This window comes from Microtus pennsylvanicus, chromosome 11 (genome assembly GCF_037038515.1).
Source record: "Microtus pennsylvanicus isolate mMicPen1 chromosome 11, mMicPen1.hap1, whole genome shotgun sequence".
NCBI classification, from domain to species: Eukaryota; Metazoa; Chordata; class Mammalia; order Rodentia; family Cricetidae; genus Microtus; species Microtus pennsylvanicus.
This window is the reverse complement of record NC_134589.1, coordinates 91,008,266-91,123,423: the sequence shown is the minus strand read 5'-3', so window position 1 is coordinate 91,123,423 and position 115,158 is coordinate 91,008,266. Positions and strand designations below refer to the sequence as shown.

Below are 115,158 nucleotides of genomic sequence, written 5' to 3'. Positions count from 1 at the left end.
CCTTTGCTGCACCTCAGCAGCAGGGTGGGCTGCGTGTCGGGGTGGAGAGCACCGCGATGAGCTTCACCTACTCTAGGTGAGCGCTGTCTTGCGCATCACTTCTGAGCCTCTGCAGCATCCTCTGGCAGAGGTCCATGAGATGAGTATTTATTAACTATTGTGTAGGCTCAACTCGGCAGAATACTTTCGGAGTAGAAACGCACAAACCGAACTCCCAAAAACAGTGGTCCACAGCCACAGCTTTTCTTAAAAATTAATTAATTTATTTTTTATTAGTGTAGGAAGCATGCTATGGTCAAAGGACAACTTTGTATAAGTTCAGCTTTACGTGGGTTTTGGGATCGAGCTCAGGTCAACAGGCTTTGCACCGAAGCTCCTTTATCTGCTGTGCCATCTCTCCCGCAGCTGTAGGTGTTTTCAGTACTGTGACTGTTGATTACAGAAGGCTGGGAGCAGAGAAATCTACTGACGCCGGGGAAGCCTCAACAGCCAGAGGGAGCCACAAGGGAGCTCGGGAAGGCGGAGTGAGTAGCCCGCCGTCCTCCAGTCTCACACCTCCCCTCTCTGTAGCGGGTATATATAAGCGACCCTTATAAAACCCTGCCCCCGCGCGGCCCCGCCGCGGCTCTCACTGCAGCTTGATGGGTGGAGCCTCTTAAGCCGCAGCAGAAGGGGCGGAACCTCCTCCACCCTCTAGTCTGGTCTACAGCTGGCCCTGCAGAGCTTTGAAGGCCACCTCCTCTCCCGTAGAGCCCCGCCCACCAACGACCCTTGAGTATCGGGCGGAGCCTAGGCGGATGCCCTTCCTTCAGGCCCCGCCTACTGCAGTATCTGCAGCGCAGAGGGCGGAGCCTGTCAAGGCCTTCTCCATCCAGCCCCGCCCACGGCCGACTTGGAAGCGCAGGGGTGGAGCCTGAGAACGCACCGCCTCGCGCCGCGCCGGGGGTGGGGTAGGAGGAGGAGCCCGCCCTGAGTCTGCAGTGCAGCGCGGATGCGCGAGCAGGCGGCCAAGGCCCTGAGGTGCGGCCTGCCCCAGATCGCTGAGCTGCTGTCGCAGCGCAGACAGGCCACGGCCGCCGCGGCATCCTGTCCCGGGCCGCACCATGAGGTCCGTGGGCCCCTCCTGAATTGCGGCTGCCGGCGCACGGGGCCTCGGGGAGCTGGGGCCATGCGCGGGCTGCGCTGACGATGCCGCCCGGCGCGCCCGCTCGCCTGGCGCTGGCCCTAGGCCTGGGCCTGTGGCTCGGAGCGCTGGCCGGAGACCCTGGGCGCGGCTGCGGGCCTTGCCCGCTCCCCTGCTTCTGCAGCCTGGCACCCGACGCCGCCTGCCGCGTCAATTGCTCGGGCCGCTGGCTGCGGACCCTTGAGCCTAGTCTGCGCATCCCTGCTGACGCCACCGCGCTGTGAGTAGTTGCGCCGCGGCAGTGCAGGCGGACGGGCGGTTGCCATGGCGGCGGGCGGCCTGGCTAGAGCATCACGACTGGGTCCTGCGGGAGCAGAGCTGAGGTAGATAGGGCCCTTCGGCAGCTTCGCTGCGCTGTCCGCCGCAGGGCGTGGGCGCGGTCCCGAGGTCGGGCCGCGAGACGCAGCAGGGCCTGGCCGCTCCCAGGGCTAGGCTCCAGTAGGGACGTCGGCTCGACTAAATAAGGAAAACCTTGGACCTCAGCCGGCGTGACCCAGAAGGGTAGCCTAAGATCCTGGTTTCTGTGAAGACTGATGTGTTACGCTGCGGGTCTCCTCTAACAGGAGCTGTAACAGGCGCGTGGGGCATGGCAGGAGGTTTCGGAATTAACGTTAATTAGAGACTAATTGAGATGCATCCTGGGGTTGGGGATTTCTGTCAGGGCTCAGAGCTGACATCTAGGGGGAGGAGTCCAGATAAACATTTGACGACTGGGTAGGGATTGTCTGTGCATAAGGGACAACGTGGGTCCAGAGGACTGCAGGCTGGTCGTGGGCACGAATGGTGACTGCTTGGGAAGTGTTAAGTAGAAGGGAGGGAGCCTCAGGTAGAGCTGCATTTTCTTAGGAACTTAGGGAAGGGAAATTAATTGCCTGGAAAAAATTTGAGACCCATCCAGTTTTGCATTCTGAAAGTAACAGACAGTCTCACTGAGAGAGTGCCTTAAACCAGGCTTAAGTAGGCTCTTTTTTAAAGGCTGTCACTCTTAGTTCCTAGTCTAATTCCTTGGAGGGTGGTAGAGCTAGACCCTTGTTTTACAGGCGAGGAAACAGGGTTGGAGATGTGATGTAATTTGTTCAAGGTATCACATCTTAGACATGGTAGCCTGAGGTTTGGACCTTTTGTAGTGCTGGGGACCAGGGTTGGATCAAGAAAGATGAGGAAGACAGGTTGCAGATATTTGTCTCTGTGCCTGCTGATCCCAACTGCTTAGGTTTCCTGGGCACTCAGCTCCAGAAGTCCTTGCTGGAATACACCCTCAGGAACTCACTACATGCCCAGGCCCATTAAAGTAGAGCTAGACCCTTTCCTCAGGTTTTGTAATGCTCTTCGGTGACTCCCCCTTAGCTAGGAAGCCCTGTGTCCTTCAGAGCTGAGATTTGGGACTTCACCTAGCCTGTCATTGTGCTCCTTGACCATTTGTGGTGCTGCTGTATCTGGAGAGGGATCCCCTCCAGCTATCTAGCAGTACCCACAGAAATTGCATCAGATCCACCCCACCTTTTATTTATGGACGCTGTAATAAAGGCATCTCTCTCTTCTGCTGGCTGGTTTCTTTGGATGTCAGGTCCAGTTCCTATTGGTTCCTTCTCCTTCAGCCTCTACCGGCTTCCTAGAAGCTGTCGAGGGAATGAAAAGTGGAGACCTACAGGTCTGTGGGCTCTGCAAAACAGTGAAGCCCTGGGTTTTGGTGCAAGACGTTTTTTGAGAGCTGGCTTAGCCTGACTTCACAGACTTCTCAAGGTTTTAACTTCTCACACTGTGAAGAGACGTCAGAATAACTTCATATGGATGGGTGGGTGGAGACTCCATATTTTTTCTTTCTACCTCCAACACTGCTTCTAAGGAGCTTATAGAGCTGGGAGAACCAACTGATAGGAAGCTGAAGCCTGAGGGGCAGGTGTTGAGGTCCCCCTGCTGGTTCTCGAGTCCACTCTGTTGTCCAGTGGGCTGTCCACCTTGTAGACTACTCGAAATCAGATAGATGGTTTTGCTGAGGAAGGACACAGCCTTTCAGAGCAGCCTTTCAGGCCATTGTTTAGGTGCCCCAAGGAACAGTGCCCTCTTTCCAACTATGATCAGGCCCCCTGCATGTGTGACTCCTTGGCAAGACAGCTGTGTCCTAGAAGTAGGACAGCTGGTCTTCTGAGAACATAGCTTCCCATCATTTCTTGGCCTAAAGAAAGGTGACATTGCTGGCAGGGTGCTGCTACTTGACGGGCTTTGGGCTTTACTGTGGCTCATTATTGTGAAAAGTATGTAGAACAGAGTAATGAGTCTCACCCCTCTTGCCTGTCATTCTTGCCCTATGTTTTGAGCCAAAGACCAGCATCTTAGTCTTTTTCGTCTGTGGAAGTTTCAAGTCTATCATAATACTCAAAACACACCTAAACTAGGGAATGCTTCCTTGGTTTTATTGGATGTCAATTGTGGACATTGTTGTTTGTTTCTTTTTTAAAGTTCATTTTGTTTTAGGTGTGTGTGCCTGTTCTGGTTTTACTAGATAGGGTTTCTTTGTGTAGCCCTGGCTGTTCTGGAGTTCACTCTGTATGTCAGGCTGGCTTTGAACTTACAGAGATTCTCCTTCCTCTGCTTCCTGAGTGCTGGAACTAAAGGCATGCACCAGTCACCAGCTGACATGTGTTTGCTTCTTGAGACATGGGTGTGTCTATGTAGCCCTGATTGTCCTGGAACTTGCTCTCTACAGAGCTGACCTCAAACTCAAAGAAATCTGATTGTTTCTGCCTGCCAAATCCTGGAACTAAAAGTGTGTGCCACTATGCCCAGCTGCTTGGATTTTTGTTGTTGTTGTTTTTTGTTTTTCTTTTTTGAGACAGTATCTCAAGTAGCCCAGGCTGGCATTGAACTTTCAAACCTTTGATCATCTTGCCCCAGTATTTCTAGAACTGGAATCACAGATATGAAACCCCCAAGCCCAGCTCTGGATTGTTGTAGCTTAAACTAGGGTCCAGATGAGGTCTACACAGCAGAACTAGTTGATGGCCTTAGTCTAGCTAATGGCTAGGGTTCTCCCAGTTTTCTTTTTCTACTTTTGAGTTATAGAAAAAACTAAGTCCTTTTTTGTTAGGTTTCTGACTGACAAAGCAGTGAGCTCTTGGCATGTCTCTGTTCTATTTCGTTGAATATAAAGTAACTACCTTAGGGTGGGTTGTGCGGCCTCAAAGGTAAGGGTTTGTAGTCAATGGACAGGTTGAGGCACTGGCAACATACTAACACTACAGCTGTTTAGGTAAGTCCCCTTTCTTCTCCATGTTTCCTGGGGGCTGTTTTCTTGTCCTCAAGTACCAGCCACCAGGAAATGTACCTCAAAGACCATTCTGCTGCATTGCAGATAGAACATGAGAGCCTGAGTGTGGGATGTGTGTTCAGGCCAGATGCTGTACAGATAGGAGAAGCACAGATCACTGTGTGCAGGCAAGCTCCTGTTCATATCTCAACATCTAGTCAAGGAGAACAGAACTCCAACCTCAGAAGATGCCTTTAACACTGTGAGGATTCATGAGACCTACTTCGAGCAAGTACCCTCTCACCTCTGTGTGTAGTAGGGGTGAGGATGAAGGGTTTGTGCTCTGTTGCCCAGGTTGGTCTTGAATGGACTTAAGAAATCCTCTTGCCTCAGTCTACCACATACTGGGATACAGGCATGTACCAAGTATGCTGTGCTCCCTCTAATTTTTTTGTTTTGTTTTTTGAGGCAAGTTCTCACTATGTTCTCACTATGTAGCTCTGGCTAGTCTAGAGTTTGCTATGAAGAAGTCTCAGCCTCTTGAGTGCTGAGGTTGCAAGTATGAGCCACTACACCTAGCTTATTTGTTTTGTTTTTCAAATTTATATTTGCTTTAAAATATTATTTTAGTTTAATTTTTATGTTTTATTTATTGATTTTTGAGGCAGGGTTTGTCTGTGTATCCCTGGATGTGCTGGAACTCAGAGATTTATCTGCGTCTGCCTCCTGAGTGCTGGGATTAAAGGTGTGGACCCCTATGTCCAACTCTAGATTTTATTTTTATTTGTGTGTATATGTGGTGTGGTGTGTAAGTGTTTGTCACATATGTGCGAGTACTCTTAGAGGCCATAAGAGGTGTCACATCTCCTGGAGCTAGAGTTACAGGGGACATGGTTGCTTGAAACTCTGGGAGGCAGCATGGACTCTTAGCTGCCAAGCATTTCTGCAGTCCCTGATTTTATTTAATTTTTTTGAGATGGTCTCGTGTTGGTCTTAAGCTTACTACGTAGTTAAGAGGGGACTTGAACGTCTGATTCTCCTGCCTCCATTTCTCTCCTGCTGAGATTGCAAGTATGAGTTACTGTGCCTATCTTCTTTTTTGTTTGTTTTCTTTTTCACTTTTTCCCCCCTGTTGTTTTGTTTGTTTATTTGTTTGTTTTTGAGAAAGGGTCTTAACTGTCTCATTCTTTATCTCTTACTGGCCTGGAACTTAGTATGTAGAGCAGGCTGGCTTCTCATGTGGCATCAGTTACTCTGCTTCTGTCTCGCTGGTGCAGGGATTACAGTGGAAAACCAACATACCTAGCTTTCCTCTCACTAACCTCAGCTTCTGTGTTGTCTTTTTATGCACCGAAGGCCTGTATGAAGAAGTAAGGCTGTGCTGAAAGCACACCATGGCATCTGCTGTCCCAGTTCACCCCACTCTCTGATTTGGGAGATGATGTGAAACTGCCCTGCATTCTGCTCCCATGAGCCAAGTGAGCCTTGGCTTGCAGTGCTAGGAGTTTTTAAGAAACCCAAAACGTATGTGAGCTTCAGTTTCCCTTTTCTGTTTTTGTTTTGAGGAAGAGTCTCACTAGATATCCCTGCTTGGCTTTGCACTTGGCATCGGTCTTTCTGCGTGGTGTTCCAATACTTGGGTCACCATGCTGGTCTTCCGCTTCTGGGTTCTCCATCCAATGTGGGCAAACAGCGTCCTCACATGGTGCTTCCTATGTTGCTGCCTCTGCCTTCTCTGGCTGTCGTCATGTGACTTTTGCTGAGTAATGCCTGAGCCTTCCTGAACATTCCTGGGGCATAACGGGCCCTTCTGTTCCCTCCTTTCTTTATCCCAGGGTGCTGAGAGGGAGAGGAGCATAATGACCCTGGCTCCTGAGGGAAACCCTGGCTTGGGTTGGGTTTCAATTGAGGAAGCCATTTTGGATGGAGACACATTTTCCTTTCCGGAACATTGCTGTGGCCAACATCAGCAGCAGGAGCCCAGACAGCCGGCCCGCCTAGTGTTCTGGAATGAAAACACCCCACTTCTGCTGCTGCTGTCTGGGGTGTTGGCTGTCTGGGATCCATGCTCAGGCCTGGCCTGCCTCAGCTGTCCGTATGGCTCCAGCTGGCCTGGTGTGGGCTCCACAGGGCGTGAGCAGTCTCTCTGAAGGACGAGATACAGCTGGAAAATGCAGCTCATGTCTTTTCTCGGAACACCTCGTTCTTTCTGGCTTGGCAGAAGTCTTCTTCATAAAGAGGCCTTGTGATGCCCAGGCACTAATTGCCAAGGAGAGGGGTGCACTTGAGGGTCAAGGTAGGCAGTGCTTCCTCTCCCTGATCAACTCCTGTAGGTTGGATCTGGAAAATTTGGTATCCCTAGTGCTAAGAAGGCAGGTTGGATCCCGTGAGCCGCCTTGGGAAGGGTTTTTTTCCTCTGGCAGTGGGAGAAGACGCCTTTTTCTGGTTGCAGCCTTTAGTGTAAGGGTTATAGTAGGGGACCACCTTGTAGCTGTAGGAGTAGAGAGACCTCAAGGGTCCTGAGTCCCCATACTGCTTCACTGCCCTGGTACTGTACCGGTTCTTGTCACTGGCCTCCAGGTTGTTGAGGTGTGACTGTGACTGGACTGAGGCTCCTGCCCACTACAGGACACCACAACCCCTAGAAAACCAGGGCACCACTGAGTCCCATTTGCCTGTTGACATCCTTTCAAGGGCTTGGGTTCTGTTGGCTGCTGTGGACATGTCAGGTAATGCGGAGGAAGCTGCAGACTCTCTGAACCTTGAGATCAGGGTTGGAACAGTTCCTGCCCTTACTGAGTATAATGGAACACAAGAAGCCATGCACGGTCCTGGCATGTCATGGTGCATGGACACCAGGAAGTGGTCTGAAGGGAGGTATCAGTGCTGGTCCCGCCCCCCCCCCTACAGGTTTTTCTGTTTAACAGCCCTCGCTATCCTGGAACTTGCTTTGTAGACTAGGCTGGCCTCGAACTCACTGAGATCTGCCTGCCTCTGCTTCCCAAGTGCTGGAATTAAAGGCGTGCGCCGCCACCGCCTGACTCCAGTGTTAGTTCTTTTCCTTCTTTTTTTTTTTTTGGTTTTTCGAGACAGGGTTTCTCTGTGGTTTTGGAGCCTGTCCTGGAACTAGCTCTTGTAGACCAGGCTGGTCTCGAACTCACAGAGATCCGCCTGTCTCTGCCTCCCGAGTGCTGGGATTAAAGGCGTGCGCCACCACCGCCCGGCTCTTTTCCTTCTTTTGATTTGAATGAGTGGCCTCAATGCCCCATTTGTATGTGGGGTGAGTGGACCTTCTTCCCCAACTGCCTTATTAACATGGGGACAGTGAACAGCTCTCGAAACAGCTATTTCTTGGACTACGCTAGCCTTGTCCCTCTGTATGAGTGGGACCCACTGTCTATCACATTCCTTCTGGTTTTGGGGCCTGAGCCTTTGATCTCTGTTCTTGCTGGTAGGTCCCAAGAAAATCTTAGGCAAGTTATATTATGCCCACCATCTCATCCTAGTGATAGTTTAGTTGTAGGAAAACTTAGTATCTGGACAAAGGGCTTTGTAAGGACATAAAGATCCTACAGAACATCTTGTAACAATGTGGGGCCTCTTCCACTCCCCAGGCCCTGGAACTATGAGGTCCTACAGCCTGGCTGAAGGACTCTTAACATGGGCATTTCCACTGCCTGCATCCTGATGTCCTTTCCTTGTCATCTCTGAGACTGGGCTCCCCACTGTGTGCCTAGTCCTGGTTTTGAGCCAGGTGAGAGATGGGCCTCAAGGAGTTTGCAGAGTGATGGTAGGTACGGCTGTCCTCTCTGACCCTTCTCCTTGGAGAAACATTTGGTATAGTCCAGAGATTGCCCCTGTCCTTTCTGACACCAGTGTGCTGGGGTGTTTTTCTTCAGCTCCCTCTTTCCTAAACTTGAATTCATTAATTTAAACATCATTTCCGGCCCTGGAAGCCAGCCTTGCTTGCCATAAATAGAAGGGAACGAAAAGCAAAGAGAACAAAAACAGAGTGAGGATACTAGACTTCCATTGGCTCTGCTGCTGGGCTATGAAAGATCCATTAGTGCTGAAAGGCACCCAGAGTGAGGCCAGCCCCGGGCCTCTGCCCCTCCGCCCAGACTAGAACTGCCTCATCATGGCTTCCATTTTCTTCTGCCCTGGCTCTGCTTGGGAGTGTTTATGGGGATCATCCTTGCTGGTTGAGGAGACTCTGTTTTCCCAAAGAGAAGATGAAGCTGGGCCTTGGAAGAGTACAGGGGGCTTCCTCCTTACCATGCTGGCCTAGCCTGCCAGAGGGAGGAGGCAACTGGCTCCTGTGGAGTGGGTTACATAACATCCACAAGCGGCCCCTCAGAGCTGTTCCCTTTGAGCCCTGTTTCCAGCATGGCGGCCAGCAATGGGCTGGGGGGAGGTGGTGGCTGGCACTCGCCCGCCTGTTGACTGCATGTGTCTGGAATGTGCAGATGTTTCCTTTGGGGCTCCAGCTGGCCTTTAAATCCCACTTGCCCCCTACATCTAGACTAAAGAGCCGGTACCTAGGCCACTCGCCTCAGCAGAGAAGGAAACCGAGGCTGCTTAGCTGTTAGTCTGGGTTGCATCTTGTGGGCAGCCTGTTGAGGGCCTCCTGTCATGACTCCGGAACAGGGCTGGTCCTCACAACTGGCGCATTTTGTAAGGACTTGCAGTGTTCACAGTGACCCTCCTTGATCTCCACCTTTGCATAGAACTACACACTTGATTTTATACTAGTGCTGTCCTGTTTGCAGAGAGTTGCCCTGAGGTGTCTGCTTTCTCTGTCTCATAGCATCACCCCAGCTTGTGTAGCCTGCATATGGAGGCTCAGAGAGCCCCTGATCTTTACTAGAAGAAAGCCAGGAGTCAGAAACAAGATGTCTCTTGTGGGGTATGGACATATGATTGGGGAGGCTGGGGTCCCTCCCATCAGGTCAGGTAGCCTCATAGTATTGGGATATGAGTTGTCTTTTGTCCCTTACCCCACCAGAGTGTCTGATCTGAAAGGTAGGGGGTCATATGTATACGGTATAGAAGATCTTTATTCACCATTCTCAACATAGTCACCCATTGTGGAGCAGGAGGGAGGCAGCAGATAGGCCAAGCTGAAAGCACTCTCCATCCATGTGGAACTGAGGTTATATCTGTCCCAGTGTGTGTGAGTCCCAGCTCAGGTCCCCTCTAGCCTTGACTCTGGGAGTTTCTGTAAGTTGCTGGCTTAGAGGGTCCAGTATACTTAGTTGGCCTATGCCCTGTCAGAGTGTTCTGGCTAGCCTGCTGGCTTTCCTCTTCATGACAGGAAAGGGACCAATGCAAAGGTAAGCTGCCCCTTGCTTCTGTGTGCCTTCTGCCAGGATACCTTGTGTCTGCCTTTGTCTTGTTCTTGATAGTTATAGGGAATCTAAATATGGTTCCTGGGCATCAGACTGTAGTGACATCATCTGGCAGGAAGTCAGGCCTTTGAAGATGGGGCTAGTCAGATCTTGGCCATAATCTTAGAACAGTGATGGCAACAACAGATGGCGACATGGAAAATTTCTGTTCAGGGCCTCTAGACAGGGATCTTAGGTATTCTCTACTTTTCCTCACATTCCCTAATACCACCCTGTCTGGTGCTGATCTCTAACCCTAGGGGTTAGAGTCAGAGTCCTGTCCAAGCTGTCCTGTCTCTACAAGAACAGTTTGGGAACTTTTCTGAGCAGAGTCCCTATGGCTCTGTTTCTTTTCTGGGCCACAACCAAAGTCCAGGTGAGATCTGGGGAGAAGTGCTGCAATGCAGCCTTTTGGAAAAGGAGCCTCAGTGTTTCTTTGAGCTTGGTCACACTGGAGGACCTGGCTGGATAAGGAGTAAAGCGTTTAGATGAGGGAGGAGTGTTGTGCCCCCGAGGCTGATGTTTCCCACACAGGTTTCTTAGGTGACCCTAGCAACTAACACTTGAGGTGGTTTTCTGAGAAAATGAAATTTGAGGGTTCTTCCTCATTTCCTTCCTCTTATTCCTCCAATCTTGGAGACTGGGTTGGAAACCCTCCATATTAGAGGCAAATATAAAATTCTGTCCTTGCCTCACCAGCCTTTCCAGGGTCAATGCCACTCAGTCTACTTCCTGGTTCCTCCTAAAAGTACAGGTTTCTGTGCTATCATCTCTTTAGCCACTGGAAAGTCCATGATTAGATCTAACTGATGTTTCCCCTGGCATGACCATTGTCTCTCATGTGGGGACTTGGATAGCAGAGTTGAGATAAATCTAGCAAGGGGCCAGGGTGGTATCTAGGAGCATGCTTAGGAATGGAGGCCAGGCCAGGAAGACCCTGCCTCTGGCTTCAGCAAGTAGGTAGTCATGTCACATAGCTTAGTCTTTTTTGTATCAGTCCAAAATCTGTTCATTGGGATGGTTCCCATATGTAGTCAAATTTTTACGTCCTGCCTGCCAGCTCCCAAATAACCACACAGAGAGTTCTTATTAATTTTGAAAACTCGACTGATAGCTTAGTTTTGTTTCTAACTAGGTCTTATAAGTTAAATGAACTGACTTCTACTCATCTTGTGCTGCCCTGAGGTTCATTTACCTCATCTATATTCTGTCCACCCTGCTTTCCTGCTTTCCCTATGTCTCCTCACATCTCAGCCCTTTTTCTTTCCAGCGTCCTCTGTGTCTGGAAAAATCCTGCCTGAATGAATGGTCATTTAGCTTTTTATTAAACCAATAAAAGTGACATATCTTCACAGTGTACAAAAAGATTATTCTACAACATTTCCCCCCTTTGTCTAAATAAAAAGGAAAGATTTCAACTCTAACACAGTAAAATTGTATACAATAAGAACAATGAGAGGGGGAGGGAAATGGGAGGAGGTGAAAATTTGTAATAATAATAATAATAATAAAAAGAAAAAAAGGTTAAAAAAAGAACAATGATCGGGTATTGTCTAAATAAAAAGGAAAGGTATTAACTTTAACAAATAAAACTATATACAATAAGAACAATTATCAAGTAAGAATTACATTTACCATGTCTAGTCCATTTGTATTTAGCAAATTTAGAGAAAATATTCCATTATTTATCTTCTCTTGATGATTCCAAAGTTTTGTACCTAATTTAACTTCTATAATAACTAAGGAGAACTATAACTGTCTAGGTTTCAATTCCTCAAAGACCCCAGAATGATGTAATATTACCTGAGTAAACAGGAAGTGCAGTGTAAGCCACTTCCAAAACTAAGAAATGATAGAGACATCTGTCTGGACAGTCACCCCAACTTTCCTCTGTATATTGGGGCATCTGTCTTGGGCCTACAGGCCTAGACTATGGGGCAGACTTTTTTGTGAAGCAGGAATTTTGAAGGACTATCTAACCTTATCTTGTCAAAGTTCAAGAGTCTTTTTCCTTTGTGTCCTGCTTGTCCAGTTTGTTCAGCATACTGTCAGCAGTCAAGACAAGATCATTTCTTGCCCAAATAGCTAGTTTTGCCAAATTGAGCAAACTCAATTTGGAGTTTCTTTGATGCCCATCATCTTCTCTGAAGTAAATTGGTACTGTTAGGAGCAGATGTGTCTCACTTTCATGAAAAGGCCTGTGTTAACAAAACATTTTAAGCTAGGCATGGTTAGCACATGCCTTTATTAATCTCAGTACTTGGGACGCAGAGGTAGGAGATCTTCTGTGAGTTTGAGGTCAGTTTGATATAAAAAGAGAGTTTCAGGGCAGTCAGTAATGTTACACAGAGAAACCCTGTCTTGAACCCCCCCCAAATTTTTTTAAAATACCATATTTTGTAGGTCTTTGAAGTGTTTGAAGACCATCTGTCTATCTAAAATATATGTTTGACCTTGAAAATATACCTAATATGACTACAAGTTTGTTATAGGTGACTAACTACTAATCTGTATTTCTTTTTTTTTTTTCGAGACAGGGTTTCTCTGTAGCTTTGGAGCCTGTCCTGGCACTAGCTCTTGTAGACCAGGCTGGCCTCGAACTCACAGAGATCTGCCTGCCTCTGCCTCCTGAGTGCTGGGATTAAAGGCGTGCGCCACCATTGCCCAGCTAATCTGTATTTCTTTATTATCCTAAACAGTTTGTAATAATAACTTTCAAGGACTATAAATTTACATTACATTGTTAAATGAGTTGCATAGGTACAATACCTTCAACAAGAGTAGAAATATATGTACAATATGTTCTAAAAAATAACATTAAATTTGTATCAAATATAAGAAATCCATACCAATGTAACTAGTGACTGTTCAAAAGTAGACTCAACAGTTCATCCTTTTTATCTCATCATTTTTATACACATCCCTCTTTTTTCCTTCAGAAAGAGATCTCCAAATCTAATTCCTTTGTTCAGTTTTTTTTCTGACCATGAAAAATAACAGTTTGTAACCAGCTCTCCTAAACAATGACAGACATCCATAGCCTACTGAATGACCCAAAACTACCCACCTCACCTCTTAGAAATTGGGTGTTCTGTTCTCTAGACTATTTCCTGTTGTCTGACAGGAGGTTGGCATCTTTGGGGGACCCTGAGAAAATTAGGATAATGGTCAAGTCCTGGCACAGTTTACTGTGAGATTGGATCATCTCAGCTAGCAGCCTTGAAGATGTTCTGAATGCAGAACTATGAAGAAACTGCAACAGAGGCATTCTGAGAGGCTGTATCACTTGGGCCACCATTTTCATGGGTGTCTGGTCTCCTTGTTCTGTAAAAGCAAAAACTTTCAAAGGTAACATACATATCTGCATTAATACAGGTATGGACTGTGTGTTGCACACAAACCATCCAAAGATGATTTTTGTTGTTGTTTGAACAGGTAAATATACATCACTTGTCTTGTAGTTTTCCTAGGTTTATTTTTTTATGTCTGTAGCCAGGATTTTCAGGGAGTCTCCCTAATCAAATCTAATCTCTATCGATGTTGAATAACTCCACAGCCTTTTGTTTTCTGTGGAACAAAAGCATAACCTTTTCCCAATGTAACATAGTTTTTGGCTTTCATTTTGAAGTTAAGACATTTTTAAATTATATAGGTTGGTTTAATTTTTTTTTAATTTTTAATTTTTTCTTCCTTCTTTTCTTTTTTTTTCTTTTCTTTTCTTTTTCTTTCTTTTTTTTTTTTTGAGACAGCCTCTCTGTGTGGCTTTGAAGCCTGTCCTGGATCCTGGAACTCGTTCTGTTAGACCAGGCTGGCCTCGAACTCACAGAGATCTGCCTGCCTCTGCCTCCCAAGTGCTGGAATTAAAGGTGTCTGCTGCCACCACTGCCTGGCTTAATTTAGTAGTTTTTATAATCCAGTGTCTCTCAACAGCTATTTTGCTCATCAACAATCAAAAAATTTAAAGTTAGTACAACACCATACAGATCCAGACTCTGTGTATTTCCCATCTCTACATGGCTTGCTCTTTTTTATTATTTAGAAATGATTTTTCTATGACTCTATACCCATTTTCTTTTCTTTCTTAAGCATGCACACATTTTTAAACACAAGTATTTTAAACACTGTATTGTGTTTAGAGGGTTTTTTTTTCCAGTCTGGACTTGCTTTGCTGCATATCTATAACCTTTTCTTTCTGCATGAGCAAAACCTAAACCACTCTGCCACTTAGCTCATGGTGCACTGCTAGGAAATACATCTCTGTACCACAGCCACATGAGAGACTGTGGAACTAGGATGCCATGTTTGGCTCCATTTTTGTGTATTTGGAACACTTTTTTTTTTAAAGCTTTTTCAGGTTTTATGTGGAAATATGTACCCCATGTTGGATGCCATTTGTGGGTAGATTTTTCTCTCTTGCCTACCTGCCTGCTTCCAAATAACCACACAGAGACTTCTTATTAATTATGAAAGCTCAGCTGATAGCTTAGATTTGTTTCTAAGTAGGTCTTATAATTTAACCCATTTCTATTAATCATGTGCTGCCCTGAGGCTTGTTTACCTCATCTATGAACCGTCTATCCTGCTCTCCTGTGTCCCGTGTCTCCTTGCATCTCTGTCTTCCTCTTTTCCAGCTTGCCTGGAAATCCTGCCTAGCTATTGATCATTCAGCATTTTATTAAGCCAATCAGAGTGACATGTCTTCACAGTGTACAAAATTACTCCGTAGCATCCATTGATTATATGCTTAGAGAGCTGCTTCCATCTGAAGGAACGTCCCCTTCTACAACTTGTTCTTCCTCTCGTAGGCTGGCAGAGGACAGTGGGGCAGCCAGTGTATAAGACTGCCGCTTGTGCATGGATAAAGACAGTGGGGATTTTATAGCATCCTGAACATTTCACATCCCATAAAGTATTGGGAATTGGAGCTCTGTACCAGGCACTTACTCTTTTTCTTTCTTTTATATTTTGGTTATTTATGAAACAGGGCCTCTCTACATAGCTCTGGCTGTCCTGGAACTTGCTCTGTAGACCAGGCTGGTCTTGAACTCAGAGATCTACGTGTCTCTGCCTCCCATGTGCTGGGATTAAGCCTGGCAAGGTGCTTCCTCTTGAGTTTTCTTTCACCATTTCTGGAGAGGGATGAGGGAAATCCTTTGCAATTGGCATGTTTGTTTTTTTTTTAAGATTGACTTATTTATGTGTATAACATTCTGCCTCCATGCAGAATGCAGAACTGCATGTAAGAAGAGGGCACCAAATCTCATTATAGATGGTTGTGAGCCATCATGTGGTTGCTGGGAATTGAACTCAGGACTTCTGGAAGATCAGCCAGTGCTCTTAACCTCTGAACCATCTCTCCAGCCCAAGAGGCATGTTCTTGTTGAGATATCATCACCACCAGAAAACTAAGTACAATCTTGTGGAGAATTTGAGACTGTGGAATGGTGTATAGACCTGGAAGGGCCCAAAAGTGTCCACTGAGTCATGGTGATACAGGGTCTCCTGTACCAGAAGCCTCACTGGACATCGGATTATGTATGCAAAGAGAGCCCAAGGCATGGATGGCAGGTTGACTGAGGGTTATCAAGATTCTGAAGGTGGAGAGTAGCAGTTTTTTGGGTAGAGCTTGACACTGGAAATACCTCCTAAAATGGCCTAGTAATACCAATGTTATTTGGTTTCATAGGTGAAGCCTAAGTTATCTACCTCCCTATTATTAGAATTGGGGGCTAGACTTGTGACATAACACAACTACAAATTTAGTAGATGAAAAGCATGATTACATTGTTTTCACCAGTAGTTGTCAAGTTACTATGTAAACTTTCTTTAATTCTTCCTTTTGGTTGGAGTTCTTAGCTACTGAGTTACATCACTAGCATAAAAAGGAGTTGTTTATTGAGTGTTTGTAGCAAGGCTGTGGTTAGTTAGATTTGGTTAGATGAAGTACCAGTGCATCTCCAAGCCTAGGTTTTAGTCACTGTTTTGAGGCATCTCACTGTGTTTCTGGTACTTCTTCATATGCTTACTGTATGCACCTGCCTCAGCCTTCTGAGCAGCTATCACTCCAAGTGTTGGCTGCTGCAGGAATTCAGCCTGTAGTTTGATTTTTTTTATTTTATCCATGATCTTTTGTGTAGATGTTGCTTGTTTTGGAATGTACTTGGGTCTGTTAGGTTTTAGTTTGTTTTTAGATGGGATCTTACTCTATAGCCCTGGCTGCTCTAGAACTTGGAGCAATTCTCTTACCACCTGTGTGTGCTACCAGACTTGGCTATGTCTCTTGTCTTTAAAAATAAATAAATAAATAACCTTATTTAATTTTTTTATTTGTGTGTATATGTGTGTTTTGTGAGTCTGCCATGTGTATGCAGGTTCCTGGAAGCCAGAGGTCCCAGGGCTGGAGTTACAGGCAGTTGTAAGCTGCCAACGTGAGTGCTAGGAACCAAATTTGAGTTCTCTGAAAGAGCAGCTAATGTTCTAAATTGCTGAGTCATCTCTCCAATCCCATCTCTCTTGTCTTGATGCTTTGCTTTTGTGCTTGCACAGGTTTATGCTTTGTAAATACATGCCTGTCTCAGTGATAGCATGTTCTGGCCCCATCACAGGTTGCAGGTGACTCGAGTTACAAGGACAGACTCTGACTCTTCCCACAGTAGTTGCTCTCCTCCTCCTTCTCTCTTGAGGCTCTCAAAGGCCAGTGCCTTTCTGTGATGCTTTCCTCTCTGTCAGTCTGTCTGCTCCAATTTACAGTACAATAGAAAGTGGCAGTTCATGTTCCACATTCCTTTATCTGTTACAGTGTGTTTTTATTTTACATATATGTGTTTTTCCTGCATGTGACCCACATGTGTGTAGTGCCCACAGAGGGCAGAAGAGGGCATTGGACCCCCTGGAACTGGGATTACAGATGGTTGTGAGCCACCATGTGGATGCTGGGGACTAAACTTGGGTCCTCTGCAAGAGCAACAAAGGCTCTTAACCTCCTGTGGGCCATCTCTCTAGCCTCAACTCTCTCTGTCTGTCTCTCTGTCTCTATGTGTGTGTGTGTGTCTGTCTGTATAGGCCAAAGGGACAACTTCAGTTGTCACTCCTTAGGAATACTGTCCACTTGCCAGGTGTGGTAGCACACACCTTTAACCCTAGCACTTGGGAGTGGTGGATCTCTGTGAGTTTGAGTCTAGCCTGATCTGAGTAGTGAGTTCCAGGACAACCAGGGCTACATAGTGAGACCCTGTCTCGAGAAAACAAAACAAAGGAATGTTGAGCATTGTATTTTGAGGCAGGGTCTCTTATTGGTCTGAAGCTTGTATAATTAGGGCAGGCTGCCTAGCTAACAGTCGTAGGGATCTGCCTGTCTTTATCTCCCTAGTGTTGAATTAATATGCACTACCACAGCTGCTTTTTTTTTAAATATTTATTTATTTATTTATTATGTATGCAATATTCTGTCTGTGTGTATGCCTGCAGGCCAGAAGAGGGCACCAGACCCCGTTACAGATGGTTGTGAGCCACCATGTGGTTGCTGGGAATTGAACTCAGGACCTTTGGAAGAGCAGGCAATGCTCTTAACCTCTGAGTCATCTCTCCAGCCCCACAGCTGCTTTTTTATGTGGATTTTGGAGGACCATGCTCAGATCCCCCAGCAGGTAGTTTATGGATTGAGCTATCTCCCTGGTCCATGCTCCATTTCCACATTTCTTAATTCTGATTTTTATTGCCTGTATACAAACTTTCATAGCATCTTTTGTTTTTTGAAATTTAAGTCTGGGGTGTCTTTCTTCCATTTTTTTCATGTGTATGTGGTACATGTGTACAAATATGCGTTGAAATGCTATAGGTTGATGTTAGAAATCTTCCTTGGTCACTCTTCCATCTTTTCTTTTCTTTTCTTTTCTTTTTTTTTTTTTTTTCATTTTTTGAGACTGGGTTTCTTCGTGTTGCTCTGGCTAGCTGTTCTTGAATTCAGAGATCAACCTACCTCTGCCTCCCAAGTGCTGGAATTAAAGGCCTGTGCCGCCACTGCCACTCTTACATCTTATTGAGACAAGGTCTCTCAACCAAACCTAGAGCTTGCTAATATGGCTAGTCTCACTAGCCAGCATTTATGAGGGTTCTAGGGATCAGAACTCCAGTCCTCTTGCTGTTGAGGACTTTATCAATATTGAGTGCTTTAACAATCCTGAGCCATCTCCACACCCCTGAATTGAGAGTTTTGATAGTTTGTTTGGGGAGATATATTGTATGCTGTCACTAGCACTGTGGTGCGGGTTATCCAACAGGATTCTTCCTCGTTCATCGCATCTTTGTGCCCCCAGTGCATCTTGGGAACATCTTGAAGACTCTCTTCTACTGCCAACTAGGTTCCCCAGCCCTAGTGAACCCTGAATCTCATGTAAAGGGTGTGAATAACCAGACCTTGATAATGTGGGACTCTGTTGTACTGGAGACAAACCAAGGGTCTCCTTTGGGAGAAGGGCTGCAGGGGCCACAAGGGGGTGTTTAGGTCAGTTATTCTGTGTGGCCCTGCTGTGTGGTCCTCAGTACAGGGCCTAGGTGTGGTCCTTAGCTCTTCTACCTCACTTTCCCCAGACTGTTTCTCATGTCTTTCATGAGAAAAGCTCTCCTGTGGCTTGAGAAAATAGGGGGCTTGTGGGGTGAGAAACCATAGCTTTGGATGTTGGGAAGCTCCTGGTGAGAACCAGGTATGCCCTCGACTAGCCCAGAGTTCCTGTCCTGACCACAGCCACTTGTTTCTCAGAGACCTGTCCCACAACCTACTCCAGACGCTGGACACTGGACTCCTGGTGAACCTCTCGGCATTGGTGGAGCTGTGAGTGTCCCCTCCCTGTTATGCCTGCCACACTGAAGTTTACTCAGGGCAAGCAGGAAGTGCTACCTGTCAGCAAAGGGTCACACCTTGTCCAATCCTTGTTTCTTGCAGGGACATAAGCAACAATAGTATTTCTACATTAGAAGAAGGAGTGTTTGCTAATTTATTTAATTTAAGTGAAATGTAAGTTGCTTTGTTTTTAGTGGGTGTCAGTAACTGGTCTCTTATCCCCAACACCTCCTCTGTCCTCCTGCCCTGTTCCATTCTTCCTCCCAGTTTTGAGAGCTGTGGGCAGTGGGAGGTTGATCTGTATCCCTGCTGGCCTGGTACCCCACACCTGCCCCTCCCCTGCAGAAACCTGAGTGGGAACCCATTTGAGTGCAACTGTGATCTGGCGTGGCTGCCACGCTGGGCAAAGGAACAACGGGTGCATGTGGTACAGCCTGAGGCAGCCACGTGCAGTGGGCCCATACCACTGGCCGGCCAACCTCTCCTCAGTATCCCCTTATTGGACAGTGCCTGTGGTGAGTGCAGGGGATGTGGGGCAAAACGACAAGGATGACACTGTTTTCCTTACTGGGAGAGTGGAGTTACTGACCTGGTGGCTGATGAGGCCCAGGGAAAGACATACATGGGAAGATAGTGGCCAGACATGGTCTAGAAGGCCTCTTTGGGGGGTGGGGGCTCTGCCATGGAGAGTTAAAGAGAGTTGGTGAGGAAACAAGATGCAGCCAGGAGAAGGTAAGGCCCTGGGACCCAATGTATTTGTCTGTTCCCAGGTCAAGACTATGTGGCCTGCCTCCCTGACAACAGCTCAGGCACTGTGGCAGCAGTGCCTTTCTTCTTTGCTCATGAGGGGCCATTGGAACCTGAGGCCTGCAGTGCCTTCTGCTTCTCAGCTGGTGAGAGCCTTGCGGCCCTCTCAGAACAGAACCAGTGTCTCTGTGGGGCAGGCCAGCCCTCCAACACTTCTGCAGCCTGCTCGTCCTGGTGTTCCAGCATCTCACTGTCCCTCAGCTCTGCCTGTGGGGGCCCCACTTTGCTCCAGCACATCTTTCCTGCCTCCCCAGGGGCTGCCCTGGTGGGGCCCCGTAGACCCCTGGCCTCTGGCCAGCCAGCAGACTTCCACATCACTTCCCCTCTGCCTATCAGCTCCACACGCTGGAACTTTGGAGATGGCTCCTCTGAGGTGGACATGGCTGGCTCTGCTGCCACCCACTCTTATGTACTACCTGGGGGCTATCACGTGACAGTTGTGCTGGCCTTGGGGACTGCCTCAGCTCTGCTGGAGACAGAAGTGCAAGTAGAAATGGCACCTACTGTCCTGGAGCTTGTGTGCCCATCCTCCATGCACAGTGATGAGAGCCTTGAACTTGGCATAAGGCACCGTGGAGGCTCAGCCCTCGAAGTCACCTATAGCATCCTGGCCTTGGATAAGGTGCCTGCTCAAGGTGCTTACCCTGATTCACCCCTCATGCTTCCTCTTCTATGCTGGGGTAGGGTAGAGCCTGCTACTCCAGCCCCAGGCATACCTTGATGTCTTGTTCTTTGCTTACCATCCCCTAGTGGTGCACCCACTCTGCCCCTCAGACACAGAGATCTTCTCTGACAATGGGCACTGCTACCGCCTGGTAGCAGAGAAGGCACCTTGGCTGCAAGCACAGGAGCAATGCCGGACCTGGGCTGGAGCTGCTCTGGCCATGGTGGACAGTCCTGCTATTCAGAGCTTCCTGATCTCCCAGGTTACCAGGTACTTGCCTCCAAACCCTAGAAGAGCCAAAGTGGGTAGAGGTTGCTGAGGATGCTGGGTGTGGACTGAGTCTGAGGCCTGTAGAATCTCAAGAGGTGAGCTGGGAACAACTGGGCCTTTGTGTCCTGCCCCACAGCTGGCCATTGCTGGCAGTTCTGCCTACATAAAGGTGGGTGTGGATGGGTCAGCTTCTCTAAACACTTACGGGAAGTGTCACAGGTTGAACTAGGTTCAGGCCTCGGGTCTTTCCTGACCGTCTAGTGGAGGGCCCTGAGTCCTGCTGCCTGGACTGGTTCTTGGTGACCACCAGGATATACTTTCTCCTCCTCATACCCCTATGCTCACCACCCTCTGATACACAGTGAGTGACAGTGCTCTCCATCTGTGGACAGCTTGTCAGCCTCCTGTGCCCTGTCCAGGCTTGTAGGGACATATACTGAGACCCTACAGTCTTCTGTGTCAGGGTGGGTGGGAACTCCTGTCTTAAGGGTCACTCACATCCTTTATATTGCCTGTGCTGAGAAGGGGAAATAGAGGTCCAGAGTGGCTAAGAACCCTCTCCAGAATCATCCAGGTAATGGTGACAGTGACCTTACATGGAACCAGGGCTCCATTATGACTCCCCACCTATGTACCACTGTGTGTACTTGTGCATATATATTCCTGTGTATGTGCCTGTGCCCAAACTGGGCCATGAACCTCTAAACCTTGCCTCTAGAAGGGCCTTTCTGCCTTGATAGAACTATCAGGTAGCACCCATGGGTAAGACAGTCTTGATTCTCTGCTCCAGCCCTCAGAGTTTCCCTTCAGGACAAGGTCTGGTGGCCCTTGATCCTGAGCAAAATCTGAGGTCTCTAAGAAGAGCTGGTTCTATACATATGATTCTGGTTGAATGTGGCTTATGGGCCTGGGTTATTGGTCCTTGCTGACTAATGTTTCTGAGGCTGTATCACCACCTGGAAAATGAGAGTGATATGACCCATCTGCCAGGGTGTTGTGAGGGGTGTGTCCCCAGATGTAAGGTATAACTGCTCCCTGATGGCCTGGCCCTCCCTTGACTCTGCCCTCAGGAGCCTGGATGTGTGGATCGGCTTCTCATCTGTGGAGGGGGCAGAGGAAGGCCTGGATCCTCAGGGTGAGGCCTTCAGCCTGGAAAGCTGTCAGAACTGGCTGCCAGGGGAGCCACACCCAGCCACAGCAGAGCACTGTGTGCGTCTGGGGCGCGCTGGGCAGTGCAACACAGACCTGTGTTCGGCACCACATAGTTATGTCTGCGAGCTGAGACCTGGAGGTATGGACTGCTCTGTAGCAGGAGCCGCTCTTCCCTGTTCTTACCTTCTCAGGCTCAGTAGTGACCATGTGTTTGCTGAATGTTCTTGTGCCTGGTTTGGGACTGAACCAGAAGAAATAAAGACAGAAGGAATAAGATAAGAGGATGGGGCAAATGGTTCTGCCAGGTGACTCAGCCCTAGGTCCAGCCCCAACCTGGGTATTTCCCCAGTGTCACCTCTGCCTGGCCCTGGCATCCATTGCATACTTTCCTACCCCTAGGGCCTGTGTGGGATGCTGAGAACTTTCTTGTGGGAGTGTCTGGTGGAGGCATGTCCGGACCCCTGCATCCATTGGCACAGCAGGAAACTCTCCAGGACCCCCTGCAGCCTGTGGAGGTAGGCCAGTCCCTTTTGTGTTCTAGAACCCAAAGACCTTGCATTTTTGCAGCTCCAGAGGCCTTGAATTGCTGTCTCCAGTAATCAAGTTGGGGGCTGGAGATATGGTGCAGTAGTAGAGCAGTAGTCTAGCATTAGTGAGGGTCTGGGTTCAGTTCTTAGCACCCTAACCCTTTAAAAACAACAACAACAAAACCAACCCTCAAAGCTGGTTTTGGTAGAGGTTGTTAAATATCATTAGTGCAGCCAGTCTGACATTTAGAAAAATACTCAGAGTGCAGATGACAAGCATCTCATTCCATTATCTGAGAAGTCTTGCTGTGTAGCCCGGGCAGGTCTTGAACTCATGATCTTGCTTTAGCCTCCCTGTTGTTCACAGATGATTTTGATCTGATTTTTCTTCTCAAGTGATATGAAATGAGGTTTATGGTAGCCTTGAGAGGGCTATGCTTATACCTCAAGGGGTAGATCTTTTGAGCTGAGGCAGTTCCATCTCCTCTAGGTCATGGTGTTTCCTGGCCTGAGCCCTACCCGTGAAGCCTTTCTCACTGCAGCAGAGTTTGAGACCATGAAGCTTGAAGGTCCTGTCCAGCTGCGTCTGCAGGTGTACCGTCCCTCAAGAGGAGCAGGTGGGGTTCTGTAAGGGATAGGAGCTGGAGACTTAGGTGGGCTTTCTGAATTCTCTCATGCCTTCTAATCCCAGCTTCAAGGTAGACTGAGGGCAGATTCTGCAGAGTTGCCAACTCCTGTTTCCTTGTCCAATGATAGATCGGGTAGTGCCTGCTTGGGCATGTTCTAGTGGCAGGGGAGTGATGATGGAAATGAGGAACTTCTTATCCAGGTTTGGTTTTGTAATGGGTAAGAAGGGAATCCTTAATAGTAGCTTGTTAGTGATCAGGTTCCTGACATTCTTCCTCTCCCAGCAGTGGCCCCAGAAGGCAGCAGTGAGCCTGACAACAGAACTGAGCTAGCTCGCAAGTGTGTGCCCAAGGAACACTGGTGTCCTGGAGCCAATGTCTGTGTACCTTTTGATGCCTCCTGCAACCCTCATGTCTGCATCAATGGGTCCATGTCAGGGTTGAGACTTCCCAGAGCCAACTACACGCTGTGGAAGGAGTTCCTCTTCTCTGTGCCTGCAGGGCCTCCCACACAGTACTTGGTATGTGTCCTGGTGTGGGCCTGTATGTCGCTGACTGCCTAGTATCCTGGTCTCTCATCAGATACTTTGCAGGCTTCTTGTGTGTGCCCAACAGCCTTGCCTTGATTCTCTTGCCTACATCCTGCTTCAAAGCCCCTGTCTTATCTCCTTCTCAGGGTCTCTGTCCTTGTGTTATCTAAGGGGGAACTCTTGTTCTCCCTTGGAGCAGCTACCTGCTTTCTATCTTTCTATCCCTGAGAAAGTTCTTTTCACCTGTGGCAGTCCCTCTTGTTACATCTTCCTTGTGCATGTTCCCTGTGTTAATAATGTCCTGTTTGTCTCAGCCATGTTTGCCTTGGAGCAGGGACTCCATGAAGTACCATTGACAGTGCTGAGACCTGAGATGGGTGTCCTGTCCACTCTGTCAGTAGTTCCTATAGTCTTTTATCATGGGGACACAATTCAATACTGCTTCCCTCTTCTATAGGTTACCCTCCATGGACAGGATGTCCCTGTGTTCCCTGGTGACCTCATTGGCATACAACATGATGCTGGCCCAGGTACCCTTCTGCACTGCCCCCTGGCTTCCAGTTGTCTTGACCAAGCCCTGTACCTTTCTACCAATGCATCAGATTGGCAGACCCACCTGCCTATTCATCTGGAAGAAGCTTGGGCTGGCCCAGCCTGCTCCCTACAGCTGCTCTTGGCCACAGAACAGCTCACCCCCCTGCTGGGCCTTGAATCTAACCCTGGACTACAACATCCTGGGCGCTATGAGGTCCGGGCTACAGTGGGCAACAGTGTGTCCAGGCACAATTTGTCCTGCAGCTTCAATGTGATCTCTCCAGTGGCTGGACTAAGAGTCATTCACCCTGTTCCTCTTGATGGCCACCTCTACGTGCCAACCAACGGCTCAGTTTTGGTGCTTCAGGTGGACTCTGGTGCTAATGCCACTGTCACGGCTCATTGGCTTGGGGGCAACATTAGTGCTCCCTTTGAGGATTCCTGCCCTCCTGAGGTGGATATTCTCAAGCAAGACTGCACTGAAGAGTCTAATGGCACCCTATTCTCAGTGTTGGTACTACCCAGGCTTACAGAAGGGGATCATGCCATGGAGATTGTGGCACAGAATGGAGCCAGCAAGGCCAATATCAGCTTGAGGGTGACAGCTGAGGAGCCCATCTGTGGCCTCCGTGCTGTGCCAAGCCCCGAGGCCCGAGTGTTGCAGGGCATCCTGGTGGTAAGTGTGGTCTGCAACCTAGCCCTCTAAATGATGAGAACAGGATCCTCCCACTGAGGAAGCCCTCAGCTGTCCTCCAAGGATGACAGTTTCTATTACATGCTTTCCATGTGAGACCTGCTGGGAGCCGTTGCCTACTTAGTGATTCTATCTCTCTTAGTGGTGCTGGGGATAAACCCTAGGGACCCATACATGGAAGGCAGGTTTTATTGTTGTGAGCTGCACCCGAGCACCATTTAGAAATGTGTACTTTACTGATAGTCCCAGCTAGAGCAGCTGCTCTGCAGACTTTCTCAGGCTTTTTTATATTCCAGATTTTTTATTTGGTTTGGTTTGGTTTGATTTGGTTTGTTTTTTCAAGACAGGGTTTCTCGGGGGCTGGAGAGAGAGCTCAGTGGTTAAAAGCAATTCCCAGCACCCACATGACAGCTCACAACTGTCTGTAACTCCAGTTCCAGGAGACCTGCCACCCATGGCGAAACATCAATACACATAAAATTAAAGAAATAAATAATTAAAAAAAAAAGACAGGGTTTCTCTGTGTAGCCTTGGCTGTCCTGGGTCATGGAACTCACTCTATAGAGTAGGCTGGCTTTGAACTCACAGAGATCCACCTGTCTCTGGGATTAAAGGCCTGAGCCACCACGACCAGGCTATTCTTCAGGTTTTTTGAAACATTCATCACACTTGACCCCACCCTTCACTGAGTCTCCATGAATCCTCATGTGTTTCTGGGCTATCTGCTGTGCTTGTAGCTACCTGATGCATGTGCCTGTTGAAATGGGACCTGAAGCCTCAGATGATAACTGCTAGCTACCTTAGTACCTTAGGGGGATGGCGTTATCTCCTCATCTTGGACATGCCCACCCTAACACCAGCAGACATTGAAAGGGCCATTTCTAGCCAGCTGGTGGTAGCACACACCTTTATTCCCAACTCTTGAGAAGCAGAAGCAGGCAGATCTCTGAGTTTGAGATCTGCAGAGCTCTACAGAGGGAGTTCCAGGGCATCCAAGGTTACACAAAGTTACCTTGTCTCAAAAAAACAAATGAAGGAAGGAAGAAAGGGCCTTTTCTTTCCGTCTCCTATGACTTGTCCAATTGTATGCTTTGGCTTCCCCTGTGGATAAAACTGTTCTACACTGACCTGGGTCAACATCCAAGACTATGAGCATGGGTGTCTTGCAGTCAGGGCTCAGCTGGTAGACTTACATCGTCCACTCTGCACCACACACAAAATTCTCCAGTAACTCTGAGGGGGACAGATGGGGCTGGGGCAGAGTCAGCTCCAGACTGGGGCAAAATCATAGCTTTGGCCAATGTCTTGTCATTTCTGTAGCGGTACAGCCCCATGGTGGAGGCTGGCTCGGATGTGACCTTCCGATGGACCATTGATGATAAACCATCCCTGACTTTCCACAACACTGTCTTCAATGTAATCTACCAGAGTGCTGCCATCTTCAAGCTCTCGGTAGGCAGGGGCCAATGGAGGGAGGCATGGGGTCCTGGGATATCTGGGTGCTCACTTTGCCTTCTGTTCTGCTTTGCTTTGCTCCTGAGGATGCTGCTGCAGCTGTGGGTGAGTGTGGGGAGGCTGCTGAGTCGGGGCTCGAGGCCTTTCACCCATTGGTCTGTCCTTGCTGCCTCTGGGGCATACCCACTGATGCCTGTCTCCTCAGCTGACAGCCTCTAACCACGTGAGCAACGTCACCGTGAACTACAATGTCACTGTGGAGCGGATGAACAAGATGCAGGGGCTGTGGGTATCTGCAGTGCCTTCTGTGTTGCCTCCCAATGCCACACTGTTACTGACGGGTGGTGTGCTGGTGGACTCAGCTGTGGAGGTGGCCTTCCTGTGAGTGCCTCTGGGCCTAGAGAGGGGGAGTGGCTAGCTGAGCAGGGCCTGGGTTGGGGCTGGCATCAGGTTCTCATTTCAGCCCCTAGCATTTGTCCTGGAATCCTGGCTCAGAGCTACAATTTCCTCTTCTGTTGGGAGTACTGGTGGGTAGGACCACATGAGGGGCAGAGATCCTCGTATGGTAGAGCCAACATAGTATCTTGAACCCATGAACCAGGAAAGAATGATTGTAAAATTTGCATTTAGAGCCAGGGGCTCCCTATCTACTCATCTTGCCTGCTCACTGTCTGCCTGCTGCCCTGGCAGGTGGATCTTTGGGGATGGGGAGCAGGTACTCCGCCAGTTCAAGCCTCCATACAACGAGTCCTTCCAGGTCCCGGACCCCACAGTGGCCCAGGTGCTTGTGGAACACAATACCACGCATATTTACGCCACCCCAGGTGAGGGGTGGGGCCATTGCCTTTCAGGTCCTGAGCTTAGACAACCTACCTTTGGGTATAACATCCCATATCACTCCCACTTTGACCTAGCCTGGGTTGGTGGTGGGGAAAAGTCCTTACTTGGGTAAAGGAGGGGCACCTAGACATTGAGGACCAGGGTGGGTTGACAGGGTCCCCAAGGCCTCAGTATATATCTTCAATTTCAGCCTGGGAGAGTAAGATGGGGTCATTGTTTAATTATTTTAAAAGCTCCTGAGGCTGCACACTGTAATATCCCCACTCCACCACTTGGCATGTAGTATTCATGCCATGTACTTGCTCCTGCTTGTGCTGGTATTTTCTTCCATGTTTATCCTTGTGCAGTTATGTGTTAGAAACGGTCTTATCCATTCTCTTGCTCATTGTGGACCCTTGAGTGTTCTGCCCTGTACATGGCCTGGGTTTGAACATCTTCTGGGCCTGATCCAAGAGCATAGCAGTTGAAGCTTTGAGCAAGACTGTCCTCGTGCAGTAGCAAGTGCTAGGTGGGGATTCTGTGAGCAGGAAGTCCCACCTGGGCCTGTCTCCACAGGTGAGTACAACTTGACCGTCGTTGTGTCCAATACCTATGAGAACCTGACGCAGCATGTGCCTGTGAGTGTGCGCACTGTGCTTCCCAACGTGACCATTGGCATGAGCAGCAACATCCTGGTAGCCGGCCGACCCATCACTTTTTCCCCATACCCACTGCCCTCAGCTGATGGTGTCTTATATACATGGGACTTTGGGGATGGATCTCCTGTCCTAGTACAGAGCCAACCAGCACTCAGCCACACCTATACCAAGACGGGCACCTACAGAGTCATTTTGGAGGTTAACAACACAGTGAGCAGTGTGTCAGCACATATAGACATCCATGTCTTCCAGGAGTTGCGTGGCCTGACTGTGTGTTTGAGCCCATCTGTGGAACAGGGAGCCCCCACGATAGTCAGTGCCACTGTGGAGTCAGGTGACAACATTACATGGACATTTGACATGGGCGATGGCACTGTATTCACAGGCCCTGAGGCTACAGTGCAGCATGTATATCTGCGGGCCCAGAACTGCACCGTGACAGTAGTAGCAGCCAGCCCTGTTGGCCACTTGTCCCAGAGTTTGCATGTGCAAGTGTTTGTCCTGGAGGTATTACGCATAGAACCCTCTACCTGCATCCCCATGCAGCCCAGTGCCCAGCTTATGGCCCATGTCACTGGGAACCCTGCCCATTATCTCTTTGATTGGACCTTTGGGGATGGCTCCTCCAATGTGACTGTCCATGGGCATCCAGTAGTGACACATAACTTCACACGGAGTGGCACATTCCCTCTCGTGTTGGTCCTGTCAAGCCATGTGAACAAGGCACATTACTTCACCAGCATCTGTGTGGAACCCGAGATACGCAACATCACCCTGCAACCTGAGAGGCAGTTTGTGAAGCTTGGGGACGAAGCCTGGCTGGTTGCCTACTCTTGGCCGCCATTCCCCTATCACTACACCTGGGACTTTGGCACTGAAGATATTACCCACACCCATACTGGGGGCTCTGAAGTGACATTTATCTACCAAGAACCAGGCTCCTACTTGGTGATTGTCACTGTGTCCAACAACATCTCTGCTACCAATGACTCGGCTTTTGTGGAGGTACAGGAGCCTGTATTAGTCACTGGCATCAGGATCAATGGCTCCCACGTGCTGGAGCTGCAGCAGCCCTATCTGTTCTCGGCAGTGGGAAGTGGGAGCCCTGCCACCTACCTGTGGGAACTGGGAGATGGAAGCCAACAAGAGGGCCCTGAGGTCACTCATATGTACAGCAGCACTGGTGACTTCACTGTCAGGGTGTCTGGCTGGAATGAGGTGAGCCGCAGTGAGGCCCAACTCAATATCACTGTGAAGCAGCGTGTGCAGGGGCTCACCATCAATGCCAGCCGCACAGTGGTGCCCTTGAATGGCAGTGTGAGCTTTAGCACTTTGTTGGAGGTGGGTAGTGATGTTCACTACTCCTGGGTGCTCTGTGACCGATGTACACCCATTCCAGGTGGCTCTACTATTTCCTACACCTTCCGCTCAGTGGGTACTTTCAATATTATTGTCACAGCTGAGAATGAGCTGGGTTCTGCCCAGGACAGCATCTTCATCTATGTTCTGCAGCTCATCGAGGGGCTGCAGATAGTGGGAGGTGGTGGTAGCTGCTGCTTCCCCACCAACTCCACACTGCAGCTGCAAGCTGCAGTTAGGGATGGCACCAACATCTCCTACAGCTGGACAGCCCAGCAGTATGGCGGCCTCACCCTCATTGGCAGTGGCAAGAGCTTTTCGCTCACTGCACTCAAGGCTAGCACCTACCATATCCATCTCAGAGCCACCAACATGTTGGGCAGTGCCTCAGCCAACCGCACCATAGACTTTGTGGAGCCTGTGGAGTGTCTAATCCTGTATGCATCTCCCAATCCAGCTGCTGTCAATGTAAGCCTCACCTTTCGTGCTGAAGTGGCTGGTGGCAGTGGTGTTGTTTACACTTGGTACCTGGAGGAAGGACTGAGTTGGGAGACTTTGACGCCATCCACCACCCATAGCTTTGCTACAGCTGGCCTGCACTTGGTCAGAGTCACAGCTGAGAACCAGTTGAGCTCAGTTAATGCCACAATTGAAGTGGCCATACAGGTGCCTGTGGGTGGCCTTAGCATCAGAACCAGTGAGCCAGATAAGATTTTTGTGGCAGCTGGCTCCACTGTGCCCTTTTGGGGTCAGCTGGATGCAGGTACCAATGTGAGTTGGTGCTGGACTTTGCCAGGTGGCAGTAAGCACAGCCCGAACATTGTTGTGCGCCTCCCCAGTGCTGGCAACTTCTCTGTGCAGCTTAATGCTTCCAATGCAGTCAGTTGGGTCTCAGCCATGTACAATCTCACAGTAGAGGAGCCTATTGTGAGCATGGTGCTATGGGCCAGCAGCAAGGTGGTAGCACCTGGGCAGCCAGTCCACTTTCAGATCTTGCTGGCTGCTGGCTCTGCTGTTACTTTCCGACTTCAGGTTGGCGGGTCTATCCCTGAAGTACTCTCTGGCCCTCAGTTCTCCCATAGCTTTTTTCGGGTTGGAGACCATATGGTAAATGTGCAGGCTGAGAACCATGTGAGCCGAGCCCAAGCACAGGTTCGTATCTTAGTGCTAGAGGCTATTGTTGGGCTGCAGGTACCCAACTGCTGTGAGCCAGGCATTGCTACAGGCACTGAGAAGAACTTCACAGCCCGGGTACAGCGGGGCTCCCGGGTTGCCTATGCCTGGTACTTCTCTTTGCAAAAGGTTCAGGGTGACTCGTTGGTCATTCTATCGGGCCGTGATGTCACCTACACGCCTGTGGCTGCAGGATTACTGGAGATTCATGTGCGTGCCTTCAATGAACTGGGTGGTGTGAACCTCACACTAATGGTGGAAGTACAGGATATCATCCAGTATGTAAGACTTCAGAGTGGCCGCTGTTTTACCAACCGCTCAGCCCGGTTTGAGGCTGCTACAAGCCCCAGTCCCCGGCATGTAGCCTACCACTGGGACTTTGGGGATGGGACTCCAGTACAGAACACAGATGAGTCCTGGACTGACCACAACTACCTACATCCTGGGGACTATCGCGTAGAAGTGAATGCCACAAACCTAGTGAGTTTTTTTGTGGCACAGGCCACAGTGACTGTGCAGGTGCTAGCCTGCAGGGAGCCTGAGGTGGAGGTGGCACTGCCTTTGCAAGTGCTGATGCGGCGCTCCCAGCGCAACTACCTGGAGGCCCATGTTGATCTCCGCAACTGTGTCTCCTACCAAACTGAGTACCACTGGCAGATATATCGTACTGCCAGCTGTCAGCGGCTAGGACGTATGACTCAAATGGTACTTCGTGGTGTAGATGTGAGCCGTCCCCAGCTGGTGGTGCCACGGCTGGCTTTGCCTGTGGGCCACTACTGCTTTGTGTTTGTGGTTTCATTTGGGGACACACCATTGGCACGGAGCATCCAGGCCAACGTGACAGTAGCTGCTGAACGTCTGGTACCCATCATTGAAGGTGGCTCATATCGGGTATGGTCAGACACACAGGACCTGGTGCTGGATGGGAGCAAGTCCTATGACCCTAATCTGGAGGATGGGGACCAGACGCCACTCAACTTTCATTGGGCCTGCGTGGCTTCAACACAGGTCAGCCATGGGGACTTAGGGTGACAGGTCCTTCCTGCCTCCTCTGTCTCATGCATCCATGTCCAGTAAGTGCCTTAGCACTTGGATTATTCTTGGGGTGGGCCTTAGCCCCAGCACAGGAAAAGGTCTTCTAAGCCAGGGTCTGCTTTGAGAATGGTTAGAGCTCTTATACCCATTTCCCTTATTTGCTTTCATAGAGTGAGGCAGGTGGCTGTGTGCTGAACTTCGGGCCCCGTGGGAGCAGTATGGTCACCATCCCCCTGGAGCGCCTAGAAGCTGGTGTGGAATATACCTTCAACCTTATAGTGTGGAAAGCAGGCCGGAAGGAGGAAGCCACCAACCAGACGGTGGGTTGTGCCCTGAATCCCTCAGTTTAGCCCCACACCAGGACAGTACTTGCTCCATCCTGGTTTCTGTCAGTCATAGCTATAATATCGCCAGGGACTGTGAGGTCTCTCTAACCTAGTGCTAATTTTGGTAAATTACCAACTTAATCTGCCAAAATTACCAAATTAGCATTGCTTCTATCTGAAAATCAGGACACAATTTAGAGTGACTTTTCAGAGGACAGGTAGGCAGGTAGCACACTCTCCTGTAATCTAGTATTTAGAGAGAGTGGAGATAGGAAGAGCAAGAGTTCTACTCTAATCTCACCAACATAATGATAATCTGTATCCAAAAACCAAACAAAATATATTTTGTTTTGTTTTTCAAGATAGGGTTTCTCTGTGTAACAGTCCTAGCTGTCCTGGAACTAGCTCTTATAGACCAGCCTCTACCTCCCGAGTGCTGGGATGAAAGGCGTGTGCCACCACCGCCTGGGTCCAGAACAAGAGTCGTGCAAACAGTATGGTTTGCAAAAAATGAACTTTATACTACCAGCATGAAAGGGAAATAATGAGAAGCCAAGTCCTTTGCCTGCCTAGGTAGCTACACCCATCCACAAAGCCTGTCCTTGCTTCTGGGGCAGCGAGCCAGTTCTTGCTCAAACATCTGCCCTGGACTTGCCATAAAGGTAAAGACCACTGTGCAAGTGATGGCCACTTCTGTTGCTGTGGGATGGGTCCTGCCAGTGTGTGTGGAGGGGTACTGGGCTATTCTGGTGCATCAGATTGAGGATGTCTCCTTAGCACCAGGCCTTCTGAGGTCACCTACCTGGAGATAGTCCTACCAAGTAAAGTGTTCTGAAGAGGGCACTCAGCAGGTCTTGCCTGACTGAGCTCACCCAGGTCCTACCCAGGTCACAAGCATGTCTGGGACAGCTATGTTAAAAAAGAAAGAAAGAAAGAAAGAAAGAAAGAAAGAAAGAAAGAAAGAAAGAAAGAAAGAAAGAACGAACGAACTAACCTTGACTTCCATCATGCACTGTCAGTGGTTCCCATGCTTCCTACTGCTGGGCCAGCAGGGCCCTGGAGTTATACCAGATGGCAGGCCTTCTGGATTTTGCTGCTTACCTAACTTGATTCACTCACCCAAAGATACAACCTGGAATTTGGGCCAAACAGGAGTGGCCTGGGCTAGGAAGCTTTCCAGGGTGCAAGAGGGTAGAGCCTCCTTGTGACACTCTTGTCTCTTCCAGGTGCTGATTCGAAGTGGGCGAGTACCCATTGTGTCTCTTGAGTGTGTATCCTGCAAGGCACAAGCAGTGTATGAAGTGAGCCGTAGTTCCTACGTGTACTTGGAGGGTCATTGCCACAACTGCAGCAGTGGCTCCAAGCAAGGGGTGAGTAGCAGTCAGATGACAAGTCTCCTGGGTGGTACCCAGGGCACCCCTCTCACTATATCCTCCATGCTTTTGTCATGCAGCGCTGGGCAGCACGGACTTTTAGCAATAAGACTCTGGTCCTGGATGAGACTACAACATCCACAGGGAGCACTGGCATGCACCTGGTGGTGCGGCGGGGTGCGCTTCGTGATGGGGAAGGCTACGTCTTCACACTCACTGTGCTGGGCCATTCGGGCGAGGAGGAGGGCTGTGCCTCCATCCGCCTCTCACCCAACCGCCCTCCACTTGGAGGCTCCTGTCACCTATTCCCATTGGATGCTGTACGTGGTCTCACCACTAAAGTGCACTTTGAATGTACAGGTGAGTGTGGGTTATCTGGAGAGACTGGTGTGTGCCTGGACTCTGTACTAATGCTGTGTGTTCATAGGCTGGCGTGATGCAGAGGATGGTGGAGCTCCACTGGTATATGCCCTGTTGCTGAGGCGCTGTCGTCAGAGCTACTGTGAGGATTTCTGCATCTATAAGGGCAGTCTCTCCACCTATGGGGCTGTCCTGCCTCCTGGATTCCAGCCCCATTTTGTGGTGAGCCTGGCTGTGGTTGTACAAGACCAGCTTGGTGCTGCTGTTGTTGCACTCAACAGGTGAGCTGAACCCTGGAGAGGGAACATGAGCTGACCACCACTTACTTACAGTCTACTCCCACCCTCCAGGTCTCTGACCATTGTCCTGCCAGAACCCAGTGGTAATTCTGCAGACCTCATACCCTGGCTGTACAGCCTGACTGCCAGTGTGCTGCCTGGGCTGCTGAGGCAGGCTGACCCTCAGCATGTCATCGAGTACTCTCTAGCCCTTATTACTGTGCTCAATGAGGTCAGTGCATATGGACAGAAAAGGATCCCTTAGGTGTGCTCTGTGAGTGGGCTGAAACCATGCACCTCAAACCAATAACGTTCCCTAAGATCTTTGAATGCTAACTCCTACCCTACTACATTCTAGGACCTTCCCAAGGTCAGCTTTCCCACAGTACCCTCTTGATACTCTGGACCTTGTATTATACTTGATCTTTAAATCCCTGCCCATGCCTCATAACTGTACTGTAGCACCACCAGGTGCATGCCAGTCCTCCCCGTGGATAAATATCACGAGGAGGCCTGTCCTCTTCTCATGGTTCTTCTATGTTCCCTGCCTTCTCCAGTATGAGCAGGCCCCAGATATGGTGTCAGAGCCCAACCATGAGCAGCAGCTGCGAGCCCAAATGCGTAAGAACATCACAGAGACCCTGATTTCCCTGCGGGTCAACACCGTGGATGACATCCAGCAGATCACTGCTGCACTGGCCCAGTGCATGGTAAGACAGGTGCAGCCTTCTGCACTATGCACAGGTCCTGGGCATCATGAGAAAGGCTTCAGACAGGGAGATCTTTATAGCCAATGCCAGTTTCTGCAGCCTCACTGTTGTCTCCCAGTGTGTGCCCACATGCTCTTCTGGTGACTACAGGAGGATATGTGCCCTCTCATCAGGCCTGTAGTCATATCCCACTTAACTAGGCTTACCTGACAAAGCCTTATAACCTATGGAGGGTTACATTTTCTAAGCTGTGAGCCAAATGACCTGTATCTGATAGAAAGGCACTCTGTCAGGGTGGGATCTGTACAGGGACCAGTAGAATAGTCAAGTCCTCAGAGGACAGGGATTCAGAGAGCTCTGGGTAGAAGTCACTGTTACCATGTGGCTTCTGTGCCCTTGTATGTATCTAGATTTGGACTCTAGCCAAGGCCTTGACATCTTCCTTGCTTTTAGCCATGGAAACAGATAGCTGGGGTGATTAGTATGTAGGCCCCAGAAAGAACTTGAGTGCATCCTTGGGTTGGAAAGAACCATAGAAGTCTTAGCAAGGAAAGCCTTGAAGACTTCCATCCAGACAGGTCCTCGGTGCAGGTTAGAGGCAGGAAGCTGCCTAGAATACCAGCCATTGTGAGGAGACAGAGCCATTTAGTGGTGTGGAGGTGGAACTCGTAGATGCCATGAGCATGTGTGCTGAGGATGGGTCTGGAGGCCATGCTCATCTCCCTCGAAGGTGTCCAGCAGGGAGCTCATGTGTCGTTCATGCCTGAAGAAGATGCTGCAGAAGCTGGAGGGCATGATGCGCATCTTGCAAGCTGAAACTACCGAGGGTACTGTGACACCCACTACCATTGCTGATAGCATCCTCAATATCACAGGTGCACAAGCTGCCCCTCCCACTCCCTAGCCTCCCCTCCAGCTCTCACCACTTCTCAACATCCCTTACTTTCTTTGCCTGCCCAGGTGACCTCATCCACCTGGCCAGCTTGGACATGCAGGGCCCACAACCCTTGGAGCTGGGGGCTGAACCACCCTCACAGATTGTGGCATCCAAGGCCTACAACCTCTCATCAGCCCTCATGTGTATCCTCATGCGTTCCCGAGTACTCAATGAGGAGCCTCTGACCCTGGTGGGCGAGGAGATTGTGGCCCTGGGCAAACGCTCAGACCCACTCAGCCTTCTGTGTTACGGCAAAACCTTGGGACCCAGCTGCCATTTCTCCATTCCTGAGGCCTTCAGTGGGGCCCTGTCCAACCTCAGTGATATAGTGCAACTCATCTTCCTTGTGGATTCCAACCCCTTTCCCTTTGGCTACATTAGCAACTACACTGTGTCCACCAAAGTGGCATCTATGGCATTCCAGACACAGACTGGTACCCAAATCCCTATTGAGCGACTGGCCTCAGAGCGTGCCATCACAGTGAAGGTGCCAAACAACTCAGACCAGGCTGCCCAGGGCTCCCACAACTCTGCAGGCTCTACCGTTATACAGCCCCAGGCCTCAATCAGTGCTGTGGTCACCGCAGACAACAGCAACCCTCAAGCTGGGCTGCATCTGAGGATCACTTACACAGTGCTTAATGGTGTGTGTTTGGGGTGGGCACATGACTTGCCTATCCTCCTTCCACCCTTGTCCCTAGGGAAGGGGTATTTATGCGGGTACCATTAAATTTGCAGTCACAGGTCCTGGGGGCCTGGACAGCTCTCAGTTTTCCTGTGGCCCTGGTTCCATAAAGCCCATATACCTGTAGTCACAGAGAAGCATGTGTTGACTTACTTGTGGAGGTTCTTAGAATCTTCTGCTTAGGTGACTGACCCTCAAGTCCCATGACGACAACTTGCAGGGCGCCCTTAGTGTGATGAGTTTTTTGGTGGGTGTTTGATACTATGTATCTGGCCCCCAGAACGCTACCTGTCTGAGGAACCTGAGCCCTATCTGGCTGTCTACTTGCACTCGGTGTCCCAGCCCAATGAGTACAACTGCTCAGCCAGTAGGAGGATCAGCCTGGAGGTGCTTGAGGGTGCTGATCACAGGCCCTACACCTTTTTCATTGCCCCAGGGTGAGTGTCTCCCACTGGGACCACAGAGGTGGGGGTTGCAAGAGGGGAAGGAGGTGGGAGAAGGGTGAATGCAACTTGTCCTGCATTAGCCACAGGTATGTGGGCTAATTAAGGAGCCAGGACAATAGAAAGGCTGGGTGTGACACTCAGGGCCTTGGAGTCTGGCAGTGACACTACTTTGTCCCTTGTAGGACTGGAGCACTGGGCAGGAGTTACTACCTGAACCTGACCAGCCATTTCCACTGGTCTGCACTAGAGGTGTCTGTTGGCCTGTACACCTCCCTGTGCCAGTACTTCAATGAAGACATGATGATGTGGAGAACTGAGGGGATTGTACCCCTGGAGGAGACCTCACCCAGCCAGGCTGTCTGCCTTACCCGCCACCTCACTGCCTTTGGCGCTAGCCTTTTTGTGCCTCCCAGCCACGTCCAGTTCATCTTTCCTGTGAGTAATGCTCCTGTCCCTAGATATTTTCCATATTGAGAGAGCCTGGGGCATCCTGATTCCATCCTTAGAAACTAAAATGTATAAGCTGAAGCTACCAGCAACTGATGATTCTTTCTTCCCAGGAACCTTCTGCAAGCATTAACTACATTGTCCTGTTGACATGTGCCATATGCCTGGTGACCTATGTGGTCATGGCTGTGATCCTGCGCAAGCTGGACCAGCTGGATGTTAGCCGAGTCAGTGTCATCCCATTCTGTGGGAAGGGAGGCCGTTTCAAATATGAAATCCTGGTCAAGACTGGCTGGAGCCGAGGTTCAGGTAAGGAAAGGGGTGATTAGGGGTGGGATGTGGAGTCTCCCCTGGCCTGGACTCTACAGTCTCGGTCTTGGACCCTGTCTGATGCTTATGGGGAGCAGTATCACAAAACAAGTGCTCAGTTCTCAAAATGTTGTGATAAGGACTTAGCTCAGAGATAAGAAAACAACAGATATGAAGACTGTGAGTGTAGCTCAGTGGCAGAACACTTACCCAGGATGCAGGGGCCCTGGGTTCCAGCCACAGCACTGCACAGACACAAAGAGAAAGACAACAGGTCCAAGAGCCAAGAAGATGCTCCTTACTTCAGAGTAGGGCAGGCCTCACATACACAAAATCAAACTGCTCTATTGTAACCGCTCTGCAGTCCTTAATGTTTGTTTATTTATTTATTGGCTGGGGCAGGATGCAGTCTCACTATGTAGCTCTGGGAGGCCTAGAACTCCCTATGTAGACCTGGCTGGCCTCTCAGAGATCCACCCCTTTGCCACATGAATGCTGGGATTAAAGGTAAAGTGTGTGCCACTACCCCCACCTGATGTTTGTTATTAACATTAAAACTCGCTATTGGGGCTGCAGAGATGGCTCACCAGGTAAAGGGACTTACCAGCAAACCTGAATTTGATTCCTAGGCCCCACAAGGTGAAAGGAGAGAGCACACCCTATAGATAATCCTCTGACATCCATATGTGCACTGTAGCTTGCACTCAATAAATAGAATGTAATTTAAGAAAAAACCCAAGCTGTTCATCTGTGTAGTGGTGGCGCATGCCCTTAATCCCAGCCCTTGGGAGGCAGAGGCAGGCAGATCTCTTGAGTTTGAGGCCAGCCTGGTCTACAGAATGAGTTTCAGTACAGCCAGAACTAAACAGAGAAACCCTGTCTTGGGGAAGAAAAAAAAAAAAAGCTCACAAGCCTAGGCTTCATAACAAGAGCCTGTCCCAGACACACCCTGGAAGTGAAAGCTTTTGGAAACTTCAGAATAGTGTGACTACAGCCACTCCAGTGCTTCTGGGACAAAGTAAACTGGCAGGAGTCATAGTCCACATTCGAATTGACTTGTCTTTGCTGCGAGTACTGTGGACACTCCCTGAAAACTCTGGGCAACTTTCACCAGCATTGTCTGCGGAGACGGCTCCTCCTTTCTGGTGGCAGTTTCCCACGTGTGCATGGAAAGTCTCTTTGCTGACAGAGTCCAAGGCAAGAGCTTAGTTCAACAATTTTATTTATTTTTTATTCTAATCTTACTTCCAATGTTGCAATTTTTCACTCGTTTATGTGCACTTGAGATAGACCTAGGGCCTCCTGCTGAGCACATGTTCTACTCCTGAGCTTTACCCCAAACCCACCAGTTTTTATTTCTAGGAGGTTTTGTTGTTGTTGTTGTTTGTTTGTTTGTTTTTTCGATACAGAGTTTCTCTGTGGTGTAGCTTTGGTGCCTGTCCTGGAACTAGCTCTTGTAGACCAGGCTTGCCTCTGACTCACAGAGATCTCTCAAAGGCCTGTTTCTGCCTCCCGAGTGCTGGGATTAAAGGTGTGTACCACCACCACCTGGCCCAGCTTTATTTCTTTGCCATACTTTCATTATTGTTGGCAAGTTCTCTCTTCTGAGTGCTCAGTTTTAAAAGCTATGACTTCATTTCTGGAGAGTAGACTACCTAAGCACATAACTGACACACACATGTATCCTGTCACATGACAGGCTGACCAGGTTTACAATCCTGAGCTCGGCACGTATACCCTGGCCACTGAAAGCCATGCTATTGTGGGCTTGGTGTTTGTTAACAAATTGAGAAACCTGGAATTTGGGTCTGTTTGAACTATGCAGACTGGACCTGGTGGTGCATGCCTATAATCCTAGCTACCTGGGAGGCTGATATGGGGGAAATCACAAACTCAGGCAAATGAGGGCAAGTTGCAAGCCAGTTTGGGTGTCTTAATGAGATCCTATGCTAAAATAAAATGCTTTAAAAAAATGGCTAGATATGGAACTCAGGATAGGGTACTTGCCTATCATAGGGCCCTGTGTTCAATCTACATTAGTATAAAAGTAACCATTTCAGAACCTGTTGAAAGCTCAGGGCTACCTGTACTGTTCGTAGATAGGATGGCTGATGTGAGTTTCGTACATAATGAATAGCAAACCCAGAGTTCTCTGCTCTCCAGGTACCACGGCTCATGTAGGCATCATGTTGTATGGAGAGGACAATCGTAGTGGTCACCGGCACTTAGATGGAGACAGAGCCTTTCATCGCAACAGTCTGGACATCTTCCAGATTGCTACCCCACACAGCCTGGGGAGTGTGTGGAAAATTCGAGTGTGGCATGACAACAAAGGTCAGAGTAAGAGCCTTCGCCACCCCTGCATCCTGCCAGCCTGCTTCAGTCCTCATCTGGGTCCCTTTCTCCACAGGGCTCAGCCCCGCCTGGTTCCTGCAGCACATCATCGTCCGGGACCTGCAGAGTGCCCAAAGCACCTTCTTTCTGGTCAACGACTGGCTGTCAGTGGAGACTGAGGCCAATGGGGGCTTAGTGGAGAAAGAGGTGCTTGCAGCAAGTAAGGCTACCCACCTGCCTTGGTAGTGGAGAAAGGGAGAGGGGAGTGACATGGGCACCCACTGCATTCCTGCTGTAAATCTGAATCCTCCCAGATGAAGCTGCCTTGTGGCAGTTCCAGCGCCTTCTAGTGGCCGAGCTGCAGAGAGGCTTCTTTGACAAGCACATCTGGCTCTCCATATGGGACAGGCCACCTCGCAGCCGCTTCACCCGGGTCCAGAGGGTCACCTGCTGTGTCCTCCTCCTCTGCCTGTTCCTGGCTGCCAATGCTGTGTGGTATGGGGTCGTGGGAGATACCACATACAGGTGGGTCCTGTGAGGTTTGCTGACCACCCTGGCTGACTTCCTTTTAGTCTTCTCCCTAACTCATCCTGTCTTCTCTGTCACCTCAGCATGGGGCCTGTATCCAGTCTGATCCCGCCAAGTGTTGACATAGTTGCCGTTGGTCTCGTGTCCAGTGTTGTTGTCTACCCTGTCTACTTGGCTGTCCTGTTCCTCTTCCGGATGTCACGGAGTAAGGTGGGCTGGGCAAGGGCCGCAGAGCTCTGAGGTGGAGTATGGTTTGTGTTGTTTGGTATAGCAGCCAGAGAGAAAATCCAGAAACCAAACGTGATTCTTTGGACTAGTAAACAGAACTGATAAGCCATCGGCTAGATTGACCAAGGGGAAGTGATTTAAATGACCAAACCATAAATTGAGGAGACATCTTAGTCCCTCCAGAGAAATAAATGGGGCTTGGAAGCAGATTCTACACTGGTGGGGTTAAGGAACCTAAAAGAAAGAGTTGATTGCTAGAAAGACCAAACTACAAACTGCCAAAACCAATTTTAAAAGAGTTCAAACTGGACAGTGGTGGTGCACACCTTTAATCCTAGCATTTGGGCAGGCGGATCTCTGTGAGTTCAAGGCCAGGCGGGTCTACAGAGTGAGTCCAGGACAGCCAGGGCCGTCACACAGAGAATCCCTGGCTCAAAAAGAATCAAAAAAAGAAAAAAGAAAAAAAGTCCAAGTAGCCCTAGAGCCAGTAAAGAGCCCTGGGTGGGTCATTCAGAATCATCACACAGAACCCAGGCCAGTGACTCCTGCCCCGTTGTACCAGCCACTGAAGACTGAAGTCACTCTTCTTTCCTCACAGGTGTCTGGTGACCAAAACCCCACACCCCCAGGGCAGCAGGCGCTAGATGTTGACAGCTACCTGGACCCGTCTGTGCTTGACAGCTCCCTCCTCACACTCTCTGGCCTCACAGAGGTGAATGTTCCCCCGGGGGCTCAGGGCAGGGTGAGCTGGTTAGGGATGGTTGGGGTGTCACTTCTGCTGCTGCAAACCACACTGAGGCACTTTCTTCTCTCAGCAGGCCCTTGCTGGGCAAGTGAAGAATGACCTGTTTCTGGAAGATGCTAAAAGGTGAGGCTGCCTAGAGTGTCTGGAAGCTTCAGCCTGAGTCAGCAGTAGTGCCTGGCAGGTCATGCTCGGGTGCTGGACTGTGTGTGCTCATCCTCATCCTGTTTTGGCTGTCTCTGGGTGTTGTTATGTACTGTTCTAGGAGTGGGGCTGCTCCAAAGCTAATGTATCCTTGTGTATATTGCTTCCTGTACTTGTATGATTAGACTTGGGTCAGGTACATGTCAGGATGTCTGTTTCCCACAGTCTGGTGTGCTGGCCATCCAGTGAGGGCACTCTCAGTTGGCCAGACCTGCTCAGTGACCCGTCTGTTGTGAGCAGCACAGTGCAGCAATTGCCACAGAATAGGCCTGGTTGCATGTTGGGCCCAGAGGAAGATGCCATCTCTCTGGTTAGCCCTTCTTTGCCTACTAAATACTTGTCAGCATCAGGTAAGCCAGAGTGGGAAGGAATGATTTCCAAGCTCTAGGAGAGCACAAGTTACTCAGTGTCATGCTACTCCAACACTTCTTGTTCCCTCTAGATGAAAACCTGATCCAGCAGGTCCTGGCTGATGGGGCCAGCAACCTGGTTCCCACTCAGGATGCCCTCATAGAAACAGACCTGCTTACTAGCCTGTGAGTGCCTGGCATGGTTGGAAGGAGGTAGGGTGTTCGTGGTAGTTGTATAGTGGGGCCCTGTACCTGCCTCAGGAAGCTGAGGGTCTCCTGGCTGTGCTGTCACCCAGTGTTGGACTGTGCCTGTGTTGCTTGACTGCTCTGAGCCTCCACTTTCCCCACAGAGGGGAGTTCATGGGATCCCCAGGAGCCAGCATGTTATCCTTTTAGGGAAGGGACAGAAACACAGGACGCTTGACAAATGGAAAGACAACCAGGATGTACCTCAGGGGCTTGGTCTGGAAAGAAATTTTGTTTTTTGTTTTGAGGCAAGGTTTCACTGCATAGCCACGCAGGGATTTTGACTTGGAATCAACACTGTAAAAATTGATGCTAAAGTTTTTAAATACTTCATTTTTATTTTGAGACTATTTTGATTATTTGAATGCTTAAAAATGATCAAGATTCTTGGTTTTTCCCAATTCAGTGACTAGAGCTCATGTAGAATTATATATTCGTTTTGTCATCTGCATCTATTTCAGTATCCACATTTTCATTCTAAATTTTAAACAACCAGAGATTAGTGTTGTATGAGCTGACTAAACCAGATGCAGAAAAGGAAAATTCTCTGGGTTACTTGACCTTGGCAGGAATGGTTCAAGGGAAAAACACAGGGAATTGCTGGTCAGTGCCATAGCCCACTATCCGGAGCTCCATGCAGCTGAACTGCTCAGAGTCAACAAGACTAGAAGTATTCTGTCCCTACTGCCTCTCTAGTCCACTGAGGCAGAAGTCTGGGCTCTGGGACTCTTTTTTTCCCATCATTCTCTTACAAGTACTCTCAGCTTCTGTCCAGATGCAGGGATGAGTGTTCCCAGCCGCATCTTCTATCTCAGGTCTTTTCTGCTTGGACTATTGCTAGGCCTGCTCTGTGACGCCCTCTACTTCTCTGTAGTTCTCTGACCCTGCTTCCCTAGCCCCTTATTTCTTGTATCAATGCTTAGAAAGACAGCAGGTACACTGGCCAGGCCAATGGCAGACTCCAGTTATTCCCACGTCAGCCTCACTGCAGCGTGATGGCCACTGCTAGCTAATATCCCCAGGAGTGTGTGGTCTCTAGTGCACAACAGAAGCCACCTCCTTTATGAGCAGCCCTGTTAGGAGCACACTGTTGGCTCTAGAGAGACCCTCTCAGTCACTCTAGAAGGGATCTACAGGGCCTTCTTAGCTGGCCTCCCACACTGGTGTAGTCCTGATACCATATAGAGCCAAGAAATAGGTCCTGCTGCTCCACAACTTAGCATACCACTTCAAACTCCTGCCTCCTGCATCTGCTGCTCCCTCTACCCAGAGTCCTCTTCCCCAAAGAGGTGTTTCACTTGTCCCTTCCTTCATGGATTTGCTTGATATGGCTTGAGCAGAGATTGTCTTTACCTGGTATGGATACAGTCAAGTCTCACTCACACATGCTATGCCTTTCCAGGCCCTTCCTGCTTTCAAAACACTGACCCATTTCTGCTGCTGGTGAGCATACACTGAGAGCAGAGAGACTTGTTCTTTTCACCGTCATACACTAAAATGTCCAACAGTGCCTGACATCCAGTTGTGACCAGTACTGGGTAACTGATAGTATAGTATAATGACAGGCACAGCTTGGTCATGCAGCCGAATCTGATGAAAACCTGGTGCTCTGTGCTGTGCATCTTTTTTTTTTTCCTTTTTATTTTCCAGACAGGGTTTCTCTGTAGCTTTGGAGCCTGTCCTGGAACTAGCTCTGCAGATCAGGCTGGTCTCAAACTCACAGAGATTCGCTTGCCTCTGCCTCTCAAGTGCTGGGATTAAAGGCGTGCGCCACCACCACCACCCAGCCTGTGCATCTTAACAGTGTTGGTCTCCATATCCATTCTGTGGACAGCCTCACATTGAATGATGAGTGAGAACTATTACTGTGCCTATTACATCAGAAGTGCTGCTAATAAATGTCCTCAATTTTTAAATTTAGCTAAATGCTCTATAATTTTTATGTTCAGCAAATTTAATTCAAAGAAAACCATTTCTGGTTATTCGCTATTCTGTGCTTGCCTAATAAGCTAAACCCAGACACTTTTGCTCATTAAGTGGCCCAGGTCCAGAGACCTCTGAGTCAGAGACAGGTCAGGGCTCAGTGGCAGTGTACACTTGGTGTGGGCCATGCATTTAGAAGTCCTTGGGTCACAAGAAGCACTTATAAACGTGGCGACTTTCCCCTCAGACAGCATGGTAGTTTCATGTCTTCTTTTTGCCCTCTTGCTTCCTTGCCTGCCTTGCTTCCTTGCTTGCTTGCTTACTTATTTGTTTTTGAGACAGGGTCTCACTGTATATTCCTGGCTGACCTAGAACTCCCTGTGTAGACCACACTCACCTTTTTAAAAACAGAATCACACGGGAATGTGCACCTCTGTAACATTCTACAGGGTGGGGAGTGTGTATGTAAGGTTTAGACCACAGTCCTGTATAGTTGGTATGAGGTTGGAGAAGGGCCACTGGTTCATGCCAGGACAGAACATATAAGATAAGGACCTACTAGTCCCTTTGTTGGGCCCTGGGCAGTGGGTGTATATATAGGAAGCAAACAAGGACAGTGATCAGGGTGTCATACATACCCAGCACATCTGCATGGTCCAGGACTCCTAAGATGCTGAAGGAGCTGCTCCCAGATGAATACAGACTGAAATCACTGCCTCTTCTTTCTGGGGGGCGGGTGCACAAAACTCATGGCCCTGGTCTGTGCTCAGGTCCAGTGTTCCTGGGGAGAAAACAGAAACACTGATGCTGCAGACACTGGGGGAGAAGAGACCACCCAGCATGGGCCTGACCTGGGAACAGCCCCTGGGGACAAGGCTCTCCAGGACAGGTATGCTCACACAGACCAGGACATCCCTCCCAGGCCCTCCTGGACTGGAAGCCATGTAACTGTCTGTGTGTCTCCAGGACTGGTGGAAGGCCTTCGGAAGCGACTGCTGCCTGCCTGGTGTGCCTCCCTGGCCCATGGGCTCAGCCTATTCTTGGTAGCAGTGGCTGTTGCGGTCTCAGGGTGGATTGGTGCCAGCTTCCCCCCCAGCGTGAGTGTCATGTGGCTTCTTTCAAGCAGCTCCAGCTTCCTGGCCTCATTTCTTGGCTGGGAGCCCCTTAAGGTGAGAGGACTCCTAGAGGGGAGGGGGCTGCCAGTCTCATGCTTGCCAGCTGATTCCACTACCACCCCAGGTCCTGCTGGAAGCCCTCTACTTCTCACTGATAGCCAAGCGGCTACACCCTGATGAAGACGACACTCTGGTAGAAAGCCCTGCTGTAACACCTGTAAGTGAACGGGTGCCCCGTGTACGGCCTCCTCATGGTTTTGCACTCTTCTTGGCAAAGGAGGAAGCCCGCAAGGTCAAAAAGCTTCATGACATGATGAAGGTGAGCTCTGGCTACAGGTAACCTCTACTCTAGCGTTGTTTGCTCTGCTCCTGACCCCCAGCAAGCACTGGAGCTTTGTAGCTCCTGCCGTCCTATCATTGCTGCCCCTACCTGTTATTGTACATCTCAAGTTCCTGCTTCCTCCTGGCCTTGAGGGCACTGGGCACAGCTGTCTGGGTTTCTCTATGTATCCCTGGCTGTCCTGGAACTCGCTCCATAGACCAGGCTAGCCACAAACTTGGAGATTTACCTGCCTTTGCCGCCTGAGTGCTGGGATTAAAGGTGTACACTATGATCAGAGCCCTCTATCCCTGTCTACAGAGCCTCTTGGTATACATGCTTTTTCTACTGGTGACGCTCCTGGCCAACTATGGGGATGCTTCTTGCCATGGTCATGCCTACCGCCTACAAAGTGCCATCAAGCAGGAGTTGGATAGCCAAGCCTTTTTGGCCATCACCCGGTACGGACACTTACATCCACCTTGCATTGGGCCAGAGTGGCAACTGGTGCCCACCAAGGCCCATATTGGTTTTGTCTTTAGTCCAGCCCAGCCTCTAGAGAACATTTTGAAGTATCTAGAATCAAGGGTCGTACAGTTCATGAACCACTTGTAACTCAGTAGCTGTGAATGAATCCCAACAGAAAATTTGCTGTTTGAAGCATATTTTCTTTTTGTGTTGTTTATAACTTAATTAAACTTTGTAGACAACAACATAATCACAGTGTCATACAAAATGAACCTGTGTAATGCTCTTGAAACCTGTGGACTGTGGGTTAGAAACCCCTGTGGCCCACATAAGCTGAAAGATTGGACATCTCTGATCTAGATTCCTGTTAGGCTGTCAGGACTAGAGTACATGCTGGAGGATCTAGTGGGTAGAGAATTGGGACACTGCTTAGTTTTCTGTAGTACATAGCACATTATCAGAACAGAATTATCTGCCCCAAGTAACAGTCCAAGAGAGGGAACAATGCCCAGCATCATCTCAGGGGCTGCTGAGGCAGCACCTCTTGGGCCCTGATACCCTTGACCTCAGTGACTAATGTTTTCTGGCAGGTCTGATGAGTTCTGGCCATGGATGTCACATGTCCTCTTGCCCTATGTCCACGGGAACCAGTCTAATCCTGAGCTGGGACCCCCACGGCTACGGCAGGTGCGACTGCAGGAAGGTAAGCTGGGGATGGCCATCTGTGCTTGTTACCCCGTTCCTTCCATTGCAACTGCAGCTCAGCTATTTCAACTCCACTTAGTTATATGACCTTTGCCCTCTTCTTTATAACTGGTAATAATAACGTTTGCTTTATGGGTGGTTGTTGTTTTTAACAAAATCTCCATTGTTCAATTTTACCAATAAAGACTCTAGAGCCAGATGCTGGGGTAAAATCCTGCTAGCTCAGAGAGGCAGAGAAAGCACCCAGCTGACCTTCCTCCTCAGCTCACATTCTACCCCTCTCTCTTCCTCTAATGTCTCAAAACCCCCCTCAAACTCAAATGTCCCGTCTCTTTCTTCCTATGCGTCTTTCTAGCCATCCTCCCGCTTCCCTCATACTCTCTATGGTTTTTTCCCTTAATCCTAAATTCACTTCCTCTCAACTGGTTGCTTGCTCCACCTCCTGACCTATGGTTGGCTTTATCTAATCCTGCTTACAATAAGCAGAAAGCTCTTGGGTTAAACGCGTGTGCTAGGGCTGATCCACACCACAACTAGAGACAAGTTTTTCCAGTAAATAACACAATCTCAGGGGTCACAGTGTAATCAGATGTCCTGCAGAATGGATGGCCGGGAGGATTCAGGAAAGTCTACAGCACAGGGAGTCACCCATTGTGTCGTATGTCCTGAGCGCAGACCCTTCCAGCTCAGAGCACATGTGTTCAACTGCAGGAAGTTTGAGCACCAGTGACTATGGCATTGGCTGGCAGAGTGTGGCTCAAAATGACTCTGAGACATGGTCCTACTCTGCACCTGACTTGTTGGGGTGAGTAGAGTAAGGGCCTAAGTCCCCACCTGGGTAATGGAAGTTCTTTAGAGGAGGGCATGCCTACCAGATGCTCTCAGGGCTGGGGAGTTTCCGGTTCTGTCCTGTCTCCACAGCGCATGGTACTGGGGCTACTGTGCAGTGTATGACAGTGGAGGCTATGTCCAGGAGCTGGGGCTGAGTCTGGAGGAGAGCCGTGCACGGCTGGGTTTCCTGCAGCTGCACAACTGGCTTGACAGCAGGTGGGTGCTGAGGAGAAAGTGAGCAGGAAACCTGTTCCCTTGGCAGGCCTCTGAGCCTCACTCTAGCCAGCTGTCCCCATACCTAGCCCTGAAGCCCCTATGGACCTCCTTCCCAGGCCTGTGTAACTGGCCAAACTTCCCATTTTGCACCCTGTGCTCCTGCACACATGGCCCCTCCTGCTGACAGCACCCTCCATGTAGGAGCCGTGCAGTGTTTGTGGAACTCACCCGCTACAGCCCTGCTGTGGGGCTACACGCTGCTGTCACACTGCGCCTGGAGTTCCCTGTAGCAGGCCATGCACTGGCTGCCTTCAGTGTCCGCCCATTTGCATTACGGCGACTCAGCACCGGCCTGTCACTGCCACTACTCACCTCGGTATGCCCTCCCACTTGACATCTGTCCTCAGGATCCTGATCACGCCCCACAGGAATCTGAACATACCCCTCTGCTACTCTTGGCCACGCCCCTCATAGACACCCCGTTCCTCAGGTGTGCTTGCTGCTATTTGCCCTATACTTCTCCGTGGCCGAGGTGCACACCTGGCGCAGAGAGGGGTGTGCACGCACGGCACAGCCTGATGCCTGGGCACGGTGGCTACTGGTGATGTTGACAACAGCCACAGGGCTAGTACGCCTGGCCCAGCTGAGCATTGCTGACCGCCAGTGGACCCATTTTATACACGACTATCCGCGCCACTTCACTAGCTTCGACCAAGTGGCTCAGCTGGGCTCTGTGGCCCGAGGGCTGGCGGCCTCACTACTCTTCCTGCTCTTGATCAAGGTAAGGGCCAAAGGGCTGGTGCAAGGCTGGTGACTAGGATCAACCCAGGGCCTGGTGAAAGTTGACTGCCTTCTGTCTGCAGGCTGCCCAGCAGCTGCGGTTTGTGCGCCAGTGGTCGGTTTTTGGCAAGACATTGTACCGTGCTCTGCCAGAGCTCATGGGTGCCACCTTGGGTCTAGTGGTGCTCGGTGTGGCCTATGCTCAGATGGCTGTTCTGGTAGGTTGCTGTTCTGGGGCGTGCCAGGGAAGGGTCTCACCCAGGGCACGCCTTTACCTGTGTCTCTTTCCCTTAGCTTATTTCCTCTGGTGCTGACACTCTCCACAACATGGCTCGAGCCTTCCTGGTGCTGTGTCCTGGGACCAGGGTCCCTACTCTGTGCCCTTCTGAGTCCTGGTACCTGTCCCCTCTTCTGTGTGTGGGGCTCTGGGCTCTGCGGATGTGGGGTGCCTTAAGGTTAGGGGCTGTTCTCCTGCGTTGGCGGTACCATGCCCTGCGCGGGGAACTCTACCGTCCAGCCTGGGAGCCCCAGGACTATGAGATGGTGGAGCTTTTTCTGCGTAGGCTTCGGCTCTGGATGGGCTTCAGCAAGATCAAGGAGGTGGGTACGGCCCAGTGGGGGGGAGAGGGACACACCCTGGGTCTCACGAGCCCAGGGTGCAGCCGGACTGACCGAGCCCCTGTGCCGCCCCCAGTTCCGCCACAAAGTCCGGTTTGAAGGAATGGAGCCACTGCCTTCTCGCTCATCCAGGGGCTCGAAGTCATCCCTGGTTGTGCCTCCACCCAGCGCAGGCTCAGATGCTTCACACCCTTCCACCTCATCCAGCCAGCCAGATGGGCTGAGTGCAGGCTTGAACCGTTCGGCATTGAGGCTGGAACCAGAGCCCTCACGCCTACATGCTGTGTTTGAAACTCTGCTTGTCCAATTTGACCGACTCAACCAGGCCACAGAGGATGTCTACCAGCTGGAGCAACAACTCCAGAGCCTTCAAGGCCATGGACACAGCAGACCTCCTCTCTCCCCTTCCCCTGGCTGCTTTCCAGGCCCTCAGACAGCTCTGCCCAGCCGCCTTGCTAGGACCAGTAAGGGGCTAGACCAGGCAGTGGGCCTCAGCAGGGCATCCCTGCGATCTAACAACAAGGTCCACCCCAGCAGCACTTAGGCCCAAGGGGTCCGGTTGTTCCCAATCCTGGGAAGGCCTGTGGCTTCACACTGGCCTCTCAGAGCCAGGGTGGAACACCACTCAGTATTACCTTCTGCTGCCCTCAAGGTTGGGCCAGGCAGAATGGCTGCATATAAGTTCCTTAGGGTACAGGTATTGTGGCCTTACCTGTCTGCCTATGGGCTTCAGCACTTTAAAAAAGGCTGTGTAGCCAGCCAGGACCTAGGTCCCCTCCCCACAGGAGGATACAGCAGTATTGGACCAAGTGAGTACCCAGTCTCCAAGATGCTAATTTATTTCCCAAGTCCTCAGGTACAGCGGGCTGTGCCCAGCTCTACTCCTAGGCGGCCATCTCCCCTTGCTAAGGACTGAAGCTTGAGGGAGGGCTAAGCTACACTTCTTCCCTGTCCATCCCGTAAATTATTACCTCTCTTGTTGTTTGTGCAGCATACTTGCCTCTAGCCGCCATCCCCTTTGTATGTCCACCATCAATAATTTATATGGGGTTAAAATGTATATATTTTTGTATGTCACTATTTTTCACTTGGGCTGAAGGGCCTAGTGGCTGAAGTTACCCGTGGTAGAGGTGCAGGGGAAGCTGCAGCCAATTACAGGATCCGAGTCTGGCTTTGGGCAGGTGCTGGATGGTACTGGGGCCACTATGGCCCCATTTTCCTCCCTTGTCTGGGGCCAGGCAGCACCCAGATCTGCTGGTATCAGGTCTGAGCAAGGCCAGGACTACTGTGGGTTGAAAGAAGTATTGGACAAGACCCCCGCTGGGGCTGGTCCCCAGGGTGGGGAGAAGGGAATGTGTGACGGTGCCTGCCTGCTTCTGTGGGCTCAGCTGCAGCTCTAGCCTTGATCCTGCCCCAACCCCAAACAGACAAGACAAAGTCAAATAAAAAAGCTGTCTGACTGCTGCTATCTGTGCTTCTCCGAACTCCATGGGCCAGGTGGACATGGCCACAGTTTATTTCATGTGTGAGTACAGTTTCACGGTGGTGGTGTCAAACAATGAAGGGCCAGCTGCATGGCTCTGGCACCGCAGGACCCCTAGTGGCCTCATACAAACTCTGTGAAATCATCCACGGAGGAGATGAGGCGTTTCCTCTGGCCTGTCTCGTAGGTGGGTGTGGGCTCAGCAGAGGCCTGAACTGGGGCTTTGGTGTGGGCTGGAGGGTGCATCAGAGGCAAGCTTGGGTTTGAATAGTGCACTTCTTCACGGATCTACAGAGAGAGAAAGCTTTGGCAGTGAGCCCAGAAGTTCTGTCCCCACCAGATTTCAGCCATCACATCTCTGAAGCCCTGTCTTCCTTACCCGGTGGCGGAGACGCTTAATGTGGCGGAGCCTGGCAATCCATTTGGAGGGATAGATGTCAGTCGGGTTGGAGCGGCTGTGGTGTACCTGAGAGGCCATCTGGGGAACCCAAAGCAGGATGGTGAATTCCCATCCAGGAGCACCCACACACCTGCTTGGCCCTAGGTGGCAGCTACCACTCACATTTGCATGTAGGGCCATCTGTCGGGCCACGAAGGACAGGTTTCGGTCAGATACGATCTTGGCCACGCTGGTGTCCACAAGGCCCTCCATGTCTGTGGAGACACGGTGCTCATACCTGACTCAGGCCAACTACTACCCTACCCAGCCTGGGCCTCACCTTTCCTGCACTGCAGGGTCAACAGGTTGCATTTGTAGTCCAGCGGTGTGATGATCACATGGACAAAGTTGAATTGGCCCTGCCAGACAAGAGGAAAGTCATCTTGGCACCAGCTTGTGCTGAAGGCCACCCTGCTTCACTGCTGTGTCAGGTTTATCATTTGGCCATCTGCTTTTGTCTTCATCTCTGGCTAAATGCAATCTACTCTGCATGTGGGCCCCAACACAGATTTGCTTACAGCATACAACCTGCCTTGCAATACACACACACACATAGTCCATACATAGAATTCCCCCCCACACACATACATAGTCCATACACATAGAACTCTCTCTCACACACACACACACACACACACACACACACACACAGAGTCCATACACAGAACTTCCAGACCCGGCTTCCACGCTGCCATATTAACTCTGAGTCTGTTCTCAGGGTGGCACTGCCCATGTGCCCCTTCTCAGTGAGTTGTACTGGCTTTTCTCAAGAGTCTTGCCTCATCTCCCCTCACTCGTCCTGAAAGCAGCTGCCATGGACAGTCTCACCAGACTTTCACAAGGACCACAGTCACCCAGATCATCTCCCCAAGGCCCTGCTGTATCCTCTATGGCTTCTGGTACAGTCTGTGCTTCATTTCAGACTTGCCCGCTGGGCTGTACCAGGCTCTCTCTGACATTCTGATGCCCACAAACCCTAAGTCCACAGGTGACGCTAGCGCTGACCCAAGGGTGCTGCAATGTGCACAACAAGGACCCTTAGAAGCCACTCCAAGCGGACACTCCACTGGGCACTGTACACCACCCACCCCCCCTGGTACATGTTCACCTAGCTACTCCTCATGAAGGGCACAGCTCATCCTACAGAGGAAGAAATAGGCTTTGGGATCATGTCTCCTGTGTCTCTGACAACAAGCTCCCAAGAGAGACTCCCCTCTTAGGGCACTTCCAGGTCAATTCAAGATACACCAGCAAACATACATAAAGATGGCCTAGGCTGCTGCTCAGTCTGGGTGGTGTAGGTGGCAGAACTCAGTCATTGCCTGGGTATCCAGCACACGGAGAGCCTACTTACCTTGATGGTGCCCAGCTTGAAGTCCTCACCAGAATCATTGTAGATGATAGAAACAAAATCATTGCCCAGGTGCCGTTTCTTGTCACAGCGGTGCTTGTCCACATCCTTGGTGGGCATCAGGGTGGCAATGTGGAAAACAGCTGTAGGGTGGGTGACACTGGGCTGAGCGCCAAGACAAGACATCGTATGCTGGGCCTCTTTGTGCCTCTCCCAGAGCTGGAAACAGGCCAGCCTAGAGCAGTACACACCTTGCATAATGTCATCATGCCAGCAGTAGGTGAACTGGCCGTCCTCACCACACACATCTAGTCCACCCAAGTACACCTTGTCTGGCTGGCAATCCTTGAGCTCGATGAGCCGGCCCAGGCCTGTCAGAAACTCCGTGTACCTGTAGGAGCCGTGCTCATTTGACAGGATGGCCAGCTCACTGTTGCTCTGTGGAGAAATCCAGATAGAGTAGCTCCAGCTTAACAAGCAAGTTTACCATCATCACTGATGGAAAGCCAGGGTGGTCATAACCCTCCCCTACTCAGTCCTTCATGCTTATAGCTGTCCAGTTCATGTACACTGTGTCACCTGGCCTCCCTCCTCCACCCCAGAACCCTGGCACTGCTCAGCAACCCTGCAACCAAACCCAAGCCTGTTCCTCTCACTTGGTCATCACCTAACATCATCATCACTCTAAACAGCAGCCAGAGGCATACTTTGAAAATGCTGACATTATGGGGACCCCTTTAAAGGATCCCCACCTCATGCAGAGAAAAATACAGTTCATGTCCATCACTGGGCTGAGATTGTCCATGATGTCCCTCTGCCTCCTGCCACTTAACTACATTCACTCAATAGCTCATGCCAGCAGTAGGTGAACTGGCCGTCCTCACCACACACATCTAGTCCACCCAAGTACACCTTGTCTGGCTGGCAATCCTCAGAACCTCAGTAGTCTGCTACCCCACGTATGCACCCTGCAGTCCTCACAGCTCTGCATACCAACATGTTGGGCTGTCATTACATAGCTGTACCCCTGGCTCAGGGCTCAACATACTCCCAGGGCTCCAGAGCATCAACGAACTTGGAGGCAGGAGACATTAGACCCAATACTGAGACCAGATGATTCTATGCTGGCCCAGGGCCTTACCTGGCCTTCTCCCACATACAGGACAGCAATTTTGTGAGTGTCATAGGACGGGATCTGGTCAAGGAGCTGCACTGACCGCTCGAAGGACTGTAGTCACACAGAGCCTATGTGAGTTCAGGGCAGAGACTACCCTGCCACCAGCCACCAACCCAGATAACAAAGCACCTGTTCCCAAGATGACTGACTCCACCCACATAGAACACAGACCCTCTTGTGACCCACCCTACAGTGGAGAAGGCAGGCAGGCCTACCTCATTGGGCAGCAGGATGGGCTTATTGGACTCATCACCAAAAAAGGGTGAGTGGTAGAGCTGTAGGAACACAAAGCTGTAGAGAAGGCACTGGTCAGGGCAGGGCCGGACCTGCAGAATGTCAGGACCTAAACACCATGGCCAAGAACCCACCCACATGGCTCCTACCAGCCTTGGGGAAGACATAAGATTCTCCATGCATGCCTATTCTGCCCAGGCATGTATGGGAGCTGCAGCCAAGAGAAAAAACTCCTTGGAGTTGGTGGCGATTTGGGATTTGTGCCTACCTAGGGTTAATGCCTGGCACTTTCTCAGCACTGGAGGCCGCAGCTCTGCTCTTGAAGGTATCCCTCTCCACCCTCTTGCCCCTTCGTGATGGGGCTGAATCAGAGATGGTATAGCCTCGGGGCCGGAGACCACTAGGAGAGCGGGGAGAACTGGAAGGCAGGGGACCTTCAGGTGGGACTGTGACACGGCCTTCTTCACCTGGGGCTGACCAGGTAGCCACTTCCCCATCCAGGATCCCTGACTGGGACCGGACCTTAGACTCAGGACTCAGCCGTCCAATGTCAGCCTTGTCCCCTAGGTCTCCGAGGATGTCTTGCAAGGTCTGCAACTCAGGAGAAGAGCTAGACTTGCTCAGGGGCTGTGAGGGTTGGAAGGAGAGGTCCACGGCAGGCCGAGCACCCTCAGAGGAGATGGCCCGCTCGATGGGGATGCCTCCGGCAGCCATCTCCTCCAGCTGGGACTTTTCTTCCTGGCTAGACGCTGAGGACGACTGCAAAGACAGTTCGAGGGACACGCTGTTAGGAACTCAAGTACTCAAGCACCAGGCTCCTCTGGCTCCTCTCCCAACCCTCTGGCTATGCCCTTGGTAGGCTGTGTTTTCTAAGAGCCCCACAGACCGAGGGAAGGAGGGTGAGACCCAGATGGCCTGAGCAGGGACATAGAAGAAGTAGCCATGTTTTCATCAAGGAGAGGAACAGCAAGTTCATACAGAGCTTGAGTCTTGGATGGAAGCTGTGCCCCTGCCCCATGCCTTCCCAAGGCACTCACCCTGCTGTAGGTGTCAGGACGCTGGCAGTGCCTGTCTGTACCTACTGCCTCAAAATCCTCCAACTCGGGGGGCTCCACTGGCACATGAGCCTCTCCTGGACTTCCTTCCTCGAGAACCACGGCAGAGTCTGGGAGGACACAGACAGGGCTGCTTGCTGTGTGCTGGGCAGGGCCAGATGCTCATGAGGCCTCTGAACACCAGTTTCTTCCTGCCGGAAGGGCAGCACCCTGAGAGCTTTCCACCCTCTTCCTGTGGCTGCCACTGGAGCAGGCTGGAGATGGACTCTGAAAGCCTGGGGAGCCCTGGCTCTAGTGCCTCCTGCAGGCCATGCAGGTAGCAGCTCTGCCCACTCCTGCATCACTAGCAAGGCAGGTAGGAGAGCAGGACCATTCAAGGGCTCCAGCTTGGGAGGGTACAATGTCTAAAGCCTGCTCTGAGACTAAGGAAAATGGCCTAGTTTCTCCAGGACTTTGGATGTGAGGGAGAAGCTAACAGGATGTCCCCATATGCAGACTTGCAACCTACTTTGTGGACAGAGGCTTTGCGGGTGATACTTGAGGGAAGGAAGGGATGAAGTCCCCAAGCAGCACTTCCCAGGCCAACAGTGGGGCAGGGTGTGGGTAAGAAGCAATCAAGGGTGAGTGCAGCCTGTGACACCCTCCCCAGCTCTCCCACACTCCAGCAGCCATGTGCACACTGCCCTCCAGAGCTGGCTCCTCTACACGAGGGAATATGCAAGGCAACCTTTAAGAGCCAGTGGCAAAGAGGTAAGGCCTTGTCACCAAGGTCTTTGGCTAGCTAATGAAAGGGAGATGCACAGACAGTCAGACCATCAGCTAGGAAAAGGTCAGGAAAGCTCAGGAGAGCATCAGGGCCAGACTCAACCCCAAGAACTGCTGCCCACAGGGATCAAGGGGACCTACCCAACATGTCAGCCAGAGGCCACATACACCTCAAGCAGAGCTCTGCTTAGAACATGTCAAAGGGTTCCCATGGGCTAAGCACAGGTGTCCTACACAGATGTTGGGTGATGAGAGGCTCAGCCAGTCATGGAGGGGTGACCAGGTGAGGGGCGATGAGAACAGCATCTATGAGGCAGAGCAGCACTCTGCAGACCACATGGCTTCCTCACAGGGATGCGCCAATACCTGCCCAGGAAACGCTCCTGTGCAGCTGTCCTTGGCAGCTGGACTGGTACAGGGAGGAGAAAGAAGCCACTGCAAGGTAACCACGCGAGTAGCCTCGTCAGCGACAGAGACTGCACAAGGCCGAGCAGAGAGGATGGGTACAGCCCCGGGCCTGGAGAGGAGAGAGGGGAGGGCCAGCGGCGGCCAGGGCCGGCACACAGGGCTCCCAGCTCTCCAAACAGCATGCACAGCCTTTGGGAGGTCAGTGCTGGTCAGCTGCAGACACACGGACGTCCTCAGCCTTCAAGTACCATCTACGGCCACATATCCAAGGGCCTAGCCGGGCAGGGTTGGCAGGCAGGCAGGCAGGCTCAGGCATCCCACCCCAGGCCCGGGGGATGCTCAGCTGCCCGCAGTGCCTCTTCACCCGGAGCCATGCCCATCATGGAAGTGCTGGCAAAGGCTCCAGAGAGCTCCACCCAGGCACTGCTAACTCCAGTAGCATCCTGGTGGTGGCAGCAGGTACCCGTTTCCAAGGAAGTGGGCTTCTTCAGCAAGCATAAGCCTGCTCTTAAACTTTAGGGACTTGAACCCTACTATCTCCCCCAAAAGACCCTGAAAATTATGCATGGGAGGCCTCAGTAGAGGGAACCACGCTGCCACTGGACAAGGCATCTGGGGTCCAGCACTGCCCATGCTCCCGTGCTCACCTGTGTTAGAGCGTGGAAGAGGAGGTGGCTTGGCTGTGCCAGCCGCTGGCACTGACAGGGACTTGTACAGGGCCGTGTCCCGGTGCTCCTTGAAGCGCTCAGCAGCCATAAGAGCATTGGACAGCTCTTGCAGGGGCATGTTGTTGATGTCTGAGGAGAACGGGCTGAGCGGGTTCTCCAAGCTCATCAGCCAGCTGGTGTTCCCTGGGGGCAGGTAGTACCTCAAGCCTTAGGCCATACTTCTCAGAGCCACACCAACTCCTAGCACCGTCTCCAACAACCGATACCCACTCACACCCTCTACTGCTCTAGACGAGCACACCCAGGCCAGGCAGGCCAGGCTCAGACACATATCAGGGCAGAGGCTCCTGAGAGAGCCCGGAAGCCCAGAGCTATGTCCTTCTCCTTGTACCACACCCCTACAGACTGTTCCTGGACTTGGGGATCTTTATTAAGCCTTCCTGTGACTGTCATGCCCCTGTTGCAAGCTAAGGTCCTCAGAAAGTGACTATGTGGAAACGGGGCCAAGTGAGATCACACGGTTGGGCCCCAGGCTAATGACTGATGTCCACAAATTAAGGATTTGGGCTCAATCATGAGGATAAGGAGAAAAGGCAGCCACTTGCAGGCCTAGGAGAGGCCTCAGAAGGAGTCAGTCCTACCCACACCTAGTCTCATCTTTGCTCTCTACAGGGGGAGACTACACCTCTATAGGGTGAACTGCGCTGTTTGGTACTTTGCACGTGCCCCGGCCACCTTCCACCTCTGAGGACCAACATCAGAGTGAGCGTCTCAATACCCTATGCCTGTTCTGGGTCTACAGCCCGGGGAGGGTCACTGCTTCCCTTCTTAGTACCTGTGGGCCTACGGACCAAAATTTCAGCCCAGCCCTGGGTCAGCAAAGGCACATAAGCTGCCAAATTCGTCTTCTCTGCTTTCGGAAGCTGGGTTCCCGCAGAAGCCTTCTCAGGCTTTGCTGCTGGTGCCGTCTGTGGTCCCAGGGGAGCAGGGCCACCTGGGGTATGGGGAGCTGGAGTATCCAGGACACCAACTCGAAGGCCATGTCCCCCTAAAGACAAGGAGTTAAGAACTGGTAACCACCACTTGCCCACTACAAAGTCCCCAACCCAGAGCAGATCCTTAGGCACAGAGTCCAGCCAGCCTGGAAGTACCTGGCCCATGCCCAAGGAAAGCTGGAGTAGGGGAGCCCCAGCCCCTGGTTCTGGTCCTTTAAGGGTGGTGGCCTCCTGGGCTGAGAGCAGCAAGAGACTCAAGTCTTGCCCACTGGAGCACAACTCATTCAGTCCCAGCAGAGACAGCTCTGGGTGAGCTGGACTCAGGCCCTTCAGCTGCAGGGCCCTGCCCCACTGAGTGTCATGCCTCTACACACAGACTAAGACAACCGTGCCATCAGGAAGTGGCCAGTCAAGCCAGCCAGCAGTCCTTCAGCTGCAGGGACCTTCTGCGCACTGGGCCAAGCTGAGAGGCAGCTGAAGGGTAAAGGGCATCTGCCAGGAGCTGGCTGGGGTAAAAACTGACCTGACATGGAGCGGACCCGGTCCCGGGCCCCACGCGACACCTGCTGCCCAGATTGCGACTCCAGTTTGGCTGGTGCTTCCTTTGTCTGCCTCACATGTACCCCAGGATCAGAGCTAAGGACGTAAGCACCCATACAGAGTCAACCACGATCCCCAGGGGTTCCAGGACCACAGTGTACACAGAAGGAAGGGACAATCACCTTGGCTCTGGGCCACCTTGCATATCCCCTGAATCCAGGCCCAGCAACGACCGGGTGCCGGTTCCCACGCTGGTTGTCACGGTGACGAGCTTATTTCCGACCAGCCAGGTCTTGGTCCGACCCCCTGCCAGGAGGAACTCTCCCACGGGGGACCTGAAAGAACAGAAGTGTCCACGGCTCAGCAGGGCCTCAGGCGCCCAGAGCAGCTGCCCCTCCCACCTTCAGAGCCCCAGTCTTGTAGTACAGCACACACCTCTTGGGGACCGCAGTGAAGTTGGAGAACACGTATCGGGCCATCATGTCCAGACACGTTTCTGTGAGCTCCAAGTGGAGATTCTTCAAGCTGTCATCAGCCTGGGCCATAGAGTTCTCATCCGCAGACCCCAGGCTAGCGCTGGTGAGGGATGTCTGGATTCTGCTGGAGAAGGAAACCATACCCAGGTCAGGGGTCAGAGCTAAGAGAAGAACCATGCTGAGTCACCTTCCACCAGGAGTCAAAGCTCAATGCATGCTTGGCCAAGATGGCCTTGCTCAGAAAGCCCACCAGGCCCAGGGTGCAGCGGCCAGTAGAGCTACAACCTCACAAGCCATGTGGACCATGTCATCCCAGAGAAGAAGGGAGAGAGGTGCCTCACAGCAAAGCCCTCTGGCTGGAGCAGAGCTGAGAGACTGACGAGACCAAAACACCCTTGCCCCAAAGCACACAGGAGTTAGCCATGGCTGCAGCACACAGCTTAGTCATGCAGACTCAGAGAACACAGGAGGACAGAGCAAGATTGCATTCTGCCCACAGGGCCACCTCCTGTCATGGACGGGGAGTGGCTGGGCTCTGTGTATTACTTGGGCTAAGTGAACCGGCATGGCTGCTCCAGGTCCACTCCCGCCCCAGGGATCAGAGGAAGGCCTTTGGAGCTTTGATTCTGACCTCAGTGCCATAGCTCTTCACTCACATTTTACTGATAAGGAATCTGCCAGAAAAGAGAAGTTGAGAGGGGTATACTACTGAGCACCCTACTGCCCCCAGCTACCAGAGGCCACACAGAGGTAGAAGCCCAAGGCAGGGACTAGCAAGGAGTTGAATCTCAGGGTGGTAGAAGTCACATCCACAGAGGGCTTGCAGGTGAGGGAAAGATGCCTATCACTAGTACAGACAAAATTCACAGGCAGATGCTCACAGCCTCCCCTCCCAGTCTGGCCTCAACACCAGAGTCCTATACAAAAGCCTCTAGCTCCCCTTAGAATGAAGCCCGAGAAGGAAATCTGCCCTACAGAATGTGATGCCACACTCAGACGAGTGTGCGTCCGCCAACCTGCACGAGTGCAACTGGGACTTACGAAGCTCTTGCCCCCGTCTTTGAGGTAGAGGTCTGCCGGGCGGGCACTAGCCTCCCAGTCCTCTCAGAACAGCCATCCTAGCTCTCTAGTCAGGGCCCGGGCGGTGACCTCCGAGGAGGCTGTGCAGCCAACTGTGCTAGTACAGGGCTTGGACAGAATGCAACCTTCCCTCCCCTTCACCACCAGGCTCTGTTAGGCTGGGACCAGGTTGTCCTCCAGCTCTGGTCAGGGAGAGCCGCCAGCAGGCGAGGAGGTCATGCATGCAGCCCCATGCACCACCACCCGGGTGCTCACGGGGCCAAGCTCCAGGGTCTGTGCCCCCCGCCCGACACAGCCCCACTACCTGCGGACCACATGTTCAGACACACTGACGCTGCGGCACCGGAAGGCCTCGGCTGCACAGCTCTCTCTGAGTTCTTTCACAGGCGCAGAGTTATTCAGGCCTTGTTTGGGGGCTCTGGCTATCCTCAAACTACCGGGCGAGGAAGGAAGCCCCAAGCCCCAGAGAGCCCAGCTCCCGGGAATGGGAAAACAAGCCATTGGAGGGGTGAGGAGGAAAGGTCCCAGGCCACAGGGTCAAGATGGAGAGGTCCCGAGGGTGAGATGAACAAAAGAACCATGCCAAAGGACAGTGAGCAGGGGAAGAAACAGAAAACAAAAATGCATAAAATTACAGCTTGTAAATGCGACTGAGAAAATGTAAGGTTTCACGCATGATACCAAAACAAAAGACATTAGTGCAAATTAAATGTGTGTGGATCGCCCCGCACGGCAGATTCCAGGCTATGCTGACCAGATATCCCTGCCTACCCCACAGAGAGGCCATCGAGGCCAGGCCTGGAACTCACTGTGGAAAGAGGCTAGTTCTCAATGCAAGGCCCATGAGCCCCTGAGAGGAGGCGGCTCCAGCCAAACTGCGGTTCTTCAGCCCTGGCTGCACTGGAAAGTGCCGTATCCCACCCGGGAGAGCTGAGGCAGCCCGCAGGGAGCAGGGCAGGCAGGGCAGCAGGACGATGAGGTGCAAACAGAACAATGAGTACTAGCACAGCTCTGCTTTCAGATACGGCACAAGCGGCTGTGATGGTGGAGAGCGTGTCCCTGGTGAGCAAGCTCCAGACGAAGAGCGGTGGCTCTGGCTGAAAGCTGAGCTAACCAGAGACCGTGGGGCCAAGCGGTGCGTGTCTCTGGGTTCTCCCTGCCAGGCCCAATCACAGCTCCCATCATACATCCTTTTCCTCCTCTTCCAGTGCAGTGAGAACCAGCCCTATACATCTTGATCTCCAACATGACACTATGTGAGCCTGCGCCAGAGAGGCCAGGAGGCTGGCACACAGGACCCACGGGGCTACAAACTACAAGCCAGCCTAGAAATGGGAGGTTCTAGCAACCTTTGCAGGTCCTGCCCAAGGGCATTTTAGGCCCAGGTCACCATGCATGGTGACACCCCCTCATTCCTAGTCCCATGTTTACTAGCCTAGAGGTCACAGCCTAGGGTCCCACCCAACTTGATACCAGGAAAGGCCCCAGCAGACCCCGAACCTTTTGGGCCTCTCATTGAGACTGGTGCTCCTTGCTCTGAAACTGTCCTTCTCAGGGGTGTCATCGAAAGACAGGAGGACATTGGAACGCAGGCCCTGGAGTGGGGTGGAGATATAAGCTGTGAGAGGAACCATGGGAAAGCAAATCAGTTCTTTCCGAGCTACGCCAGCCTCAGGTTGAGTGCAATGAGGCGGCTCAGCAGAGCCAGCTCCTGGGTGCCACAGAGCTCCAAGCAGTCCCCACCTCCACCCACGGTCCTGTCCAGTGCTAACATCCCACACCATCCATGCCCCTGCGCTAACCTTAGTAATATAGGGGACAAAATCCTTCCGGAAAGGCAGGCGGCACCTGATGAACCACATGGCTATGACGTGGTGGGCCAAGCACACGATGTACTGGTTGAACCTGGGGAGAAGGCACAGTTCTGGCCCCCTCTTGGATCAGTGAGAAAACGTCACGGGGCTCAGAGTTCAAAACAGAGGCGGGAGGGCATCAGGAGACTCTTGAGCTTGGAGCCCAGACTGACTTTCTGGGCCATGGCTGAGAAGGGGGACCCAGGGCAACCAGACTTACTTGGAGGGATTGGTGTATGGCAGGGAGATTGCAAATACACTTGCGTACTGCTCTGCAGCGAAATTTCTGTAGAGGTGGGGCAGCCTGGCCAGAGCTGTGGCACAAGAGCAGCCATCAGGGGGCCCGGCCAGCCAACAAGGACCACAGCTGCAGCTGACTGGCACCAGCACCCTAGGCTTCGTCTCTAAAGTCAGGGCAACTGTCCACAGCCACCAAAATATAACCTTCCAGCTGGGGCCTCAGCTCTCCATCCTGGCCAGGGACAGCACCCTGTGTTTCCTTGCCAAATCTAGCCATGGCCTGCACTACAGGACCCATGGCCTATCCTATATGACCACGGCCTGCACTACAGGACCCATGGCCTATCTATATGACCACGGCCTGCACTACAGGACCCATGGCCTGTCTATATGACCACGGCCTGCACTACAGGACCCATGGTCTGTCTATATGACCACGGCCTGCACTACAGGACCCACGGCCTGCGCTATGTGACCACGGCCTGCACTACACGACTCCCACACAGCTGGCCACGACGCACATGTACAGGTGTGTCCACAAGCAAACCATACAAACTCACTGGACAGGAACTCCAGGAGGGGGATGGCCATACTGGCTGTGGCAGAAATGTGCGTCAGCTTCACTACCAGGACAGGCAGAGCCTTGATGATGATGTCAGGCATCTCCACGCTGCAGATGGCCAATGCCACCACGCACTGGCTGGCACAGCGGTAGATGAGGCCTTGCTCCAAGCAGTAAACCATCTCACGCTGAGGGAAGTAAGACATGAGATACATGGTATCCTAGCCCCTGCCCAGGAGGGCCCAGCTGCTCTGGTATACCAGGTCCTTCCCCAAGTTTTGTTTCCTTCTTTTGCCTGCTTTGAGCTGGTTCTTGGAGGAGATTGGGGGCAAGTCTTAGAAGAGCCCCTCAATGTCTAAATCAGTCATTGTCACAGATAGTACCACCCTATGACCAAGAGAATGAAGTCACATATCCAGGGGTCATACCCCCATCATTCTGAGGCTCCCAAAGGACTGGCCTTGAGGAGAAGCACCAACTGATGTAGCAAGTACCTCCTGGTTGGTATCTTCTATGAAGACAACAGCAAAATGACAGCTCAGGCCACAGACTGGGGCTTTAATGCCCCAGAATATCTCTGCTTCCCTGAAGCCAGCCCTCAGAAATATTTTGGGTTCAGAGAACCTCCATGATCTTTGAGTTGCCTTCTGGCACAATGCACGGGGATATTTCATTCAAGCTGAGCCTGTGGATGAAGTCCCAGCGTCAGTTCCCAACTGTGCTGCAGTCAGGGACCTGGGCTCAGGGAAAGACAGGCCTCCCCAGGCCGCCGGGACTGTGAGCAGGCTCCAGACCAGAACAGAACCTGGGGGACACACAGAGTGTGGCAGGAAATAGGGCACTGCTGTGACTGACAAAAGAAGGGACACCAGGAGTCCTGACAGCCGACCGCACACTTCCTACAGCTGGTCTGGGCATCTGCCAAGGAGAACTCCTCGAAGGGGAGGTCTTGCTGGGGACATGAGGACAATGGGCACAGCCAAGGGCCATATCAAAGCCCTCAGTTACAGAAAACTTACAAGTTTTCTGGGATTCAGCTGCCCTCCCCCTGGCCCAGCAACCAGCTTACAGAGTGCCCTTTTGTCCTGCTGCCCCTTTTCCCATCTCTCACCTGTTTGGTCTTGTCCAGATAGTTGTGGTACGATATTAATGCCGTCAGCACAGGGACCACAGCCAAGTGCAGATCGGTTCTTGAGAAGCCTTCTGGGGTACCTCTGAGCCGCTCAAGGGTCTTTGGGTCTGAAAGCTACGACATGAGACAGAGCCCTGAACCCCGCTCCACAGCAGTGTGTCTCAGGAGCAGGGGGTGCTGGGGAATCCCCAAAGGTCCCCTACTTCCTGGCAGAGGTCTTCCTGAGAAAACTCTCAGCTTGTGACAATATAGCAGGAGTGTTCTAGTCACAGAGACTCGGGGCATATACACCCAGTAAGAAGGCCTTGGCCAGGGACCAGCCATGCACATGTCTGGAACGGGATGGGATGCGAAACCCCAGGGCAGTTTTGGCATTGTAGCCTGCTGGCACTAGGAGCACGGTCTGGAGCTGAAGTTCATATGAAAGATAGAGCACCCCAGCTAGTGGTGGTGGTAGATCTGTGAGAACCAGCCTCTATTTCGGAGGAGAAAGCCTAGATTATAGCCCAAGGTCACAGCCTACTGCAAAGGTCCACAGATGTCACAGGAGTTGGCACAGAGGCTGTGGTGACATTACCATGGAGCAGAGGGCAGAAGACAGTTGGTCAACATTGCAGGGGGAGGTGAAAATGAGGACTTTGTAGCGCAGTGACTCAGGCAGCTTGCTGAGTACCAGCTTCAGCACCTTCCAGTCGGTCTCCTAGGAGAAGAGATGGCTAAGGTAGCGGGCTCACTAGACCTTGGGCAGAAGTGTGTGCTAGTGACTAGCACAGCCACAAGGCTTCTGGCTTTCTGCTCCCTGACCCTTGAACTGTGTCCCTAAATTGTACAGGTAGCCACTTCTCAAAGAGAGACTGGGACATTGGAGTGGTGACCACCCTCCAGAGTGAAGACCCAGAAGACAGCATTGCCTCCTCCACTTCTTAGCAGTTTCTCCAGGTCTGGCTCTGCCTCCCTCACCTGCCCAGTGACAGCGCGGTAACTGCCCACCTCTGCATGATACTGAATGCTTCCCAACAGATACCCACCCTGACCTTCTGCACTGGCTGAGCCTCCACAACTGACACTGTGGCAAGAGAAAGCTGAGCTATGTCAGAGGGTAGAAGGGAGCACACACATCCATAGGCAGAGACTGCTGGCAGGGAGCCAACGTGTCAGCCAGAGGCCACAGTCGTGGGGAGGACGCAAACGTAGCTCTCTGACTCCTGCCTGACACGCCTACTCCCAGAGCCAAATCCTAGCAGTCCTGAACCCTGACCCCTGTGACAGGAGGCCTGGATACTCCTAGGCAACAACCTGCCAGCTCCAGCATCTCCAGGGACTCTGGGTCTTCCGCTCCTCCCAGTGCCCCCAGTCTCTCTGCCTTGGTCTCCTGCCTGGCATCTTTAGCATCTCTTACTGTACAAAACCATACCACCTGCTTCCAGCCGTTGCTAACGCCTGTCTCAGCTTACCTGGTGGATGTCCCGGAGACATGACTGTACCCACTCTATGCCACACTGCCCACTTGTGGCCGCCCCACAAAGTGCATGGTGATTTAGGGTTACTATTATCTGGCTACATATCTGAGTTGTTATAAAACTTCACTCATACAAGGGTGAAAAAAATGGATTTCAAGAATTTGATACCCACAGGGCAGGGACAGCTCAGTCTGCCCTAACAGAGCCCGAAGAATGGGCCCATCTCACCTGCTTCAAACACTGCAGCAAGACGCGGAAGAGTAGGGAGTAGGGTAGGTGGCCAAGTCGTACAGCAGGGCCTGTAGGCAAGGGGCTAGGTGGCCCAGTTGGAGGTGAAAGAGGCCCACTGGCCTTCTTCTCGGATGCCCTCTCCAGGTCCCTGTGGAAGCAGGTGGACAAGCAACTGAGACAGTACTATGCTGTGCAAGCCAGAACAGACATGCTCCCCCTGACATAGCTTGTGAGTAGCATCCCTCTGGACAGTTCCTCTTATAGACTAACTGGGGCAGAGAAGACCCAGCTTCAGCTAGTGGACAGTCCACCCCTAGAGCACGAGAGAGGCACCGCCACACATACATGCAGTCACAGACACAGTAAGGGCTGAATCTCACGACCCCATCCTTGTTGGGCAGTCCCAGTCGATGCAACGAATCAGCCCGCAGCAGTAGCAGGAAGTCAAAAGCCTGCCAGGGAGCAATATGGTCATCCAGTCAAGCCAGGAGCCTGACTCTGGGGCAGGCAGAGAAACCCTAACCTTTAGCACTCTAGAGACAACTGAAGCCTGAGCGTCTACGCTGGTGTCCTACGGAGGGAGACTTCTCCCCAGTAGCTATCTGGTTCCCAGGTAGCACCAAAACAGCCACCAACACCAAATGGCAAACTGTTCTCAGAGTTCCATCACATCTCTACAGTGACAGACTGGGCCAGGACCCTTACAGAACAGGCTACACCCTGAGCCTGGGAACTGACCTCTACTCAGCAGATTAGCATGGCACACGGCCAACGGCCGTCCCCTCACCCTCTCACTACCACTCCATCCAAGGGAGCCCATGCTATAGGGTACTGAGATTCTCTAGCACTGGAACTATACGCCAACCCTAGAAGCCAATGTGCCCTATCCTGGACAAGTGTGTGACCCCAGAGGGGTGAGTCACAAAGCTACAAGGAGTATAGGCCAAGAAAAGGCAGTAGGTTCTTGGCAACACAGACCCGGCAGATGCCGAGGAGAAAAGGGCCTTGTGCAGGACCCTCCCTAGACCACCTACTGCCTCTCTAGACTGCTATAACACAGCCACCTGGACAAGGCAGCACGCTGACCCCACGCAGCAGTCTCACCTGCAGCCGGATGCTGCTGGCAATGGGCAGGGAGTAGCCATGCTTGTAGTGGAGCTGGATGTGGCTAATGAGGGTCTCATACACCCGAGTGGCGTGGCTGGCAGGCAAGGTATAAAGCTTGGTCTGCAAGAAAGAGTGCACCAATCCTACAACAGCAGTCAGGGAGATGGTGCCCTTGACCTAGGTGCGCGAAACAACATCAGCTCTCTGTACATCGCCTCTGTACGTGTCAGTCACAGCACCATCTCTCTATGTGCCCGCCTCATCAGCAGGGAAGCACATCCAATGAGTATTGTAGCTGGCGGTGGTGGCACACCCAGCACTCTACCAAGCACTCGGGCAGAGGCAGCTGGATCTGTGAGTTCAAAGCCAGTCTGGTCTACAGAGCTAGTTCCAGGATAGGCTCCAAAGCTACACAGAGAAAGCTTTGTCTCAAAAAAACCAAAAAAAAAAAAAAAAAGAAAAGAAAAGAAAAAAGAAAAGAAAAGAAAAAAAAGGAAAAAGGAACAAATTTGTGTGCTAGGCATCAGAGTGCACCTATTCCCAGCAACTAGAGAAGGGGAGGCACCGATCAGGAATTCAAAATCAGCCTTGGCAAGATAATGAGAGTTTCTTTCAACAAAAGAAGAAAAAAGAAATAAAGGCAAGGCAAACCCCAGAAGTGACTTGGCTGTGGAGAACCATATGCTCTGACAGAGAAGTCAGAACTCATGCGGTAGCCAGTGCAGAGCAGCCCAAGTCTACACAGTGCAGAAGGCTGACCATGACAGCGCAGACCTACGGTCCTGGCACTTGGAGACGGGAAGAAGAGGATCAAGAGTTCAAGACCAGTCTAGCCTATATGGATCCTATCTAAAAAAGGGGGGAAGGGGACTATGGAGATGGAGGGGAACGTACCTGTCATACATATGTGAGGACCAGCATTTGGGTCCTCAGAACCCACACACAGGATGTGGTAGAGCACGTCTGTACCCAGCGCTCCTGTGGGAGACTGCAGGCGAGGCAGGAGGATCCCTCTATGCTCCTAGGCCAGCTAGTCTGAGTAGTCAGTGGCAAACAAGCCTCACACCTTGGTCACGCCTTCCTACTGCTGCCCATTTACCACGCAACCCTGTAAACCGGTCAGAGCTGGGTCTTCCAGCAGGAGTAGACAGACACTAGTCTTCTCACCCTTCCGGAGCACCCACCTGAAGGATGACCAGGAGCCCCAGGACTGCAGTCTTCACATCCTCCAGGGAGGCTGAGTACACCGCCACATCCCTTTCTTCCAGATCCAGGGGGAGAGAGAGCGAGCGTGCCATCACCTTCCAAGAGACCAGTACGTGAGTTCCAGTTCAGTTCCCAGGCGGTCACCCACACATCTGATCCTTTGTCTTGTGCTTCGCAGGAGGGAAGGTACACTTTTACACAAGCGGCTGCTCACAAGCTACACTTCAAAACTGAGAGGACAAAGTGACTAGGCTGGGAGGGGAGGGCCACAGCCTGCACCTCAGCTCTGTGCTATCCTTCGCTTGTCCAGCCCAGATCCCTCAGGAAGGACACTGGCCAAGCAGCGAGGTGGCTCAACACAGCCTCTTGACACCACACATCTGCTGGGAGGGATGTCCCTCCCATGGAGACAGCCACTAGTCACAATGATAAGAATGGGACAGAGCCCGAGAGACGCTCTGTCCACACCAGCCCAGACCTCCAGATGGTTCTCACTTTCTCAATGATGTCCAGGAGACTGTTGAAGTGGTGTGTGTGGCAGCCTTCTGCCAGGTCCACCAGCAGCTGGGTGGCCAACTTTCGGACCTGGTGGTCTTTGTCCTCGGGAACGTGGGAGAGCTGCGAGATGACCACTGAGTTAATCAGTTCCTCCTGCATTGGGCACAAGTTGGAGAAGGTGAGCTTCCAGTCACACAGTGGATGCACTGTGACCCTTCAGGGCACAGACCCAAAGCAGTTAAGGAGTCACTAACAATGGCAGAAAAGCTGGACGATGAAGATCCTGGATCCCACCTCCGACCTACCATATACAATGGACCCTCCTCCGTGGAGGCCATGTGTGAGTGTGTGTATATGCTGGGCAAAGGGAAACCCTGACATCAAAGATGCTACTGTAACAAGGACGCCGTGAGGAGAGCTTTCACGGGGCTAGGGAAGGCAACAGGAAAGGCACACGAAGACCAACTCTGGTGAGAACAGAGGATCAGAGGCCCTTTCTGAACCCTGAGGGAAAATGGACGGGACTGTGGTAGAGGTACGGATCAGTGGCAGCTCTGCCTAACAGGTTCCTTCCCCAGAATAACACAGACAAAAGACTTCGGAAATCAGACCAGATTTCTCAGAAACTCTTGGTCTGAGTGGGGCCTAGGCTGGAACTCCACAAGTACAAGCACCTGCCTTGCTTCTCGGCAGCCTTCAGGCCCAGCAGAACCTGACCAGGAACCATCGAGTGCACGCGGAGGGACAAAGCCCGAACCGCACCTCGTAGAACCCGTACCTCGTAGAACTGCCTGTTGATGAGGAGCACAAAGGACAGCACGTCCAGCACCTTGATGCGCACGGCACTGCGGCACTCGTTCCTAAGGGAGGCAAGCGAGCTTCAGCTGGCTAAGAACACTCCACCCTCAGCATGCACACACTGGGCAGGACAGCCCAGCTTTGGACTATCCTCATGGAATCCGTCAACAACCAACCAAGACCAAGTAAAAGGGTGGCCTTCAGGGGCCATTTTGTTTTTACTGAGACAGGGTTTCTCAGTAGTTATGGAGACTGGCCTGAAACTCGCCCTGTAGACCAGGCTGGCCTCAAGCTCACAGAGATCCACCTGCCTCTGTCTCCTGAGTACTGGGATTAAAGGCGTGCGCCGCCACCACCCAGCCAGAGGCCATCTGTATGGACCATCCTGTGCACAGGAGGACACTAGCCTACTGAAAAGCCAACCTCCCCACTAATCAAGAACTGTGATTTTGGAGAATCTCCCCGAGGTCTTGGACAGGTCGCTGGTGTAAAGGGTCACAGAGGCTTTGCTACCTGAAGAACCTGTCCATTAACAACTGCAAATTCTGGATCCAGCCGTCCTTGGCCGGGTGGATGGATTGGGCTCTGTAGGATATCAAGTTTAAGAGAGAAGACTCCTGTAAAGGAAAACAATTCTAGGGTCAGTGAGCCATTTCTTCCTGCAGATGCCACTGACCTGCTGCTACTGATGGCCCAGGAGAACCCAGTTTGCTCAGAGATTAGCTACCTCAGCCCGGTGGGGAATTAGCAAAAGCAAAGATCTGGAAGTGAGGAACTCATGTCAAACCCACGAACAGCATGGTGGTAAGCAGAGGAATCCTGGCAAGAGGAATCTGGAAGAACTGATCTCTGCAGAACCAGCCCAGAACCTCCCTCCACACAGGTGGGAGGAAATTGATGGTCAGGCTAGCACGCCTGCTTGAGCAAACCCACACAAGCCCGCTAGCTGATGCCTGCCAGGCTTCCTGCAGAGCACAGATCCAGGAACACAGGAACCTGTCCATCTTTACTTGAAAACCAGAACCACTGGAACCATCCCCACAGCCCCACCAGCACAGGGTCCTTACAGGTCTCTGGTCTGCATAGCTCTCCACCAGTTCATAATATCTTTCCTGAGAGCCATGGAACTCATTCTGGTCACACAGCTCCTCCACGGTGGTCAGCAGGTCATGGACGATGGTCCTGAGTTCTGGGCTGTCCAGGTTCTACAGTACCAAGATATATCACATAAACTAATTTCCTTTACCCTCTGAACACAGCTTAAGAGGAGCTACACACAACACACCCACATACACCACCTCCTCTTCTCTCACTCACACCCACATTTTAATTAGGCTATCTGAGATATGGAAACCGTTGCTCTGGCCCATTTCCTATCACAGGAATGGAAGGTGAGCCTATGAAAGCTGGTCTGGAAACGAGAGCAAACAGGAGGTGAAAATACCACAGCTCCAATACCCTTGCCTGCTTCTCCCGGGTTCCAATACCTTTCAGTTTCAGAAGTGTGGCCTCCGACCTCCTCTACTAAACCCAAAGTACCTCCTGGTCAGCCCATTTGACCAACTACAACTCAACTTGGACCTTGCCACATCCCAGTTTTCCCTTCCCCTGGCATGCCCTTTTCATCAGCTGTCCCAGGCTGAGCTCATGCTGAACGTTAACCTCATCACCCACAGCCCTGCATTCATGGGAACGTGTGGCCCTGGTGTTTTCTTTAACACTGTGGTCAACACTCACTAATGTCCTCCAAAGTCACAAATGGCCGTGTAGATGCTCTGGAGATTGCCTTAGGACCTACTCAAGCCACAGAGGCGACTTGTCCTGTCTGTCACTTGGTCTGCCTTGGACAACTAGCTCAGCCCTTGCTCACCTACTACATATTCCTGTCTAGAGCCAAAATAATGGAGCATACTTGGAAAAACCAGATCTGCTCTTCAAAGGAAGACAAATTAGGACCACCGAGAACCACCAGCAAACAGTCAGGCTAAGCTTTCAGACCCTAAGAAAGGCCCAAATGCACGGAAGGGACGCACACATGCCCCCATCAGGGACAGGCCTGTCTGGGGTCTTAGTCCTTTCTGGCAAGCCTGCCTTACCTGGAGTTGCTGAAGCAGTCGTTCAATAATGTCCAGCAGAATATCCCATGTCACAGCCTGGAGTTCCTTTCTATACTTCTTGATGAGTCTTGTTATGGACAGAACAATCTCATAAGACACCACCTCGTTAGGACAGGTCATAGCCTGCAACAGTGCACGGAACACAGAGATCAGCTGCTTTTTGCTCACTTAGAGGAAGCCCCCTCCCATCCTGTCTTAGAATTGAGTGTAAAAACTGCATGGATGGGCAGCACTTACCACACATGCCCGCAACGCACACGTGGAGCCCAGAAAGGAATCTGTTCTGTAAGACCCAAGACCCAAAGCCCTACCTCCAAAAGGCCACACTTGGAGGAGTCAGTCACCTCAAAGTCTAGACCTGGAGTGCTGCACAGCACGAAGTGACAGGTGCTAAGTTCTGGTGCCAGCAATGTAAGCGCAAAGACTACACCCTGCACAGCCCCACAAGACCCCTGCAGACCAGGAGACCGTACAACCAGACGAAAGACAGTTTGTCTCAGCAATTCTGCTGTAAGATGAGGATCCCAGGATCCCAGGATCCCAGCTCACCAGGGAGCCATGAGACTAAATACAAGCATGCACAAAGTTCTCTGGACACCACACACGGGACCACAGAACAAAAGCAATGCTGTGAACGCCATCTAGAGAGATGGCGAGATTACTACTTGACAAACCGGAAGCAGCACTGAGAGGAGGAACACTGACCCAGAGGCAACAGTGAGTACTTCAGCACTGACAGGCAGGAGATGAAATTCGTAAGATAAAACATTGTCCTGAGAACAACCCTTCCATAGCCCTAATCTTACCTATAGTTAAAAACAAGTCACTCAGACACAGCTGCAACAGACAGACAGGTGGGCAAGCCTGAAGTAAGCTTTCCCACTTCTCCCAACCCGCTGCGGTATGGAAAACCCTTTACCTCATAAAAAGATGGCAACACAGATGTGGGGGAGTTCTTGAGAGAATAGAGTCGGTGAGCTCCCCAGAGTGCCATCCCCACGAAGAACACGGCTCCTCTCAGCAGTGGGGCATCTTCCATGTATGATCTGAAAATGTTCCCAGGAAGACAGATGTGAGCAAGAGTCCCAGGTCGGAGTGGGGTAGCTGGGCTGACAGTGTCCCCAGGAGACACTTGGTACTTATGGTACAGAAGCACAGTTGGTGGAACATGGAGGAAGGTGGAGGCCAGTAGCCGCTGTAATTCCTCCACGAACTGTTCAGTCACTGCAGATCACCATGGACTATGGTTCACATTAGACAAACCCTGAGCCTCAGGGTTAAGCCAGAGACTCAAGAGTCCCACAAGGCAGGACTGGAGAGATGGCTCAGGTTAAGAACATTGGCTGCTCTTCCAGAGGTCCTGAGTTCAATTCCCAGCACCCACATGGTAGCTCACAATCATTTTTAATGAGATCTGGAACCCTCTCCTGGCAGGCAGACACAAGCAGACAGAATGCTACGCAGGAGAATGCTATTAATATTATAAATAAGTAAATCTTAAAAACAAACAAAGACTCCCACAAGGTTATACCTAAAACCATAGCTGAGAAGCCAAGGACATAATGAAAACTACTTCAAGAAGTCAGGCAGCAACCCCCATATCAGGACCTCACAGAACATCCAGGAGTCAGCACAGGTAGGAAGAACATTTTACCAAGAGTAAAGCGTATATGTAAAGACCCTTAGCAGGAGGGAGAATGCCAAAAGAAAAGACAAGAGGTTTATGGGAATAAGATAGGGTTAAGACATCCTCCAGGTCTGATTCATAGGAGAGACCACTATGATTTTAGACAAAGGGCAATATGGTCAGACCTACGTAAGAGAAGCCTCATTTGGCTGCTGTACAACAGTAAGCTTCAGGAGGTAGTGATGGAGGTTGGGGAGCAGCACAAGGGGAAGCTCTGCTGTTGGTGTCCATCTGACAGCGGGCAAATCTGAGCCACCCCTCGGGGACAAAAACATCAAGACCTGTAATGGCTTGGCTACTGGGGTGAAGGTGAGGGCAGCATTGAGTCAGGGCCATAAGTCTAGATCTGTAGCAGGGTAGGAAGGAGGTCACAGTATGGCCATGAGGGTTGGAAGGGAAGCTCAGACACTACATGTGAACATCCTGATTGGACTAGTAGAAACAGGAGATGGGCGGTCATAAAGAACAGCCCCCCAAAGCAACAGGAAAACCCCAACCTCATCGATGCCAACCGAGTGTCCAAAGCCTCCTCCTCCTGACCCTGCCCACCACCCTCACCAGGTGCCTCACCAGGCACGTTCACACTCACCTGTCTTCCATGATGCGGCACATGTTGTAGATGGCACTGTGGCCCAGGTGGGTGCCTAGAAGGTTCCGCATCAGCTGGGAGACAACACATATACACCATAAGGGTTTACTCTTATATGCCCCAAGCTCAAGGGGAGCCTGGCCTCTGCCTGCCTTGCCGTGAACACTCCTCTGCAGTCCCACCACTAAACTAGCTCACTGTGTCCTCCTTCCAAATGCACAAAAACTTCAGAGCCCTCAAAACATCCCCCAAACCTGGGCTTCGGCTCAACAACCTGAAACGGCTAGCAGGACGCCCTCAATGGGTCACTAACTGGTGATCCTGAAAATCTAGCAGCATTCACTGAAGACAACACAGCCCCATCCTGTCAGGTGCTAGCCTGGAAGACACCCACCTTCCAGCAAGGCTCGCACAACTCCTTGACATTGATGGTACGGCAGAGGGTGATAATGAACAGGGGCAGGCTCTCAGCTGGCAGGCAGTTATAGCAGACCACAGCATCCAGGACTTGCAAGGACACCTGCAGAAGGGGAGAGCATCTTGCTTGTGCCTCCAACTCTTACCTTCCTACTGCCCAAGCAGCCTCTGTAGGAACCACAGTCATGTGAGCAAGCATTGAGTGTGCACTTGGGAGACACTTATACACCACCACACTATAAGTGCTACTTCCCATCCCAGGCTGTTGCTCCATAATGCAGACAACCCAACTGTACACTCCCACAGCTCAGAGGAGCTAAGCAGCCTCCAGAATCCACACACAACCAGGGAATGGCAAATAGGGCTTGACCTCACACTCCAGCCTCCCAAAAGCTCCCAAAAGCTGAGAGTTACAGACCTCAATGTCCACAGAAGACACTGTCTGGATGCACAGCAGACAAATCATGCTACAGGGAAAACAGAACACAGCATGTCCGTTCAGACAGTATGTCCCAGAAGACTCTGATTGTTTGTTCAATGCACAGCATCAGCTACTGAATGGCTTGTCCACAGTGCGCCTCTGTGCCAACCACAGCCTAGTGTTGAATGCCTGATGTAAATAAGCGAAAGCCTCTACTATCATGGACACATATAAAACGGTTTTAAAAAATTGGGGCTGAAGAGACAGCTCAGTGGTTAAAAGCAGTCTGTTCTTATAAAGGCACCAGGTTCAATTGCCAGTACTCAAACAGTGGCTCTTAAACATCTCCAACTCGAAGGCCAGGGTGTCTGATGTCTTCTTCTGGCCTCCACAGGCACTAGACACAGTGCACAGACATACATGCAAGCAAAACACCCATATACATGAATAATTAAAATTAAATAAAAAATGACAAAAAGGAGCTGGGCACGGTGGCACACACTTTAATCCCAACCCTCGGGAGGCAAAGGCGGTCGGGTTGGTCTGAGTTGGAGGCCAGGACTGTATAGCGAGACCCTGTCTAAAAGTCACAAAATATAAACTGACAAAAAGGGAACTGGCAGGATTACCTAGTGGGTACTTAGTGCACAAGCTTAGAAACTGAGTCTTATCCTCAGAACACATAAAGAGGTAGGAAGGAGAAAACAGACTTCAGGTGTCCTCTGACCTCCACAAGTGCCATGACACATGTGCAAACACAATAAAAAAAGTAAAAAATAGACATAGGACGGTGGTGGCGCACGCCTTTAATCCCAGCACTCAGGAGGCAGAGGCAGGTGGATCTCTGTGAGTTTAAGGCCAGCCTGGTCTACAGAGTGAGTTCCAGGACCAAAAAAAAAACAACACTGCCTGCTCTTCCAAGGATCCTGAGTTTAATTCCCAGCAACCACATAGTGGCTCACAACCATCTGTAATAAGGTCTGATGCCCTCTTCTGGCCTGCAGGCAAACATGCAGACAGAACACTGTATATATAATAAATAAATAAATCTGATAGATTGATAGATAGATAGATAGATAGATAGATAGATAGATAGATAGATAGATAAAGATAGCTGTAGCAAGCTGCATGGTGTCACACCTGATGGAGATATATAATCAACTCCTGAGATGGCTAAGGCCTGACCTATGCTATGATCACGCAATGATTATCAGCTGCCTACATATGCGTGATCCTATGGGCAGAGCCCACCTGGCAGTTCGGGGTTGGCAGCCCATGCCTACTTAAGGGCTGGGAGAGGTTTGCCCAGAGAGAGGAAAAAAGAGAGGAGAGAGAGAGAAAAAAGAAGAGGAGAGAGGGGAAAAGAGAGAGAAAGTGAATAAAGTCCTGGAATAAACTGCAGTGAGAAGAGCTCCGGTGGTCGCATCATCCTTGCTGGACGAGGTAGAGCCGCGACAGATAGATAGATAGATAGGTAGATAGATAGATAGATAACAGTTATATCTACTGCCAACCTCATATCTGTCGGTGTCACCCACTCTGTTCACCCTGAAGAGCTAAGCTTAAGACCCAAGACAGTGGAACTGTCACCAAATAACATTAAAGCTCTTTTCTTGGGGCTGGAGAGATGGCTCAGTGGCTAAGAGCACTGTCTGCTCTTCCAGAGGTCCTGAGTTCAATTCCCAGCAACCACATGGTGGCTCCACACCATCTGTAAAGAGATCTGGCGCCCTCCTCTGGCGTGTGGGTATAAATGGAGGCAGAAAGTTGTATATATAATAAATAAATCTTTAAAAAAGAAAGAAAGAAAGCTCTTTTCTTTCTTGTGGAGCTGGGGGTGGGATCCAGGGTCTCTGGCATGCTAGCAATAGCTCTTACAGTCAGCTGCACCTCAGTCCTTAGTTAGTCTTTTTACTTACTGAACCATTGATGCAATGTATTCGTCAAGGTAACAGCTGTTGAACTTGACCAGATTTACGAGTACCAAAAGGAATTCTGAGGATAAGCCGACATCCATCCACTGCAGGACAAACTCCGCTGTAAGAGAAAAGCTAAGGCTGTATTACTCCTCCCCAGGAAAATTATCCTGCATCCTATTACTGCAACATATGGGACACAAGATGCTCAACAGGAGTCTAAGCAAGCCTTGCGCAGATCCTGGCTCTGCCTGGGCAATGGAGCTCAGCTGACAGAAGAAGTAAGTATCCTTTTTTTTCTTTCTGTTGTTTTTTGGTTTCTTGAGATCGGGTTTCTGTTGTTTCTGTCGTAGCCCTGGCTGTACTGAAACTTGCTCTGTAGACCAGGCTAACCTCAAACTCAGAGATCCGCCTGCCTCTGCCTCCCAAGGGCTGAGATGAAAGGTGGGCGCCACCCCCACCCAGCAGAAGCGAGCATTTGAGGCTTGACTCCTCCATGACAGGGCACAGACACTACAAAGCTTGCTCAGGAGGCAGGTTTTTAGGAAATTCCCACCCGCCAAGAATCTCTGGAAAGACACAGGCAAGGCTGCAGGCCACATAGCCTTAGGAAATCTGATGGTGCCAAGCGGTGGTGGCGAACACCTTTAGTCCCAGCACTCTGAGGCAGAGGCAAGTGGATTTCTATGAGTTCAAGGCCAGCCTGGTCTACAGAGCAAGTTCCAGGATAGGCTCCAAAGCTACAGAGAAACCCTGTCTCGAAAAATCAAAAGAAAAGAAAAGGAAAAAACAGAAAATCTGATGGCAAACTTGTGACAGTCCGTGTCACAGAGGCAGATCAAACTCCGTGACAGTCCGTGTCACAGAGGCAGATCAAACTCCGTGACAGTCCGTGTCAGAGGCAGATCAAACTCTGTGACAGTCCGTGTCACAGAGGCAGATGAACTGCGGAAGCCCACTTCTGGGCATCAGAATGGGCCCACGTTGAGTCACTCCCCAATCTTTCCTTTTTCCCTCACCAACAGGAAACAAAGTCTTAAACCTTACTGAAACCTCTGTCACCTGACAGGTGGAAGGGCAGCAACCAGGGCGGGATGTCAAGCTGCACTAGCGCAGCCATGACAACAGACCCATTAGTGACGAGAGAGAAGGGACCCAAGCCAGTCAAAGGCTTCACATCTTGAGTGAATCCTATGAGTGCTTCTGGAATTAGCGCCCAAGACAAAGGACTTCCGATGAGCAGGGGCAATGCAGTCCTGTGCTCCCCACAGACCATGTCATAAACTGCAGTGCCTCTCCAGGTTCAGGGGGCCTTTCTCATCCCAGAGACCTCTAAATCCCAAGGCCAGAAGAACCCCGTTCTCTGTATGGCACCTACCCAGTTCTTCTTCCAAGTAGGTAATGTGCCTTCCATTGTCTGTGAGGGCCTTAAAAACTTCTAGCCTTTCATGGAGGTCTTCATTGGAGGGATAATCCTTGATCACTTTGAAGAAAAGAGCTCTGAGGACCCCCAAACGGTCACCCTAAAGATAAAACCACGAGTCAATAAAGCCCTGCCAGCATCTCCCATACAGTTGTCAAAAAGTTCATCGAATCCCAAGACCCCAGGCACGCCCTGTTTTTCCTCTAGAAGCACCTTACACAATATGTCAGCAATATCATAGGGCTCACACAGGGGCCAGAGGCACTGGCCAACGGCCGACTGGCATGCATACGCCACCTAACGCATCAAGCTCTGGACAGGGTCAGGTGCAGGTGGACAGCAGAGACAACAGAGCTCCTGCTCTGGATAGGAACTGTGTCCTCCTCTTGTGCACAGAATGATCGCCCCAGGAGAGGTGCCACAGCCTGAGTACAGCAAGAGGAAGGAGAAACCTCTCTAGGAGGACAGACCCTTCAGGAATGAACAGAGAGGGGCCATGGGCATAAAAGGGTCAGCTGAGACCTAAGCAGTTAGAGAATGAGAAGCAGGGGAAGTGGCCATAACTAGAAAATTGATCAATAACTGCAAGCTAACAATAGCCATATTCCAGACACTCTGCACAAGCTTCAGTGTGCCATCCCTAGAAGGATACTGCTCGCAGTCTCTGTTCTCAGTAGGGTGGAGGCTCAGGGAGCTATAGTGACTGGCCAAGGTCACCAGACATGAGTTCTGACACCAGGATGTCCTCACACTCTCTTAGGCTCCACAGCCTCTGTTAACCACTAGACCCCACCAAAGACAGGAGTCCAAACAGGGATGGCCTGCCTTCATCCCATAGATTCATCCAGCTCTGCCTCTTACCTGTCCCTGCACAATGGCCTTCAACAAGGCAAGAACTGCATGTCGGGCCTCTGGTGGTCGCTCTGGCTGTAGCAAGTCTGAGACAGACTTCCAAAGTGCCTCCACTGCATGCTGCCACAACAGAAAGAGGCCAGTGATGAGGCTGTGATCTCCAAGAACCTCAGCCCCTCAATCAAAGGACAGCACTGGTGACCAGACTTTCAGACAGTCTCAACCCACTCTCTCTCTTTTCTGGTTTTTTGAGACAGGGTTTCTCTGTGTAGCCCTGGCTGTCTTAGAATTAGCTCTATAGAGCAGGCTGGCCTTGAACTCACAGAGATCCGCCTGCCTCTTCCTCTCAAGTGCTGGGATTAAAGACTTGCACTATCATGCCTGGCATCTAGCCAAGACTCTTTACTGGGCCCAGGTCAACAGGCTGGGCAAAGGAGAACAGGTAGGACAGGGAAGCAGTGCCAGCTTCCCCGAGACTACCAGCGAGTTTCTAGTAGATCTCTTTGGACTCAACACCATGGTGCTCAAAACAAGCACAGATGAGCCCTAAACACACACCTGCCACAGAAACAGCATTCTATATTCCTGTGGGAGTTAGGCCCTACTAAATGTTAGGAGCCTACTTTGAAAGATCCGATGTGTGTGTGTGTGTTGCAGGGGTGTCTCAGCTACAGCACGTACATCTTGGAAAACTGCTGAATACGTAGCCAGTCACTTTCCTTGATGGATCTGCATCTTCCCTGAATCTCACACACAAACACTAGGCATGGATGTTGATCTGCATCTTCTCCTAAATCTCACACACAAACACTAAGCACGGACGTTGGAACTCTCAGGTGTCGCTTGGCACCTGACTTCCAGAAAGAAACTGCTCACTGGACACATAACATTAAAAAAAATCTAAAAATATTTAACTAAAATAAACCAGCTATTTGTTTTCCTGTGCTTGCAGCTGCTCTGGGCACGAGACCCTCACGAGTTCCTGATGGCAGGGGAGTGGTTTCTGGTGGGCTCGCAGCTGAGAAGTCCCTAGAGCTAAGGCATGGTCATTAGTCAGAGAGCCCTATATAAGCTGCCTGGAACACAATAAAATTGAAAAATAAATAAATAAATAAACAAACTAGCTATATGTCTTCTGTTGCCTGATGCCATCAAGCAGCTGTCTTTCTCAAACAGTAAGCAAGACTAGGGTGCCTTGATTTGTTCTCTGAGGCCCTACCCTAACCTGGTAATCCTTATCCAGTGTGCTATAAGATAAGTGAGAATGTGGGCATAAGTTCAAGGCCAGCCTGGTCTACACAGTGAGTGCTAGGTGAACCAGGACTACACAGTGAGTCTCTGTCTCTTTTCTTTTCTTGTTTCTCTCAGACAGTGTTTCCCTGTGTAACCCTGGCTGTCCTTGAACTCTGTAGACCTCAAACTCAGATCTACCTGCTTTTGCCTCCCAAGTGCTGGGATTAAAGGAGTGAGCCACTGTCATGGAGCACTGTGAGTACCTGTCTCAATCCCCAACCCAGACCCACCAAAAAAGTGGATGAGCAGACTTGCATATCCATAACCCTTTCCAGGAATTCAGGGAAAACCCATTCCTCTTGCTGTCACCAAGACAAGTCTCTCAGGGTTGTGCTCAGGTCATTTTCAGAAGTTTCTACATCACTAAGATGAACATTAAATGTCTCTAGAATGGTAAAATCTGAATCATTACAAAACTAGCTATTATGCCAGGCAGTGGTGGCACATGACTTTAATCCCAGAACTCAGGAGGCAGAGGCGGGTGGAGCTCTGAGTTCCATGCCAGCCTGGTTTACAAAGTAAGTTCTAGGACAGCCAGGGCTATACAGAGAAACCATGTCTTGAAAAAAAGAAAAAGGAAAAACAAACAAACAAACAAACACCAAATCTAGCAGTCTGGCATATACTTGTAATCCATATCATACTGAAGAGGCTGAGGAAGGCCGGCCTTATCAAGTTCATGGTCAGTCTGGACTATTACACAGTGAATATCGGTTCAGCTAGGACTACACAGCAAGTCTCAAAAACGAAAGAGAGCAACAGAAAATTGAAAACTTGTAGCTGGCATACGCAACTCCAACAGTATAACTGAGGCAAACCTACCTCTTCAAATTTCTTCGTTTTTGCCACATCACATATCTGTCCTATCATACGGATGCGATTATTGAGGCCACATTCACCACTCAGTTCCTAGAAAAGGGGAAAAGGAAAAGGCAATGGTTAGAAAAGAAGCCTCCTCAACTGCCAGTCACAAACCACCTACAGCTTGTTCTGCATCTCACCTGTAAATTGAATTTACAGGTGTTTAAGGTTGCCCAGGCCCTGCTTGAACTCACACTGCAGCCCAGGGCAACCTTAAACACCTGGCGATTCTTCTGCCTCAGCTTCACAAGTACTGGGACTACAAGGGAAAGCCACCATGTTCAACTGTAGACCTTTTCTCGTTTTTATTTTTTGTGTATGTAGCTCTAGGTGGCCTAGAACTCAGTGAGGACAAGTCTGGCTTCAAACTCACAGAGATCCGCCTGTCTCTGCCTCTAGAGTGCTGGGATTAAAGGCGTGCGCCACCAAACCTGGCAAGCTGTAAACCAGAATTCACAGAAGAGCTTACTCCTCCAGCTCTTGCACTGACAGGCAGTAACTTTATTTCCCTGACTGAAGGTTTTGTTAGATAAAACTCACATAGCATAATATATACCATTATAACAACTTTATTTATTCATAGTAGCTTCCTATGTGACCCTGGCTAGCCTGGAACTCAAGCCAAGACTCAAGGTAGCCTTTCTGCCTCAGACTCCCACGTGCTGGGATTATGGGCATGAACAACAACCAGTCTGGCCACTGTAATAACTTTAAATTGCAAACTTCAGCATTAGCACAATGCTCACAATCATCTCCACTGTTTCAAGAATGTTTTGATCACAATAGAAAGAAGCCACATACCATACCAATTCCTTCTTCCTTCCAGCTCCTACAGCCACCTCCATGGATTTGCCTGTTCTGCACATTTCATACACTAAACTCAAGCATTATGGAGACTGTCTATGTCCTTCACGTAGCATGCTTCACGCTGGGGCATGTGTTACCATTTGATGCTTTCTTCTTTTAATTACTACCCCGTTATATGCAGATGTGTCATATTTATTTACAGCCATCATCAAATGATGAGTATTTGGTTTGTATCCGAGTGGAAAATGTTCCAAGTATAAAAGTTCAAAATTATTTATGGGTAAGACATACATGCAGGTAAAAAACCCATACACAGTCGGGCCATTGTGGCACACACCTTTAATCCCAGCACTGCATAGGCAGAGGCCGTTAGATCTCTGAGTTCAAGGCCAGCCTGGTCTACAGAATGAGTTCCAGGACAGCTAGGGAAACACAGAGAAAACCCTGTCTCAAAAAAAAAAAAAAAAACAAAAAAGAAAGAAACCCATACACATAAAATAAAAATTAAAAATAACAAGTGGCCGGGCGGTGGTGGCGCACGCCTTTAATCCCAGCACTCGGGAGGCAGAGGCAGGGGGATCTCTGTGAGTTCGAGACCAGCCTGGTCTACAAGAGCTAGTTCCAGAACAGGCTCCAAAACCACAGAGAAACCCTGTCTCGAAAAAACCAAATAAATAAATAAATAAATAAAAATAAACAAGTGGACAAATGTGAGCTACATATGACATGTGATGCCCCAACATACTGGCAACTGTCCATGTATGTTATATGTAGCATATGTGAGAACCGGGCTACATCTTCACTATGAGGAAAAGCTGTTAGGAATTATTAACACCTCATCATGTTCCTAATCCCATGAAAGGATGACTTTCAGGCGACATCTAGAAAAGTGGGCTTTCTTTTCTGTGTTTTGCTCTTTTGAGACAAGGTTTCTCTGTATCACTGTGTAGCCCTGGCTGTCCTGAAACTCTGTAGACCAGGCTAGCCTCAAACTCAAAGATCCACCTGTGTCTGTCTCTTGAGTGTTGGGATTAAAGAGATGTACCACCACCACCCAGCTTTTTTTTTTCTTTAAGACTAGGTCTCACTATTGCCCCAGGCTGTCCTCCAACTCCATAATCCTATCTCCTCAGCATCCCCTGTGCTGAATACAGGGCATCCACCACGACACTAGACAAAGTAAGATTTCATGCATATCTAAACCCTAAAGCAAGTGTGCTAGGGCAGGTCACAAAGATCCTGAGGAGAGATGTGTACATACGTCTGCGCGGGGCTGGGGAGAGCAAGCCTATGCACAGTCCCCAGCAACCCACCTCCCACAGAACCCAGTGACAAACCCAGCCTTCCTTGCACTTCACGCCAGGCTAACCAAAGCAGAGGCGGCTCACTCACTCTCAAGATCTCCGCCGTGATGATAAACTCCGTCTGTTTGCCTTCTGCACACCTGGGATTTGGCCTTGATGTTCCCAGTCCCAACAGTATCTTGAACTTCTCCTTCAAGCCTGAATCTTTGCTTGCTGGTTTGGCCATGGTGAGCAGGGCAGTACTAGGGAAGTGCTCTGTGAAGAAGAAACATAGTATTTGACACACCAGAGGACGGGCTACGCCCTCCTGCCCTTGAGAAGAACCTCCAGTTGTCAGGATCCTAGGTCTAGGATAGGCTACCCTCCCTACAACTCCTGGGGCAACTCAATCCCAACCAGGATCAGCCCATGAGGTATCGGCCTGATCTAGCGAGCCACCTGCCGTCGCGGGGGTGCACAGAGCGATGCTATTTGTCATTAGTGTTCTTTTTATATGGAGGAGGAGGAGCTGTCGCGAGGACAACAGGAGCAGAGGCGAGCTCACACAAGCAATGGAAGGCTTGGAGCACTGGGACTTGACAGCAGTGGGCGCGGCCCAGACTTGGATAGTGAAGGGTCAAGTCCCCTTCATCGCGACGCGGCCATACAATCATCCCAACCCACACCAGCGGCCAGAGCCTTGCAGGATACTCACCCCGCGCGCGCCCGCGGCGCGCAGGACCCTCCTGCAGCCAGGAAGGGCGCACACCCCCGGCCCACGGCAGCTGCCGGAAGCGCAACCTGCACTTCCGGGGGCGAGGCTTTGCTGACTATCTACGTTGAGTTTTCTGGGAATTGTAGTTCCGCGTGCGCTTTGAGCAAGTCGAGGGACCGCGGGGACCACCGGGATGTGTAGTTTACAGCCCCAGGCATGAACACGGGGATTCGGATGCTGACTCGCAGTCGGAGCCGCGAGCCTAGGATCACGGCAGAAGGGTGTGGGAAGGAGCTCACGCCGCGAAAAGCTCCTGCAGGTAGCACTGCGCCTGGAGGGGTTTTGGAGGAAAGGCGGGACTTGGAACTTTGGCTCCAAGCTGAGGTTCCCGGGCCGCGTGATCTGACCTTAAACCCTAGGCGGCGCGTAGTAGGCAGTCGGCCACAAACTCTTGAGTCTCACGTGCCCATGCCCCACTCAAGCTTTTTCCAAGCGACTGGGACCCACAGGATCTGCAGGGGTCCGTAAGACTGGGTTCTGGACGTGTTCATTCATCCACCCTTGTCACCAGCGAAAAGTTTCAGTCCGACAGCCTTGCTTGGGACATTTATTTGTTCCAGCCTGGCTGGGGCACAGCAGCTCAACCTCAGAGCTGCCTCTCTTGTAGGGCCTGGCTGTGTGCCAAGAACACAACCAGCCAGAAGTTTTCTCCCCCAGCTGGACGGTGGTTCTGAAGGAAAACAGGCCCCTAGCAAAAACAGGAAAGGGCATGGCACTCATTTGTTCTGTAGCCATTAAGGACCTACTATGTTCCAAGTAGTGGTACTCAGGGGGCAGTTATCAAAGCCCACCGCACGTCTCCAGCTAGGATTTAAGCTTGTGATTACAGCAAAAATGTGCATAGACACCAATGGCTCCAAAGCGGTTCAGTCATGGAGACGACTGGAACCCAGGCTGAGATTCAGCAAGAGACAAGTTCCATGAAAGGAAGACAAGTGTTGATACTGTCAGGGCAGCAAATGCTTTGATGTTGGGAGGGTTGGAGCTCATCCTGAGGACAAGGATTTCTGAGAGGGGAGTGGCACCGTGTTAAGTTCTCTTAAGGACTGGAGAGATGACTCAGGTTAAGAGCACTGCCTGTCCTTCCAGAGGTCCTGAGTTCAATTCCCAGCAACCACATGGTGGCCCACAGCCATCTGTAATGAGATCTGGTGCCCTCTTCTGGCCTGTACAGGCCAGCAGAACATTATATGCATGATAAATAAATCTTTTTTTAAAAAAGGTTCTCTTTGCCGGGCGATGGTGGCGCACGCCTTTAATCCCAGCACTCGGGAGGCAGAGGCAGGCAGATCTCTGTGAGTTCGAGACCAGCCTGGTCTACAGAGCTAGTTCCAGAACAGGCTCCAAAGCCACAGAGAAACCCTGTTTCGAAAAACTAAAAAAAAAAAAAAAAAAAAAAAGGTTCTCTTTATGCAACTCAAAGGGCATGGGACAGGGGAAAGGTTGCATCATCCTAGAGGCTGATTAGACATTACTAGTGTCTCGGCGTGCCAGCAGGCACTTTGTCAGACTACCATGTCATGTTGTGACAGGGACAGAGCACTTTTACACACGCCATGGTCGATAATGGACAGTTGTACAAACAAGTGAGAGAGAAGTGACTTGTCAGGAAAGCAGCACCCTTTCCCTACCCTCATATAAAGCTCATGCTCCAAAGACTGGCACTTTTAGCAGAAGGAAGAAAAAGCCACCTGACACGGAAGACGCGGAAGCTACGTGTGGCCTATGAGGCTTCCAGTGGTGAGAAGGATGAAGATGCTGAGCCCCTCAAAATGCCAATGTGGGAGCCCCAGAACTGGCAGCAGCAACTGGCCAACATCCGAATCATGAGAAGCAAGAAGGATGCACCTGTGGACCAGCTGGGCGCCGAGCACTGCTATGATGCCAGTGCCCCCCCAAAGGTAGGAAGAACGTCCACCTGCCCAGGGGATCACGACACTTGCTTCCTCTCTGATCTCAAGAAAACAGACCAAGACTTGACAGCTCCCGCAACTGACACCATCCCCTACAGACTGCATGATACAGTCTACCTTAGGGAACTGGACACCATGCATCCCCTGTCATTCACTGTGACCACTGTGCATGTCAGGAGTGCCTGAGACTTGAGGCCTCATGCACAGTGATGACATTTGGCACCATTCAGGAACGTTTGAGGAGAGCCCCTCACATTGCACTGGTTCCATAGACTAGTCTTAGCTCTAATCACCTTCTCTGCGGGATAACTTTAATACTTCTGTCTCTGGGCCTTCTTGTCTCTAAAATGAATAGTGTTAACGTTGACCGAGTAATAATAGTAACAACAGTAGCCAGTGGTTGTCTGGTATCGACTCTGTACTAGGGATGATTCCAAGTCATTCACTGGGGCTTCACACTACTCTATAGAGGCAGTTGATTAGTCCACGTAGGTGTGACAAGACAGACCCTGCTGTCCCTGATGGGTAAGAGGTCTAAGATACCAAGTAGAGATGGGTCAGGGACTTGACTCAGATCCATCACCATCCTGGCCCCTGTCATTGCACAAGCAGGTGCAGAGGTACCAGGTACTCCTGTCGCTGATGCTCTCCAGCCAGACCAAAGACCAGGTGACAGCGGGTGCCATGCAGCGCCTACGGGCCCAGGGCTTGACCGTGGAAAACATCCTGCAGATGGATGACAGCATGCTGGGCCGGCTCATCTACCCTGTGGGCTTCTGGAGGGTAAGCCTGATGTATGCTTGGCAGCAGAGCCACGAGGGGGCAGTGGTCCAGAGATGGCGGACAGGCCATTTCTACTGCAGAGGCCTTTCGTGCTTCTGACCTGCCAGGAGTCTACACCGTGGGGCTAGTTCCCTGTCCCTGAGGCTTTCGGGATTTTCCTGTTTACATCTCTACATTCCTCTATCCTCCCACCTAGCTGCCTGCCCTTGCCCTTCTCCCCTTCCCCTCCTGGGCTCCCTGGAGTGCACCACTCCAAAGAGGCTGCCCCCCCCTACTTCACAGAACCCAGGGTGGTGGGTGGATCTGTTGAAAGCAGCTCCGTGGGTGGGGCTGCTTCCCCTTGGCACCGTGTGGGCCACGTCTATCAGATTGGTTTTAAATAGCCCTCTCCACTCAAGCACAGGATGGGAACCACCCAGCTGGTCTGGTAGTTGCTTGGGGGAGCCCCAGACTCCAGCCTTCCTTCCTGAAGGTCCAGGTGCTACTGAATCTAGGTCCTAGGGAGAGAATGCTGAGGCAGGGGACCCAAGCTGGTTCCCACACATGTCATTGGCTCACATGAATGGGAGGAAGCTCTAGGCATGTACTGGAGCCCTACTAGGGGCTCCTTCAGCCCTCTTTGCTGCTTTTGGTTCCTCACCTCCTGGAGAGGTGGGGCAGGTAGATATCTCTACATGGGACAAGGGCAGGTGTTGGGCAACTCTGGGTACCCATGGGTCCTCCCCAATTAAGCTATGCCTCACCCCAAGGCTGACCCACACCGTCTTTCAGAACAAGGTCAAGTTCATCAAGCAGACAACCGCCATCCTGCAGCAGCGCTATGAAGGGGATATCCCTGCGTCCGTGGCAGAGCTGGTAGCCTTGCCAGGTGTTGGACCCAAGATGGCACACTTGGCTATGGCTGTGGCCTGGGGGACCGTATCAGGCATAGGTGAGTGGCTTGTGCCTCACAGAGGGAGAAGTTAACTCTGAGCTTGCTTGCCTCTGTTGGGGGTTCCCCAATTTTTTTTGAGTTAACCAGAATATCAAAAGGGTGTTCTCAGTGCTGAGCAAACCAGCCTGCTCTCAGCAGGACACTGATGACAAGAACTCACACTTGCTGGTCTCTGAGGGACCTGGAAGCCATGCGGTTGCCACACACTGCAGAGTCAGTGGAGAGTGTGTCACCTGTGGGGAGGAGGCTTCTCGGTGGGTGGGTAGTGTGACAGCCCTGGGGAGCCTGACCCGGGCTCTAGGGATCTGGGGAGCCTGACCCGGGCTCCAGGGATCTGGGGAGCCTGACCCGGGCTCCAGGGATCTGGGGAGCCTTTTGTATTCATTGCTGTTGTTATTGTCTGTTTTGGTTTGTTTGTTTGAATTTTGGTTTGGTTTTTGGTTTTGGTTTTTCTAGGCAGGGTCTTTCTGTGTGGCCCTGGCTGTCCTGGAACTCACTCTGTAGACCAGGCTGGCCTCAAACTTACAGAGATCCTCCTGCCTCTGCCTCCTGAGTGCTGGGATTAAAGGCATGTGCCACCACTCTCAGCTCCTGCCTCAGTTTCTTAAATCCTGGGATAATTATCATGCACCACTGTGCCAAACTCCAGGAAATCTTTCTGAAGTCATGTTCCAGTTTAGAGCTTCTGGTGAGTTAGCCAGACCAGGAGGTACAAGTATGTCCCAGGCAGAAGGAATAGCAGACATAAAGCTGAGAAACAAAACAGGAAACTCTAGAATGGGGGCGGCAAATTGAGGCAGAGGCTGAGGTGGTGGTGGTGGAGGAGGAGGGTGATTGCTGGGGTGGGGAAGGAAGGTCATTTGTGGATTCCCATCATTGTCCAGCATTTGAAGCACCTCTGCGTAGGTAGGTTGAAGACATACTCCATGGGGCAGGGACAGACATGCTGCCTTCTCAGAACTTTGTCCAGAGTGGCTGGGGTTCCTGTGGTCACACAGAAAGCAAGATTTAGCCCTGACTTCTCTCTGGGCCCCCAACCCCTGGCTCCTGCATGTGCCTGGTGGATGTGTTCCTTCAGCCCGTCTCTAAACCTGTAGCGTGGTAGCCCTGCCCACTGGGTAGAGGGCAGCTAGGGGCCCAGGACTTTGACTAGGAGCTGGTGACCACCTGTTGAGGCTGGAGAACAGCAAACCTTGGAAGAGCCTGACAGGAGAAAGTGGGCGAGGCCTCACCACCTCGGCAGCAGCCTCTTAGTCGACACTTGAGCTTATCTGTCCTCTGTCCTCAGCTGCCTGTGTCCTGGGAGCTGTGGTGGGTGGCTGTGTGGGGGAAGGGCCCTTCAGGGAACTGCACTTCCAGTGGACAGGGCAGTATCTGAACGCTGCCCACTTCTCTGTAGTCTGAGGGCCTGGTTACCTTCAGTGAGACCCCAGGGTTGCCTGCCAGGGAGAAAAGATACCCCCTTCACTGAAAAGCTAGAACTGTGGCACTCTGACCCTTGCAGCTGGGTGACCTTAGGTCACACACTTGACCTTTCTGAACTTGAGTTCACAGACAGTGACCTAATCGCCCTCCTTAACAACACAAATGTGTAGGAAGCCCCTCTGCCCAGCGTAGGAGGCTCATACATGACGTGGTCCTGGATTGGGCCTCTGGGGTTCAGAGAAGGAAACTGAGGCTTAAAGCTTCCATCATGTGACTCCGCACCCCCCCCCCAGCCTGCACCCAAGCCTTTTCCCGGGCAGTAAGCAAGTCAGGGCTTGGAGACTGGCTAATGTTTGACAAACCTTGGGAAAGGCAGGGCAGGCACTACAGTTGACTGGGTGGCTTGGCAGGCAGCCCCAGCAAAGGGATAAGGCTGAATCCCTGCAATGGGCAGCTGATAGGAGCGCAGCTAGAGCCAGCCTGACCCTGCTCTCCACTCTGTCCCCAAGAGCTGTAGTAGCAGGTGCCAGGCAGCTCTGTGACAGTGACCTCTGGGCCAGCCCCCTGGGCCGAGCTGCTGCCACTCAGCTCACATCTAGTGGATGGGCTGGTGGGGGTGCTTAGGACCCCAGAAGATGGCAGAGGAAGCCAAGCAAGGCCCCCCTGATCTAGGCCCCATTCTTGAAGGGGCTTTGGATCAAGAGTACACACTTTAGGGGTTGGGTTTTTTGTTTTTCCCAGGGTAGGGAGTTGCTTTTTTTTTTTTTTTTTTTTTTTTTGGTTTTTCGAGGCAGGGTTTCTATGTGGTTTTGGAGCCTGTCTTGTAGACCAGGCTGGTCTCGAACTCACAGAGATCCGCCTGCCTCTGCCTCCCAAGTGCTGGGATTAAAGGCATGTGCCACCACCACCCAGCAGGGAGTTGCATTTTTGTAAGAGAGTCTTCTCTGTAGCCCAGGCTACCCTTGAACTCAGAGCAATTCTACTTCAACCTTTCAAGTGCTGGGTTACAGATAGGAACCACTATGCCTGCCTCACACTGTTGATTTGGTGTGGTTTGGTTTTTGATTTTTTTGAAACAGGGCTTCTCTGTGTAGCTCTGGCTGCCTGAAACTTGCTCTGTAGACCAGGCTGGTCTCAAACTCACAGAGATCCAGTCCTGGGATTAAAGGCGTGTGTCACCTACCCAGCTGCCTCACACTCTGTTTTGTTTTGAAACAGGGTTTCTCTGTGTAGCCCTGGCCTTTGTAGAACAGGCTGGGCTTTTAACAGAGATCCACCTGCAAGCCTTTAATCCCAGCCCTCAGGAAGCAGAGGCAAGTGTGTATCTCAGAGTTTGAGGCAACCTGGGTCTACATAGTGAGTTCCAGGATAGTTGGGGCCATGAAGAGACCCTGTCTCAAAAAAAAAAAAAAAAAAAGCTCCTGCACCCCAGGTTGAGGGCTCAGACTCAGCCAGCCCTGCCGATGCACTTCCTTCTTTCAGGCTCCATGGTTCCCATCTTGTTTAGAGGTCCAGGTGAGCGAGGCCCTGGGCTCTTGCTTAGGACTGGAGATAGGGACAGGGTACAGTCCAGCTGGCAGAATGCCCTTGTTCACCCTGCCCTGTCCCCAAGCAGCGGTGGACACACATGTACACAGAATCGCCAACCGACTGAGGTGGACCAAGAAGGTGACCAAGACCCCAGAGGCAACACGCACAGCCTTGGAGGAGTGGCTACCCAGGTACAGTGTAGCTGGATGAAGCTGGAGGAGGGAGCGGCCCTGCCGACTTCCACACTGACCTGCCTCTAACCCTTACAGGGGGCTGTGGAATGAGATCAATGGACTGCTGGTGGGCTTCGGCCAACAGATTTGCCTTCCTATCCATCCTCAATGCCAGGCCTGCCTCAACCGGGCCCTGTGTCCTGCTGCCCAGAACCTTTAAGAGTCCCAGGGCTTCCTCTGGCAAGTGTCTGTGAAGTGCCTTTGTGTGTGTGGGGGGGTAGTGAAGTTTGGGGGGCCGCAGGGCGTGTAATAAAGCTGGGAGGTTATTCACACTTGACCTCTAGCACAGTTGGTTTAGGATCAGGCCAAGAAGCACGTGTGTGAACGCGGTGTGTGCACAGCATTCACATGTCAGGGGCAGGACTGCCTGGGAGGCTGTGTGGGGACATAGTGTATCCTGGGGAGTGGGGGAGGGAGGGAGGGAAGAGCAAGCGGGGAGTATAAACCCAGGAGGGAGGAAACAGAGCCAGCTGCAGCCAGCTGCTGGGAAGCCTGCAGGGGGTGGGGGGTGTCCTTGTGAACTCTCACACTCTGTCCTGCAGCCCCAGCACTTCCCTGAACCTTCTAGCTTCTGAACTTGTGCTCAGCCTGTGCCAGGAACCCACCCCCATGTTAACAGGAGAACTCTAGAGACCTAGACTCTGGGCTGCTGGATGCAGGCTTAACAGGATGGGTCTTGTTTTTTTGTTTTTTGTTTTTGCTTTTCAAGACAGGGTTTCTCCGTGGCTTTGGAGCCTGTCCTGGAACTAGCTCTGTAGACCAGGTTGGTCTCGAACTCACAGAGATCCGCCTGCCTCTGCTTCCCGAGTGCTGGGATTAAAGGCGTGCGCCACCATTGCCCGGCTCAGGACAGGTCTTGAAGAAGCAGGAGGAGAGGTTGGTGTCATTCCTCACCTAAGGGTCTTTTGGAAGGGGCCCTGTCCCTCAACTGAAAACTCAGAAAAGACACAGGCGCCAGAGTCCAAGGCAAGGCCTGTTTAATTTGAGGGTGCGCACGTGCGCTATGGCTTATGAGGCAGACTGCGGTGCCAATAAGTGAGTCTGGGCATTGAAAGCACTGAGGAAAGGGCAGAGGGCAGGGGCCAGGCCCACCATTTCCGGAGTCTGGGCTGCAGAGCAGGACAGGGGTGGGTGGTCCGGAGCTTCCCTCTCGCAGACAGGGAACCGCCATCCCTGGTCCCTCAGAGAACCGAGGCTTTGCATTCCAGAACCCGGCACGTGGGAGGCAGCCAGCAGCGCAGGGGTAGCCGGGCGGAGGAGAGAGGCCTGGCCTGGGGACCATCCCTCACTAGGGAAGCTCCTACAGACACAGCTGGCCCGCGGGCTGGCCCCTGGCGTCCCTGGTCTCTGCTCTGATGGCGCTGCTGACAGGGTGGATAAGAAAGGGTTTGCAGAGAAAGGTTCGTTTTATTGCAATTATTTAGAGTGAGTCCCAAGGGGGTGGGGGAGGGGGCTCCACTATTAACTAGAAACATATGTGGAGCTGGAGACCTTTTAGGAAAAAAAGCGAAAACATGAATTCCTTTCAGTCAGCAGGCCTGAGGCAAACAGCAAAGGCCCTTGGCAAACCACCATTCATCGTTCCTCCCTCTCTCACTGTGTCTCTGTCTCTCTGTCAGTCTTTCTGCCTGTCTGTCTCTGTCTCTCTCACACATTTCTGGGTTTCTCTCTTCCCTCATCTCGCTATGACAGCCGCAGCACCCAGTGGACAAGACAAGGGTTCATGGGGTCATGGGTCCAGTCTGCTGAGGCTTGGGGAGCTCTAGAAAGGCCCAAGGTCCGTGCAGGAAGAGACCCTGGGGCCCCTGGACAGGCAGAGAGGGGCTCAGAAGTTGCTGAAGATCTCTCGCTTCCGGTTCCAGTCCATCTGTGGTGCCCGCTTGTTGACCCGGGTAGCTCGAGCCTTCTCCTTAGCTTCAGCTGCTGTGGGACTCAGGTGGAGGCCACTCTCCTGGAAGGGGTCTCGCTTCCAGGCATTGCCATCCTGGGTACAGGTGCAGACAGTGAGCCATATCCCTGGCAGCTGCCTCCCCAAGGAACTTACACCAGAGGCCACCTCAAGGCCTAGGACAGCCAGCCCAAGAGGGTTCTTGGAAACAGTAGTTCCACCGTCCTGGTAGGTATTTCCTTCCACAGAGATTAACTCCTAAGCCTCTGAAACCCCACTTGTGAACACCGCAACAGAATTACCTCATTGTCCTTCTCTGAGCCTGGCAGGTCACTTCGGGATGAGCACATGGAGCCACCGTTGAGCTGGGTAGGAAACCAAGGGTAGGTTGTGGTTACAGTGGCCCCATCCTGATGCACCTAGATCTGCACACGTGCTCACATGCCCACGCTCTTGTGCACACACGTGCACGCACGGTTCACTTTTGAGCACACACACAGCACAGCTGCATCTCATCTGTCCCTTGTTCAGCAGTGAGCATCACACGTCTCCCGCTGCCTGGGCCAGAGCGTAACTGGCGCCTAGCAGCGAACAGAGGAACCCGGTCTGGCCAGCCACGATGGGGAAGAGCAGCTGCGGCAATGGGAATTAGCTACGTGAGTGTCACCTGATGTCAAGCTAGGGCCAGCGTCCCAAGAAGGTCAGAACTGAAGAAGACTCAGTAGTCACGTTGGAACAAAGCATGGAAGGGTGGCCTAGGGCCCAAGGTGCCCTCCCACCCTGTGTGGGCCCCAGCACTGACCCCATATAGGATCCACAGTGGGTGTTTGTTTTGAGACAAAGTCTCTATGTAGCCCTGGCTGTCCTGGAACTTGCCATGTGGAGCAGGCTGACCTCAAAACTCGCAAGTGCAGGGATTGATGGTATATACCATCATGACTGGCTAGCACAGTGGTATTTTTGAGGTGACCAGTGAGATAGGTTTCACAACTGTACATCCTCAAGGGCAGAGCTCTCCAGGACACGCATCCTCTATCATGTCTGGGGATGCGGAGGTGGAGGCACACTTGGGGTTGCATGGGCCCACCCTCTCACCTGGGCAGGACTGGTCCCGTTTGTGACTGGTGATGGCAGTGGACCTGTGGGGACAGCATGTTAGTGACTGCACTGAGCCTACCCTGTGCCCCTAAGGTAGTAGCCTACCTTCCACATGCTCCTCAGTGGGTATGACCCGCAACCGCTTGAAGTGTTCATCAGTCTCTGGATCTACCACCAGCAACCGGGCCTCATCCTCGCGGGCCTTGATTCTGGCAACAACTTCAGCATGGCGCAGCCCCTCCACATTCTGCCCATTCACCTGCCACCACCCACACAGGGTCAGAAAGGCCTGAGGGGCCCAGTCGGCCCAATGCCACCCAGCCAGGTGTGCCATCAAATATTCATCGAAGCCACCACCAGCCGAGGCAGCAAGAGGAGGTGCCAGCTCAAGTTCCCTGCATCTCCCCTCCTCCTGCAGGGACCCAGAGCCCAGACGTGGACACTCGGGGACACACAAATACACAGCAACCCAGGGTACCTCAATGAGCCGGTCCTGGGCACGGAGGCCAGAGTGGGAAGCAGGCGAGCCCGGGTCCACAGAGCGGATGTACTGACCAGGGCGGGACTTGTCACTATGCAGATTGAACCCGTAGCCCTGGGGTCCCTTTCGCAAGTGGCAGAGCCTGGGACGCAGCTCCCTGGGGGGCCCATTGACATCCTGTAGGCACATAGGAGGTGACATCAGGCTCTGCCCCAGCCTCCCTACCCGGTGCTCTCAGGAACCAACCCCAGGTTTCACTTGTAGATACTCTATGTGCCCCATGACCGAGGAGCTTAGTAAGCAGCCTGTAATATAGCTTTAGTTGTGTGGGGGTTTAGTGACAAAGCCTATTCCCAAACATGTAAACCTCTAGTGAGATAGCTGCTGAGAAACCAGGGAAGAATTCACAGGGGTCACAGCACAACTTGAGGAACCAGATGGGATACCGGCCCCCATCACAGGAGCAAGACTGCCTTCAGGCTGCACCACCCCCTCCTCTTCCTCCCTTCCCTAGGGCTGGTGCCTTGGAGGCCTGAGCAGCTTTGTTTTCTCCCGGAGGCCACCAAGAGGCTTCCTGGGCTGTGTGGCAGCTGCTTGCTTTTGAATTCCAACACTAACTGGAACCACTGCCCCCACCTCATGGGCCCAGGAAAAAGAGGCTTCAAGTGGATGCCGTGAAGGCCACTCCTAGACTACCATGCTTCCTAGCCCACAACACGGAAGGGCTCGTGGTACCCGCAGGGAGCCCCCACCACTGCCCCAGGCTGCCTTGATTTACCTCTGGCATCCTGCAGTAGATCTCTGGGACAGGAAGCTATCAGGCAGGGGCCAGCCTTTTGACCCCCTACCCTAGCCAGGGGCCAAGCCAGAGACAGTTGCTGAATGGCCAGCGGCTGCCGGTGCCCAATTACACAGGGCCAGTGGCCGGGGTGGGCAGTCAGGTGGCAGCTCAGGTTTCTAGGTGTGTGTGCAGGTGACAATGTGCTGGCTGGGGGTACTTCCTTCCCTGTCCACCACTACCCCTGCCGTCTAAGAGACCACAGAGCAGGGTCCTTCAGGTCTCACGGCAGAGCTATAAATCTCAGGCACCTGTCTCCCCCCACCCAGAATACCTCTGACTATTCCAGGTGCCCACTATACCTCCCTTTTTAGTGTTCTGGTGAGAAGGTCCCACGCTGTAACCCAGGCTAGCCTCAAACTCAAAGTCATCTTTTGTTTTAGCTTCTGAGTTCCAGAATTACAGGCATATGCCACCATGCCTAGCTCCAAACCCTAAATGTGGTGTTAGTCGTGTCCCTGGGTAGCAGCCAGCCGCAGGAGTAAGTCTATGCAGGGCTACTCCTGGCTTTAGGATTCTGGGATGTCCCCTCAACCTGGACACCCCCGTTATGTCTAGCATGCACTCAGGATCCCTTCCTTGACCTCAAAGCCCAGCTGGAGTCTCCTGGGACCCCTTGCTGCACAGCCACCATCTGCCTCATTACACCAAGAATTACGGAGGTAAAATGTTCTCTAGTCCCCCGGGGGCTCGGCGGGACAATGTTGGCTGAATTCAGGGTTATAAGGCCTCCGAGATCTTCAGAGCCCCACTGCATAGATCTGTCAGCGGACACACAGCTGAAGGTACAAGGGCTTTGGGGCAAGGCCCTGATGGCCCCTGACAGAGGGACCTGTCAAAGCACCCTGGGACAGCCAGAGACTAGTTCACAGGGGAAGAGAGACTGGAGCGGAGAGCATCAACATAGTGCGAGGGACTGTGTGGCCACTCCTGGCACGATGTCATGTCCTAGGAGGCAGGCCCACATCATGTGGCCAGAGAGACAAGACATCCAAGCTTATACTTATAAACAAGCAACACAGACACACACAGCCGCCCACACATGCAAGTTTATGCCCATGGCACTGGTCCCTGTGGCCTCTTCCCACGGCCTCTGTGGTAGCCTACAAGGCAGGGTTTCTTGGGGCTCCCCAATGGGAAGTAGGTCTTGGCAAGCTATTGTGATCATGAAACTAGGGGCTGTTCTGACCAACCCCCAGCCACAAGTCAGACCAGTCCCCTCTCAGCATGGGCTGAAAGATCCCTAAACAGTCTCTGGCCACAAGCAGAGTCCAAGCAGCGCCAGGCCTGGCAGAAGACCCTCAAGTATAAGAACTGCAACATACCCTCAAGCCCGTGGGGTAGAGGGGGACAAGCAAGTGGGGGTAGGGTGCCCCCACGAGCAGTGGGAGGGGTGCATTGCTGGAATTCTTCCTCCCAGCCCTAGCTGTGAGCACACTTCCTGCCTTCTTCAGACAGGCCCTCTGGCTCCCACGGGCTCTAAGACACAGAGCCATAGAGCTGGGCAAGCCCCAGTACCCCTACTGAGCCTATAGCCAAACAAAGGCTGATATGGGGGTGCCCTAGGAGCCAGGCTCTGCCCCCCCACCAGATAATGACTCACCAGCCCCAGTAGAGAAAGGCCCCCATTGTTGCTTGGGGTCCATCTTGCAGACACAAACATCCCCAAGTTCCCTGTCCCTTCCCAGAGACTGAGCTAAGGCTGGGGTCCTGACAGTCCGGCTCTGCCCCCACTCCACCTGACCTGACCTGAACAAGCCCCCGATGGAAGTTCTGTGGAGGAGCTCCTGGGGCTGAGGCAGGCAGCATGGTATTCCTGGAGCGAGCCATGAGCGGTGAGCTAGGAATGGCAAGCAGCGAGTGACCCAGCCTGGAGTGGCCCGAGCTCTTGGGCCAGCCAAGACTGCCACCCCACTTATCTACCTCCCGCTGTGGCCCAGGTTCCCTGGGGATGGGTGGGGACATAGGGGCTGACTCACTTTGGGTAGCAGGGTGGTGACTGAACCCCCTCCCCTGTCCGGCGCCCCCCACACCCAGCTGGGTTTCCGTCCCAAGAAAGGAAGGAAGGAAGCTGCTGGGAGGCCCTGCCCTGCTTCAGGACCCAGAGCAGTAGAGACAGGGAGTCAAGGGAGGGGACCTTGGCTAGAGAACAGAAGACAGTAGCTGGGGGAGGGAAAAGAGGACAGAAGGCACCAGGGGAGTCCCAAAAGCTTGGCTGCTGTCATTTTGCTCCACAGCATCCTATACCGCGAACCCACCACCTGTAGAGTTACACCATCCCCGACTCGGTCCCCAAGTCCTCCAGGAGGTGCAGACACGGTAGGACCGAGGGGGTGGAAAGGCATGGTCTATCACCACCTCCCTATCCCTGGCACTGCTAGCTGCTAGGTCTGTTTGGGGGCTGTCCCTGTCATCACTGCTAGAATCAGCTCACTGCAGCTGCAGCCACCCCCAGCCCTGAATGGCCTGGGCTGAGTCACCACTGACTAGGCCTTCCCGCCCCCAAAGGGAGGGGCAGACCATATCAGTATTCTCCCCTGTCTCACCTCCCCTATCCTGCAGGCTGGGACAAGAGACACAAGTTCAGGGTGGATGAGAAAGCTCTAACCTCCAATGGGAGCCCCTAGAGGACATCCCAACACTGCCGCCGCAGAGCAGAGGTACACATGCCTCACCAGTCTGTCCAGTCCCCAATCCCCCCATCATCTGAGGCTCCCACACCCAGCCTGAGGCAGGCTATCTTAAGCCTGGTTTGTAGGAATCATAAGAGGCTCCCTTTTCTTGTCCACGGGAAGACTGTCCCTTGGGCTCCTATACCTCCTAGAGTCCTTGTCCCTAGATCTGACCTATCTACAATGGGACAGGCCCATTGTACCCACTTTTGTTCCTCTAAAAATACGCCCAGAGGAAGCCCCCTCCTAAGGCTTCCTGCAGCCCCTCCAAGCCTGAAATAGCAATGGCAGGGAAGGACCCACCCACAGTCAAGGGGCCTGGGCCACCCCATCTCCAGATAAGGTCCCAGGGTGGATTTTTCCACAGGAAGGTGACCAGGGCTGTTTTCATCTAAATGAATGGACATGGGGGAGGAGGGATCTTCTTCCTACGAAGGAGAAATGGGTGCTTGGGAAAAAGGGAGGCTCTTAGTCCTCAGACAGAGGAAGGTGGGCCTGGCTGGCACCATCTTGTTCCCTCAAGATTCCTTCTAAAGACTCCTGATCTTAAACCAGCCAGAGGGAAGAATCTAGATCCCAGGGCTTAGCCCTCAGGTCTCTCAGAAAGAAACACCAACAGGCTCAAAGCAGACACCTTTGCCCAGGTTGGCCTCACCACTGGGAATGCCATCTCTCGACCTCCAGACAGGTCCCATAGGGATCAGCACAGACCCAACCAGCTAAAGTGGAGACACTGGGGGAGGCCTCCAGCCACCCTCAGCCAATGGCTCACAGAGCTGGAAGTGGAGATTAAAAAGAGACAATAACACCAGGCCCTCCAAGAAGCAGAACAAACAGCCAGAGGCCCTTCCTCCAGCCCCAGGTCCTGCCTAGGTGGCTGCTGGGAAGGGGGAACAGATCTTCCCTTGTTTCTTCCAGGTCACCTATCCTGGAAGGAGACAAGGGGGAGGTGCTACCCAGGACAGCACACAGGGGTTCCCTAGGGGAGGGAAGTCAAGGGAAAGACTCATCCCAGAAACCCTTTCTAAGGACCCACATACAGCTCACCTGGGTGCCAGCCCCTGTCCTCGGTCCCGTTTCCCTGGAACCCTCCGTCCCACTACAGCAGGATCTAATCCACCCAAGGCCTTCGGAGCACATGGATGGCTTAGACAGATACATGGACAGAGCCTAGGACAACAGATATCTAACAGACACTCGGTGCCTTAGTGTCCCAGCAGCTCCGCCCAAGGCTCCTCAGTCAATGGAACCTGAAGTAGAGGGAACAAAGACAGAAAGGGTAGCCATAGCAGTCACCAGGGGCATAGAGTGTGGTTATTGCGGTAGGGAAAGGGCCCTGGGATGATCAAAGGTGATCAAATTGAAGATTTTATCAGAGGCAGTGATGGCAGTTCTGGAAAAAGCTCATTGTCCCCCCACACATAGCCCACCATACCTTCTGGCCAGTGTCAGAGCCAAGGCTGCCTGAGCGTGCCCAGTCGTGCTTTGGTTCCCAGGGGTTGTGGACTGGTGGAAGGCCTCGATGGGCCATCTCCTCGGTGCAGGTCAGCTGCCGCCTGCTGAGCTCCTCATCTGTCTCCTTGTCCACCACGAGCAGCCGAGTCTGCCCCTCCACAGCCTTGATCCTCTGTACCACCTGGAATGGGTGGGTAGTGGGACCAGCTCAGCCGCCAACACCCGGGGCAGCACATGGAAGAAAGGGCACCACTCCCGGCTAGGCAAGGCTCACAGACAGCAGGCCAGGGGTGGGTAGCTGGACTGAGAGGCCTGCGAGCTCCACCCCCCACCCCCTGTTTCCAGTAGCTCCCTCCCCTCTTCTCCCTGGAGTTAGAGCTGGAGCTGCAAGTACTTCAGTATCCTCTTGTGGCCTTGCATTCAGCTCAGGTAAGGACAAGAAGGAGCAGGCAAGAGCAGCCAGACAGGAGTGTCAGAAACTGTTCAGCTGAGCTTCAGGGTTTGAGTCTAGTCTATGCATATGTGTGTACATGCTTATCTACATGTGTGTGCTTATCTGCATGTGTGTGCTTATCAGTATGTGTGTGCTTTTGGGTGTGTGCATGTGTGCGTGTATGTGTGTGTGTATTTTAAGGTCTGTCTTTTGGTCTAGGTGTAGGAGAGAGTTGGCCCCAATGTGAGTATTTGGGCCGATTTCTTTCTCTGAGATGCAGTGTGGCTCTAACACCCAGAAAGATCTCGAACTCCAATTTGCCTCCAGACCAGGACCAGAAAACTATTCCTGCTGGACCCGCAAAGAGGTGAAGACCTCGGGCTTCTACTAGGGTGCTGGTAGCTTCAGGGAAGCAGGATTGGGCTCCAGCAGGTGAGGAGAACAGTAGCAGGTACAGCGGGGGAAGAGGTGTGATTTTACAGCCATCTGTGTGTCTGGATGGGTGCCTGTGAAGTGCAGAGAGCATGTGGGCCACCATGGGTCATGCAGGGTGTTAACATGAGTTCAAAGGGAGACATGCCCACTGGACATCTGAAGGGCAGGAAATGTTAACAACCAGCACCCCCGCAGCCTGAGGGGGTGAGAAGACAGGGTCCCCATCATTATTTCACTTAGTATCTGCTATCACGGATGGATAGGAAGGTCAGACCCAAGGCCATCTTCACCTGTTCTGTCAGGGATCGTCCTCTCTCCCCAGGACAAACAGAGCAGAAGGATCCCAGCACCCTGACGCTTCTGGAATGGGAACCAAGCCAGTCACCCACTATCTGTCAGTAAAATGGAGTCGTGGTTTTACTTCCTATCTTCCTGAGCAGTAGAAGGTGTCTAACGTGGCTCCGTGTGACAATCTTTAGAGACTAGCACCCCAGAAACCTGGGGTAAACAGGTGGATTCCAGGAACTGCTAGAGGCAGGTGACACCAACTCTGCTGGCCTCTCCCTTGCCTCGTGCGCCAACCTTTGGGCTCTATTCCCATCTCTTTAGCACACAACCAAATCCAGTGGTCACTGTAGGTAGAAAGCAGGCCTGGTGGAGGAGACAGGAATTCAACTCGTGGCCCAGCAAGAACCACCCTGCTTTCTCCAGGCCCACAAGTAAGTCATGGACATGCTTGGTACTGGGGAATCCAAAACAGAAAAGGTGGAGGGAAGCTGGACCCTTGCCAAGGTCTAAGGTGATTCTACCCCTCAGTGGGATACAGACACCCCAGGGGTAGGTAAAACCTGCAGAGAAAACAGCCTTCTTTTAGCTCCCGGAGGCAAGAGCTTGACAGTGACCTCTACAGAGCCAGGCCGCCTCTCAGGAGGAGGCTCTTTCTGAGACCAAAAAAGATGCTACCCCTAGAGCTGACTTGGCCAGACCCAGACATACTGGTCCATGAGAAGTACTAGTATAATCAGGCATGCAGACACACACACACACACACACACACACACACACACACGGCCGGCACACATGCTTGAAGTGTCCACACAACCCTAGACACACATTCCAGCGCTGACACAAGTATGCTTTCACCCTCTCCTGGAACAGTTGGGTAGTGTGCTCATATGGATGACCCCAGAGAGACCTGCAAGCACACACACACACACATACACGCACTCACACATTGACAGAAAAGCATCTGTACCACAAGGCCACAAGGTGCCTTAGCCACCTCCTCCCCCTCCATGGCACACAGAGGCCAAAACTAGCAGAAGCAGCCAGGGCCCTGGCCAGAGTAGCCGCAGTGCGGCCCCTCCCTACCAGGATGTTCTCCCTCCCCCGCTAGTGCAGGACCGAGCTTCCTCACCAGGAGGCCAGCTGGCGGCCACGTCCCACACCTCGACACCGAGCCCAAGCAGGCCCCTGTGAGACCCTTGCCGGGTCCCACCATGTAGCACGCAGAAGGCGGGGGGGGGGGGGTCGTTGGCATCTTAGCCGGCGCTGCAGGGACGCGCCCCCAGGAGGGAGCCGGGGGCGGGGCGCAGCGCGGGGACCCACCTGGTGATGCGTCTCGCCCTCTACGTTGACGCCGTTGACCTCAACCAGGCGGTCCCCGGCGCGCAGCGCGGCGGCCTCGGCTGGGGAGCCTGGCTCCACGCGCCGGATGAACTGCCCGCGGCGACCCTTCTCGCCATGCAGGTGGAAGCCGTAGCCTTGCTCGCCGCGTACCAGGCGACACAGGCGGGGCCGCAGCGACTCCGGCGCGGCCATGGCACCCGCTGCCCCCTGGCTGGCCGCGACTGGCCACGGCTCCCAACCACCCGCAGGCTGGAGCGCAGAGGCGAGGGTGGGAGAGCGGGCAGCGGCCTCGGTAGCTCCCGCTCAGCTCGCGTCGCCTCGGGCTCCGGCTTTGGCTCTGGCCCTGGCCCCTGTTCCCGCTGCAGCACCGCCCCCGCGCCCGCCCCTTCCCCGCCCTCCTGGCTGCCCCCGCCCTAGCCCAAGCCCCGTTAGCTAGGCCCCTGCCTCCGCGCCCAGAAACCCTGGAGGACCACGGAGTGAGGATGGCACGGTCATGCAATCCCCCCGGAGTCCCTGGGACTCCTGTTTCATCCCATTCTGGCCACGCTCCGTAGCGCCAGCACCTTTGCCTTCTGTTCCAGGAATCACTCTTTCAGACACCTGCGTACCCTACTCTGAGAGAGGTTCCTGAAATGGGGAGCGTAGAGAAAGGATCTAGTCAGAGACCAGAGGGAAAGAGCAGGGGCTGCCGCGCCTCCCTCGGAATGCACCCTCTACCCTCCCGGGCTTCTGCCTGCTCCTTCTTTGCCATCTGAATCTAGATCCCCGAAGTTGTCCCGGCCCAATTCAGAGTACAACAGGCAGAAATAAGACTTTAAAGAGTAAAGAGTAAAGACTTTGAGAGTAACCTAGGCCCTTAGGGCCAGTGACTAGGTGACCCCACTGCCCCTCCCAGGAAGTGTTTGTCCACTAAACATCCTGTCTCCATAGTCCCTGCTTTTTGGGAACATGAGTTTATCTGGCAGAGATGGGAGGGTATTTGCTGCCTTCCTCTTGACCCGGCGTGAACTGTGCTGAGGATGGACTTTGGCCCCTGAGCTCTAGGTGGTGATCAGCTGCCCCATGTTAAGCCTTGTAGGTCTCCCATCCCCTGTCCCCAGGCCTAGAGTCTCCCAGACACTCTTACTTTTACAATGGCATAAGTTCCCAGCCACCCTTGCAGACAATTCCCTCAGAAAATCACTTATGTGTTCCTATATAGTTTCCCCAAAGCAACCCTAGAGGAAACAGGCCATTTTACAGATCAGGAAACTGAGGCCTAAAGAAGGGAGGTTCTGCACCTCTGCCAGGACCCAGTACTGTGAGACTGCACTTTGACCTTGAAGTATCTCCTCAGGCACAGAAGACAGCTGAGATCTAGGCTCACCCACAGCCCACTGCTCCTCACTTACCTGGTGCTCCTGGGTCAGGTATAGCCAGCTCAGACAATTCCCCATGTGAATAGAAGAAGCAGCCCTAGCTCAGGGTTCCCTTCTCCCTCTCCTCTCTCCAGAGTCCTGAGCTGGGGAGAGCCCTTGGCTCTCCACGTCCACCCAAGCACTAGGACCCGCCTCTGAGTAGCATCCTAGGCTGCAGCCCCTTGGGTCCCCACACCCTAGTGGCTGCCCCTGAAAGACACTTAGGCCGAGGATGCGTTATTGCTCCCTGCCCCCCATCCTCTCTGCAGATTCTAGCGGATGCTGCCATCGGCTCTGGCCTGGCTGGCCATCTCCATCTGCCTGCCTATCCGGATTTGCCCTTCTGTTGTAGGACTGGTTTCTGTGGGCACAGCCTAATGCTGCTACCCACCGAGATTGTTAGGTAATGTGTAGAAACCATGTGCTCACTGTATTTCCCGCCTCTGTGGAAGTTGGAAGTTATCCCGCAACAACCAGGAACATCCCTGACCTCAGACCGCAGCTTTGTGGTAACACTAAAGAGACTGGCAAGATGGGAGCTCTCCAGATCAGGAGCTGAGGAGGACTGGCGACTTCTCACCTCAACCTTGGACCCTCTCTGGCTTTCTGCCAAGGACTCAGCCCATGAATGAAGACAGGAGAACAAAACCAGACCAGGAACATGCGGTCCCGGAGGGGACACTACACTGTAGTCACAGAGAAGTACCAAAGAAGCTCCCAACGCCAAAGGGCTGAAAAGTCTCGAGGAAGGTGACGGTAACAAGCCAGCAGCTTAGATGTGATGTGTGCTTGAGCCTCAGAGGAAGCCTGGGCCAACAGTGCGGAACAAGAAGGGGAAAGAGGCAGTCAGAGGCAGCACCTCTGCAATCCCAACACTCCAGAGGCTGAGGCAAGAAGATGACCAGTTTGTAGCCAGCCTGGATATCATGTGTCCAAAACAAGGACAAATGATGGGCCTGGAGAGATGGCTCAGCCTTTCAGAGGACCAGGATTTGATTCCCAGCACCCACATGGCAGATTATAACCCTCTGTAAGGATCCAATGCCATCCTCTGGTGTGCAAACACTAAAAAAAAAAAAAAAAAAAAAAAAAAAAAAATGCCATCACCACCACCTGGCAACAAATTATATATATAGTTCAGTTTTTGGAGACAGTGTTTCTCTATGTAGCCCTGGAACTAGCTCTGTAGACCAGGCTGGTCTCAAACTCACAGAGATCCGCCTGCCTCTGCCTCCCCAGTGCTGGGATTAAAGGTGTGCACCACCACTGCCCAACAACAAATCTTTTAAAATGAACAAACAAAATGTTTTGAAAGTTATCTTTTTTTAAAAAAAAAATGGAACTTTAGGGCTAGAAAGATGTCTTGGCAGTTAAGAGCCCTTAGAGCATTTATTGTTCTTACGAGAGACCTGGGTTTGACTTCCAAAATCCAAATGTCAACCCGCAACCATTCATAATTTCAGTCTTGGGGGTCCCATCCCCTCCCAGGACCTCCCAGCAAGTGGAATATAAATATACACGGAGGCCAAACACATAAAAAATAAATAATTCTAAAAAGAACTTAAAGACTTTAAAATTAGGCTGAATGGAAGTCAAGGTACTGAGGTAGGAAGGAAGCTGAGGTACTGAGGTAGGAAGACGAGAGACTGAGGCACTGAGGTAGGAAGCTGAGGTACTGAGGTAGGAAGACGAGAGACTGAGGCACTGAGGTAGGAAGCCGATGTACTGAGGTAGGAAGCTGAGGTACTGAGGTAGGAAGCTGAGGTACTGAGGTAGGAAGCTGAGGTACTGAGGTAGGAAGCTGAGGTACTGAGGTAGAAAGGACGCTGAGGTGCTGAGGTAGGAAAGATACCGAGGTACTGAGGTAGGAAGCCGAGGTACTGAGGTAGGAAGCTGAGGTACTGAGGTAGGATGCTGAGGTATTAAGATAGGAAGGATACTGAGGTACTGAGGTACTAAGGTAGGAAGCTGAGGTACTGAGGTAGGAAGCTGAGCCACTGATGTAGGGTTGTCATGGGTTAGAGGCCAGCCTAAGCTAGAGGAGGACCCTGTCTCAAAAACAAACACAGGAATGTAGCTCGGCTGGAGAGGGCTTGCTTGTCATGCAGGAAGCCCTACGTTGGATCTCTACCACTCCACAAACCTAGTGTGACTCTGGGAGATGAAGTCAGGAGGATGAGACGTTCAAGACCATTTTCAACTACATAGTGACTTTGAGGCCAGCCTAGGCTACATGAGAATCTGATTCGTGAAAAAAATAAAACAGGAGCAGAAGAGGTGACTCGGTGATTAAGACCACTGTTGTCACGGAGGACCTGGGTTTGGTTCCCAGCCCATTCATGTAGCCCACAATGTAGCTCCAGCTCTAGGGGATTCAACGCCCTCTCCTGGCCTTTGCACCCCACACAGATACATATGCCTAATCAAAACACACACCCCCTGCAAATCAAACTGGGCAAGAAAACGCCTCTTTAAACAATAAAATAGAACCAGATGTAGTGGCACACTCCTTTAATCCCAGCACTAGAGAAGCAGAGGCAACTGGATCTCTGTGAGTTCCAGGCCAGTCAGGACTACACAGTGAAATCCCGCCTCAAAATAAAAAGAAAACCGAGAGGACAGACCAAGAGTGTCTTTCTTTCTTTGAAGATTTATTTAATCTATCATTTATGCAATGTTCTGCTTGCAGATCAGAAGAGGGCACCAGATCTCATTACAGATGGTTGTGAGTCACCATGTGGTTGCCGGGAATTGAACCCAGGTCCTCTGGAAGAGCAGCCAGTGCTCTTAACCACTGAGGCACCTCTCCAGTTCCATTATTGTTTTTCAAGGGGAGCAGGAATGAGCGTCAGGCATAGTGGAAGAGTGGAGCCCTGGTGCCCGGGAGGTAAGGGGGATCCCCACAGCTCTAAGACCACACCCCTTCCTCTCAAATCCTCCCAGAGGCTTTAGGCAGACAGGATACCCACGGACCTGAGAGGCAGGCAGAGTAGCAAGTAGAAACAGACCAAGGAGTCTTGAAGGGGTATCCTCCCTCGCGGTTAGGGCCTCAGAGAATGGGACAGGAAAGTGGCGTAAGGGTCAGTGGACTTTATTTTTCTAGAGTTGTTTTATTTTGTTTTTGGGGGGGGTTGGTTTTTCTAGAGAGGGTTTCTCTGTGTCGTCGTGGCTGTCCTGGAACTTGCTCTATAGACCAGGCGGGCCCTGCCTCTGCCTCCTGAGTGCTGGGATTAAAGGTGTGCACCCCCGCTGCCTGGCATTTTTCATCCCTTAAGGATGGAGAGACTGAGGCCATCCAAGAAGGTCTTCAGAAGTTTTGAGGAACGGGGGCTGGAGAGATGGCTCAGTGGTTAAGAGCATTGCCTGCTCTTCCAAAGGTCCTGAGTTCGGTTCCCGGCAACCACATGGTGGCTCACAACCATCTGTAATGAGGTCTGGTGCCCTCTTCTGGCCTGCAGACATACACACAGACAGAATATTGTATACATAATAAATAAATATAAAAAAAAAAGAAAAAAAAAAGAAGTTTTGAGGAACGTCGCCCACTCGGCCTCTCCCTCTCCGACAACTTATTATCCAAGTGGGTCACCTGTGTGACGAAGAGCTCGCATATCCGATCTCTCAGTCTCCCCTCTTTTGGATCATCTAAGGACACCCCAGACTGGGGCTGCCCTGAACCCCTGATGGGACAGAGAGTTTTTCACTAAACATTGAAAAAAAAAACCAAAGCTGGGTGTCCCAGGGATGGAGCCATTATCCTGACACTGGGTAAAGGCTGGGACGTCCTGGGAAAGCGCTAATACCCTAATGGGCAATAATGGCCCTGCACGCATCCACAAGGTCTCGCTAGGACCTTCTCCCTCAGACTACATGGCGCCTCTCTTTGGAGCAGAAGGGATCAGCGTAACGAAAGGAGAAAGAACAGAAACTCAGAGACGGGGCAGGAAGAGAAAGGGTAGAAAGGAAGGACAGGAAACTGACCACCTTCAAGGATTCCGAGACCTCGCCCCGCCCACTTTCCCCTCTAGCTCCCTTCCCTGGCTACGGACCGTCTATAGCAGTTGCGTAGCGCCACCTGGCGGAAATAAGTGTGATTGAGCCATCACGGGGAGGAACGGACTGGTGGGGCGGGGTTGGGGGGTGCTGGGGTAGGGGGTGAGGAAGCCCAAAAGTCCATCTTAGACCTCACTTCCCCGGTTTAAACCAATTCCAGTTCTGCAGAGTTGGAATTGTGAGGCCCTGGGGTTGGTTACAGCTCCCAAGCATAGGAATGCGAGCCTTGGGGAGTAATGGCGGAGAAGCCGGGCCTTTGCCCTTCCCCTTAGACCTAGCACCTACTTCTCCAGAATGGGATAGCTCTAGGCCACCTAGCCAAGTGCCCCAGCCCTTGTGACAAAACATTTGCTAACTACTTGGCACCAGCACTGGCAAGTACTGGGTAAACATTGCTCAGACCCAAAGAAACAGGTTTGTGTGCTTTGGCCTAAGCTTGGGAGGCCCAGAGCTAGAGAAACCCCCAAAGAAACCTGAAGCCCTGAAGGGTCTTTTGTAGTGCACACCCGAGGCTGCCAGGCTGCTCTGGAATCTGCTTATGGATCTTACAAGCTTCCGTAGGAGGTAGGGGCGGCAGGGAACAAAGACAGCTAAGTATAGGGCATAAGAGCATTGAGCTTATCTCATGGGCAGTGGGGAACCCGGGGAGACTTGTGGGATGACGAGGTCAGGTCACAGATGGTTTGGAAGGTTAAAGTTGTGGTGGATCACAGTCAAAAATGGAAAAAACTGGGTCAGGTGTGATGGTGCACACTTTTAATCCCAGCACTCAGGAGGCAGAGGCAGGCAGATCTCTGTGAGTTCGAGGTAAGCCTGGTCTACAGAGTGAGTTCAAGGACAGCCAGGGCTATGTAGAGAAACCCTGTCTCAAAAATAAAATAAAACAAAATAAATAAAAAGTAGGGAAAAGTGGTTTATTTGAGGAGTCAGTCACCTCCAGTTCTCCTGCGCCAAAAAAAAGGGCTATGTGACACCAAAGTAAATAGATTTAGAGCCCCACAGAGTTAGGATAAGGCAGTATTCCTGGACCAGCAAAAAGGCAGTTGCTATCAAACCTGATAACCTGGGCTGGAGAGATGGCTCAGTGGTTAAGAGCATCGCCTGCTCTTCCAAAGGTCATGAGTTCAATTCCCAGCAACCACATGGTGGCTCACAACCATCTGTAACGATCTGCAAACACACACAGATTGAATATTGTATACATAATAAATAAATATTTAAAAAAAAAACCTGATAACCTGAGTCTGATCCCTGGGATCTTGGTGGAATAAGAGAACCAAGTTGTCCTCTGGCAGCTACATGTGTGCCCTGGAAGATGTACAGCCACACAAATAAATTAATAAATAGATGGAATAAATGTAAAAATTCATAGAACTGGTGATATAGCTCAGTGGGTGCCAAGTCTGATGACCTAGATTTGTTTCCTGGGACACGCATCGCAGAAGGAGAGGATTAATTTTAGCATGTTGTCTTCTTACCTCCAGAGGTGTGCACAAGAACAAAAGTAAAGAAATAAAATGTAATTTAAAATCCTAGCATACAAGAGCACTACCTGTGTGTGGTACACTTGCATACATGCAGGTAAAACACTCATTCATATTTTTAACCTTTTAAAGGTGGGGAGCACTGACATCTAGGGGCCAAGTTGGGGAGAGGACATACCCAGTAGGTCAGAAGGGATGGCCAGAGTGGGCAGCAGGCGAGATCTACCCGCTCTTAGCCTCTGCTAAATGACCAAGGGAAGACCTGCAACGTGTTTTCAGGAGAGTTTTAACAGCAGGTGACAGGGAGGTTTGAGGTCCCACAGGTAATCCCAGCACTCAGATCTCAGAAAAGACAGACTGAGGAAGTTTAAAGAGGCAGCAAAGGGTGAAGGGTCCCAGGGTGTGAAGCTGAAGGGAGTCCGAAGATGTGTGTGTGTGTGTGTGTGTGTGTGTGTGTGTGTGTGTGTTGTTCCAAGCTAGCCTGGAAACTACTATGTAACTCAGGCTGGTCTCAAACTCACAGCAATCATCCTGTCTCAGTCAGCAAAGGGCTAGGATTACAGTCCAGAGCCACAATGCACAGCTTGACAAAGCCTATTTGTGTGGGACCAGAGCCAATGGCTGGAAATGCAGAGGAGAAGTGTGGGCTTCTCTCCAGAGTGGAAGCGTAACTATACAGGAAGCTGACACCTTCTGCTTACCTCCAGGTGCTGAGGGGACGGGAGGGGGTCAAGAAAAGTCAGGCTTAAAACTAATACCAGGAAGAGGACAAAGGTCCTGGTGGGTTTCCTGGACTAGAGGAAAGCTCACGGTGTAGAGAAATCTCTTCAGTCTGGACAGAGGGCAGAGTGAGGGCCACCTGGAGAGCCACTCACTAGGTTCTCCCTCCTGTGTGCGTCAGTGGACAGTCAGGACCCCCGAGGATTGCAGGAGTTTGTAGGATGGGTCACCATATTCCGGTCCCTGAACTGATGTACGCATCAGTTCGCATCAGGGTAGGAATCACTATGCAGGAAGCAACCCAAGGCTCAGAAGCATCTTGCTCCCCCCCCCCCGCGCCCAACTGGGCCCCTAAGGACTGACTGATGAGCTGGTCTGGTCAGGGAGGGGGTTCTTGACATTTGCCAGGGCGTGGGCGCGCGGCTATGTGCGCCTTCAAGCTAGACGCAAAGTACACAACGGAGAAAAAGGGTCACAGGCGGGGGCGCAGGAATCAGGTTGGTTTTATTGACCAGACCAGACCATGAGGCTTGGCTGTAGCTATAAGCTGCCCTCCCTGGAAACAGCCGTGACTGCGCCAGCCCAGGTCAGGCATGGGGGCGCCATAAATTCTTGGACCGGTTCTGGAGCCTGACACGGTCGGCAATGAGGATGTGCTGCAGGAACCATGGCTGGGCGCGAAGCGTCTCTCCGAGGGCTCTAGGAAAAAAAAAAAACAGATCAGGACTCTGGAAAAAAAGAACAAAACTCTCTATTCTGCCATTCTGTCCTCAGGATGATAGGGAAAGGACTCTGGGAAATTCTAACATAACGAGAGAGTGGGGGCGTGGTGGCCACACCTGCAAAATCAGTACCCAGGAGGATGGGGAAGAATAATCCCTAACAAAACAAAACAAACAAGGGGCTGGAGATACGCTCTGTGAGCAGAGTGCTTGCTTAGGTCCTAGGTTCCATTCCTAGAACCACATAAACCGGTGTGGTGGTGCACACCTGTAATCCGACCATTTGGTAGGTGAGAAGAGGATCAGAAGGAGCTACAAAGCAAAAGAACAAAACAAAACAAACAAAAAACCAGTGCGCAGGAACTAATGGTCACAGACCCCTGAAAACTCCCTTGGCGGCTGCCACCCCTGCCTCCCCCTTCTCCCGCTTACCTAGCGGACTCCTCTGAGATCCAGGAACGGCGGCTCAGCGACTGCTCCTGTTGGCGGGCTCGCTCCAGGTCCCGCGGAATCCGGGGCGCATAGACGGGAGGGCCAGCCCGCCAGCTCCTGCGTCGTGCCTTCCACAGCTCCTGCACCGGTGAAGAAAGCAGGAGAGCGCTGCCAGCGACCCGCCCCGGGACCAGAGAGTCCGGGGAGAGCGGTCCAACTGCCCCACCCAGGGCACGGCGCCACAGGTAGGGCGAGCGGCGCAACCCCATGAGCAGACCCGAGGCGCGACCCACGGTGTGATAGCGGGGACTCGCCACGTGCTTGTACCAGGCCCCGGCGGGCAGCGGCAGCAGGAGCAGAAGCAGCAGCAGCGGCAGCAGGGGCCGGTTCACAGGAGCCCCCGGCCCGGGGCACCGCACTTCTCCGTTCGGCGCCAGCGCGCTCACGTCTATGGACCCTTGGTGGGTAGGCCAAGAACTGGGTTTATGCCAGCTGCAGTGGAATTAGGACGTCGGAGCTCAGGAGGCTGGAGGAGACTAGTCAGTCGGTGCGACTACAGTCTCTCAGTGACCACGCCCCGGCTCGCCCCCGCGGCACCTGCCACGCTCACCCAAGGGAGAGGAGGATGGAGAGTGAGAGGGAGGGAGGGAGAAGAGGGAACCCAGGCAACTAGAAGCATCTCACTGAGTAGGTCGCCAGCTGGACTGCTCTTGAGGCTCCAGGTTGGGATATCCCTACTTACCCTTTAAGCTTTTATTTTTGTATTTTTTAAATTGTGTGTACTTAAGAGCAGGTGCGATAGGAGTTGGATATCCCTGGAGTGAGGTGGGCACAGTAACTAGAAGTATGCTATACCTCTTCAGAAAGGTCACCCATTAAAATTATAGCTGTGTGGGGCTGGAGAGATGGCCCAGAGGTTAAGAGTACTGGCTGCTCTTCGAAAGGTCCCGAGTTCAATTCTTAATACATGATGGCTCACAACCATCTGTAATGAGATCTGGTGACCTCTTCTGGTGCTCATACATGTGGGCAGAACACTGTATACAAAGTAAATAAATCTGGGAGGTGGTGGTGCAGACCTTTAATCATATATATATATATACATATATATATGTATATATATATACATATATATACATATATATATGTATATATATATATGCCGTTGTACAGGCATGGTGTCCTGTGCCTATAATCCCGGCGCTCCGGAGGCAGAAGAGTTACAAACATTTTGAAGTCAATCTGAGATCTTAACCACGGAGCCAGAGCCATCACTCCAGGCCCCTGGTTTTGGTGTTTTTTTTTTTTTTAAGATTTATTTATTATGTATACAACATTCTGCCTCTATGTATGCCTGCACGCCAGAGGAGGGCGCCAGATCTCAGTACAGATGGTTGTGAGCCACCATGTGGTTGCTGGGAATTGAACTCAGGACCTCTGGAAGAGCAGCCAGTGCTCTTAACCTCTGAACCATCTCTCCAGCCCCCTGGTTTTGGTTTCTTGAGAGGTTCTCATGTAGCCCAGGCTAGCCTCAAATGTGCTATGTAGCTTAGAATGACTTTGAACTACTGATCCTCCTGTTTCTACCTCCAGTGCTAATATTACATATGCATGCCACCATTCCCATCTTGAAATACCTTATTTTGATCTCCAAACAAAAGGAGTCGGGGAGGAGGCTGGAGAGATGGTTCAGCAGTTAAGAGAACTGGCTGCTCTTCCAGAGCACCTAGGTGATTCTCAGCACCTACATAGTGGCTCACAACAGTCAGTAACTCTAGTGCTTCTTCTGGCCTCTTCAAGCACCAGGCATGAATGCAGCACAGAGATGCACATTCAGGACAAACACCCATACATACATACATGCAAACACCATATATACATACAAACACCATACATACACATATATATGCAAATACCATACACACATACATATAAACACCCATACATACATAAATACACAAACACCATGCATACATACAAAGACCATGCATACATACAAACACCCATACATACATACATAAAAACACCCATACATACATGCCAACACCCATAATACATACATACAAACACACATACATACATACATACACACATACATACATACAAACACCATACGTACATACAAACACCCATACACACATACATACATACAAACACTATACATACATACCAACACCCATGCATACATACAAACATCCATACATACAACTATACATACATACATACAAACACCCATACATACAAATACCATACATACATACAAACACACATACATACATACATACAAACACACATACATACATACAAACACCATACGTACATACAAACACCCATACACACATACATACATACAAACACTATACATATATACCAACACCCATGCATACATACAAACATCCATACATACAAACACCTATACATACATACAAACACCCATACATACAAAATGACAAAAATTTTAAAGATTGAGTTTTAAAAAGAGAGTGGAAGCCGGGCGGTGGTGGCGCACGCCTTTAATCCCAGCACTCGGGAGGCAGAGGCAGGCGGATCTCTGAGAGTTCGAGGCCAGCCTGGTCTACAAGAGCTAGTTCCAGGACAGGCTCCAAAAGCTACAGAGAAACCCTGTCTCGAAAAACCAAAAAAAAAAAAAAAAAAAGAGAGTGGAGGAGGAACCTATTTCAGAGACAGAAGGGTCCCAGGGGTCCTAGCAGGTTCTCTAGGCCTCCCTCACTTGGAGAACTTGACTCTGGGTTTGGGTGGCTTATGAGGGTGGAGAGAGGCCACAGTCTCCTCTGCCTCAGTTCAGCTTCCTCTTTTTTTTTTTTTTTTTCGAGATAGGATTTCTCTGTGTAAGAGCCCTGGTTGTCCTGGAACTCACTTTGTTGACCAGACTGGCCTCAAACTCACTAGTTTCCTCCTTTTAAATGAGGGAATGGTTGTTGGGCGGTGGTGGCGCATGCCTTAACCCAAGCACTCTATAGTCAGAGGCAGGTGGATCTCCGTGAGTCCAAGACCATCCTGGTCTACAGAGGAAGTTCCAGGAAATTCAGAGCTGTTATACAGAGAAACCGTGACTCGAAAAAAAACAAAAAGAAACCCTGTCTCAAAAAACAAACAAAGAAAAACATAAAAGGACTGGTGGTGGTGACCACTTCATCTTGTATTTATAAACAAATCATGCCAGGTGTGAACAGTACATCTCTGCTACCCAAACACTTGGGAACCTGGGGCAGGAAGATGGTGCGGTCCAGGCCTGCCTGAGTCACACAGTGAGGACCTGATTTCTATCCGAGGCAGGCCAGGTCCCACACAGCCAAATTCAGGCTAGTAAGACCCCGTATCTAAACAAACAAATACAAAAAGTACACACACATCTGCAAGGTGAGGGTCTTGGTGCCATATCTGACACCCAGTAGGCACTCGGCGCTTGTAAGGGAGATTTTACTGTTCCTGCTTCAACAGCTCCGGGTCTGTCAAAGTGAACGCTTAAGTGAACACTTCTATGGGGTGGGCAGAGGATACGAGGGGGCGGGCTGTTTGGCGTGAGGACCTTCGGGACCAGACAAGCGTCAATGAAAGCCGCCCCCATCAACCAACGTGTTCCTATGGGAGCCCTAGTCTTGGAGAGAGCGGCCTGGAGAGTGCTGTGGGCGGCGGCGAGGCACGACACAGGCCATTAAGGTCCCCAGGCGCTGTTGCTCACTTCCAAATCAGGGACCTCAGGGAAAAGCAATGGAGCAGGGAAAGCGTGGGACGCCCCCTGGAGGTAGCCTGGGAAATGCAGCTCCACATGACCATATCAATTGTACGGCCCATCCTGAGATTGACCCCCAAGTACTAGACAGGCTGAATTAGAAAGATAGGAAGTTGCCAGTGTGAACAACTTAGGGGAAGACCTTGTCTGCAATTAAAAACTTAAAAAGGGGTAGGAGGCTGGAGAGATGGCTCAGTGGTTAAGGACATTTGTTGATCTTGCAGAGGATCCAGGTTTAGTTCCCAGCACCCACATGGCTGGCAGTTTACAACCATTTGTAACTCTGCTTCCAGGGAATGCAGCACCCTGTTCTAGCCTCCATGGGCACCAGGTATGCACGTGCTGCACATGCATACCTGCAGTCAAACACTCAGGCTGATCTCTGAGAGTTCGAGGCCAGCTTAGTCTAAAGAGCCAGGGCTACACAGAGAAAACCTGTCATGAAAAAGCAGACAAACAAGCAAACAAACGAAAGGCTGGGGGGAGGGGCAGGAACTGACTATACGGTTCTGTGATAGAGCCCTTCTTAACATGTGCAAGTCCCTCAGTTCAATTCCAAAGAAAGAAGGGAGGATCCAAACAGAAGACTCAGCAGGTAAGGTGATTGCCACCAAGTCTACCGACTCCAGTTCAATTCCTGAGACCCACACGGTGAAAGGAGGGAGCCAGCTCCTGCAAGCTGTCCCGACTTCCACCCTTGTATCATGGCACACACAGTAAGCATGCACCTACCCACAGAAATAAATAGATAGAACAAGAAGGAAAAAAGAAAAAATTGGCACAGTGAGTGGATGAATAACAAAAGTGAGTGGGGCACAAAAATACAGTTTACATGCCTGACTCAGTGTGCTGCTGTTTCCTGGAGCCTAAAGGCCAGCCACCTCAGTCTGCGGCTGTGGTCCAAGGGAGGGAAAAGATACAAGTCAGGGTACGAGGGGAAGATAAAAGACATGGGCTGGGGCTGGAGAGATGGCTCAGAGGTTAAGAGCATTGCCTGCTCTTCCAAAGGTCCTGAGTTCAATTCCCAGCAACCACATGGTGGCTCACAACCATCTGTAAAGGGGTCTGGTGCCCTCTTCTGGCCTGCAGGCATACACACAGACAGAATATTGTATACATAATAAATAAATAAATATTTTAAAAAAAAAAGAAAAAAAAAAGACATGGGCTGGGGGGGGTGCACAGAAGCTGAGCTGTTCAAAGGCAGATAGAAGCAACCCAAGGTGGGGTTAGAGGAGCAGGGCATAGGATTCTCCTGAAGATTAGGGTACAGAGGGCGTCTCTGTGTCCTGCCCACTCTTTCTGCCCAGGGCCTAGCAACAAAGGATTTTGTTGCTCATCAGGAAACAAAACGCCATTCGATTAGAAAGCAAGGGGCTTGGTTTCTAATCTGCTTCCATCTCTTTCAGCCAGTATTGATTTAAAATTTTTCAGATTGTAAATCTAGTTGCAAGTATTTAACATGTGCACACACACACACACACACACCACAGCGTGCATGTGGAGGGCAGAGGACAACTTGCCAAGAATCGGCTCTCCCACTCATATGGTTCTTCATGTGGGTCCTGGGGGTTGAACTCAGGTAGTGGGACATATGACTCCTGGCACTGGGGCTAGCTAGCATTTTGACTCTTTGAGGCAAATTCTTGCCTTTCCATCTTTTTTTCCCCCCTTTCCATCTTTTGCTTTCCTTTCTTTGTTTTTGTTTTGAGACAGGATTTTGCTATGGAGCTCAGGTTGGGGTAAAAATCACTGTAACCTCCTGTTTTGGTCTCCTGAGTACTGGGATCATAGGCACACACCACCATGCCTGGACAACTGTTCTGTTTTTAATGGTGGCCTTTCTGAAGAGACATAACACACCTAACATATGTCTAGTGATTGTATCAATCCCTTTCCTTTTTTTTTTTTTTTTGAGACAGGGTCTCACTATGTAGCTTTGGCTAGCCTGGAATTTGTATTATAGGCCAATCTGGTCTTAAACTTACAGAGATACACCTGCCTCTGCTTCCCAAGAGCTAGTATTAAAAGCCTGAGCCAGCACACCCAGTGTGACCGCAAAGTTCTGATCTTCCTGCCTCCATCTTCGAAGTTTTCTTTCTTTTTTTTTCTTTCTTTCTTTCTTTTTTTTTTTTTTGTTTGTTTGTTTGGTTGGTTTTTCGAGACAGGGTTTCTCTGTGGTTTTGGAGCCTGTCCTAGAACTAGCTCTGTA

The 115,158-nt window shown here is 51.4% G+C and overlaps 5 protein-coding genes across 24 annotated transcripts; 2 read left to right on the top strand and 3 right to left on the bottom strand.

Annotated features, from left to right (window-relative positions):
* The first annotated feature begins 1,094 nt into the window (after window positions 1-1,094).
* On the top strand, window positions 1,095-49,908 carry Pkd1 (polycystin 1, transient receptor potential channel interacting). 9 transcript variants are annotated; one of them, XM_075941600.1, is made up of 46 exons: window positions 1,095-1,403; window positions 18,576-18,647; window positions 18,759-18,830; window positions 19,002-19,171; window positions 19,427-20,098; window positions 20,214-20,397; window positions 21,468-21,688; window positions 21,949-22,064; window positions 22,567-22,693; window positions 22,991-23,223; window positions 23,690-24,442; window positions 25,781-25,912; window positions 26,121-26,296; window positions 26,606-26,739; window positions 27,311-30,933; window positions 31,131-31,280; window positions 32,513-32,656; window positions 32,740-33,019; window positions 33,087-33,300; window positions 33,370-33,529; window positions 33,855-34,007; window positions 34,738-34,882; window positions 34,968-35,588; window positions 35,910-36,066; window positions 36,258-36,510; window positions 36,636-36,831; window positions 38,995-39,165; window positions 39,242-39,385; window positions 39,480-39,690; window positions 39,777-39,903; window positions 40,520-40,633; window positions 40,740-40,789; window positions 41,033-41,217; window positions 41,310-41,403; window positions 44,157-44,275; window positions 44,353-44,555; window positions 44,626-44,820; window positions 45,142-45,281; window positions 45,879-45,991; window positions 46,669-46,798; window positions 46,915-47,040; window positions 47,242-47,416; window positions 47,531-47,821; window positions 47,904-48,038; window positions 48,115-48,420; window positions 48,515-49,908. In XM_075941600.1, the coding sequence occupies exons 1-46, from the start codon at window positions 1,189-1,191 to the stop codon at window positions 48,980-48,982; spliced, it is 12,870 nt and encodes a 4,289-aa protein (XP_075797715.1). In that variant the 5' UTR covers window positions 1,095-1,188; the 3' UTR covers window positions 48,983-49,908. The 9 variants fall into 9 exon arrangements, with proteins under 9 accessions (XP_075797715.1, XP_075797713.1, XP_075797717.1 ...); XM_075941598.1 differs by having other exon boundaries at window positions 40,737-40,789; XM_075941602.1 differs by having other exon boundaries at window positions 22,988-23,223; window positions 46,705-46,798.
* Window positions 49,909-82,664, bottom strand: Tsc2 (TSC complex subunit 2). Of its 8 annotated transcripts, none has more exons than XM_075941614.1 (42): window positions 82,578-82,664; window positions 81,972-82,138; window positions 79,734-79,820; window positions 77,628-77,738; window positions 76,722-76,866; window positions 75,347-75,464; window positions 73,425-73,473; window positions 72,984-73,109; window positions 72,590-72,663; window positions 71,233-71,359; window positions 70,293-70,436; window positions 69,264-69,401; window positions 68,710-68,813; window positions 68,177-68,258; window positions 67,396-67,551; window positions 66,879-66,995; window positions 65,692-65,814; window positions 64,933-65,039; window positions 64,585-64,735; window positions 63,474-63,596; window positions 62,876-63,010; window positions 61,763-61,952; window positions 61,183-61,276; window positions 60,912-61,014; window positions 60,610-60,704; window positions 59,414-59,542; window positions 57,989-58,153; window positions 57,736-57,888; window positions 57,537-57,649; window positions 56,854-57,066; window positions 55,998-56,201; window positions 55,309-55,377; window positions 54,160-54,287; window positions 53,391-53,881; window positions 53,104-53,179; window positions 52,853-52,939; window positions 51,963-52,149; window positions 51,715-51,854; window positions 50,641-50,719; window positions 50,484-50,575; window positions 50,301-50,399; window positions 49,909-50,209 (listed from the first exon to the last, which is right to left on the bottom strand). In XM_075941614.1, the coding sequence occupies exons 2-42, from the start codon at window positions 82,107-82,109 to the stop codon at window positions 50,045-50,047; spliced, it is 5,427 nt and encodes a 1,808-aa protein (XP_075797729.1). In that variant the 5' UTR covers window positions 82,110-82,138; window positions 82,578-82,664; the 3' UTR covers window positions 49,909-50,044. The 8 variants fall into 8 exon arrangements, with proteins under 8 accessions (XP_075797729.1, XP_075797722.1, XP_075797725.1 ...); XM_075941607.1 differs by having other exon boundaries at window positions 57,989-58,150; window positions 82,578-82,659; XM_075941610.1 differs by lacking the exon at window positions 59,414-59,542 and having other exon boundaries at window positions 82,578-82,661.
* Window positions 82,665-82,719: 55 nt separating this feature from the next.
* On the top strand, window positions 82,720-89,726 carry Nthl1 (nth like DNA glycosylase 1). Of its 4 annotated transcripts, none has more exons than XM_075941596.1 (6): window positions 82,720-82,896; window positions 84,312-84,538; window positions 85,163-85,333; window positions 86,105-86,264; window positions 89,308-89,413; window positions 89,492-89,726. In XM_075941596.1, the coding sequence occupies exons 1-6, from the start codon at window positions 82,794-82,796 to the stop codon at window positions 89,613-89,615; spliced, it is 891 nt and encodes a 296-aa protein (XP_075797711.1). In that variant the 5' UTR covers window positions 82,720-82,793; the 3' UTR covers window positions 89,616-89,726. The 4 variants fall into 4 exon arrangements, with proteins under 4 accessions (XP_075797711.1, XP_075797710.1, XP_075797707.1 ...); XM_075941595.1 differs by having other exon boundaries at window positions 85,160-85,333; window positions 89,492-89,704; XM_075941592.1 differs by having other exon boundaries at window positions 84,309-84,538; window positions 85,160-85,333; window positions 89,492-89,704.
* Window positions 89,727-90,415: 689 nt separating this feature from the next.
* Window positions 90,416-100,723, bottom strand: Nherf2 (NHERF family PDZ scaffold protein 2). Of its 2 annotated transcripts, XM_075941590.1 has the most exons (7): window positions 100,364-100,723; window positions 97,868-98,068; window positions 92,920-93,099; window positions 92,547-92,700; window positions 92,439-92,482; window positions 91,646-91,708; window positions 90,416-91,439 (listed from the first exon to the last, which is right to left on the bottom strand). In XM_075941590.1, exons 1-7 carry the CDS (start codon window positions 100,574-100,576, stop codon window positions 91,281-91,283), a joined length of 1,014 nt encoding a protein of 337 aa, XP_075797705.1. In that variant the 5' UTR covers window positions 100,577-100,723; the 3' UTR covers window positions 90,416-91,280. The 2 variants fall into 2 exon arrangements, with proteins under 2 accessions (XP_075797705.1, XP_075797706.1); XM_075941591.1 differs by lacking the exons at window positions 97,868-98,068; window positions 100,364-100,723 and adding an exon at window positions 95,510-95,776.
* A 7,806-nt stretch (window positions 100,724-108,529) lies between these two features.
* Window positions 108,530-109,716, bottom strand: Npw (neuropeptide W). Its single transcript, XM_075989688.1, has 2 exons — window positions 109,193-109,716; window positions 108,530-108,737 (listed from the first exon to the last, which is right to left on the bottom strand). The coding sequence occupies exons 1-2, from the start codon at window positions 109,459-109,461 to the stop codon at window positions 108,626-108,628; spliced, it is 381 nt and encodes a 126-aa protein (XP_075845803.1). The 5' UTR covers window positions 109,462-109,716; the 3' UTR covers window positions 108,530-108,625.
* Between the last annotated feature and the right edge of the window lie 5,442 nt (window positions 109,717-115,158).

Bases quoted from the DNA above. Each gene is read 5' to 3' on its own strand.
- Pkd1 (XM_075941597.1), top strand. From the start codon at position 1,189: ATGCCGCCCGGCGCGCCCGCTCGCCTGGCGCTGGCCCTAGGCCTGGGC. The intron at 34,008-34,737 runs GTAAGACAGGTG...TCTCCCTCGAAG, and splicing joins CTGCACTGGCCCAGTGCATG to GTGTCCAGCAGGGAGCTCAT. The intron at 40,790-41,032 runs GTGAGGCTGCCT...TGTTTCCCACAG, and splicing joins TTTCTGGAAGATGCTAAAAG to TCTGGTGTGCTGGCCATCCA.
- Tsc2 (XM_075941614.1), bottom strand. From the start codon at position 82,109: ATGGCCAAACCAGCAAGCAAAGATTCAGGCTTGAAGGAGAAGTTCAAG. The intron at 73,110-73,424 runs GTCTGTAACTCT...CCCCTTCTGCAG, and splicing joins TGTCTTCTGTGGACATTGAG to GTGTCCTTGCAAGTCCTGGA. The intron at 61,277-61,762 runs GTGAGTTTGTAT...CTTGTGCCACAG, and splicing joins CCTCCTGGAGTTCCTGTCCA to CTCTGGCCAGGCTGCCCCAC.
- Nthl1 (XM_075941592.1), top strand. From the start codon at position 82,794: ATGAACACGGGGATTCGGATGCTGACTCGCAGTCGGAGCCGCGAGCCT. The intron at 86,265-89,307 runs GTGAGTGGCTTG...GTCCCCAAGCAG, and splicing joins GGGGACCGTATCAGGCATAG to CGGTGGACACACATGTACAC. The intron at 89,414-89,491 runs GTACAGTGTAGC...TAACCCTTACAG, and splicing joins TTGGAGGAGTGGCTACCCAG to GGGGCTGTGGAATGAGATCA.
- Nherf2 (XM_075941590.1), bottom strand. From the start codon at position 100,576: ATGGCCGCGCCGGAGTCGCTGCGGCCCCGCCTGTGTCGCCTGGTACGC. The intron at 91,709-92,438 runs GTGAGAGGGTGG...TTTCCTACCCAG, and splicing joins ACGGGACCAGTCCTGCCCAG to CTCAACGGTGGCTCCATGTG. The intron at 91,440-91,645 runs GTAATTCTGTTG...ACCTGTACCCAG, and splicing joins GCTCAGAGAAGGACAATGAG to GATGGCAATGCCTGGAAGCG.
- Npw (XM_075989688.1), bottom strand. From the start codon at position 109,461: ATGGGGTTGCGCCGCTCGCCCTACCTGTGGCGCCGTGCCCTGGGTGGG. The intron at 108,738-109,192 runs GTAAGCGGGAGA...TTTTTTTCCTAG, and splicing joins ATCTCAGAGGAGTCCGCTAG to AGCCCTCGGAGAGACGCTTC.